This window comes from Aplidium turbinatum, chromosome 5 (genome assembly GCF_918807975.1).
Source record: "Aplidium turbinatum chromosome 5, kaAplTurb1.1, whole genome shotgun sequence".
In the NCBI taxonomy this organism is placed as follows: Eukaryota; Metazoa; Chordata; class Ascidiacea; order Aplousobranchia; family Polyclinidae; genus Aplidium; species Aplidium turbinatum.
The window spans coordinates 36,439,469-36,564,086 of NC_137476.1; the positions used below are offsets into that span (position 1 = coordinate 36,439,469).

General features: G+C 37.2%; 8 protein-coding genes across 11 annotated transcripts in view; 4 read left to right on the plus strand and 4 right to left on the minus strand.

Moving 5' to 3' along the window:
• LOC145770846 (FYVE, RhoGEF and PH domain-containing protein 2-like) overlaps positions 1 to 16,030 on the plus strand; it is a 23,360-nt gene extending 7,330 nt beyond the window's left edge. Inside the window, exons 6-16 of one of the 2 annotated variants that reach the window (XM_082582581.1) lie at positions 61 to 231; positions 879 to 980; positions 6,616 to 6,764; positions 8,234 to 8,423; positions 9,068 to 9,232; positions 10,069 to 10,218; positions 11,140 to 11,321; positions 12,534 to 12,876; positions 13,263 to 13,409; positions 13,785 to 13,919; positions 14,251 to 16,030. In XM_082582581.1, coding sequence (XP_082438707.1) covers positions 61 to 231; positions 879 to 980; positions 6,616 to 6,764; positions 8,234 to 8,423; positions 9,068 to 9,232; positions 10,069 to 10,218; positions 11,140 to 11,321; positions 12,534 to 12,876; positions 13,263 to 13,409; positions 13,785 to 13,919; positions 14,251 to 14,496 — 1,980 coding nt within the window. In that variant the 3' untranslated portion in view covers positions 14,497 to 16,030. The remainder of the gene's footprint in view (positions 1 to 60; positions 232 to 878; positions 981 to 6,615; positions 6,765 to 8,233; positions 8,424 to 9,067; positions 9,233 to 10,068; positions 10,219 to 11,139; positions 11,322 to 12,533; positions 12,877 to 13,262; positions 13,410 to 13,784; positions 13,920 to 14,250) is intronic. The other variant, XM_082582582.1, reaches the window with a different exon arrangement.
• A 2,188-nt stretch (positions 16,031 to 18,218) lies between these two features.
• LOC145770744 (FYVE, RhoGEF and PH domain-containing protein 2-like) lies at positions 18,219 to 29,804 on the minus strand. Of its 3 annotated transcripts, none has more exons than XM_082582448.1 (13): positions 29,630 to 29,804; positions 29,042 to 29,113; positions 28,432 to 28,602; positions 27,562 to 27,663; positions 26,757 to 26,905; positions 26,018 to 26,207; positions 25,262 to 25,426; positions 24,437 to 24,586; positions 22,318 to 22,499; positions 21,456 to 21,720; positions 20,972 to 21,118; positions 19,298 to 19,432; positions 18,219 to 18,617 (listed from the first exon to the last, which is right to left on the minus strand). In XM_082582448.1, the coding sequence occupies exons 1-13, from the start codon at positions 29,756 to 29,758 to the stop codon at positions 18,372 to 18,374; spliced, it is 2,103 nt and encodes a 700-aa protein (XP_082438574.1). In that variant the 5' UTR covers positions 29,759 to 29,804; the 3' UTR covers positions 18,219 to 18,371. The 3 variants fall into 3 exon arrangements, with proteins under 3 accessions (XP_082438574.1, XP_082438573.1, XP_082438575.1); XM_082582447.1 differs by having other exon boundaries at positions 21,456 to 21,801; XM_082582449.1 differs by lacking the exon at positions 29,630 to 29,804 and adding an exon at positions 29,522 to 29,568 and having other exon boundaries at positions 21,456 to 21,801.
• A 15,368-nt stretch (positions 29,805 to 45,172) lies between these two features.
• LOC145770211 (ras-related protein M-Ras-like) lies at positions 45,173 to 51,305 on the plus strand. The gene is made up of 6 exons (XM_082581802.1): positions 45,173 to 45,539; positions 46,167 to 46,226; positions 46,547 to 46,640; positions 47,123 to 47,222; positions 47,457 to 47,536; positions 48,405 to 51,305. The coding sequence occupies exons 1-6, from the start codon at positions 45,347 to 45,349 to the stop codon at positions 48,472 to 48,474; spliced, it is 597 nt and encodes a 198-aa protein (XP_082437928.1). The 5' UTR covers positions 45,173 to 45,346; the 3' UTR covers positions 48,475 to 51,305.
• Positions 51,306 to 54,294: 2,989 nt separating this feature from the next.
• Positions 54,295 to 63,921, plus strand: LOC145770845 (microfibril-associated glycoprotein 4-like). Its single transcript, XM_082582580.1, has 7 exons — positions 54,295 to 54,576; positions 55,345 to 55,389; positions 56,328 to 56,455; positions 57,806 to 57,902; positions 58,256 to 58,355; positions 61,226 to 61,293; positions 63,103 to 63,921. The coding sequence occupies exons 1-7, from the start codon at positions 54,351 to 54,353 to the stop codon at positions 63,348 to 63,350; spliced, it is 912 nt and encodes a 303-aa protein (XP_082438706.1). The 5' UTR covers positions 54,295 to 54,350; the 3' UTR covers positions 63,351 to 63,921.
• Positions 63,922 to 66,502: 2,581 nt separating this feature from the next.
• LOC145771303 (microfibril-associated glycoprotein 4-like) lies at positions 66,503 to 71,132 on the minus strand. The gene is made up of 7 exons (XM_082583045.1): positions 70,921 to 71,132; positions 70,143 to 70,184; positions 69,548 to 69,678; positions 68,621 to 68,717; positions 68,369 to 68,465; positions 68,011 to 68,078; positions 66,503 to 67,210 (listed from the first exon to the last, which is right to left on the minus strand). Exons 1-7 carry the CDS (start codon positions 71,093 to 71,095, stop codon positions 66,954 to 66,956), a joined length of 867 nt encoding a protein of 288 aa, XP_082439171.1. The 5' UTR covers positions 71,096 to 71,132; the 3' UTR covers positions 66,503 to 66,953.
• A 3,594-nt stretch (positions 71,133 to 74,726) lies between these two features.
• On the minus strand, positions 74,727 to 79,537 carry LOC145771264 (microfibril-associated glycoprotein 4-like). The gene is made up of 7 exons (XM_082582999.1): positions 79,312 to 79,537; positions 78,520 to 78,555; positions 77,633 to 77,754; positions 77,189 to 77,285; positions 76,739 to 76,835; positions 76,015 to 76,082; positions 74,727 to 75,406 (listed from the first exon to the last, which is right to left on the minus strand). Exons 1-7 carry the CDS (start codon positions 79,499 to 79,501, stop codon positions 75,159 to 75,161), a joined length of 858 nt encoding a protein of 285 aa, XP_082439125.1. The 5' UTR covers positions 79,502 to 79,537; the 3' UTR covers positions 74,727 to 75,158.
• A 15,345-nt stretch (positions 79,538 to 94,882) lies between these two features.
• LOC145770558 (FAD-linked sulfhydryl oxidase ALR-like) lies at positions 94,883 to 100,605 on the plus strand. Its single transcript, XM_082582241.1, has 3 exons — positions 94,883 to 95,035; positions 99,009 to 99,208; positions 99,732 to 100,605. Exons 1-3 carry the CDS (start codon positions 94,913 to 94,915, stop codon positions 99,892 to 99,894), a joined length of 486 nt encoding a protein of 161 aa, XP_082438367.1. The 5' UTR covers positions 94,883 to 94,912; the 3' UTR covers positions 99,895 to 100,605.
• A 4,561-nt stretch (positions 100,606 to 105,166) lies between these two features.
• Positions 105,167 to 118,071, minus strand: LOC145769886 (mismatch repair endonuclease PMS2-like). Its single transcript, XM_082581427.1, has 13 exons — positions 117,942 to 118,071; positions 113,778 to 113,864; positions 113,443 to 113,581; positions 113,032 to 113,179; positions 112,731 to 112,808; positions 112,440 to 112,574; positions 111,936 to 112,135; positions 110,972 to 111,165; positions 110,013 to 110,720; positions 109,651 to 109,850; positions 109,025 to 109,202; positions 108,430 to 108,609; positions 105,167 to 105,591 (listed from the first exon to the last, which is right to left on the minus strand). The coding sequence occupies exons 1-13, from the start codon at positions 118,069 to 118,071 to the stop codon at positions 105,449 to 105,451; spliced, it is 2,520 nt and encodes an 839-aa protein (XP_082437553.1). The 3' UTR covers positions 105,167 to 105,448.
• Between the last annotated feature and the right edge of the window lie 6,547 nt (positions 118,072 to 124,618).

Below are 124,618 nucleotides of genomic sequence, written 5' to 3' on the forward strand. Positions count from 1 at the left end.
ATGACGATGATGAGATTCAAATTTTTCCAATGCTATTTAGTTATTTTCTTCTTTTTATAGCATGTCCATCAAACACTACCAGTGAGAATAGACAATATTGAACAAGATCACAATGAATGGAGAAACAATGAGGCTGTAAAGCCTGCCACACCGTCTATGAAACCAAAAGTGCCACCGAAGCCAAAACCTTTTCAAGTTCAACAAAACCTTGGAAATGAAGTTATTGTTGAGGTAAAATTGCTTCCGTGTTGGTTCAACGTCGCTTCAATGTGGTTTGATACAGTGACGTAGTTAGAAAGAAAATGTTGTGGGAGCAAAAGCAACTGTTGGGGCGGCAAACGTCATTTTAATGTGAGTTATAATTTTATTAAAACTTGTATTGTACATGTACTTGTACAAGTATAGAATAGTATTAAAACATATTTTTTGGGAGGCAAGATAAAATTTTCGGGGACGATTGCTCTCTAAAGCCTCCTCTCCAGTGGCTACGTTTCTGGTTATACATAAATTTTGACAAAACAAACTGCTGTATATTTCACTGATACTTCGGCGTTTAAACGACAGTCGCAAAACTTTCAAAAAAATAAACTAAAAAATTTATTATTACAGTTGGTCTTGTTATTATGACCACGTTGGCAGACATTGTTTTGTTTGTCGTATCTTTTTGTTTGTATCCAGGGTTACGCCCGGTGGTTGCAAATTTAAGTTAAGTGGACAGGAAGGCAAAGAAGCCAATCTTCGTGACCACCTTCAGGCATGTCTTTCAGTGTCTTACCAAAGATACAGCAACATGCTTTTGAGCGGTCATTCCAGGGCTCTCACCTATTCGGCAATGCGGCCGACTCAGCAGACGTTGAATCAATTAAAATGCATTTCAGGGATCACTTGATGAAAAAACAAAAGCTGCTTTATATAAAATCGCAAAAGAATTATTGTCAACAGAAGAGACTTACGTCAGTGTACTGCATCTCCTCGACCAGGTAAGTTATGAAATCAGCATAAAACTTCGTAACACAAAATAGGTTTGTTTAAAATTGGCTTAGACGGACAGAAAAATTGGTCATAATTATTTGAATCACATTCTTTTGCACATGGCATTCTCTGCTTTTTGCGTACCCTGCTGTAGATGGTCTGAAAAATCTTAGTAATAAGTTTAAAAATTTTGCCGACAAGCATAAAATGGTGTTTAAATGCAACAAAATCTGCTGGAGTGCTTTTCGCCCTTCGTAATTGTAAGTTACCATCTCCGCCTAAACTCATGATCTAGAATAAACTTACTGATATTAAAGAAAAGATATTATTTGGGTGTTCATATCAACTCGACATTAAAAGACGATTATGACATAAACAGACAAACAAGACATCTTTATTGTGTTGGAGATGAGTTAACTTTTCGAACTCAATTTCTGTCAAAAACCTGTGGTTGCAGGTGCATGTTGTTCTTTTTGTGCATGTCAACTTTGGTGTTACTTATCTAGTGCCTCCATCAATCATTTGCGTGTTGCATACAAAGATGCCTCGTGTATCTTGCATGGTTTGCCTCGTTATGCTACAGCGCGCACCATTCAATTATTTTGATCTTTGATGCAAAACTTCGCTAATCTCTTTGTTACATGATTGCTCTCTGCAATTCTGACGCTTTTGTCAAATCTTCGCATTTCAAGGTGCCATTCGCAGTTTATTGATTGGCAATTCTCCGCAGCAACATTGTCTGGTAGCTGCGTTATTGTGACTATTATATTTTAAATGTACCGTTTTTTGTTTTGCGTCTATGCATAAGTTTCAGTTGAATTTCATTTATTACACTATGTCACTTTTGTTGTGCTTTACACTGCGCTTCATTGAGGAGTCACAATTATTGCATTGCCATTCCCATGTTTTTAGTTCGCATTTGCTTTTATGTAAGATAGTGGTACAGCGAATGCTCTTCGGTTTAAGAACAATTAAAGAGTGAACAATGCTTATGAGGAAATATATTCTTATACATTACAAAGAGCGTGAAACAATAGTGAGTTGAGTTGTTACCGGTACAGATTGGCCGCGAAATCCATTCGCTAAAAAAAATTAGCTTTTCCAACGCATTAGAAGTGGTGCAAGCACTTTCAACAGTCAAAACACCTTGAATGTCACTCAGAACAACTTAAGATCGTCCACTTTTTCTTTTTTACTGTGGCGCCACACAACGCAAATGTCAAGCAGGTTTTTTCACTTATGCAGAGTCATTAAACAAAAAAAAGAAAGAAGATGGCTGTTGAGATAATGAAAGGAATTTTAACGCTTCAGTAGAATTTCACAGTAATGTCTTGTGGGGATTTCCATATGTTTTTGAAGTAAAAGAAAAGCTAGTTAAAGAACATCAGATCGTTGGAAAAAATTGTGTAGAAAGAGAGGGTATTGTTAATAAACTGTACCGTTTTCTAGAAGCGTGTTACAAAATAACTCTGGGCTCTTTTTTAGGGTTGCCATATATTTTTCCTCAAAATAGTGAACATTTTGAAAGCGCGCGACCGCATCCTCAAAGTTCTCAAAGCAGTGGCGTATCCAGGAATTGTGAAAGGGGGTGGAGTAATAAGAAAAGCCCGACGGCGTCTTCACCAAAGGCGACACCCAGTGGCGGGGGGTCTGGGGGGCCTCCCCCAGAAAATTTTGAAAAATGACTTTAAATTTGGTGCATTCTGAGAGCATTTTCAACAAAAATGTGGGTATAAATATTCCTGTAAAATGGTGCTGTCTGGTGGCATAGCAAAAGGATAAGATCATTATTTCTTGGGCATTTTTCGGTAATAGAGCTATGTCTCTATGTTTTCTTGTTGCTAATTCCCAGCTGAGATATTTAAATGTTTGGTATTGGCAAAACTCGCTCTTTTAATGCAGTTTCGTTTAAAATTAGGCAAACTTTGTTTTGAGGCATAGAGACTGAAAGCATCATTCTCAATATGTCACACGCGTGACAAAGGGGGGGGGGTTGTAACCCCCAAAATACCCCCCCCCCTGGCTACGCCACTGCGCTCATCTGTCCATATGTTACCTATAACACTGAAAATTCTCTCAACATTGGCATTAAATACATGGATAGACATTGTAGTCTGGACAAATTTTAACAATTTAGGTGCAGTTTCTTTCTGAAAGAAGTTAGTCCACTTTTCCAGCGATGATCTTAATTCTTAACTTATTAGCCACATCACACATAGCTGGCCTACACAGTCTATAAACAAACAGTTAAATGGCCAAACTTCTAGGCTGTTAGTTGCTCAGGCTAGTGGCTTTCAGTTTGTCAGCTACCTAGGCTGTACAGTGTACACTCCACTGTTGGACTTCGTGCTGGCCAAGCCTGGCATTGGCGAAATTACACTGGGGTAGCATATTAGGGGTTTTTCCTCAAAGCACCAGACTCATGTGCTTTTACTTTCTAAGCAGCAGAAGTGTATAGTCACTGGTTAATCCATGGCTATTGGCTAAAATATATTGACAGAATTGTAGACAAAAATTAATTGTCAAAATAGTGAACATGTTCACTATCACTATTAGCAAAATAATTTACAGTGAACATTTTCTTAAAATAGTGATTTGTTTACTAAAATAGTGAACATCTGGCAACCCTACTCTTTTTCCTTTTCATAGATGTTATTGTTTAACCGAAAAATGGCATTTGGTGTCATAAAATGCAACAAATCTTGCTGTTTTTATACTGTTTATTATTTTGCTCCTTTCCCAAAAAGCGACTGCAGCAATGTGCTTTGGATGTATCTTAAATTTATACCATAAAACATGTGTTTGACAGGCAAAAAATGTTCAAAGCGACCGAGATAAACTTGTTTAAATTTGTGCATCATCAAATATGATAAACCCAGTTCAAAGTTAAAAAAGTACGTAGGATTAAGTCAGATTATAAAAATCACTGCGGAAGACATCTACAAACGAATGTAACTTAATCTTCCACACCCTACCTCTTACTACCATTTTCGCTTTGTTGTTCAAGAATCAGGGTTGGAAGTAACCACTAGTTGTCACTATTCGATAGCGTTATTTGTGGCTTTCTCAATACAGAATGCTCATACCCATTCCTTTTAAAAATAAATATCGAATGCGCGTTATTCACTGCTTTTTATGCAAGCAACGAAATCATTATTCGTTTTCCACTAATCGATATTTAAGGGAACTGCTAAATCATTTTTGTTATTCACTTACTTCGTCGTCAAAACGAATTTACGAGATTTAGTTTTTGGATTATTATCCGACCTAGTACCCTTCCGGTTTTCGAACTTTAAAGGTTTAAGGACTATTTTGCGGCAACACAATTCAGAAAAACCATGCCTGTGAGAGTCTTTAACAGTGTGGCCACCTTGCGTTTTCCCCGCGAGTTTGGGCTTGTTTTTTTCGAGTTTTTTTTTTTTTTTTTGAGTTTGCGGGTTGCTTGTTTTTGGGCTTGTTTTTTGGACTGTCTATTTTTAGTAATTGCTATTCATTGCTTTTATTTAAGAATCGATAACGGAAAGTCGTTGCTTTTTTTGGGCACTATCGAATAATGAATTAGTCATTGCTTTTTTGGGCACTATCGAATAGTGAAATAGTCATTGTTTTTTTTGGGCACTATCGAATAATGAATTAGTCATTGCTTTTTTGGGCACTATCGAATAGTGAAATAGTCATTGTTTTTTTTGGGCACTATCGAATAGTGAAATAGTCATTGTTTTTTGACGACTTCCAACCCTGTCAGGAATAAAAAACTTGAAGTAAGGGATTACTGAACTTTAAACTTTTGAAAAAGAGGCAAAGCAACTAAGATAGACTGTGATGTGTTGAAATATTGGGATTTCTTTCTATTTGTTGTTATTTATTTTGATGCCGTCGTGAATAGTTCTAAGATGCCACGTCGTCAGGAGAGGCGAAGATCATGCTGGAAGAAACATAAAACAATTGGAAGTTGGTTAAAGCAAGCGCAAAAGTCCGAAAAGAAGATGAAAAGATTTTGTGACAGAAGATTTGGAAATAGTGGAAGTGAAAGAGGAAGATGCTGCTGACAGAGTGATACGGAGGACTGCAGGAAAAGAGCTGTTATATGCCAATTACTACAAAATTAGAGAAATAAAACAAAGTAACTTCAGCGGGTTTAACATGATGTATTACATACACAAATATAACATAATTAAAAATAAACTCTAACGTTTTCGACACGTACGTGTGTCCTCATCAGGAATTACATATCTGCAATATACATAAAATGAAAATTGAAAGATAAATTTGACTTTGCACTATAACTGTAACTGTGCAGTTACTGTATAGTTTACTTTATTTTATTTATCCATGGTTCAACAAAGCAAACTCTCTACCAAAGCTTTACTACAAAATTAAAACCGAATAAAATTCAAAATCTTTTTAATTAATTGCGCTATAGCATCTATTAGCTTGCTACCAAAATTAATAACGTATATAAGGTAACTTAACAAATAAAATCTTTCTGTTTCTTGGCAGCCAATTGTAGCAAGAATTGACAGCGATAAGACACATAGCAATTTACTAGTGAGTACTCAGCCTTTGATGATAGCCAAGAAAAACGCCCCCTTCTTCAGAATAAAATATTTGCATTAAAAAAATAGAATAGTTTCCACAGTGAGGCGAGATATACACCGAACATACAAAACTGTTTTCAGCATACAAAAACGTCGCATGAAAAATGGCGCATGCTTGTTTTCTTTTATCAATCACACCAAGAATAGAATTTCTGGTGTGAATGTTAAAAGGAAACAAACATGCGGTATTTTACAACTTTTGCCACACCAACATGCCTTCGTAGCCCACACGTATCATTCTTAGAAAAGTAAAACTATAAACTTTCTTTGATATGATAGATATGTAGTCACTAACAAAGCCACACCTCTTTGGCGAAAGCTTCAAAATACACTTGAATTTATCAATTTAATGCTATAGCCTACTCTCTACTTCTTTGATTAGTACTGATCGCAGCATGCATCCACTTGGATCATTAGTAAATTCAAAGGAAGATTAAAAAGTTCATTCACGAAGTTTTATTTTCGAATTTTGTATTAAGTTGGCTAAACTAACAAATAAAATAAATCTAACTATATCTACTTAAAATCCATTTCAAAACTTTCACAGGCTTTTTGCTCTTTCTTATAGCACATGAATATTTCTGAAGGCTGAAGTCCCTGGCAAGTGACAATAACATGTTTATAATGGGCCAAGCCTATCAAACCTTTCCTCCCACGATAGAAATAGCCTACATTGGTTTTGTAAATAATTTTGCCTACAATAACATCGGATTTTTCATGGAAATATTCACTTGAATTTTTTTTAATCACAACAGCCATTTAATCATGTTATATTATATGCTGTATCATGTTATATATGCTCCATCATGCTATATATGCTGTATCACGTCATATATGCTGTGTCATGTTGTAAATGCTGATAAAACCAAGACCAGAAAAATGTTACGGGAGACTTGCATGTGAAGTCCGTACAATGTCAGCAACTAAAACCAAAAAACTGGCTTCGGCACTGGACTGGCGTGACAAGCTATGAATGAATAACCTGTAAAAGTTTTTTTTTTCGGTATTTAATGACCACCCTATGTGATATATCATGTTTCGTTAGGTGTTTTACCAACGACTTCTTCGTTTATCGGACGAAAGCGAGAAAGTTCCCAAAACGGTGATAGATACAATCTTCCAACATCTTTCCGCCATCTATCTCTTCCATAGCAACTGTTTACTCCCTCGACTGAAAGAGAGGATTGACGAATGGTGAGAAACATTATTTTTTACTTTTGACGGTAGCAATAATCTACGTCACAAAATGAATCCAGTTGTTTGATTGTGTTGCTAATCTGCATCAAAGTGTAATTAACTATGTCGACATGAGAATACCTGGGAGAGGGAGCCTATACTTTGAAACTTTGTCTCCATCTCTGGAACAGCACATAGACTAAAAGATTACGACAAACTTAACCCTATTCGGACCAAGCTATTTTTGGCAGCTAATGGCCTGATGTGTGGATTTATTCCATCCACCCTTTCATTTTCTAATAACGTTGATGATAAAACGTTACAAGGTCGGTTTTTTCGCAAAGCTAGGGCAAAATTATTGATAAACTGGCTAAAATTTTAAGTGGACACACATTCTGCCAGTTTTTTGCTATTGTTTTTTGGTAAACGTAGTTTTTTTTTTAATTTGTCTGATGTCTTCGCCATAATCTCCTTGAAATTTCTAATCTCTTTGCTAAAGGCACGCACGGTCCAGGCATAATTTCTTGACATGACCTACTTTCTTCCAAAAACTGCTGACGCCAAATCCAGCGGTGGGGTTAACCCCTTTTCAATTTCACGCTGATTAATTTTTTACTAGCTTTGCAGACAATTTTGGGAGTAAGGTGTCAAAAACTGCTGATAACTAAAAAAAACTATACTACACAAAAACGTCATTCTCTTTCTAAATTAAAGATGAATATCTTTTAGAAAAAGTCATAAAACTTCAGTAAAATTGAGCCAATAGCTTTTATGTAATCGATGAAAGTTTTAGGTATGGACGGAACCCGTCAGTACAAATAGGGTTAAAATGTTTGAAAATTTAAAGTCTACCGCAACCAAAGGTGCAACTAAAATTTAAGAATAAATGAAATATTAATGCACAAACAAAAAGAACATTTTTAACCATCTGTTGAATCGGTTTGTGATTTAAAAGTTGGTCTACCAATGAATGCAGACAACTTGCGAATAAGACAAGTTAAAGACTAAAATGCTACACATTAAGCTTCGCTTTAGCAGCACTATCGTTGTTTATTTCACTGATGTAAACTGAAATAAACTGTTTTTGCCTGATGCTGCGTGTTCGCTGTGGCAGTAGCGGGTTGTCTTTAGCTTTCACAACACAGTTCTCTAGTCATGTCCAACACCACTCGTCATTGCACATGACTACGGAACTATGTTCCGAAAGTTTGTGACAAACCGCTACTGCCACAACAAACCCGCAGCATCAGACTTAAACAGGTCGATTGTATCTACACAAGTAGAGAAAAAATATAAAATTTCAACAACTTTCCTGAATGGTGCACTTGCTTATTGCTTCTCTTTTAGTCTTATCGCTTCTTCCTGGTTATTTTTTTTTATGATCAACCAGCTTTCTCATCACCTTGTTGCTCATGGCTCGGGAGCCAATAAGGTTTAATGAAGTTACTGGAAAAAAATTAATAATAATTTAATTAATGCTCACTCAGGGATTCGAACCCTCAAATCGGAGATATCATGATTCTTGCTGCACCTTTCCTGAAGATGTACGGTTTGTACGTGAAGAACTTAGACAAGTCCAGAGAAATCATTAACACTTGGCTGGAAAAGTCAACAGAATTTTCCAAAGTGATCAAAGAAATCCAGGAACTCCCAGAATGCAAAAGTTTACCATTGCAGGTGAAAAAAAAAGAATTTTCTTTAATTTTACAAGTGGACTAAAATAGCTTTAATTGCAATGTCCTTCTAAATAACTTATAATTTTAGATACGTTTATTGTGAAAAATGTCACAACGTAAACTGACAAGCTGATTATAAATTTATGAATTTGTGGAAAAGCTGTTCATAGCAACATCAAAATATTTTTCACATTCATATACAAAATGATGCAGATGTTTTAAGCAAGCATAATACTTTTTCTAGCAGAAACTTCCTATATTTAATAATACTGTACGTTCACAAAGCGCTGGATCTACTCCATTGGGTTAAACTATTTCTGATACTCATGCAAAGGACTCTGTCGCGACATGTTGATGAGGGATTTTGTGCAGAAGATTCTAAATCTTTTCAGCAAACTCTTGTCAATACCAAAAAGTGTTTGTTAAAAAAGTGTTTGATTTGACCAGATAAAGAACCAAAGCCACGTCTATCGATTTGGAATTCCAACACAAAAATTCTAACCACTCTAAGCTATTGAGAACTCTAACCAATAAAGTGATTGCTTAGTGCTTATCATACTGTATGCTCTCTACAAGCAGTTGTTAGGCTTCTGTTACCCAAGTGAAGTGATACGATGAAAATTCATTAGGGCCATACTCATTCAGGAACATATGCTGGTGCCTGTACAAAGGATCCCTCGGTACGAAATGTTGCTGAAGGATTTTGCTAAGAAGCTTCCAGAAGCTTCGCCAATGCGGGATGACATAGACACTGCTCTGCAACTGATCATCATGGCTGCCAACCATTCAAACGAGTTTATGAAGGCCACAGTAAGAATGTGATAAGTATCTCCAATTAATGTCATGATGTCCTTGACTACGAGAATCAAATAATGCTTAATTAAAATTCACAATTATAATAATTGCACAATATCACAAGCGTAGTAATGAAACATTGTTTTTAGACCTACTACTACTGCACAGTGCACAACTACAGCGTACGCACTTGTATAGTGCGTGACAAGACGCAAACGTTCGCTTTGTAAATTATAACTGTTGGCGACGCCAGTTGTCAATTGGCCATGCCAATTAATTTTATACAAGACTTCAAACATCATCAGCAATAATTGATTTGTGGTCTTGTGGCATTCGATCGTTGCCTAATGTATATGGATTGTCATTTGGTTGCTTAAGAAATACTTCCAATATTCTGTTCGTATTCTTTAATCAAACATGGCTGTCTGAAGTGTAATCGTGAGTGTAACTAAAGTGTAGTTGTAAGTGGAGCTAAAGTGTAGTTATGAGTGTAACTAAAGTGTAATTGAGAGAACCCCAACTTTCTAAGCGTCTCTGAATACAACTTACAAAACTTGTTTCTTAAGATTTAAACATTGAATATACAAACAATGAAATGCCTTTAGATTACGTTGAAGTTGCTCTTCATCAGATAACACTTAGGCTTTGTTAGATGCAATAAGTATATACAGTACATAAAAGTTCTAACGATGTCCAGATGAAAGCCTACATGATTGGTGTCACAAAATAATTATGTGGATCACAAATTATAACATCAAATATTGTGATAGATCGAATATACAACATAGTGTCGTGATATTTTTTGTTCCATATTTTGAAAATTCTCAAAAACAAATTCTATAATGTTTCAGGAAAAATCCTTAAACCTTGTGAAGGTTTACAACAATCTGGCATGCAATGATTTTGACACTGACGACATGAAAAGAACGTTGATAAAAGAAGGGACTGTTACTAAAGTGGCCGCTAGAGACGGCAAAGAGTACAACAGATACCTTTATCTCGTAAGTGATTGGATGACTAAACCATATTTCTAAAGTTTAAATAGACAACTTTTCATAAAAGCAAAAATTTTCAACACCTACGTTTTACCAGACGTGCTGTACAGTCTAGAATGCGTAAATTGGACATCATCAACAATGAAAAAACTCACTACCTTCCAAAATCACATCATGAGAAGCATGACCAACAAAAGGTTACTTGATCACACGAAAATAGAAGGTCTTTTAACTTTGACAAAACTACATCCAATTGCAGCAATAATACAATCAAAAGTTTTAAAACTGTTCGGCCACACTAAAAGATCACAATTCGGAATCAGCAAAGTAGAAGGAAAAAGAAAACGGGGCAGACAACCAAAACGATGGCAAGACAACATTCAATCATGGACCGGACTCAACTTGGCGACACTGGGCGAGTTGGCTCAAAATCGCCACTCTTGGAAGCAAATAACCCATGTTGATGCGCAATCTGCCGCAGGCGAAGATGACGACTGATGATGACCTGTAAAGTAAACGGTCCATCAATACTGAAGATAAAAACACAGTTATCAAAACTTTTGCTGGGTATGGATTTAGTTTTTGCATTTTAACTAGAAAGAATAACTTTATTTGCCAATAAGATTCTACAACAGTACGGTACACAATAAGCTTACATCACAACAACATAATAATCCATGAACATAGGGGAACGCATAAGCACTTCAATGTTGAATAATTCAATCTGGTTAGTCAAAAGCAGCGAAAGACCATTTGGTCATCTAGTCAGCTGCTCCCATCTGCTCGTACTAATAAAACTAAAACGGATTGAAGACAGCACTCGAATTGGCTGATGGCAGCAAAATAACGGCAAGTATGGTAAGAAAGTAGTCACATTGCAATTCTGGGACCGATCATGTTTAGGAAATGTCAACATTTGTATTTCAGTTCAGCGACATGCTTCTCTTCTGCAAGGAATGTGACGCTTTTCAGAAACTCCAAGGTAAGAACCACAAAATTATGGAGAGGATCGACTTGGTTGGCATGACAACAGCTTCCATCGACAATGAATTTCATCCCAACGTCTTCTGCGTTCACGGTGTCCAGAAGTCCATCGAGTTCTCTTGTAGGTAAGATGCTGATGTCTTACGTCATCACAAAATGATGACGTCATTAGTGATGTTGTTTAGTGAACGTCAACAAACATTCGAAGTAAAATCCTTAAATCAACAATCATCTTGAATTTTCAAAAACAAAAATGTATTCTGATTGATTTGAAACAATGCAATGATCGATAACAATAATTTGCCTTTCATTTTGCGAAACTCAATACGGTACATTTAGAAGTGTCACCTGGTCATCTGTTCTTGTTACAACATATTTGAATTTCAAATATTTAAATTTGATTTTTTTCATTCATCAGTAAGTTCCTTCCTCTCGTCGAGTGTTGGAGGCTATGACGGGCCTAATTTCTGTGTTGTGAGATTTTTCTATTACGGTTTTGTAATCAAATCCTTTCCAGTCTTTGATATCTCTCGGTGATCCAAGTCCAAACTCTTGGTGATCTGCAAATTTTTCGTTTTCCATTCTTTTTTCCTCCTTGTAGTTGTATTTGAATAGAATTATTGCGAATCATGTTGCTAAAATACTTCAATTTTCTTGTTTTAATCGTAGAGTTTTTATGGTGGTTTCCATTCTAAATAGTAGGCCTACATCTTAATTTGTGAGTTTTGCCTCTTGTTTGCCTCTCAATGTACCAATTGTATAGCCACATTGTATTTAATCAAACCTAATCATTGTGTAATTTCATACTTGACCTGTTTTTTATTTGCGTTGTTGTGCTTTAATCTTCCATCAATGCGATGCATCGATATTCTGTATTTATAGATATGAAGCAAAATACTTTGGAAATGTTTTGCGTTGGTTTCGGTAAAAGAAAGGTGTAAGCTGCACTCCCAGGTCACAAAAATGGCTTTAATTTTTTATAAAGTGTGTCCATTTTGTTCTGTAACTTCAGCAGGAAATGTTTTTTCAAATCGTTTAAAGAAAAAAATTGTTTGATTGATTTGGATGTAGCGCCCTACGTTGCATATATGTAACAAAAAATCTTGGGAAACACATGAGTTTGAAGGGTATATTAAAATTTTGTAAAAAAAAAAATGAAACAAAAAAGTACACTTAATTCACCCTCTATAACCCAATGCTGCATATTTGCAACAAATTTTACCACTAAATATTCTGTGTTGGTTGTACCAGTTTTGAACAAAAATTTTGAGTCTTTTTATTTTTGAGGGCGCCACGGGCTTAGACAAAATATTTCACTTATTGAAATCTATTGGCAGTACTCAAGAAGAAAAAGACGACTGGCTGAATGCAATCAACAAGGCTATCAAAAAAAGAATTGAAAACGAAAACTCGTTCAGAAGAATGAGCAATGTATCTTCATCTTCCAAATTCTTTAGATTTTCTCGAACCAGTGTTGATTTACAAAACTTCACAAATCAAGAAACCAACCTTCTCGAAGTTCCTGTCATTCAGAATCCAAACTTCATCACTTTAAGTGAGAAAGAGTTAGGGACTAGAGCTCCTCATTGGATTAAATATCAAGACGCCACAATGTGCATGAGATGTTCAGCAGACTTCCATTTCTTCCGTAGACGTCATCACTGTCGAGCATGCGGATGGGTGAGTCAGAATTGATGTGATGGACTGCAGCAGAAGAAAGACGAAAATTATAGACAAGCCCAGAGCTGGGTGCCCAGCAAGACGATGCTAATGGGACATAACAACCGATGTATAGCTACTTAAACATGCTGCTGTTGGTCTACATCGTTTTTGTCATTATGTTGTTTCATATTCTTTTCCGAAATCTATTCCAAATTGTGGCTTTGTGCTTTATTATACTAATTGTCACAATTACTCATAGTTCATATTATTGAACGTGGTACGAAGAAGTAGACCACGTGATAAGTGGGTACTTGTACCTCAACATATGGCAGGAACTTTTTCTTGGACTTCAGTTTTTCTATGGATGGTTGTTTGTCTGTACATAATAACTTATTTATTTGAAGGTTGTCTGTTCCGGTTGCTCAAACAATAAAATAGCGTTACTTTATGATTCCACCTCCTCATTGTCCAAAGTATGCGACGTCTGTTTTTCCATTCTCTCGAAAGAAGAAGAAAGCAACTCTTCTGATGAATTTGAAGAAAATACACAGGTAATTAGACAGTAATTATAAGAAACAGTAAATTATCCAGTGGTGAGGTTATCGATTGCAAGAGTCTGGCGCAGACTTGTTACAATTTTGATTCGATAATTAATTTATGACTAGAACATATTCTTGCACAACTGCTTCACGTACGTCACAGGTACGTATTTATTATCTTCTTGTTGAATTAGAAATTCCTTCATCAACAAAGACAACACCTGTAGTCATAATTATGACAATATTTTAAAAATTGATTTTGTACAAAGTGTACCTAGCGTTATGTATCACTAGTCCATTATACGAGCACATCATTTTAGCCAATGTCTACTGTATACTTTACCAAATTATTGAAATAGTTTAAAAAAACGTTTTTTTCTTTTACAGAGCGATGGCATAGGTTTATATGGAGATAATATATTGGCGGACACATTTCACTATGCAGAAGATAAGTCCTGGATAAATCTTTGGTGCATTATTCCTTCTGATGAACCTCTCATATATTGCTACAAAGCCCGGCGGGTAAATAGTTTTTCTGTGTTAATCACTTGTATGCTCAGTGCTTGATGTTTGTCATGTGTACGGTAAAGGCTTAAATTTCATTGTAAAATGTTAGGTTAAAAAGTAAGATATTTAAATGAAGATTGGTACCAATTGGCCTCTTTCTTTTGCATTGTCTATAGAGGCGAAGACCTAAAGTTGCGTTTCCAAATGTACCATGGCCGACATGATCTAACCCAGCTAAAGCTTACATTATGCTGTAGGCTACTAAGAAATTATTATAAGAAATCAGGATTTATGAAAAACTCTAAGAGGTCATCAAGTTTACATCATCAATAATATGTTTGCAAAGGACATAAAAGCCCATCTGATTGTCAACTTACCTGGAAGTCAGGTGACTCTGGGAACGGAGGGAGATTACAAATATTTCATCAAGATTTACGATTCCGTTGGGAGCTTGAACGTCTTGGCAACGGACGAAGAAGAAGTTGCAATAAAGTGGACTGAACTCATTACGCAAATAATCATGGGACATGAAGAAAGAGATACTTCTTCCCATGAAGAAAATGTTGAAGAGGATGTTCCGAGTAAAACGTAGCGAACATGTTTCTGTTCTGATTACCAACAATCGGTGTCTTGTTTCGTGTATTTTTAAAATGATTTCATTATAATTTTTTATTGTGACTTACGATTGATTAATCCGTTAACGCCTGGGTGTTTTCAAATCACTAATATCATCTAATTCGATCGCTACTCGCTAGTAACCTTATGGAGGTGTTTGAGATAAAACTGAAATAAGAGTATAGCTATCAGGATGGTAAACAAAGAAGGGAGATGGCAATAGGTGGTCTAACTTTTATTCAACGAAATAGTTCGTCGTCGTGTGAGCCTCTGGGGCCGAGGGTCTATCCTTTGACCACCCCAGCTTCACGATGTTCCCGGACTACACTGAAAAGCTACTAGAGAAAAGCCAGTCTTTGGTTTCATCATCTAGACACGCAGACCGTCCACTCGTGTCCATAGTTTAACAGTCCAACGTTTTCAGCCTAACTTAAGCCCTCACTAGGAATCTGAAAATATTTATAAAAATGCAATAAATTTCAACTTCTTGAAGGTAACTAACTACTGACTATAAGAATCAAGAAACACGAAGCGATTTAAAGCAATAGTGTGGAAAAAATACAGGTAGACGGAAAACAAATTACATCAAGAAAAGGTAACTGCATGACTACAAAAGAATTTGCACCACGGGGTACGTGATACATCTAGTAAATGTTGATCTAGGTGTATGTACCTCTAGTATATGTTTCTCACAATATCCCTAGTTTCTCAGCAGCCGATTGTAGCAAGAATTGACAGCAAACAGCTTGACAAAATATATGACCGATCTCAGTTGTCGGCAGTTGTTTCTGCTGAAATGAGCGTTTATGCAATGTTGTTTTGTGGTTTTGGAAGACTGTGGAGTTTGCATTTGATGAAGAAGCCAGAGTTAAAGAATTTTCTTCGACAACGACTCTGCCGGGTTGTCTACTTAGGAAAACTTGATTGATAAACCACCAGAGCATTGAGTAAGCAATATTGAAACAGTTGTAAAAATAAGGTTGAAGGCATCGCTTAGTTTCCTTTTGGAAACTATAGTTGTGGCAAGTTGATCAACACCTGCTTTTGCAAACTACAAAATAAGGTCGAGGCAACCGTGCCAACTTTCTTTCAACTTAATAACTTACTTCGGCCACAAGCACGTTTTAACGTTCGCGTTTTGTCGCTTCTACCTTTTTCTCGACCTTTGCTATGTTGACGTGTATTGTTTTTTCTGTGATGGTCAGAAATAAAAACAACTGAACTGAAAACAGGAAAACATTTAAAAGTGAGATTTCTTAACAAACGCTTTTTTAACGCCACTGAAAGTTGAAAACTTGGTGCTGTTTAAGAACCAATCTTTCTCAAAGGTGGGAGATTATTGAATAATTTTAAAAAGTGCTGGAACACAGATGTTGTTTTCCCTCAAATGATGTAATTCTCAATGTAGGATTTATTGCGTTTAAATTATGTTTTTTTTTCTTTGTGTTACTTGTACTTATTAAACATTTAAATTCCAGCCTGGAGCAGGAGGCTTCAGTTGCTTTTTTTCATGACGGTCATGCTTTCCGTTACCGGTTTTGGCCGTGTTTCTATTTACATGGTCTGGAATAAGTGAGGCGATTAAAGTTTCACCCTCGACAATTATTTTCTGTCAGATGGAGGTGTTAGGATGCGAGCAATATATATTGCTGCAGTCGTTGTTCAGTTACAGCAGGCTGCTCAAGATCTCAAATCCTCGTGTTGTGATCACCACTCGCCACACTAGTCCAGGAGTGTAGTCGTCTTGCCAGACGGTCTATAATATGATAGTGTGGATAGCTTAGGCAAGATCGTGGGCACATTGGTCCATATACCGTCCGCTACACTCAACAACATTTTTTCTTAACGACGCACTGCCACATGCAGCCATATATTTAAGCGACTGCTTCTGTGATAAAAAAAAGAATTACTCAACGCATGTTCAACTCACTTTCTGGGTGCTTGAACAACGCGCTTTAGGGACAAGTTTCTATACAGGAGTATTTAGTGGTAGAAATAATTTACAGGCAACAACACTAACTGTACTTCAACAAACAAAAAAACTTCAACCTGTCAATCTTGGTATTCGAACTCGCCTCAGTAACTTATGCGACGTTGTCAACATTATGGCTTCAAAGCTAAACCAGTCTGAAGATAAAAATTCACATAATCACCCTAAGCCAGGGGTTCACGCACCACTAAGTGGTGCGAGATCTGTGCTTAGGTGGTGCAGGGATGCTGAATTATCAAGGTTTGTTATAATATGACGTAAGAAGCAAAGTTGTTTTTATCAGGCTTCAACAAAAATTACGAACTGTAGGCGACTATTACTTTTCAGCCAATCTTAGGAGGGGGTGCGAGAATTGATTGGTAATTTCAAGGTGGTGCCGACAAGGCAAAAGGTTAAGAACCACTGCCCTAAGCAATGATAATGAGTGAACTACACATTTTTACTTCAGGAAAACAAATTGGTTGCTTTGTGATGATACAATAGCTTACACATAGGCCATGTGCAATATACAAACACAAATAACATTCAATAAGCTATGCTAAGCCGACTAATCCACTGTGTAACGTAAAATTAACTGGCTGTGCTAAGGTGGCTATCCATGAGCTGTCTTGTTTATAACAATCATAATTAATAATAGTAGATTTTTTTTCTAAGATCCGGTGATCTAAAAAATAAGATCCTTTTTTAGAATTGACACAAACTCTTTTAATTGTACTTTTGTGCTCGAGATTAGTCAAGTTATCTTCAAGCTCTATGCCCCCTTGGTAATATCAAAGCAACTCGTAAAGTTGGCGGTTATTTCTTTGTTATGAACACCTATTTTCATGCTTTGTATCAAAATTTGTATTTTCTAGACCCGTGTTATTTATTGGAGTCACAATAAACTAGGTTTGCAAAACTATGGGATTGGTTATGGTAATCTATGTCCTCGGATTAAGAAGCCTCTATATATGGCAGTTTTGCATACTTGCAGATAATTTGAACTACCAAAGCAAAAACGAGTGAAATCTACAAAGTAAAAATTCCACTAGCTGTTGACGTCATTCATCTATAGCTTGTCATGACAGTGTCGGAGCCAGGTAATTGCATTGCCAGGAATGTTGTTAGGTCGTTGTCATAACAGGAAAGGTTAAGGGACAGTTGTTGAAGTGTTGTTATCTGTGAGTTATTCTATCCACTATCCATCTTGCGCACATCTCCTGAATTGAACCATCGTTCCGCAAACTGGCTATTTTTGCTAACAAAGTTGGTCGGTTAATCGGATGAACTATCGAGTAGATTAGAAAAAGAATCAGATCTTAAGCATTGCAAGATGGCTGGCCAACAGAAGCGCTGGCTGCAACCAGAAAGTTAGATACTGCAGAAGCAGGGCCAACAACCAAGAATTCTTACATTCGCTAACGAAAATAAGTATTGAACGAAGCTGTCACAGAAAAAAACGAAAAAAATTAAAAAGTTTTTCAAAGGAAGTTAATATTGCACTGTAAACCTTAAGTAACGCCGCATTGTTCCGCATCAATACCGCCTACGGGCATATAAAGTGCAAACAGAACTACAATTATTTTTTACAATCTTGTTACCGTTGTTCTTTGCCGGTGAGTAGCCTACTTAAATTCATAAAATTTAGCCAAACTGCTGCTGGTTAGAGTAGCCTACATATTTAACCCTTACTAGACCCTTACAGTAAACTAAAATCGAATTTTAAGAATAAATTGTATTGATTCGTGTATATGGACACTTCGCCTATCTCGCCACTTTTTCTTAATTCTATTGAGATGTTAAAATAGGCGAATTTTACCCTATACAATCAAGTCAAAATCAAACAAAATAGATTTTTGGAAAAAAGAACGGAAACATGTTCGCTACGTTTTCCTCGGAACATCCACTTCAACATTTTCTTCATCGGAAGAAGTATCTCTTTCTTCATGTTCCATGATTATTTGCGTAATGAGTTCAGACCACTTTATTGCAACTTCTTCTTCGTCCGTTGCCAAGACGTTCAAGTTTCCAACGGAATCGTAAATCTTGATGAAATATTTGTAGTCTCCTTCCGTTCCCAGGGTCACATGACTTCCGGGTAAGTTGACAATCAGATGGGCTTTCACGTCCTTATGCAAAAAGGATTAAAATTTATGCAAAAGCAATTTAATTCGATTTTTTTCATAAAAACGACGAGATCTAATATTTCAACCAAAGAAAGTCCCATACACATTCTGAGCTTTGGGGAATGAGAAGATAAGGTTCTCATCTCACTAGGCCTTCGACACTATCGAGAGTAGGGTTGCTTTTTACTTGACCGCCTTTCCTTCAGCAACTATTCAATTCAAATTATTTTTGTCGGAAAACAACATCAATGATAAAGTTACAAATAGTGAACGGGAGCAAAACTAACAAAAGGAAAAGGTCCCAGTTTAGTATTCCCTGGGTAGAGGTGAGCAGTATTTATCAACAACCACTTTAAATCGGGTGTCTAACTAGGTTCGCAATATTTTAATTACCCAACAGTGGTCCAAGCAGTCGAGCACTTTAGGTTAACAACCCTGCTTTAACATTTTGCCACTGGGGAAAAGGCAAGAGAAATGAGCTATTTAGCCTCAATCCTGGTTTAAATGTCTTGCTGTTTGAGAAAATATTTTAAGCCGCAAAGTGGCACATTGCAATTCTTTCAAAATAGTTTAAAACACGATATTATTATTTTCTAGATTTAAGCTTCATTCATCTCTAAAACTTTGCATCAGGATAACAAGAGATTGAACATACAAGTGGATGGCATTGAAAACTTTTTTACCCGCCGAGCTTTGTAGCAATATATGAAAGGTTCATCAGATGGAATAATGCACCACAGGCTTATCCAAGTCCCATCTTCTGCGTAATGAAAGTTGTCTGACAAGATGTTTGCTTCACACAAACTGATGCCGTCGCTCTGTAAAAACACCAATTTTTTTAACCAGGTTGTCTTAAAATCATGAAGTTATTTTAATAGTTTGTTAATATAGACATTGGGAAAAAAGATAGGATAGTGCAACAGTGGCGACTTGTCAATAAAAACTGCAAGGGCTCCATCCCCCATAATTGTTTTTCTAGAATAAGCAGTTTAGGTATTATTCTTCCTTAAATAATTAATCTGCGTTTTCCTTATTATACTATTCCAAAATACGTTGTTTCTATAAAAACAATGGCTGGATTGTATCGCACCCTCTATGAGAGTCATGAGACCCATCAGACAATGACACCCATTACAAATCAATGCACAAAATATACAACATACAAATCAATTTAAATACATTGTGTCTCAAATTGGAAGACCTGTCTCAGGAATCCAAGATCAACTACATAAAGCAATGCAATAAAACATATGAAACAGTAACGTGTTAACGAACTTAAAACACAAATTATATGAAGCACTTCTCGTTTTTACATATGCTTGTAAAACATGGAAAACAAAATTAAAATATTAAAATACCATTAAAACCATTTCATACACAATCGTCAACAAATTTTTTTTTAATTTATGAGCTTATTAAAATTTATGAGCTAAACATATTCACATTGACTTGTTATATGGTGCTGTAGAAGAAACTCCCCTGATTCACCAAATCATCAAGCGTCAACTTCTCTGGTTGGGACGTAGAATACAACATCTAACAAACTTAGTTTATAATGAAAATCTCCTATGTAAGCTAATCAAAACTGATCAATAGCAAACGAAATCAAGGAAGACCAGCAGATACATCACCAGCATCATCATAATCCATCGTCGGTTTGTTCCCCACTAGTGGAGGTGGCCGATTGTTTCCGCGCAGCAATTGTTTTAATCTCTTTTCTCCATTTCACCCTGTCCCTTGCATCTTCCTCCTTCAGTCCGAATTTTTTAAATTCATCTTTCACTTGTTGTTTCCACGTTCTTCTTGGACGACCGCGTTTCCTCTTCCCATCCACCTTTAGATCTAGTGCCTTTCTAAGAAAACGTCCTTCCTCCCTCCTTATCACATGTCCATACCATCTTACTCCATTTTCCCTTGCCATTTGGTCTATGGTCTCTCTCATCTCAAGCATATCCAACAATTCTTCAGTCCTTTTTTCCTTTCTTGTTTTCACCCCACACATTGCTCTCACCATTGATCTTTCCGTTCTTCTCAAGATTGCCAGTTCACTCTCTCTCAATACCCATGTCTCGCTACCATATAGCATTGCAGGCCGCACACATACATGTATGCGAATGGTTCGATCTCTTACAAAGAAAAGTTCGGAAGAGCTTTGCTTCGCTACAACATCCAATCAACTCAGTTTATAAAGAAACTCTCCTGTTATGAAAACTGATCAAAAGCAAACGAAACCAAGGAAGACAATGAAAACTTGCTGAACATCGCCAGTAATGGAGACACTTTTGAACGCTATTTCTGCATCCAACTCGTGTAAAATAATTTTTTCATATTATTATTCTCGAAGGTATTCTGATTACCTGCGTCGTATCTTCAAATTCATCAGAAGAATTGCTTTCTTCTTCTTTCGAGAAAATTGCAAAACATTTGTCGCATACTTTGAGCAATGAGGAGGTGGAGTCGTAAGGCAACGCTATTTTATTGTTTGAACAACCGGAACAAACCACCTTTGAATAAATAAAATTAAATACTTAGAAAAACTGTAGACCAAAAGCAACATTGTTGTGCTTACGTACCACATGGCCTACTTCTTCTTACCACGTTTAACAATATGGATCACAAACGACTTAACAACCGGATAAATCAGCTTAAAACCAAGATTTGGAATCGTGCTGGTAACAAAAGAAGAATCCAACATAAAAGCTGTAGTCTAAAAAGGAGTGGTTTACGATATGACGTAAGATCGGCTGTTGTTGCTACATGGCGTCTGGTTTTGCTGGGCGCTAGGCTTGTCTGATTCTCGTTTTTCTACCGCGGTCACTCACATCAATTATTATGACTCACCCATCCGCATGCTCGACAGTGATGACGTCTACGGAAGACAACGTGGAAGTCCGCCGAGCATCTCATGCACATTGTGACGTCTTGATCTTTGATCCAGTGAGGAGCTCTAGTCCCTAACTCTTCCTCACTTAAAGTGATGAAGTTTGGATTCTGAATGACAGGGACTTCGAGAAGGTTAGTTTCTTGATTTGTGAAGTTTCGTAAATCAACACTGTTTCGAGGAGATTTGGAGACTCGTGAAGAAGAAGAGACACTCCTCATCCTCCTAAATGAATTTTCGTTTTCAATTCTCTTTTTGATAGCTTTGTTGATCGCATTCAGCCAGTCATCTTTTTCATCTGGAGTGCTGCCAATAGATTTCAATAAGTGAAATATTTTGTTCAAATACCCGAATCAGTCAAACAGTTCTCCATGTCAAGGTAAACTAGAAGCATTTCTTGCTAAATTTACAATAGATCAAAGATTTAAAAACTATTTTATGATCTGGAAACATAGCTTACGCTCTACGTCTACTTAAACAAACTAATTGAAAATAAAGTAAACACTTTCAAATTTGATTTTGCTTCAATATTTACGGATGGATACAGTGTCATGAGGCATGGCAGTGTTGGAAAATACGAGTACAAAAAGCAATGAATATGAGGATTAGGTAACACTTCCAAATGCATTTACTGTAGTTTCAATAAGCGAAAGCCGAATTGTGGGTACCGTAGTTACAATTGAATACACTGTAATTCGATTCAATCTATTCTATTTGAAAATGCAAAGTTAATGTGAACTTAAGCATTTGAGTTGCAATGTGTGTTGACGTTCACTAAACAACGTCACTACTTGTTTATGACGTTGCACACCAACAACTTACTTGCACGAGAACTCGATGGACTTCTGGACACCGTGAACGCAGAAAACATTTGGATGAAATTTATTGTCGATGGAGGCTGTTGTCATGCCAAACAAGTCGATCCTCGCCGCGATTTTGTGGTTCTTACCTTGGAGTTTGTGAAAAGCAACACATTCCTTGCAGCAGAGAAGCATGTCGCTGAACTGAAATGAAATGTTTACATTTCCTAAGCATGATTGACCCCAGTATTGTAGTGCTAGCAATGTGAATGCTTTCTTGCCCACGAGCGTAAATGAAGTCGAAATGTATAAATTGAGTTGAGTTGTTGTGCCACAAGGCATTGGTTCAAAATATCGTGCGTTTTGGGTCGTGGGAAAATTGAAGTAAGGTTTGACAATGATTACGTCATCAGCGACCCCACAATACCAGCAGGTGCAATGCCACTTAGAAGGTTTTCATAAAAACAGTCAAACCCGAGAAACAGTTACTTCGCATTCCTAAGGTAGCCCCAGGAAAACTATCACCTTTTGAGCTTTTGCTTCGTCAAAATATCCTGGAACACCTTGAAATCAGATACGTTAGAAATGTGAATAAATAACGCAATGCAACATATCGAGTATAGTATAACATTAACCTACTATGTGAGCAAACCATCAGCAACGGCTAATTTGTAATTTGAGTTTGTTATTTTTATCATTCTAATTTATATTTTCTGAAATATTAATTTTTGAAATCCAGTGTCGGAGTTACTTCAGCTTCGTAGCTGAGTAACATTTTTTAAAGATAAGAACAAAATTAATTGTTTGAAAATTGAAACTTTGTACCCACTTCTTGAGCTTTAATGTCATGTTTGCAAACGTTATAAATCAAACAAAATCACTTTATAAATCATTTACCAGCTTGATTGCTGAAAAGTTTAAGAAACTCAAACAGGTGAAGGTTAAGTCACCACCAATTTTTTTTGTCTAGATTTTATGTTATTTGGCATCAAATTGTTGTTAATTTTAATCTACGTTTGTTGGGGCATCATGTTAAACATCATGCTCGTTATGAATTCAAAATACTTTAGCAGATTTTTTCCATTTATTGATGCGCTAATATGTTTTATATTGCAGCAAAAATCGTAATTAACAATTCAAATGCAAAGCTAATAAAATATGAAAAAATAAATATAACTTACAATTTATTTGTCAACAAAAATACAAAACCGAAAATGAAGGAACTAACCCCATGCTCATCAAACGTTTTGAGAATTTAACTATTTTTTTTCGTCTTTACCGTTAAAGTATGTTTTATATTTTAGTTTGTTGCTTGTGGAAAGGTAATCTTCTTATTATGTAAAACTTACATTTACGTATACAATTTAGGTAGATATTTTACTTTTTAAATCATAAACATACATAAACAGAGCATAACAGAACATAACAACACTACATTTAACATTATAAAAATAATAAGCAAACGTTTTCGGCTAGCCATACAGCCCTTTTCAAGCCTTTAAGACAAATATTTTAAATGAAATACTAAACGATCATACAGTATCACAGCAAAAATATGGTCAAACCTAAACATTTGAGAAACTGCTTAACTTGCTCACACAAAATGATAACTGAACGATTACGCGGCACAACGGGTCAAGTATTTTAGAGATAAAACTAATTGTTTAGAGAAAAACTCGAACAGATTACACAAGATGGACAGAAGCACAACACGAGGTAGTGGCACAAACAAAGCAAAAATACGAGAAGTATAACACGTGACAATTCAATCAACAACGGTTAAAAGATAAGTGGCTCCGCCAGCAAATATTTGCGTTGTGCCGTGGGTTGAAAGATTTGATGACCAATGCCTTTCAAAATTTACTTCATGCCTCTCTTAGTTTTACTTCTCAAATACTTGACCCGTTGTGCTGCGGAATTTTTCAGTTATAGCATTTTCTCATATGTTTAGATTTGACCACATTTTTGCTGTGATACTGTATTATTCTTTAGTATTTCTTTTCAAATATTTTTCTTATAGGCTTAAAAAGGGTTGTATGACTAGCCGAAAACGTTCGCTTATTGTTTTGTGTTTTTATAATGTTAAATGTAGTGTTGTTGCTGAGTTATATTTGTACGTATTTGTTATTGTATTCACTTACGAGATAAAGGTATCGGTTTTGCCCTTTGCCGTCTCTAGCGGCCACTTTAGTAACAGCCCCTTCTTTTATCAATGTTCTTGTCATGTCTTCGGTGTCAAAATCAACGAATGCCAGATTGTTGTAAATTTTCACAAGGTTTAAGGATTTTTCCTGGAACATCACAGAATGCGTTGATTTTAAGAATGTATAAACTATAAGCACAATGTGCTCGTAAGTTATAAGCCTATATGCGATGTCGTAAAGTTTTTGATATTATAATTTTGTGATACATGTTTCATTTTGACTCCTATCATTTACATCGTAACATCTTCAGAACGAGGGCAACTATAACGGTTTTTATAATCCAAACGCTTACAACTGGAGAGACAAACTAAATAATTGTTAATTTAGAGTCTAAATTAACAATCATTTAATCATTAATTTAGAGTGTAATCCTGAAAAGTCAAACTTTTTAATCGTCTAAATTTTAGACGATTAAAAAGTTTGACTTTTCAGGATTACACTGAAAGATCGCCATCTTAGATTAAAGAACAATTAAACAAATAACAATCCAGATGTTTGCAATCATTTTATTCGAGCGCAATAAAAGACAATGAATTAATTGCTGATGAGTTCTTGAGTTTTGTTTCAATAAGTTAATGAGACTCGCTGACATTTCCAATTTGCAAAGCGAACTTTTGTGCCGTGTGAGGTAATATAGTAAGTTAAGGTCGTGCAAAGTGGTGTCATGGTTAAATTATTCGTAATTTTCTTAATTACCTTTGACTTTTTTAATTGGAAATACTGCTACACTATTTTGAATTAAGATACTTATCACATTCTTACTGTGGTCTTCATGAACTCATTTGAATGGTTGGCAGCGATGACGATCAGTTGCAGAGCAGTTTCCACGTCATCTCGCATTGGAGAAGCTTCTGGAAGCTTCTTAGCAAAATCCTTCAGCAACATTTCGTACCGAGGGGTCCTTTGTACAGGCACCAACATATGTTCCTGAATGAGTATGGCCCAAATAAACTTTCGTCATATTACTTCACTTGGGTAACAGAAGCCTAATAACTGCTTGTAGAGAGCAGAGAATAAGCAATCACTTTAGTAGTTAGAGTTCTCAATGTCTTGGTAGTTAGAGTCCTGACTGAGTACTGAGCAGTCGACAGACGTGGCTTCGATGCACTCTTTGGTCAAATCAAAGACTTCCACAAAAGACACTGACTCCTTTGTTATTGCCAAGTTCTAGATGGCTTTTACAAACTTCTTAGCAAAATTTTTCATCATCATTTTGTAACGAAGAGTCGTTTGCATGGATACCTGCATGGGCTCCTATGTACTTTGACCCTAATAAATTTATACAGTGTCAAGTAAAAACACATTATTATCAACATAGGAGATGTTTGCTTGAAGAAATATGGCACTTGCATAAAAAACTGCATCATATTGTTTAGGAAAGTGTAAAATATCTTGATGTTGCTTTGAAGAGCATCACCACCAAAGTAATTGTCTGAAATTTAATGTTTTTTGTAAGGATGTTGCAATCGATTTTATTTTAATCCACCTGTGAATTCAGAAAGACTATCTTTTACCCACCTGCAAAGGTAAACGTTTGCATTCCGGGAGTTCGTGAATTTCTTTGATCACTTTGGAAAATTCTGTTGACTTTTCCAGCCAAGTGTTTATAGTTGCTCTGGCTCTATCAAGATTCTCCACGTACAAGCCGTACATCTTCAGGAAAGGTCCAGCTTGAGTCATGATATCTCCGATTTGAGGGTTCGAATCCCTGAGTGAGCATTTACTGAATTGTTATTAAATGTTTTCAAGTAACTTTATTGAACGTGGTCTCTTATCATCATTGTGGACCACCAACCCATGAGCAACAAGATGATGGAAACAGGTTTATCTCAGAACTAAAAATCAAGGAGAAGATCAAATAGGAAGCAATATAGTGCACCTTGCAAAACGCTGCTGCATCCTTAGTTTTTATCTTGTTTTATGCGTAAGTTGGCTGCGTCTACTGGTAGACCTTTTGTTGCATCACAAATTGATCCAATAGATGCTGGATATCTAAACTTATCTTTCACCAGTTTTAAATTCTTTCTAGTTTTTAATCTTTGAGCGCACCATGCTGTGAATTTCAAAACACTTTAATTCTCTGGTGGTATTGCCATCGATTTGCTGTTCTCAAGGTAGGCAACGAACAAAGTTTCAAGTTACCCCCAGGTGTCCATACATCGACATAAACAGCCTTACAACGACACAGATCAGCGGCACAATCATATTGCTGATTTCTTTTGTTCCGTAAGTTGTTAAAACAAATATAATTCCTCACCATTGGTCAATCCTCGCCTTCAGTTGCGGGAGTAAAAACGTGCTGTGGAAGAGATAGATGGCTGAAAGATGTTGGAAGATTGTGTTTATCACCGTCTCGGGCACTTCGTTCCTTTCAACCGACAAACGAAGAAGTCGTTTGTAGAACACCTGAAGAAACGTAATTATCGCATGTAAGCTTAGTTAGATTAACGCTGCATAGCCGAGTGGCGAGTGCTTTGGCGGGAGGATCGAAGAGACGACAGATCGATACCGCTCAGGAGCATGCGGTTGTGTTTTCAGCTGGACACTAATATCTGAATGTGCCACGATTGGCTTTCTTGCCCTCTATTCATTTGATCTAAATTGTCAATCACTGGGCCTAATCTTAGATACGACAAAAATTTTAAAGCAACTTTATAAAAGCAAGATGGCCTAAAAGCTTTCAATTTCAACCTAGTAGCCCACTGTTGAAAGTACTAGCGTTGGTGTGCGAACTACAGTACACGATCTACATTCGAATGATCTCATGATGCACTAAGCAGGATCTGTAAAGTTGATTACAGCCTACAGGTTATAACAACAAAAACCGTTCATAGGCCACATGCAATGCTGGCAATGCAGTAACAACAATACAGGAGTTCTATCGCTTTTGAAAACAAGAATTGCTGTTTCTTTTACATATTGTAATTATACAAAAATCACATATTTTAAATTGGTTTCTTCCAATTGATAAACTCATAATGATTCTGAGATATCTTTATTCCGACCTATTTTCTCTTGCAGAGGTTTACTTTGATGAATCGCTAATTATTATCACTTCATACCTGGTCGAGGAGATGCAGTACACTGACATAAGTCTCTTCTGTTGACAATAATTCTTTTGCGATTTTATATAAAGCGTCTTTAGTTTTTTCATCAACTGTTCCCTGAAATGCAATCCAGAGTTAACATTTGCCACATACTTTCTACATTCACCACAGAAAGAAAGTACAATTGGCTGAGTTTCACTTTTTTATTTTTCGATTAAATTTCAGAAAGCCAACAGACAGCAGCCTCAAGCCAGACAAAAGAGCTGCATCAAAGAACGATACCGACTTCAACACCATAGGTCATAAGCACATCACTAGGGAACTGTGTTCCGAAAGCTAGTGCAATCCGCTATTACCACAACGAACTTGCAGCATCAGGCTAAAACAGGTCGTTAATATCTACATTGTGCCATTTGTTAAAGCTGGAAACGTCCACAAACGCTGTTACATCGAGATATAAATATTTGAAAACGCAACAAAAATTATAACAAAGTTTTGTTATTTCGCCTTTTTTACATTGATTCAACGTTCCAATGTGATCATGAGAGTAAAAGCAACGACAATGACGAAAAAGGTGCCATCAGCAACTCGTGTTTATTAGAGCTTTCCCCACACAAATGTGACTTTATCAGTAAAAAGTTTTTATTTTATCACACAAAGCATCTTTTTGGACCATAGGTGAAGTCAGAAGAAGATTTTAATGAGAAGTTTATTGATGAAGTTTTATTTTGGCATAATAATGAACTTTGCAGTTTATTTGCTGAATTTTTACGATTATGTTCAACTGAAAAGGCATTAGTGATACATGCATTGGTTTAATATTTGGTCAAAATTATATCAAACTATATTGAAGCGACGTAGAGATGCTAACGGAAGAAATTTTACCTCAACAGTATTTTCAATGCCAAGATTTTGTGGAACTTCCGAACGTTTTAGCTTCAGTGGCACTTTTGGTTTCATGGTTGGTGTGGCAGGCTTTTTAACCGCCTTCTTCCTCCATTCCTTGTGACTTCGTTTAATATTTTTTACTTGCTCTGGAAGTTTCTGATGGAAAAGCTTTGAAAAGTAAAATAAATATCATTGAAAAACTTTAATGACGTCACTAGACAGCAACATACCATCCTCACTTTGCGATGTTTGCTTCTTCGTAGGCCGATCAAAAGCCACCAAAGCATTGTTTGTTTTATCTGCAGTCAAAGCTACAGTAGAACTGACTTAGTCGGCTAAAGTTATAATCTCTTACATCATTTCAACGTCGCTAGATAATGAAACGATAAAAATGGCAGCTTTTTTGCCTTTGAACTGAAAACTGGTTAGATCTTCAATAAAAGTTGCTCAGCCATAATGACTGACGAAACTATGAACTCATCCGTTCAATATAATTTCATTTTGCAGCAGGGCCAGCTACAGTAAGTAATTTATTTCGATCTAAGATAACCCGTCACTTAATCAATGTGACGTTGTTATGCATTGAGTCAACGTGAATTCTTCTTACTTGGTCAAGCTTTTCTTCGTAGGCTTGAGCCGCGTTCAAAACTTGACTTTTACGGAAATATAGGTTTTGATTCTGCAAATGAAAGTATAGACTAGTAGTTTACTATTCAAATTTCTAAGACATGAATTTAAGAACTATGTTTGATAGCCGGAAAAAAACGCTCCCTACTACACTCCATACAAGAAAGTTGTTTACGAAATCAACGTTGACAAGGTAAAGTGCTTTCATCACTAACCTACACATTTTTTGCATGACTAAATACTTTAAAAAAGTGACTTAGCATTTTTTACTATCCGGTCTGAATTGTAAACGAAAAGCCAAGTTGTGTGAATTAAACGCAGGCTATCTTCAAGCTTAATTTGTTTACTCTAGTTTGTCTACACAACTAAACATAAACCTGTATGCACAACGTACATTATCAAATTTACAAAAAGGTTAAAACACAAGCAGCTTATAAAACAGATCAATTCTTAAACTCACAAAACAATTTTGCATTCAATACCATTTTTCTCTGTGAAACGTTATCACTGTTGCAAGGTCCGCACTTTCAATATCCAGTTTTGAAATTTAATTAGCCTATAACCTTACTTTTTCTTCTTCATTTTGAGTGTCTTCGTTTTTATTGTGAAAGACTGCATCCATGTCTTGAATCAAACTCTTCTCATATTTTTGAGCTACTGTCTCAGCCACATCACACCTTGTTTGATTTGCCGCCATTGTAATTCAAAAGTTGTTATGTTTTCTGCTAAGCCACAACGTTGGAAGACCTGCATGTAGTAAGCTCATGTTAAGAGTGCGCACTGTGCGATGTTGTATCAGTTCAAGCATCATCAAGTTTTTTGGAAAACATCTCAGTCTTATTAAGATAAAGAATCATGCACTTGCTGAACAAGATAGCTGAGTTCAATTCTTGTTTAGTGCTTTTGTTGATCTCCTTTCATTCTTTTACAAACAAACGATTTTTTTTTACAAGAAATGCTACAACTGATAAGATTTTGATTTTAATTCTATAACTGATATCTGCTACAGCTCGATTTTGATGTCGACGCCTGAAGGCTGAAAAGTTTCGATCATGGCACTAACGCAACCAACAACAATCATTGCAGTTTTCCGTGTTTGTATTCTCCTAACAAAATTCTGTAGCCTATACAATTTAAATTGTTATAAACAAGGAACAAATTGGAGTGTATAGAAAGTAACAAAATCTTTCCAACAATAATCTCATTTGTTGGTATTTGAAAGTTATAGGGTCATGATTTGTTCGCTGTGCGTGCTGAATTATTTATTTGATGCCATCGATCGAGCGAATAGCTTGCTGAGCTTCAACCTTCAGCAAACAATGAAGTGCTAGGCAGAAGCAGATCGAGTGTCAGCTTAAACGTACAACTTTTAAAGGTAGTAAATTTTGTAACTCTTTCTTTCATGTAGCCTTCGACCTTAGCCTATTATTATCGACTTCGTAACAATGTAAGCTAAACGTTTTAACACCAGAACTCCTGTAGTGTAGTGCTAATTTCGACATTTTTCTAAGTTCAATTCGTTATTTTTAGCTATTGCTGTTCGCCAGATTTTAAGTTATCGAACAAATTTTTGAGAAGTTTATTTTCAGTTCAATCTTTAGAAAATAAAATGTTTGCAGCAAATTTTATTTTTAAGTTATACCTAGAACACCGAACATGTCGATTTCGACATGAGCCTTTCAGATCCATAACTAATTAGTGGGTTGCTGTGATATCAACACTTGTTCAGCCACGCGTTGCTTCAAATGTGGTGCTTTACATGCTACAAACTTTATCAATTAGGCCTAATGACTTGTGGTAAAAACGCTGAGAAGCCGAAAGATAAGACAATGTCGAAATTGACATTACCAGAGTCTTAGTTATACTTTTTCTCCGAGTTCTAGCGTTACATTGGTTGATGAGGAAAAGCTTTCGTAGAATATTTTTTACTATTTTATGTTTTTTGTTCGATTTTGTCAGAAACGAATTTTTTGTAAGAAACGCGATGACATTTTCATCAAGAAATTTATTTTGAAAACTAAGTTAAATTTCTTTCAAAAATTCGTTATTTTACTTCAATATTTTAGTTTTTACAAAACCATGTCAGCAGACTTATAAACTAGACCACTGCAAAAGTTGACCGCGTCAAAGCACAGCCTATCATTTTATCAACACTTGTTCTGCTTTGCTCTTCGCACTGCAGAAGTGACATTGATAGGAACAAGAATGAAAGGGCAGCGTTGCGTGGCACAAGGTTATGATAATTTCACCTCACTTAATAGCCTACTGCTGCCTATCGTATTTCTGAACAAGCTACACTAGCCATTGAAATATAGCCTAATCCTCAACTTTCTTCGCATATTGCGAAAGGACTGGATGACATAAAGTTCTGAAAGTTTACAGGCAATAAGTTGACAATAAACCACTTTGTTAATTCATAGCTTACAGTTCTTGCAACTTTTAGTCAAAGCTTGATCGGAAAGCACTGGCTGATTCTTGAGCTAAGTGATATAAAAGCTCTTTGTCTGAAAATGTACATAAATTCTGGCAACACTTTTTCGTAATGCACCCTTCATTGCCGGTAGGTTACATTTTTGATTTCATACCTACATGGTGAAACAAAACTAAACTAACTACTGTACACATAAAAGATTGTTTGCTCAAAAATATATCAAATTTTATGTTTCCACTTTTTAAACAAAACTTTATTTCTACTAGTCTTGGCTTTTGTCGATTCAAATCAAATCAGAAAATAACAGGGTTTTGTTTTTAAAATCTTTATTGCAGAAGCTTCGTCTATGTAGCTTAGCCTACAGTCTTACTAGTTTTATTTGCAACAGACCAATAATTAATGTAATATTTAGGCCTACTAGGCTACTACTAAACATGCAAAACAAAAAACAATAAATTTAAAAAGCATATAGCCTATCGCCTAATATAACTGCGAATGGCGCCATTGAAATACGAAGATTTGACAAGAGCGTCAGAACTGCAGAGAGCAATCATAAAACAACTTTTGAAGATTGACATCTACACTAGATAAAAAGTTGTAAAGAGATTTGCAAAGTGCTGCATTAAAGATCAAAATATTTTGTTCAATTTGAATAGTGCGGGTACCAGCATAACGAAGCATAAAAGTAAGACACGGTAGATTAATAGTTCAGCAAATAACCTACCACAATAATACAGTTTTAACACATATAATTTGTTGTAACGGCCTTCACTTGATACTTACCACAGAAAATAGCCTAGATAATCATAATATTTAGTTTAGTCTGTAGCACGTGGACAAATTTGCTTTTCAGACTGCAAAAACTCTTAAAAACTTAGTAGCCCTATAGCCTAATGTTTAAATATCAAATTGTTATAGCCGTGTAGCCATGTAGCGTGCTTTTGCAAATGTGTAAAGCAGTCTATTCAGTTACCGATTAATAAACTTAATGACAATCCAGCAATGGGCCACTTCAATTTCTTCAGCAAAATTTTCGCTGCAAGAGGCAGTGAAAAGGTCATTTTGTATCATCTGAAGTCTAAAACTGCTGTTTTTCACACAATTAGGCCTAGGTGTGGCTCTTTGGTCTTTCTCTGTCATCCTTGTTCTTGGAACTATTTGCCATCTGTGTTTGTAAGCATACAATTTTTTTATTCTCGCCAACAAAAACAACTGAACTGCCTGGTGTCTTCATCAGTAGAGATCAGTCCATCCACAACATGAACTCGCCTGTACAGAAGCATACCTTAACGTTGACCTGCATTTTCTGTCGTTATTTTAAGTTCCCGGTAACGTTTTATGCTGACTATCCAATAATAATTAGTCATATACTTCTTTGAAAGAAAATAAACAACATTTTATTCTATGAAACGCGGTTTGAAATGGATCGAAAATCTTTACAAAATATTTTAAATAAAATAGGCCTGGGCCTATATCAAAATTCTGGCAGAAACTTTGCTTTTTATTGTTTCCAATAGGCAAGACCTAATAAGCTATTCGTGCTCAAAACTTGAAAGGCTGAATCAACATCTGCTTAAATCTTTCAAAAAGGAAGGCGAGTGAAGTAACCAAACTGCCTTTCGCTCTCAATGTAGCCTCATTGATCCTTTCACACGGCAATGCAAGACTATGCAAGACCAAATAGTTTATAGTCTAATTTATTCTCAGTAAGACCATTAGGATATATGAGATTTTCCTGTTCTTCACTGCTGATCAAGCGCAGAACAATGACCATTGACCAACCAATCTATCAATGCGACCTACTACGCTAAAACACTTTTCGCGAAAGAATGAGCATCGAGAATTAAGCGACGTAAAAGTTACACTCACAAATATTGACCCAGTGACAAGTCGCGTTCAAAAATTTGCATTGGAAAACAAGACATAGGCTTAATATCTTCAGGGCCTCTGAGAGAAGTTTTTACTAGGGCTACGCACGAAGAGTCATTCCGGGCCCCCCTCTGACTCCGGGCCCCCTTTGTCTTGGGCAAAACGTGTGATGTTTGCTTAGGCGTATTGCACACCATACAACATTTTACTGCAGAATTGGACATTTGTGCGCAATAATAGTATCAAGCTGCAATAAAACTATTCTTTAATTTTAATAGGCTATGCAAAATAATACTGAATATGAAAGAGGATAAATATGTCAATTCCCTCATATGATATAGGCCTACCCCGTAGCCGGTTGTTTGGTCGACAGGACATTTGGTCGACAAGACATTAGGGTTGGGGTTAGGGTTAGGCTAGGTTAGGGTTAAGGTTAGTTAACTAACCCTAAAATGAATCGTCCTGTCGACCTAACGTCCTGTCGACCAAATGTCTTGTCGACCAAATGTCTGTCGACCAAACGTCCTGTCGACCAAATGACCGGGTACCGGCCTACCCTGCCCTGCTGCCAGATAAGATAAGACTGAGCATCATAAAATATAAGTTTATAACAACAGAGAATGGCATTGGCCTACCCTAGATTAAATTCTATCCCATGCATCTGAATAATGTAAGGTTTAAGTCGCCCCGATAGCTCAATTGGTTAGCGCGTGACTTCGTGAACGAAGAAGCTTCAAGATCAAGCGGTGCTGGTTCGACTTTCGGGGTGTGCGCTTGAGCAACGCATTCTAAGGACTGCTCTCCATTCAGTGGCACCTAATGGATGTAATAATTCCCAGGTAACAAGACTTCAACAATCGGAAGTTTCACTCTGCCAATCTCCGTAACCGGCCCTGCTTCAAAAGCCTAGCAAGGCTTTGTCAGTCCGAGGATGAAGATTTAAAACCAAGTTTTCCCCCTTTTTCAAATAGTTTTTAAAAAACACAAAAAAGCCCAAAAACACCCGGGCATTAAAAAAAACTAGCGGTTTGGGATTTAAAAAAAAAATCCCGGGTTTTTCTCTACCCTGCTTTTGCTACACTATGCCCCTCCCCCCCAGGACAGGAGAAAAACCAACTTTTGTGATTTAATTTAGGGTGCTTTTAACAGAACATGTTTGCGCGTAAGGCATTAAGTCACCACTTTAGACACCTAATTTCTTTCCGGCCCTTTTGCTACATTACGGTACCCCCAAGGACTAACGAATAACAACATTTATGCTTGAATTTAGTCGTTTAGGATGGTTTTACTTTTAACCAAACATTTTTGTGCGTAAATTATAAAATCACAATTTCGGACCTCCCAACAACCACAGGCCTGGGCTCTCAAGGGTACGCCGTAGGCTACCCTCCGTACCCCTTCTCGTAGGCCCTGAATATCTTGCCTAATTTTCTGTATATTACGGTATACTGATAAATGAGGCTTATTACAAGGCTAACTAGAGAAAGATATTATGTATAGGATAAGCTAGGAAGGTTATAAATTTTAGTTTAATGTAGATCTACACATCATTATATTTTGATGAAATCGTCTCCTTTTCCTTCCCTTAAAAAAACTACTTGCTTGATCCGCTCCTGGGTAAACTTTCTTCCAGTTTTTTAATTTATGTGAACATCAAATTTGAAAAGCAAAATCAATAACAAACGATGTTTTTAAGTTTGCACCATTCAAATGTTGCATGCAATATTATTATACACGATAAGAAAGCAATAAGCAATCGTCCCACCATCCCAATGACCCGCCATGATGGCATGATCAGAAACTTCTCAAAAACGTTCCAACATTGGAAAAATAGGTTGGAAAAAAACGAAGGAATTTTCATTGAAATGACAAAAATAATTTTCAACAAGATAGCGGCAGGGGTTCAGGATAAGAACACCGCTCAATCGAAGGTGATTCGACGTGTATTTGATTCCTCAAATTGAAATAACAGACCGATCGCAAATAAACTTTAGCTCAATACAAAGAGGTTGGCCTACCCACACAAAGGCCGTTTTAGCTACGATCGAACTTTGCTATTAGATATAAAAAAGAAGTTAAAACAGAACTGCAATTGAAGCAGCTTTTGGGCGCCACTTAGCGACCAACGGTAAAAAAGTAAAGACGAGTCCCATGCTTGATTCAAGCATCCGGGATGAGAAGATAAGGTTCTCATCCTAAGGCCGAAGACACTAATGAGAGTAGGGTGGTGGCCAATTCCGACTTTTCTCAATTGCGCTCCCAACTTTTATGCGCCCACCCTGAGTAGAGATGAGCGGTGTTTTTCGACAACCAGCTACAGCCTGGAGTCGAACCAGGATTATATGATGGCAAAGTGAGCGCCTTATCCGCTGCGCCATCCTACCGCAAATGTAAAAAGAATAAGGTCAGTCACCGAGATGGACAGAGTGAAATTTCCGCTTGTCAAAAATTGTAAATTATTCCATCCACAAGGTGCTGCTGAATGAAGACTACTCTCTGCTTAATCCTGACAGCGTCGCACACTTGCACGTCTTCAATGTCTCAGAATTAAATCTTCTAAGATAAACGCTCCATATCTGGAGACTATACATAGTGAGGGTTTCTTCAAGTTCCGGGAACCCATAGAAAAGTTCCGGACACTGAAAATCAGCAGGGGTCCAAACATAACCTGTAAGAAATATTCTGTACCTACCAAATATTTCTTCTTAGTGTGGTGGGTCTTGCTGATCGTTCGATGCTAGAGAAACCCAAAATAAAGCTACCTGACTGCCAGAGAATCTACAGAGGCACAGCAATTAGTACAGTGGCGTAGCCAGAAAAAAAATTTGGGGGGGGCCAAATATTTGATAAATTGAAGAGAACGACAAAGTGTTTAATTTAAGACATCTGCAGTGGCGTTTCCTGGTGGGTTAAGAAAGAGAAGCAATAAAGCTGGTGGGGGGTAAGAGCGTGCCGAAGGCACGCGTATACTAGGGGGATCCGGGGGCATGCTCCCCCGGAAAATTTTTGCAAAATTACACTCAAATAATGGATTATAGCGCTTTCTGGAAACACTTTCAGGGAATATTTGTATGAAATTTATAGACAGCTATTAACTTATTAAAGGTAGCTGTTACACACAAACGGGCAAAAATTGCGGCTAAAATTAGAGAACACAAAAAAACTTAGCTACACAAAAACTACAAAAAAACCCAACAGAGTAAGCGATCCTGAAGTTGTTTCCACAGATTAGTTAAAAGAAGCGTAAATCGCGTAAACTTTGCGCGATTTACGATTTGCAAAACTCATTGGTGTCTTTCTGTGTGTCTAAAACAAGTCCTGGAGGGTGTTAATAGCCAGATGTCTTGAAAAACAATATAAATTTATACAAATTATATTATATTTTCAACAAAGGGTTCAACTTCGGAATCCAAACTTTGAAAATTTGGGGGGGGGCATGGCCCCTTTCGCCCCCCCCCCTGGCTACGCCTATGAATTAGTACTTCCGATTCCGCTTCCTAACACTGTACCAGCCGAGAATCTACAACCGTTCCATTCAGATCAAGGATTTACTTTAAGTGACTCTGCACCAAACAATTTACAAAAAATATTGACCACACCACACATCCGAGGGATCCAACATCGACGATCGAAAAGACAAATACAACTCATGGCAGCAAAATGCACGAGAAACAGAGTTGCCAAATGCAGGATCAACACACCAGGTGGCGGTAAATACACAAAGAAAGATACACCGCTGTTTCCATGGGCTCTATCCAAGGGGGGGTGAGGGGGGTGATCACCCCCCCACTAATTGGAGTGGGGGGGTGATCAATGCAAAATCACCCCCCCACTCATTTGGCTTTGAAAAGGTTTTGTGATATTTTATTGATCAAATTTTGAAAAAAAATATTTTCGCTATTAGCAGATTTTAAATTTTTTTCAATATGAATTTTCAGTATGAATATATATTTCATTTTAATAAGATTTTTTAGTTTGGCAACCCTGAACTACGAGCCAGGCGTTTACACTGTGTTTTAACCAGTGGTGTAAGCGCATACGAAAAATATTGACGCCGTCAGCGTAAACACAAACGTTCGAAAAATCATACGCCGTATATGCGTCAACGTAACTTGTAAAAAAAGTTGACGGCGTCAGCGTCAGCGCATACACCAGCGTAAACTAATTTTGTTTGCTAGGTGCCAAACATTCACACGGTATAAACCACTCGAAACAAACAAGTTTTATTTTGAATTTCCACGAAGAAACACAAGCATCTGAAAGTGTTCATCTGAAATTTTGCTGTGTTTTGGTTCGAATATGTCTTTGCCCATTGAAAACATTCTTTCAACTGCAGCGCTGGAAGGTATTGGCGTGTTGTAGCGAAAAAAAGTATGCGTTGACGCTATGCGCTAAAAAAACGCGAAAACTTTACGGCGTAGCCTCAAGCGACAACTATCCAAAAAAATGTGGCCGCAAGCGTTAGCGTAAACAAAAAGTCTACGCCGCAAGCATGCGGCGTAGAATTTGCGGCGTATACGTACATCTCTGGTTTTAACTTAGTCTGCTTGGTAGCCACTTTAACAAGAAAAAATTCTGCCACTGCAAATTACTAGAATGACACCGCCAACCAATCAGAACATGTTATAAGAGGCTACCGTCCAATTGTGACCTTTCTCGCATTGCACTCAGCCAGAGAGTTAATCCTTGTTTTGAACTTTATTTGGTAATTACAGAAGAAAAAAGAGCAATAGCAGTTGTGAGAATGGAACCCACGTCAATGAAATGACTTTTTTCTAACCCTAACCCCTATGCCAACCAGCTGACAGAAAATCCAGCACTTGATTTCCTTTGTATCATCTTCTTTTCGCCCTTTTTCACATCATGGAAAACGTAGTTTATGATTGGTTCGAGTTTTCATTTGCAGTGGCAGAATTATTTCTTGTTAAGTGACTACCAGTTTGCTTACCCAAAAATGCCCTTGAAACATACTTTGTGAAATGACTTGGAACCCCTGTGCTCCCATCAGAGTGAAGCTGATGCTGCAATGGGGGGTCTGGGGGGCGCAGCCCCCCAGAAGTTGAAATGACTATGACGATTTTAGCCCACTGTCCAAAAATCACCCCCCCGAATTCTAAAAGTGGATAGAGCCCCTGGCTGTTTCCAACATAACCTTCCTCCTGGGCCACAGTGTCAACGCTATTTGTCCCCCACAAGATATTCTACTGTGCACAACAAATAATTGAATAATTAGTATGGAAAGAACAAAACACAGTTAAGTAGCAGACCCTCTACACTAACGAGTCTGCAGCGTACAAATAGTTTTATAAACAATTAAATTGATTGAATATAGAAAGCCCACTGCTTTTGTGTAACAATGCAAATTAATGCAAAGAAATGACAAAGCTTTAAATTTATTAAAAGGACAAAACAGCACATTGCTTCTGACTGTCTCAAATCTCAACTGTAGACTATTTATAGTCTACACCAGGGGTCACCAAACTTTTTCCTCTGAGGGCCGGATTGTTGCGAGATTAACAGCCGCGGGCCGGATGCAAATTGCGAAAGGATATAGGCTACAACTATTTAGAATCTCCATTGACTTGAATTGAGCACAATAAATAACAAAGTCAGCCATGGAATAGCAAAGTTGTGATGAAAATCGAAAGCCTAGGCTGTCCCCATTTGTGGGGGCCTAATGATAAAAACAGAACACCAACATGTAGGCTACCTGGTGGAAAAATGTACAAATTCAACATAGGCTACAACAAAGAACTTTAAGAACGAACAATTTTAACAAAAAAGTTTCTATTGGTACACAAAAAGGCAAAGCCAAAGACGGTTGCTAATGCCAAGGGAAGCATGAAGGCTACAGCATTTATAACAGTGTCTGGCAATTATTCTATTACCGGTATTATAGAAAAAGTATTACTATAAAAACAATTTTTATTTTAGTTTTAGAATCTATAATAATTTGTAGAACTTTATTTCCGCAGCCCATGGCGGCAGCCCATGAAATTATCTTAAAGAAATTATCTAAAAGAAACTTTATTTCCGCAGCCCATGAAATTATCTTGCGGGCCGGTTCCGGCCCGCGAGCCGTAGTTTGGTGACCCCTGGTCTACACGAAGATCCAAAGATAATGTAACTGCAGTAAAACTGCGTAATTAAGCAGATCACATGATGTGCAGATGTGGTATTAGTATATAGCATACAGTAAGGTAGCCTAAAGTACGAAAACTAATTTGACAATATACCGTAGGCTACAGAGCAAAAAGGACGAGCTGCAAGCACATTACTGTCTGTTTAAAGCAGTGGTTTTCAACCTTTTTGTTTTGGAGGACCCCTTTGCTGCCCAAGGGCAAGAAGCGATCACGGACTAATGAATTTTTTTTTGAAAACTTAGCCTATCTGAAATTTTAACGAAAAAAATGTTTCATAAGTTTTGACACGACAAACTTAGAAGAATTTGTTGACCTAGCGACGCATTTATGACGAATGATGACAGTGATGAAGTTGACTATACTGTATGTTCACACACAAACTCAAAAATCAGTAGTTTATGTGCTGATCAGTATTTCCTCTAAGGTGAGCAACTGCGCAGTGGGATTTGATTTCTGCACTCTTGCAACGCTTCAAACATAAAACTAAACTTGTAAGTTTAACTTTGGCAAAACTTATTTATGGTCTGATGAATTGTATTTAATTAAAATGTAGCCTATGCAAAAAGCATTATCAGAGTCAAAACACAACAAATAGGCTACAAAGTAAAAATTTGTCAAATATCTGGTAAAAAAACAGTTTCCAGACTAATTTCACATAACCTCATAGCTCAACGTAAAGCAATTTGAATTAAGTTTGTTATTTATCCGTGCTCCTTGATGCTTGATTACATTTAGCGGTTCATAAAGTTCGTGAATTCATTTGCAAACTCAGCCTGGAAATATTAATACTACCGGTAACTGAAAAAAAAGTTTGTTCAATTTAATGTTTTCTATAAATTTTGTTTAAAATTGAAAAAAAATTGCGATCTTTACAAATAATTTATCACTTTTTTTAGTTGTAGTCCAATCAATATTTTGTTCTAAACTTCTAACCACAGTCATTGCCCAACTGTGAGTGCTAGTAGGCTTCCGACTAACGTTTGCATTTCTAAATTAAACATTGATCAACAATCTTCTGTCTTAAATCAATGAACTTGAACATACATACCTCTATAAAAAATAACTCTATGATATAAAATGTTTTTTAGTTAAGAACCGAACTTTTGTGCGAAGCCCTTTGAAATTTCAAACGACCTACCATGTGGCGTTGCAACGCACCGTTTTAGAATCATTGCAAAACATAAACAATCTTTAATGTTGCATTTCATTATTTATACTGAAAATATGGAAACTTTCACGGACCCCTGAAAACGCTCAGCTTGTTTGAAGGTAAATTGTTGCGTTTTATGCGCAGGTCTTCCAAGATCTTTGTTTAGAATTATCTGTAAATGCAAAGAAATGTTTTACAACTTAGGCTACGGTACCATTATTTTTTAATTTTGTGTTCTAGCCAAATTTGTTAACCTCACTGTGGAAAGCTGTTGAGGAATCAATATCAGACATGAATTTGGGATTTATCGGTGCACCTAAAAATAACATCAGTAGGCTAAAATATTTCATCAACCCCACATCACTTCCTACAAAATAATTTTATAATTATCAGATCTCTAACGCTTTTAGTGGCAATAAACGCTTGAGAGACTAGGGTGTGCCGGTTTTCAAGTACTTGATTGATATGAGCAGTAGGACTACATCAAATGATATGGGAGATAGCTAAACCAAAGATTGTAACTTCTCGTTACCGCAAAATAAATGACTCCTCGTCATATTTTCCTTTGTTTGCGATAAACGATAATTCTGCAGATGCATTGCAGACCAGGTTTTTGCCAGTCCACTTTTAGTAGACTCTACGGTATTTGTTTAACAACAGGTAGCCTAGTTTTATGATACTTGCAGTATCTTAAAAACAATTGAATAAATTGATAATACTGTGCTTATTGCTAAACTTCTTATCTAGACTTTTATCTGAAACTAAAAATTACTGCATACTTTGCTCACTTAAAAAAATATCAGTCATAATTCAATGGCAGTGGCTATTTGACCGGCTCGGTCTTTGAATCTGACACACTATTTGACCGGTCATGACATAAAAAATTTGGCTGTAGGCTACTCAAATTAAAAATTGACCACAAAAATGCAGCAGCCTAACGATTGAGTCACTGCGGGTCAAAATTTAGTTAAAATTTTTTTAAAAAACGCTTCCGCGTAGTAAGGTATCAAACTCATTCCCTCTGGAACACCAGCACGAGACATATCCTACGCGCCACCGAATCAGTTGAACATAATTGTCGAATTTAGAACTTATATAGGCACTCTTCTCGTCTTTTACTTTGAAAGAGAAAAATAAAAAAGTGCCTATATAGTGACGTCATCACCGGTCAAATAGTGTTTCAGATTCAAAGGCCAGAGCTGGTCAAATAGCCACTGCCTAATTTAATTAAGCTAAACTTGTATACTGTTTATTGGGTACCCGGTCATTTGGTCGACAGTAGGGATGTGCCGATTACAGAGTTTTTGCCGAATCCGATTCTTAAATATTTGCCGATTGCGATGCCGATTCCGATGCCGATTCTTTGGTTAAATGATTAAAGCTGCTTTTAGTTGACGCTTTACAAGTGGTTGCGATTTTGTTACAATTTGCTGCCTTTGAAGTGTCTAAAAGCGTTCACTTTGTCGCCTGCTCTAGACAGCGTGATTTTTTACGGTAGTTCTTTACTTCTTGCGCGCTACAAAGTGGTGATAGACACGCGTTTTATTTGTCGCGGAAATCAGTGTAAAGAGAAAAATCGCCATCGCTCACAGAGTGCAAAATAAACGTAGCTTAATGCAGTGTGCAAAATATTATCTTGTGCGATTTGAAGTATTTTTCTCGCAGAATTCAAGAAGGTGCCAGAAACAAGAAGAGAAAAAGACTAGAGTGTAAAAGACAATGAACGCAGCGGTATTGAATATACAAAAAAAACTTTTAAAAAGTAACACACCAGCCTTGCATTCAAAGTGCATCAATAGCCGAAAAAAGAAAAACATCTTGTGAAGAAATTACTATTGTTTTCGAACACAGAGTTGCAGACAATCTTGTTGCTTACCGTAGCAAACACGTGAAGATTACCGGGTTGCTGGTTTGATTACGTTTGCGCAATCACACGATTGTTTGTTGAACACATTAAGCGTAATAGGCCTATGCTTGGAATTCACTTCTCTCTGCTTAGTAAATTAACATTAAGCAACTTTTAGTGACTAGGCTGTGGATATGCCAAGGTCTCCTCCGGTCCAGGTCGTGCTGACACAACAGTGTTAGCCTCTTGCAGTGCTGCCGGTGAAACTCTTCCATCCTTGATCGTCTTCCAAGGCAAGAACCTCCCAAACACGTGGAAATTAGTGTTGGGCGATATATCAAATTTTCGATACGATATCTTTTCAATATCGATATTTATTTCAATTTCACAATTGGGATACTGCGAGCAACACAAAGTCTGTTTGATAGAACCAGCTGTCAGAATCGGAATCATCAGATGCTGTATCGAAGGATGAGGTTGTCGCGTTATCACTGGAATCGGACACATCAAGAAGCTCATCGCTTAGCTGTAAATTTACACTACCTTCACCGTTCGCAATGAAGCGTCCACGTTTTTGTGCTTTGATACCCAGCATCCACACGCCTCTTTCACAGAGCTCCATCAGGGTGTTGACTAAGGAGCAAATCCATGGCTGTGGCATAACGACTGGAAGGAATGTCTAACCCTCACCTTATTTTTATTGCCGATGCTAATGCTCGAGTTCCACTGCTGCGTTAAGGAAATTAGGCTTGGCAGTCAATGTGTTAAAGATGTAGCAACTAACACGGGAGTTTTGATAAAATTAATTGGTTAGCGCGTGACTTCTGGAACAAAGAAGCTTCAAGATCAATCGGCGCTGGTTCGACTCTCGGGGTGTGCTTGAGCAACGCACGTTAAGGAATGCAATTGAAAGATTTGTTGTATCCACGAATTTCCCCAACTGCGCATTTACGCATTAGGGATTTTTCCCCTTCCACGAAAATCCTTCTATATCACGATTTTCTTCCGTATTTCCGAAGTTGATGGAATTTTCGCCTGAAATAAATTGTTTTGTAAGGTAGACGCAAGTAGCTAGAAGTGGATTACCACCAAAAAAATGTATCTTCAGAATTAAAGAGTGGGTGATGAAAAATATTTTGTGTTTCAGAAAAAAAATTCGTGTTTAGGGGAATGACCATACACATTTAAGAGTATAAAAAATTGAAAATATCTTTCTAATAAAAGAAAGAGTATTTGTTTAAGTTAACAAATATGATTTTTAGAGGTTCTTGAAAAATAATGGTTGCAAATATGCACATAGACTATATATACACTGATAAAATTATTTTGTTAAGGAGTTAGTATTATAATATAGTATTGGTTTATACACTATACAGTCTCAGTTTTGTATTCTGCATAGTCAAAGATCACAGCTTATCAAACATGATTAATCTGTTTTAAAAGAAGACAGTAAAAGAGAATGCACTCAACCAATCATTTTTCTGAGCAAAGCCAGTAAATATCTATATAATACAAAGGTAAAATTTGATTAAGTGATATAGAACAAACAGCTGTATAACAATATGCATGTAATTTAGTTTGGTAAAGTCGGCCACATTCCCTATTGGGGTGCTCAAAAGTTCATAGAGGGAAATTCTCAAGTTTGAGTCAGTTACAGAACATATTTTATGTTGCTGTATCTTAAGAAGGCTTCAATGTTAGTGTATGACACAGAGAAGGATAGCAATGCAGGCCTTAAAACTCGTGTTTTTTTTCCGGCAGCCTTCGTGGCCTACCCTGAGCTTCTTTTCGGCGGCCAAATCTGCGTACTTGGAGGCCAAATACAAATAACGATAGCACAAGTAAATAGCATTAAACTTGCAACAATGCTTAAGTGATCACTTAGCGTTGTTGAAGTCTGGGCGACGTCCTGCAATTAGAATCATTGTACCACGCAATAACTGCTTTATCGGGATTGTAATCCGGTATTGCGGGACCATCTAACGACACTAAATTGTTTCAATTATTCGCTGCTCAGTAAATTGTTTCAACTGCATACCGCCTTTCATAAAACCTAACCATACCGTTATGATGTCACCATCGAGGGTATGAAGTCACTAGGCCATAGCGGGAACATTTCTCAACTACACGTGTTTTTCCCTCGGATGTCAACTAACCTAGCTCTCCTTTTTACAACGATTCAATGTCCGACAACATTAAATCGACATAGAAATGACAATATTGCCAGCCCATGTAAATTAACATTTCGGATTAACACTTTGTTAAAATAAACGTCGAGAATTACAAACAAGACTTACAATGCTGGTGATCACGGCTGGATAATGGATATATTCCATACAATAGCAAATGTTCCCGCACAATACAACAGTGGTGATTATGACGTGCAGACCTAAGTCTGCATCACTCTTTGATACTAGATATTTTTGAGAGTTAATCTACGATCACTCTATTGCGAAATTAAACAATTGGCTAGAAGAAACCGGCGGCCAAACTTGGTCGACTGAGGAGGTAGCACCGGCGGTCATTCAAGCACTACTTAGCGGCCGTGGCCGCGATGGCCTTCGGCTGCTTTAAAGCTTGCAATGCAAGGCACGTGGCAGCTTTGCTTTTGTTTTACGTTCAATGCTCTGATTCGTGCTACAACTTTTTACGGATTGTACTTTTCAGTTGTTTTAAATATTAATTTTCAAAATTGAATTAAAATAATAAATTGCTGTTAATGCATGGAATTGCTGTGGAGTTAGCGTTGGAACATTGAGTCAAAGACACCGGGATTCTATTTGGTTTACAAATTCAAGGTTGATGCAGAAGATTTGAAAGTGAACTGACTTTTTGCTGCCATTGAAATGGCTGCGGTGCCGAATCAAAATGAAAACTTAATGACTTACAAACTTGTCGTGGTTGGGGATGGTGGTGTTGGTAAAAGTGCTTTAACAATTCAGTTTTTTCAAAAAATGTTTGTTGAAGAATATGATCCGACCATTGAAGACTCATATATCCAACATACTGACATCGACGGCCAGTGGTGCATATTGGATGGTAGGTATATTTATTTTTTGACACAATAGTTTCATAAAATAATATCAGGGTATTGGAGTAGATCATCATTTTGCAATATGTTACCTCAAAAGTTTGTAAGGAGAACCCCTATAAGTTATAAAGGTCTAACGAATTTCAGACTATAATAATTGATCTGTTTGTGCTTTGCGCCCACCCCATATTCGATACCGTACCAGTATTATTGCAGGCTATTTGCTGCCAAAAAAGTGATGTTATCTGGTTTTAATATTTTCAGTGGAGATCTCGTTTGATTACAAAGTGCAAAACTTTATTTGTCATCCTTGCAAGTCGTGGAATACTTGGCATTCTTCAGAAGCACCACGTTTTAAAAGCTCTTTTCCAGCCATTTTTGTTGAGATGTTCTATGTTCCGGGGGTGTATTGAAAAACAGGATTACTTATAGCAATTTAAATCTATATTATATATATCATAAACCTTATGATATTTTAAAATCTATATTTTTATTGCAAAGAATTGATTTCATTTATTTAAAGCTGGGTTGAACTGTTGCTTTTGCTGTACAGGTATTCACATTTTGTTAATGTCAGAATGCTTTGTATATATATAGAGATATTCAGTATAACTAATAATTAATTTTTTGTTTAGTCTTAGATACTGCTGGACAAGAGGAATTTAGCACAATGAGGGAGCAGTATATGCGAACAGGTGAGTACATAAACAGTTAATGTTGTTGCCAGCTATTTCTCCTGGCTGGTACTTTGTCAAGAATGAAGTTGGATTGTGAACTCCTCATAAGCATCATCGTTAATTGCCTTGCAAGCACGTTGCAACAATGGCTTGCTGGATGCATCTTTAATCGGTTTAACCGTGTGGCATAAGTTGACTTGTTAACTTGGGTGAATAGAATAACAATTTTTTTCTACGTTTTTGTTTTTATTTCTTCAATAGGCTACCCTATCTTATGTTGGTCTCAAGTTTGCCATTTTTTAATCTGATGGGCCTTACCTAAAATTTCTTGTTTTCAGGGGATGGTTTCTTAATAGTGTACAGCGTCACCGATAGAGCAAGCTATGATCATGTTCCTGAGTTCCATGATCTAATCTTAAGGGTTAAAGATGAGTACGTTGTTGTCTTGCACTCAGTTTTATACTTTCACTTCAAATATTTTGCCACTGAAAATGATAAGACATGAAATATATATATATATATTGTCATTATGGCTTTGTTTGCAACAAGTCTTCATCATAACTTGATTGAAATTTTTTATATTCATGTAATCATTTATTAATATATAATACAGACAAAATCGATTAAACACATCCGGTAATAGATTTTTTCACATTAAATTTCTACATCCCAAATCGTGGGGCCTAGTCCGATTAGGATAACTGCACAGTGCACACGGTATCATATATCTGTTAGAAACAGAAAGATGAACAAATGTGTAGTCATTCGGTTTAGTTTGCACACATTTATATTTTATAGGCATGCAATTTTCTAAACTTTTATGCCTGGTATAAACTTACTTTAGAAATATATATTGTTACATTTTCTGTATCATATAAAATTGATCCGATTGTGTTTGATTTTTTTATCTTCAGAACAGCGTTTCCCGCGTTATTAGTCGCCAACAAAGTGGATCTGGTTCATCAACGTGTAGTCCAGGAAGAGGAGGGAAGAGACATGGCAAAGCAATTTGGTGTAAGTTTCTTGGAAATAGTTGGGCCATAGTGCAATTTCTTATGCTCATTATGGTTGTATTTATAAAACATTGATGTGTCACAAGATGTATTTTCATATCTAATCAAAGCTTTAGCTATGTAACTGTGGAAGATAGTAGGTCACCGGAATTGTGAAATTTTTATTAAAGGAATGCTGATTATCAGAGTTTACGATCAATGTAGCTGCAAAATGTTGATTGTTTTGTACTTGTAGATTCCTTATATTGAGACGAGTGCCAAAGACCCCCCACAAAATGTGGATAAAGCATTTCAAGACGTCGTACGGATTATACGGTAGGCAGCACGCTATGCAATAGAATTCGCCCATATAGACAGTTTATTGTTGGTTTCGACAAAAGTCCTCTCTTTTACGTACATTCAAGTTCGCCTAGCCCTATCGATTCTTTTTTTGTCCGTGGAGAATTTTCTTCATTGTAAAGTGGTAGTTGTAGCTTTTTTTCGCTTGGAGACATGTCTTACGACTTGGCAGTATTGCATTTGTAAGAGAGTCGTTTGTAGTTCAAAAAGATTTTGCTGACATAGAGCGCGTCTGCACTGGAAACAATAAAACTGACATGTTGTAAGATGGTAGGCCTGCAAAAACGACCAATGGAAGGGCTGGAAGCAACCAGAATGTTAGATTGCTGCCTTAGAAGCGGGAACGACTACCAAGAGGTCGAACAAAGCTGTCGCAAAAACAAAACAGAAAAAAAATATGAGTTCTTGCTAGGAATAGGAAGTACAGTAAATGCTGCACTGTACCTTACAGGGTAGTTAAGCCATACTGTATTGTTCCTCACCACCATACCATTACGTGTTAAATGTAAATAGAACAACCATTATTCTTTGCCACCCCTGTTTGCATTGTTTTTGTGTACGGTACGTGTATGTAGCAACATAAAATTTAGCGGCAGCGCTGGTTAGAGTTACCAACACGTTTAACCCTTACCAGGCCTTTACAGTGAATTTAGGAATAAATTATACTGATTCGTCTATATCGACACTTCGCCTATTTTGACACTTTTTCTGAGGTGTCGATATGGGCGAATTCTACTTATACCACAAAAAACAAACTCTTGCGTGCAGCCTACCTGTTAAATGCAAATGATAAGTATGAAAGACTGTTGTTCAAATGACCTCATTGTGTTCTACTCCATTGCAGACAGCAGTGTGTTCCTGTAAACAACAAACCAAGAAAAGAAAGCTCTGGAAGTTGCTGCTCAATTATTTAAAACGAACTCACCAACTAATCCAATGACACAAAGGTGCATCTCATCCTCTTTAGAGTGGACAGTTTTGTGATCCTCTGCGACATCCGGCGTATTTTTTTTGTCTGGCCATGAAATAGCTTCTTTGGGTGAAAGACAACCATTGTAGGATTGTTAGTATCGGACTAGTCATATGTTTGTTACTTACATTGGTTTTTAACGTATCGCTGAATAAGTTGAATTTTTACGAAGAGCCCAAGTTGTTAAAATCATCTCACGACACTTTGTTAACAATTTTGCTTGCGTTGTTCAATATCTTGCTCCATCTTGTGACAAAGATATTCATTGTCATGGTGATTTGTTGCCAATGGCGACGTTTTCCTCTTACCTTGCGGTTGTTGCTTTTGTTCAATTGTTTCAGGTCCACACGTGTTTCCTTACATAATACTGGCTTGGCAATCTCATCCTTTCCAAGTTAGCACTCATGCCTTCTGTACTTCCCATCGTTGGGGAGGTCAGCATAATGACACAGGAATTCTTTGCAAACATAATGCACCCAAACTATTATTTCACCATTTTTTTGGCTTTTTCCGAGTTTGTGTCCCTTGCACTTGAGCACAGTGAACGATAATAGCTGAAGCCATCTGACCGAGGGAAGCACTTGCAGTTGATGAGCTGTAATAGAAACCTCTGTGCAGTTTCGTCTTTGATGCGGTTGTTTTCACAATGAGCCAAAACCATCAGCAACTCATGATGATGATGGAGCCTTGTCCTGGCGACCATCGACTTCTGGAGGATCATTCGCATCAACGTGCTACTCTTATAATCATGTTGTCAATTATTTTGCGCTTTTAGAACGTTTTCATTTTATTTTCAATCGTTTTGTCAACTAATTTTCGACAAGTACGCTTTCACCAGCCGGCTACCATCAGCTATCACGTACAAAAGTTGATTATTCTACAGCTGTTTGGAAAGTGAAAAAAGCTTTTCGTCGTTTAGCATCACCCAGACAGCAAATCAGCCTTATTACATTGATTTAACCTTTGCAGATGTTGAATCAATGTAAAAAACTACTGATTTGCTGTCTGAGTATTGTTAACTAAATCGTCTTGGACTATTTTTGCCTTGCATCTTTGTTGTACCTTGTTGGCGAACAGTGTCGGACTTGAATAATTCGTCGTCAAGTTGTGCGGATCACCGCACGCGGTGTATCTGCTGCAACACCGCACGACAACTGAGGACGGAAGGCTGTTAAGGAAATGAATTCTCGCTTAATGGAAGGTATTTCGAAATAAAATGGAACTCTTAAACAAAACAACTTAATACAAAAAGAACTGATAACGTGGAAAAAGAACGATAAACTATGCGGGCTGACACATGTCGTAGTATTACAGTTCAGAGCCACCCTTGGACCACCGGCCGAACGACTGGTTTTGAACACTCTTTCCACTATTTAACGAAAGACTAACGAGATTATTTTTGTAAAACGATGCTAATTTTCAGAACCCCACTTCAGTACAGGCATTTGTTGGCGCTGTAACTGTTGGCGGCTGTATGATTAATTTTCACTTGTCATCGATTCAAACTCCTGTCTGAATAAACTTTGGCTACCTAGCGTCGCATTTGGTGATTGAAGTGTCCACCTATGAAAAACCTGGTTTCGATTCTCTGTCTGGTCATACCAACAACTTTTTAAAAGTGACCTTCAGTAAAAAACCTGGGTAATATATTATTGTCGTTCGATGAACTTGTGAGAGGTGTCGATAGGTACAGAGCGACTTCTATTTTTTCAAATAGTCTACATGCGGTTATTTCGGATATGAATTCAATGGCATCACCTCACTATTCCACGGTTCATCGTTTTTTGTTTTTCTTCAACTTCCAATAAACTCCGTTTAATTCTGGATTGCCCGCCGATAGCGGCTATACAACGTTAGGATACGTTTGCTCACGGTGGTATATTAAACAATGTGGCACTAATGAGCTCAAATGAAATTACAAATTCATTAAAAATTGATCTTCCTTTTGTACATGTCGCTCGAAGTTGCCATAAAAACATCTTGCGTGTGTTTTATCTCACTACTTTCCCAACTTTGATTTAACCATCCAGAGCTTCACATGGGTCTTACCCACGACACCGGCGAGTTCCTTGTTCATTTCCATTGTCATCCCGCTCTCTTGTGTCTCTACATTGTTGATACTTGGCATGACGCAATGACAATGCTATTGTTGCCAATTGACTTCGTGCATGATCGCGTCACAACACATCGTTTGTGTGTCATAGCGACGTCGTGTCGATGCAAGGCTGTGGACTCGATTGTTCCCTATTGCTTTACCATTCATTGTCACGTTGAAGCTGCGGCGCATAGTAATAAACAACACTTTGTTGCTCTTAATCGTTAGGTGGCGCCAGATAGGTGTGGATCGACATTTTTTTCAGTGATTTTGCTTCGAAACAAACTTGGTAAAGTTTCAAACGGTCCAGTTGCCACTTCTATTGAACTGACGTTGAGTTATTGCTTTGGTTTGAGGATTCAAATACGAAACATCACAATACCTTTGACTGAGCCCTGCCGCCATCTTGTTGAAAAGTATTTTTGTCGATTTTATAAAAATGTTGAAAAGTTTCTACGATAATTGACCTACGTGGGTCACTTGGAGGGAACTTACTGCTTCGTTGTCGAAATGTATTAACAGCAAATGCGACATTGGAATGGTCCAAACTAGAAAACATTTTTTGTAACTGATTTATTTCCAAATTCTGATTGTTATGTGTTATTTTCATATCGCTATATTGACGTTACTTTCAGTTGCATTGGCGTAAATATGCTTGGAATAAAACTATTCACAGTTTGCTTCTGGAAATTTGCAAACGTTTTTTTCAAAATCATGTGTAGCTCAGCTGGGCCTCGTCAGCAGTTCGGTGGTCAGGAAAGATTGACTTGCAGCATTTGGCGAAAGACGAATAATTTTTCGAGTTTATAATATTATAACCACTTATTTAACCACCATAGATGGTGAACAAAATGATCATCCGGCCCGCGATCGATCATCTTCTCACAGTCAACTGGCCTTGAAAATGTTTGGTGGCTTTTGCTCCGTGTGGTTGAAACTTGAGAGATTGACTAATTAGCAGGTAGTCTTCATTAGAATAGCAGGTAGTCTTCAGTTAGGTTGATGGTAGCCTACAACGCGCGCTCGGTGAAGCTAATTTTTCCATTCTAGCGTCTACAGAAATGTTAAAGATTACAAGTTTGCTGGTCAGGTTTGTCGGTCTGATTTATATTTTCTGTAACTTGTAAGAAACTTTATTTTTATCACAAGCGAATTAACTAATTATACATTCTTAAAATCCACTCGTCGAAGAATAATATAGTGTTGCAGCAAAATCACATTCTCACCAGGCATTTGCTTTGACCTTTCAAATGTGTAAAGAATCGCCTTACAGAAAACATGATTTTTAGCTTTTTTAGACATGATGCGGCTCAAAACGGATGAAATGAGTGTTCGTTCAGTTCAGTTGTTTTTATTTCTGACCATCATGTCAAAACAATACACGTCAACATAGCAAAGGTCGAGAAAAGGGTAGAAGCGACAAAACGCGAACGTTAAAACGTGCTTGAGATCGAAGTAAGTTATTGATTTGAAAGAAATTTGGCACGGTCGCAACACTTTCAGAAAAATTTAAGATATAAAGGGAAAACAAAAAAGAAAATGTTACAAAAAATAAATAAACAACATATATTTAGGCTATAGCTTTATTAGCCCACATAGCTTTAGCTGATATATTTACGATTTGTATGGACAGTTGCTATGAAGATCGGCCATGGTGCGTTATCAAGAGTGGTGATGGTCGTAAGGGGAACACGTCTTGATGCGTTTAGCTCATAGCAAATAAGAGCAAGGCAGGCAAAGAAAACCCCACAAAGAAATCCTACCACGGGCAAGCCATTTCAAGCGCAACGCACCATAGGCCTTGAACGACTCACAAAATAGATAGGCCATAACTTGACGACAGGAAAACAATGACAAAAACAAATAAAACAAACTAGCAAAAACAACATCTTCATCTTGCGGAAATTCAATTATACCCAGGGAAGTTACATCTTGAAGATATCAAGCGTGCTTTGATAAAAGTTGCGTTGATAAAGCGATAATTTTAGACCCCAGTCAGCTAAACTCGTCACCTCCGCACTGATCCAACGTTAGCAAACGTTAAATCAATGCAAAAACGACAGGCATCGCCAGCTGGGATGTAGTAGTGGCATGTCACAGTAATATGATAAATTTGGGTTAGGCTACCGTATGTTTTACACGTTAAACCATAACAAAAGTGAAAAAAAAATCCAATTCGGCATGTTAGAAAAATAGATAAACAATCAGACAATAGCATGACGATCCAGTCCAAGATATTGATATAAAACAACTGGTTGGAGCACATGGCCACCGCTTCATCGAAAGATGGTGATTGGTCGAAGAGGATGGAAAAACTTCTGCAGACTCTGTAGAACCTCTGTGGACAAAAAAACACAAGAACCAGAAGGCCAGTAGGAGTACTTACAACCTTACTATTTTGATAATAAATCTACACGCATTGGCCTATCATTTCTGGGCAAAAAAATATATATATATATTAGTAAGTTTGGTGTATGTTATACTTAGATAGGATTATTTCAAGGAAGATTTAGCTTGTTCATTTTTAATTTAAAGCTTTTTACAGTTTTGCATTCATTTCTTATAGTAGGAGGAAGCTTGTTCCAAACTGTTGGCCCCATGTACCGTATTGATTGTTGGCAGGGGTGGGCAACCATTTTATGGCATTATGGCAGGGGTGGGCAACCTTTTTAACACAAGGGCCAGCTAGGAAAATGTAATGCTTACAGGAAGGCCGCACGTCAAATAAACACTAATTCATATTTTCAGCAATGGAGTTCATTTTATTGAAATTTTGTACAAGAATGTCATCCTCTTGCACTGAATTCACTTCAAGCTGATTTCTACAAGTGCAAAACTTATTTCACTGGTACAGGGGAGTGAAAAGACGGTCATATCACTTCTTAAGCTTCGAAATTGTGCAAATCGAGATGAAAATAGCCTTAATTTAAATAGCCTTATTTGGGGGGAAATAGCTGAAAGAAGATGAAAGGCCTTACAAAAAATGGAAAAGGGCCGCTTGGGCCCCGCGGGCCGCACGTTGCCCACCCCCAGTTTATGGCATTAACTGAATGATGTAACTAATTGCTGTAAAAGTCATTTAAGTTTATCTAAAGAACGCATGTAGAGGAAAGATATTTATTCCGTGGGAGAGCAAATAATACAAAAGCAATTTGGTTGGATGGAGCCAATTCAGTTTCTACAAATAGTCGACTACACCTACGCAATATTATTCAACAGGCTGAAGTTAAAAATATCAAATCTATCCTAAAATAAGCTTACAACTGTTTAATCAAAGACATAGGCGAGTCAGTAGTTATGTTCTCTTTTTGAAGATTAATAGCTTAAGACTTTGTGAGATTTAGTTAATGTTTCAAGAATGAACAAAATAAGAAGACCTCAGCATAAAAGTAGTCTAAAAAATAAATGTGTCTAATTTTGCAAAGATTAACCCTTAGTCGACTATAGTGGCATTGTTATCAAATCAACTTCACTGTAATATGCGTGATATTGTTACCAAAATCCTTTCTGGTGTCTCTATTTAAATTTATTTCTTGTTACGTTACAAAATTATTATTGATTAATATTAGACTATTCTTTTACGACATAACCATTAGGCTACTACTGTTATTTGAAACTCATAGCAGACCTACTGTAGCCTATATATTTGTTCACAAACTCATAGAAGCAGGCTCCTTTTCATAGTTTGTATGATATTGATTGAAATATAAAAAGTCAACAAAACGATGAAGCGCTTTGCAATGAGTCTGCTGATGCTGGCCGCGATCACGTGCGTTCGGCCTGACAGTCAGATCGTGTTTGAATGTGACGACCCGGGCCAGGTCGGGATCCACTCGGGACACAGCCACGGTCACTATGACAATTCAATTCTTCAACATGACATTCTGACAAACAGACACATCTTGCAGAGGTTGGAGCTGAAGCTCCAGAACTTGAGGGCATCCTGCACAGGTTGGAGCAAAATTGTTTTTATTTTAGTTTTCAGCTTTGCTTGCTCATGTCTATGACGTCAGCACAGAACGAGCAATAATTATGACGCTTGAATTAATTCGAATGAGTCGCAGCAATTGTGATTTACAAATTAACATAAGTAACAATGTTTGAATCATAGTGCATTTGCTTTAAATTTTTTTTCAAAATGGACCTTTTTATAATCTAATAAAGCTTTTTGACAACTGCAAAGCATATTTCTGTTTTTTATCTAAATCACTCAGCATCAAGTAACAATCTTTCAATTCCTGATGTTCTAATGGACTTGAAGAAACAAAGTTTTTGTTTACCCCATCAACTCAGTGGTTACGCGCTCGACTCAAGATCACGTGGTACTAGTTCGGTTCTCAGAGTGTGGCTTAAGCAACGCATTTCAGGACTGCTCTCCATTCAGTGGCACCTGGTGAATGGAATAATTCACCGGCAACAACACTTCAGCAATCGGAAAACCTCACTCTGCCAATCTCGGTAACCGGCCCTGCGTCAAAAACCTCTACAAGTATGCGAATCTACCAGGAGTTACCTATCAAGGCTTTGTCAGTCCGAGGATGAAGATTCAAAACCAACCTATTTAATAAAAAAAATTATGTAATCTGGTTAAGTTTCAACGTTGATCAGGCAAATTTATCTTCCTCACTGTTAGCTGTTAGCTGCTGCTAAAAGCGAAACTCAATCAATTGCAAATTATCTTCTATTTTCAGCTTACTTACCATTTCCAAATACTTTCAGGTTCGGGTTCAAACATAGGAACTACAACCCTTGCAACGACCACAAGTAAATAATGCTTCAAGATATTTTGATTGATAGGCCACATGACATGTCTGTTTGTCGTAATATTTTGTAACGCAACGTTTATTTTTATTTTTTTGTTTTTTTATTGTCTTTATCCTGCATTGCGAGAAAGCAGACTTGAGCGCTATGCATCGGTGTACGCCTTCCGACGTACACCTGACCCACGCTGCAGCCGACTGCAATATTTGTTTCCGGTTGTCTACTCTACTTATGACTTAAATTTGGTAACATCCATTACTCGAAATCGATCACTGGGTAGAGGCAAGTATCGTAAAGTTTCTTGCCCAGAGAAACAACAGCAAGTGCGGGTGGCTGGAGTCGAACATGCAGGCTCTCGACTGCGAGCCCAACGCGCTAACAACTCGGCCACTGCCATAAATCTAATGCCTACTTATTTTGGAGTAAAAGTTTATAATATTTGTTGAGCTTTCTAAGTTGGGTTGAACAGTTAGACACGAAAAATCCTTCATTGAAACAGTTGATTGCTTTCCACACCAGAAGATTAACTTGTAGACCACCAGTTTTATCTTCAGAGTAGCTTCTAGATCTCAATTACAATATAAGACTTTTTCACGTTGATTCAACGCGCACAGACGCTAAATTTAAGTAAAAAAGGATTGATTTACTATTTTCTGTCCTTGCATCTCATGAAATAATCAGCTTAGTGGCGAAGTGCTTTCGCCTTTGGCTCTGGTGCTGGTAGGTCTGAGATCGATTCCCGACCGGGTCAAACCGAAGACTTTAAAAACGGTACCGATTGTGTTCTTTCTTGCATAATGCAGTGAGAATAAGTCGGGTAATAATGTGATGAAATAATAAGTTTGATAGGCAATTAAAAATGAGCCCTGTCGCTAAAGACTTTACAGTTATAGAGCGACAATAAATAAAAACCATAACATTATTATTATCTCATGAAACAGCATCCCCGCCACGAACTCTAACAGACATCTTCACCAACGGAGTTCCCAGAGATGGAGTCTACAACATCATTCTTGGAGGAAAAACTGTCCCTGGATATGTTGAAAACAAAGACGGCAACACTTGGCTGGTGGGTTGATGCATTAGCATTATCACGTCATATTCAAACAGGAAATTCGTTTTGTAAAATGCTGTAAAACTGTAAAAGTTGTTGAGTTATATATTGTTTGTCTGTTTGCACCAAGGAAGAAAAGAAATTGAATAAGTTCAAAATCGCATGAAAACATTCTATTTTACTGAACATTATGATTAGATGAACTATTTTATTGCTATTGTCATGCTCAGAGCCCAAAAACATAGTTTGCAAAGTCAATGCCTCGCTATAGGCCTGCTGAAATATTATACTGTTATTATTATTCATTTGAAATGATTTCTATCATTAATATAACCTAAATTATGTCATTTTCTTATGTTACATCCTTAAACAATAAATATTATTAATATTTCAAAAAGTGCTCAATGCCAAGCAAAAAGCCAAGCACAGCGAATTAAATCAAAAATAGTTATATCCTTATAGCCTACGTTTATATATTTCATTACATAATATATTCTAAATTATTAATTAATTATATCCTGTTCAGTGAGAATTTATATTATTTCATTAAGAACGTAAAATGATTAAATCGTTTATTGAAAAACTATTTAGGCACGTTTGGCATTCCAGTATTAAAGGCATACTAAATGAAATTTTCAAACGGGAATTAAGCATTAAAATGCGTAAACTGAACATTCAAGAATACATTTCAAAAAAAATTACCGAAAAAAAATTGTTTTCAATGGCGCTGGCAAGGCCCAAAGTCTAATGTTTCATTTATTTTCATTTTTTTCAAAATGACCAAAAAGTGCAAACACAGCTCGAGAATACGTAATAAAAGACAGCAATAACAAAAGCCACGTTACAACATCTGATGTTTTAACATCAGATCTGAGGTTTTGAGCAAACTGTCTGATGTTTTGAAGTTGAAATCTGATGTTTTGATGTACATACATACATAGCCTACAGTTAAATCGCCGGCAATAACAACTGTTGCATGATCAACTGATTGCTCGTCTTTTGTTACGTAGACTGTACAGTCGCACGCTTCGCTGCTCAGGCCCATTCTGGTTTTGAAAGCTTTGAAAAAAGCACGTGCGCACTCGTGGTCAGACCGCAATGGGGCAAAATTATATTGAAAATCGTTTTATGGTAGCATGTTAAACAGAAAGAACGTGGAAAATCGCCAAGTCAGGTTTTTCCTTTAGTATCCCTTTAAGATTGTGAGAAAGTTATTTTCTAACCGCAGATACAGTACATTCTCATTACATTCTTATAGTAATGTGAAATGATCATTAAACATGCAAAAATGAGTATAGCAAAGTTGAAGGCAGATTTTAAATTGAACTCAAAAGATGAAGTTTTGATGCTAATGTCTTTCATAAGGTGTTTCAAAAACGTACCCATGGACGAGTGGACTTCTATCAGAACTGGAAATCCTATCAAGATGGATTCGGGGACATACATGACGCGTTTTGGTGGGGTAAGACAATGTGGCCATGACTGTAATTCTGCAGTTGTCATAGATGATCAGAAATAGCAACACACGGATAGACTCAGGCAATTATTGCGTTTATGTGACATCATCAACAAAAGCTGAAAAGATTAAACTCACTAAAACATTTGCACAATATCGTTGACAGGAGTGTACGGGATAGCCTGTAGTCGCTTTGGATCAGGACCAGAAGTGATGCCAGGGGAGAAAAACTAATAAATTACCGCTTTTTTCTTTGGAATTGTATTGTTGTGCCGTGCGCCTCTCATTTGTACCGTTGTAGTTGTACCGCTTCAGTTGTAGTGTCATAAAACTTAAATCATAGTCTCATTATTTTCCAGGTCTTGATTACCTACATGAAGTGGTGGGCACAGGAGACGCTTATGTTCTTCGGATTGACTTGGACGATGCTGAAAACAATACGGCCTATGCTGAATATACGTAATTTGCCAAATTTTTGTGCCTCGTCTTGCCATATCCTTTTAGCGTCAATTTAAATTTACGCACAAACAGAGAGATTTTTAAGTATTTCTAGATACAGGCCACGTCTTGAAGCGCACACTTCAACGTAGTCGCACTATCGTTACTTAGTACTAAGTTGCAGTACAACTTGGCGTTCTTCCTATTGTGCTTCAGTTTAAACTGAATCTTGGAGGATATGGGTAAAACAGAAATTGAAATGCTTGTAGTTTTGGGTAAATGTGAATTTAGAAACTTCGATCACAACAACGAAAACAGCGCATCAGGACAGACGTGTTCGAAGTCTTACTAAAATGAAATACTAAAATATTGATTTAGAATCGTTGGTTATCTTCTATCAAAGCTCTAAGCAAAACCTTTATAGGCTACTATGTTTTAAGTACCAACATGAAATTGGAATTGTTTATGAAAAGATATGTTTAATTTAATTAAATTAATAAAGATTGAAGCGCTTTCCAGAAATTTGCCGATCATCTATTTCTGATATAGCGTGTAGACATTACCCATAGCAAAGTCTATACCGTATTTCTCGATTTTCTGCACTTATTTTCGGTTATAGGTGAATTGTTCGTAAACAGTTGTTCGTAAAGCAATTTTTCGTAAACAATTGTTCGTAAAGCAATTTTTCGTAAACAATCGTTCGTAAAATCAATTCTTCGTAAAGCAATTGTTCGTATACATCAATTCTTCGTATAGGTGAATTGTTCGTAAACAGGTGATAGGTGAATTGTTCGTGAACAATTTTTCGCAACAGCAAGGTTTGTCTTGCAATTTCCGATGAAGGTGCGTAATGCAAATTTTCCTGAATAACCAAGTTACGACGACACAAACAAACAAGCACAATGAAAAAACGCATTTTTTGTTATTTATTGGAATACAACAATTGTCTGTGTTTAGCAATTCTTTGCTTACACTACCAATACTACTTTGAGTAACTTCTTACAAATTGTCCACGAGCCAAGTTTAGTATGAAGTATTGTGTGCAATTCCACGCAAGTAATCACAAATTTCATCATCTTGAAAGTCTTGACGCCAAGTTCGGACGACTCTAGTTAGTCTTTCTGCACTGTCCTTGTACTTCTTCTTTGGAGGGGGTCCTGCCTGGCCACTGACATAGGGCCTACTGTTCAATGCGAACCTCATTTAGATTTTGCTCTCGCTTGATTGCAGATATGAACTTCCAAATATCTGGATGATTTGCAGATACCTGGAACATGAACCCTCTGTGCCATCCTTCAATGCTATTATTAGTTTTGGGAAGGCCACTGAGGACGCCATCATAGCAGTTCCACATTTGAATTGGAAACATTGGAGGACGGCGCCCTTGACGACGATCTGGGCGCCCAACCCAAGTGTCTTCAAAGTAGTCAATTACTGGCTGAGCAACATCTGGTAATACATTCCCATCAATGAGAATGTCAAAGGCCCGGCTGACTTCATCAATAGGCACAAAGGCCAGAGACGACAACATGCGCAGCCTCAGAGCAAACTCTGCACTTGTCTCGTACTGCTCCTTCAGGCCACTTGATTGCGTCTTTCTCCAAATGCACTGGCACAAATGGAAGAAACAGCTACGGTGAGTTGAAAGTGGGTACTCTCTGCTTACTGCATTGACCATGGCCATCTCAAAGTCAGTCATGATTGTCTCTGGAACAGCAACAGCAGGTAACAACTCCTTGATCTTTTGCAGCAGATGAATGTATGTCCCTCTCATTTTGTCCCCCAGCAGGGCATACACCAGAGGCACTGAAGTGTTTTCCTTCAGTCCGTGTATTGTGTAAAGCTGTTCAAACATTGAAGGCACTGTCTTGAAGGTGCCGTCAGCATACCAGTGCTTTGAACGGGCAAGGAGCTGCAGATTTCTTTCAGTAGCAAAGAGGACCATACGGTTATCTCCAGCCCCAGAATCATAGGCCAAGAATGTTACACCAGCAAACGTTTGCTTGTACTCTACTGGAAGCACAATGTCACGGAGAGAATGTGGGATTGCCGGGCCTGCATTTTCCTTCAATTGCACTTGGGTGACTGCCCTTTTCATGCTCTGCACACTTGGCAGTTTTGCTGCCGTGGCTTGACTGAGTCCAATAGTTTTTGCTGAGACGAGGTAACTTGGGGCATCACGACTGTCTTTTGCTGCACAACGAATATTTTCCATAACCTTTGCTGCTTCGACATGACCAGCATCTCCAGCATGATTGTGCTCACCTCTGGATTGTAGCCTACAATGGCTGCCATAGTAGTTGTTACTCGTGCAGGACATTTCTTATTAAAATGCTCACATTTCCAATAAGTAGTTTCTTGTCCTTGTGCGTTAAGTGCACTATAATCTTTGTAATAAAGGTGGCCACTATACAAAAGTTTTGGCTTTCCTTTTTCGCTGCTCACAAACTGTAATGCCATTTTGAATCAGGGACTCTACACTCTGTCTGCTCGTCTACACTCTACACTTCTACAGGTACAGCACGACTTTAAGCACAATTAGCACATCTCTAGCATATAGGCTACCCTAATTGATTGTTCGTAAACAATTGTAACTGTTGTTTTTAAAAAAAGCTGTAGCCTAACTTTTATGAACATTTGTTTACGAACAATTAGTATTACGGTCAATTGCATGCCCGAAGAATTGCTTTACGAAGAATTGCTTTACGAAGAATTGATTTTACGAACAATTGCTTACGAACAATTGTTTTACGAAAAACTGTTTACGAAAAAAACGTCGGACACCCTTATTTTCAAGCCTAATCTAACAAGAAAAAAAATCAGTCAAGGCCGCGCCGCAAGGCCGAACGCTCAGAAAGACCAAATGATGTTCGGTTATATGTGATTTGCAGAACTTTCACCATCGGAGATGCAACCGCTAACTACAAACTGACTGTATCAGGCTACAGAGGAGATGCAGGTATGCAATAGCTCTAGCCGATGTGTAGTTCTAACCAGTGGCGCGGGAACTATTTTTTTCTAGGGGGGGCTGAAGCTGCCGTAGTGTTGTCAGCTTCTGGGGGGCTTCGCCCCCCAGACCCCCTTATGTGGGAGAACATTTTAAACTAGTAGTGGGCATTCGGTCATCTCCTGTGTAAAAAACGGCGCCAAAACACACACATTGTAAATTGTAACAAATGAAGAATGAAAACGAACAAATTATAAAGTGATATGAAAAAGACAGTTTGTGAAAATGTGCTCTCACACGCTTCCGAAGATAGATTTTCGCTCAGGTGTTTTCTCTAAGAACTGTGTCATGAGTTCTTTGACATCGACAGTGTCCAAAATGTTTTGGTGGACATGCATCAACGCAAGATAAGTAACATTAGTCTTTTTTATGTCATTGAGCTTCTCAACCACATTTTCAGGCGTCTTAGAGCAGAAAAAGAACGTTGTGATGATGCAGCTGAAACCGAGAGGCAAAGGCAGAGCACGAATTTTCGCGTTTCTTTGAAAAGATGTAGTGTTTAAGGGTTTATTTGCGATAATAGCTCAGCAACCTTTTGAACGGAGTTTGCGGTTTTTCCACTTAACATCGCTGAGCAAAGTAGGTTCCGTTTTTAGGCGATGGCATCGGGTAAGCTGATCTCAGTATCAGATCTTTCCTCACCGTTTGCACAGCTCAAAAGGGCCTTCACTCTGTTGGCTGCTGTAAGCAGATCAGCCTGGTCAAATCTTCAATCAAGCTCAGCTTGAACCAAATCAAGGGCTTCGATGTATTGCCGTTTCCAAGCTCCTTCTCCCGCAGACGACAAAGTATCCGATTCCTCTGTGTTTCGAAATCTTGCTGGAGTTTTGCTCACTCGGGGATCCTTTGGCGTCTTTAGGTTATTGACAGACGCAAAGACGTTCGCTGCTTCCATAAGCTTGGAAACGAGTTCATCTTTTCTGAGATTTTGATCCGTTCGCGGAGAATGGTGATTGATTCCAAAGCTGAAGAAGCAAAGATCTTGTTTTGGAGCTATCTTGCGACGGCTTCTGCAGGCTGAAAAACTTCACCGGTGCAGGCAATCGCAAAGTAAAGCCGTATCGTGCGTGCTTGATTTACCCAGCCGAATATGTTTGCATGTGCGTCTCCTTTCATTGCACTATCTTCTATCATGTCGGTCAGACATGACAAAGCAATATCATGCATTATTGTAATGTTCAGAAGTACGCATGAAATGTAAATATTGCAGAATGATGTCCAATAAACGATGGACCGCCGTGTTAGTATAGGCAGAGTGACTAGTACCGCTACTGCGAGGTATTGACGACTCTTTATTGCAAATGATGAGTGCGACCACACGTAGCCTAACAGGAACTCGATTCATCGTAGCAATTATTGTTCGAAAAAATTTCTGAAAATATGTTATGTAGGCTAAGCCTACCTTAAATTGTCAGAATTTTCTAGGAGGGGCTGAAGCAATTATTGAAAATTCCAGAGGGGGCTGAATTTGTTCTAGGAGGGGCTGCAGCCCCTTGAGCACCCCTACTTCCCGCGCCCTTGGTTCTAACAGTATTATATAACTTCCGAAACAGCAGGCAGATGTTTATTTCAGAATATTCTAACAAACGTTTAATTGCTTGATTGTCCGCATGTCCCTTAGCCCAACAGTAGCGATTTTTTTTTTAGTTGAAACAACATAGAGTATAACAATAAATGGAAAAATCAAATTTATTATAAAGTTTCGCAACACAAGTGTCGCTTTATCGGTATATTGCGAATATATTTATCTCTTTTTGGTAGGTGACTCTTTGGATTTCCACAACGGCCATGATTTTACCACAAAAGACAGAGACAATGATGACTGGGCCAGCGGAAACTGCGCCCAGACCCATAGAGGGGCATGGTGGTACAATGCTTGCCAGGCGTCGAACTTGAATGGAGAGTACTTGATTGGGGGGCAGGTTAACAACAGGGGTGTCAACTGGTACCATTGGAAGTTTAGAAACTATTCCATGAAAAAAGCCTCGATGAAAATTAGACCGAAATAAAGTTACAAGTCATCGAGTGTTTACTGAACTGTTACAAACACTACAAGCTCTATATGCTTACGATTCATTTGTTGTGGACAATAACTGCTGAAATTGTGAAATGAAACTATTATGTTTATCAATACGTTTTCGTACTTTTCTCTTTGTTTATTTTTGTTAAAACATCAAAAAATCCATTAGAATTCTTTGAACCCAAGTTAATGAGTTAATTGTGAAAGCTTTGAATGACTTTGCCTTGGATATATCATGGCATGGACTATGACATTCATATTCGGTGTTTTTATTTTTGCGCTGTACTGTAATTTATCAATCCACTTTTACCGTCATCAGAAATAAAGGTAATATTAGTTTGAAAGAAAAATTCAGACCGACAAGCTCATTCATTATAAAAACATAGGTCTACTGCTGGGACATGTAAACACCAGCAGGTTAGTAGCATGTTGTATTTTTAAGGTAGGCTACTGTAGTTTTCTCCAATCACTTTGTAAATATTGTGTCTACATGAATATCAGAAAGTGTTGTTTAGTTTCGTAAGCATTCAAATTTGTTAAACACAATAAACTATGTACACAAGATGGTTTCAAGGTGATGCGCTTGCTTGGGAAAACAGCTAGATTTACTTTATAACTTACTTTCTTCTTTTTTCATATAAAAAATTAAGTTGCATGTTAACTTTCTATGGTTCTCATCACAATAGCGTATAGGTTAGGCCAGAGGTCCGCAAATAGTGAGTCAGTACCCAAATTTGGGTAGCGAGATCATTCACAGTGGGTCGCAAAACGGTTTAAACTTACTATAAATATAACTTGTATGGTAAAAATAAATAGATGTGTTTCTCGGTATTGCAGCAAGAACTGAACCTGACTGCTCACTATAAAACAATACAAAATAGGCTACATACTCAATACAAAAATAAAACAATCATACACTCTTTGATGAAACTCTCTCAGCTTATCTCCAGAACTGGCGACTGAAACTCAGCGAAACCAAAACTGTGGCAGCAGCTTTCCACCTCCACAATCGGGAAGCTGATCGTGAGCTACACGTCCAGAACAACGGAAAATCTCTGTCCTTCTGCCCGAGCCAAGATAGCTTGGGGTGACACTGGACAGATCGCTCACATACCGCCACCATTTGGTGTCGATGCGCAAGAAACTGACATCCGGCGCTGCGCTACTCAAGCGCCTGGCAGGCTCTAGCTGGGTGGTGAGGGCTGACACTTTGCGTATAGCAGCCTTAACCCTTGTCTAATCTTCAGCAGAGTATTGTGCACCTGTTTGGTGCTTCCGCAGAGTATTGTACACCAGAGTACAGCAGAATACTGTGCACCTGTCTGGTAATAAGAGATCTGGTGCCAGCGTCCCACATCATTGGACAATCTCCACATTCTCGCTGGCATCCAACCTGCTGAGCTTCGTCGCGAAGATGCCACTCTGTCTCTCGGCCGACAAGCACTGGAGCCTAACCACCTTCTCCACCACAACATCTCTGCTCCCCCAAACAAGCACCCCCGTCGACTGAAATCCAGACACCCATTTGTGCCAGCCGCTCAACTTCTGGTCAACAAAGCTGGTGAACAAGACATGTCTGCGGCTACATGGGCGTACCATAAATGAAATTCTGAACGGAAGTCAAGTACCACCAGACTCCACTCGTTCATCTCCGATGCCGATACATGTCCCATCGGCATGAGACTACAAAGACAGGCGTGGGTACGCCTCAACCGTCTTCTTACGGGCTTCGGACTTTTCCGCTCAACCATGCACCAATGGGAAATGGCCTCTTCCTCCTCCTGTGAATGTGGTGCCGAGGAACAGACCGCAGACCACATTATCAATGACTGTACCATCTTCAAGCCACCTAACGGAGTAGAAGGTCTACGTGTCATGGATGATAAGATCAAAGACTGGTCTCCAGTCGCCTTCCAGTGTGGTCCGGGAACTTTGTGAGTCTGAGATGGTAAAAGGATAGACTCTCGGCTCCAGAGGCTCACAACACGACGACAAAGCGCACGGTTAATAGGTCTACCCGCTTATTAAGCCCAATTTGGTCTATTCCGGAATTACTGAAGGCATAGGAGCGGCAGAGAATCGTCCCTTGCTTAACATGCCCATTGTCCACCCGCTTATTAGCCCAAAATCGTCAGGTTCCGATGTAGGATTAATAAGTGGGGACGACTGTATTGAAATTGATATTAATTTGCAAAGTATTTTGCGTAAAAGTATATGCTTCTGAAACGTTTGGGTCGCCAAGATTTCGAACGATTTGGGTCGTGCCAGGTATTTGCGGACCCCTGGGTTAGGCTACTCGGCTACATACATTGAAAATACTTTTCGCGATAATTAAACGTTTATACGACATAAATTAAAGTATAGAATATGATCACAACGCTTTGTAATGTTTCCTTTATTCAAAGAAAGCTAATGATATTGGCAACGTTAAAGTTCAGGGTTGGAAATTAACTCAGGTTGTAAGGGTCTGACGTCAACATAGTACGGGTTTGTGGTTAACGCTGAAATAAAATGCGAGTCATAGTCTGAACTAAATTCATTCTTCATTGTGATAACATCTATGTGGCATTATTTCATTCTCTTGCGACAAATAAATACGCTCTTTGAGTTCTAAAAACCTTCTCGAGCCGAGGTAACAATTAAAGCGTTACTTAAAACAAGACATGCCTAATTGTGACGTCATCAATGAAATTAAACTTCATGACATTGGAAAATAATTAATTTTTCAAAAAATAGAAATAATTTCAGGTTTTGAAAATATTATCGTGTTCAGACTAATCCTTAAGTTTAAATACAATTCTGCTAAAACTGGAGTAACGAACGAATGAACTGCCAAGACGTCTTACGAAATAAAATAAATTTGATTACTAGCTGAAGTGTTTTCGTAGACGATTTGGTCTTCAAACAATATCCTTGAAAAACCACTTTGAATTTACAGTATAGTCGTAGGCCTGCCGCTTTGACAACGCTTGCACAGTGACATAGGTTTGCTATTTGTTATATCAGCTGTCATATTGTTGGCGCCAGAAAAAGAACACTCGATACTTTTAGCAAAAGACTTCTCATTGCAAGAAAACATAGTAGCTTTACTTGGTACACTCACGCAACGTGAACTTTTGGGAAGTTTATTCACTCTGTTCTAGCGCTATGGAGACAAATCACTTCATTTGACTAGCAAGCAAAATTGTAATATTCATTCACATTGGTAAGACAAAACACACGATAATTGAAAACCAATCTTGCAAATGATAAATTTTTGAAACTAACTTCTTAGAGGTTACTAACGAAACAATCTAATTGGGTTGCAAAAAAATGAATTTTCGCAGGACACGCGAAATGTCTAAGCTATCCCAGGTTTTGTACGAATCCACTATTGTGGCTCATAATGCAACACCTCACACGCCATAATAAAACTCGTTTGGGATGCACAGCTCATGAACTCAATATAAGTAGCCTAGCTACATTTTTCCCATTATATAATCACTGTCACTATATATTTTATATACAATAAAATACTAACACATTTACATGTAAAATATCAAAATATTGTTTCTGATTACTGTTTCGTGCTTTATGTAATAGTTCATTGTCTTCACCCAATAATGTGAGGGCGTAGTTTCATCTTGCATTGCAAGTAGGAATAGTAATTCTTCTTCCAAGAGTACCAGTTGATGGCCCTGTTACTAATCTGTCCACCAGTGATGTACAGACCGTTCAAGTTGGAAACCTGGCACTGAGAGTACCACCAGGCTCCATAATGTTCCCTGGCACAGTTCCCTCCGATCCATAAATCATTGTCTTTGTCAATGGTGGTGAACGACCGATTGTTGTGGATTTCTAATGAATCGCCTGCAACAAAATCTGTCACTGCCTTTTGATAAATTAAATAAAAAAGTTTAATCGTCAAGAATTTGTTTACAAGCCGGAAGTTTGTCATTATATTGATAAGAAACACAAACTCAAAGATTGAATTCTTTTTGTACACAGAAAACTCATACGATCAGTTCTTGGTATTGTAGGAGGATGTTTGAATGTGCTTCAGAATGCATCGTATTATATAATAATACAGTTGGTTGGTTTAAATCTTTATCCTCGGACTGACAAAGCCATGATTGGTTATTCCTGGTAGTTTCGCATTCTTGTAGAGGCTCTTGACACAGTAGGCCTACCGGTTACCGAGATTGACAGAGTAAAGTTTTCCGATTAATTATTGAAGTGTTGCTGCCAGGGAATTATTCTATTCACTAGGTGCCCTGACTGTAGAGCAGTCTTGAAATGCGTTGCTCAAGCGCACACCCCGAGAGTCGAACTTGCGCCGCGTGATCTTTAGCCGGGCGCGTAACCACTGAGCTAACGAGGCGGAAACTATATAATGAGCATACACAAACTATATAATAAGTTATATAAACAATAAATACTATTAATGCTACAAAAAGTGCACAATGCCAAGCAAAAAGCCAAGCAGAGCGAATTAAATCAAATATAGTAATTAGTCTCTAAACCCTTGACAGCCTGTTTTTCCCTAAAAGGAGGATCATCAGAAGGTCCTTCTTCAAACAGAATAAGGTTGAATACGTTGAATCGCATTAAAAGATATTGTTGTTACTATACTATTTAAAAGATGTTTTATTAATACAAACAAACGTAACCTGCAGTTCCACTGTAACCACCAATGCTCAATGCGTATTTCTCTGTTTCATTCCCGATCGTAAAGTTCCTGCAAGTGATATTTCAGTGTTACCGGCTATTTGGCTACATTACACAAGTATACAGTAAACGATCGAATGTCAATTAGCGATAAACTGAAAAATACTTTGATAGTTTCTTTTGAATTTAACACTATAGTTTTTAGCTGGACCAGCGGTTTCAATCGTAGGTAGGCTATACTTGGTCATTTTTTGCGCCACTACGCAACAACAATATATTTCTATATCGATTGTTAGTAACAAACAGCTATGTGTTTGTACACAAGTTCTATGTTCAAACAAAATTGATGGAGATTGTTACGTGTATTCAGCCCAGGCGACCTTCTTCTGATCGTCCAAGAGATCGACCCGAAGAATATAAGGATCCTCAGTCAAGATGAAATGAAGATATTTGAAACCTGTAGAGTTGGAGTGATGGTTAAATGTTTTCATGATAATGTTTTCTTGTGAGCTGCGTCAAAGGCAAGATAGTAAATCTGCACTGCTTGGTCGATACCTTGTCGTTTTACATTATACATTGACGAAACTTATAAAACTAAATAACAAAACTAACCCCACCAAAATTCTTTTTCAATATCTCCAAACCCATCCTTATAGGATTCCCAGTTGCGATAGAACGATAAGAGGCCTGTGGTTCTTTTCTGGAAAACCTGAATGCATCGATTAATTTTAATATGAAAAACGATATGAAAGACTTTATGGAACAAAATCTTATTTTTAATTCATTATAAATTTTCCCGTTTGTCAATGTATACCATGGCGAGTACACGGCGAGGAAAAAAAGACTGCCGAATAGATCAGAAATCAAACGAAATTACGAGATATATTAAGCACAATCAAGAAACTAAAATGGTCTTGGGCCGGTCATATAGCAAGATATCGGGACAATAGATGGACTAAAAAATAATTAACAACATGGACACCACGAGAAACCAAAAGAAAGAAAGGAAAACCAAAAGTAAGATGGAAGGACGACATTGACAAACAATGCAATACAACCAATTGGTACCAACTATAGCACATATTCAATACTCATGTAAATTGGCATGAAAAAGGGAAGGCTTACGCTCTGCAGAAGGCTCTCACAGGCTGAAAATGATGATGATGATGATGATACCAGCTAAATCAATATCTTATATAATGTACGTACATACCTATGAATAGAAATAACGATTTGTTCTGATTTTGATAGTTGTATAAAACAATTGCTTTTTATCGACTTTTGGATTAATTTGATGTAATAAAAACGCCTGTTAAAAGCTAACTGCTCGTTGTAGAAATGGAATTTGAAAACGTTTTCGGATTTTACTCAAGTGATGAAAACACAGACGTTGTTGATAATATGAGTGCACCAGCCTATACGTTAAAGATAATATGCTTTCATACATCATCTTATACAGGCTACGCTTTAAGATTGTTGATAGTTATTTTAACATTCAATCAGGTAAAACCAATCTTTGCATGACTTGGTGTGACTTACCAACCACACAAAACCATTTCTTGTCTCAAAGTAACCTTTGACTATGGTTCCATATTTCATTATTATCTCATAAACCCCGTCATTTGGTATCCACCGAAAGATCTCGGCTAAGGGTTTCGGTCCCACATAATCTGAAGAATAAATAAAATTTATTTAATAATAATTTTCGTTGTGAGATGGAAATTGAAATAATAAAAATAAAAAAATCGAAAAGGAAAATCCTTTCTTTACACTTTCGCCAGTTGTTAACCATGCCTTGACATGAGAACCCGTGCAATCTTTCTTTAATTGTCGTATTTCAAATTGTTACTATTTGGTTCACATCACTGCCCCATTTATGGACTTCGGAATTAAAATTCCAAGTTTACAGGCGCTTGACAGTAACACGGCCCAATGACTGCAATGCCTCAATGGAATGAAGTGACTGTGACCACATCATGCACAAGAGGAAGATTATTTGGTAACAATATAACGTGATTTGAAGCTGAAGTAAAGCAGTTAAATCTATACGTTTGCAACAATGTTCATGCGTTTGTCAGTATTGAAAGGTGTAAGTCAGTTTGGAAAGGTGTAAGACATTTAGTCGCATACTCACAAGTGGGAGGTACAACGGGATTTGTTGGTGCGGCTGTTCTCGCTATAAAATAAAATTGAACAATTTTAAATGTAAAAGCTTTTAGGATTAAAATTTTTACAAATTACTGTTTGCTTTATACTTAACGTATTATTACTCTGTGCCCAAACAAAGTTTGTATAAAAACTTCATACATTACCGCCTACTTTTTTTTTTCTTCTTTATGAAAGTGAAGTACACAGCTAGGCAATGCTAAACATGTTTTTTATTCTTAATCAAAATACTTAAACGTATTTTAAATTTGACTAAAATCATCCACCCAGCAATTAACTGCATCTAAATAATTTGTTTTCGAATACTGTATCGACCCTGTATGATTTGTATTTGTAGAATATCTTGAATAACTTGTATCTTAAGTAGAATATCTTGCAGGATGATTTTCAGTTTGAATGTGAGGATGCATATACAGTTATACATTATTGTTATTACCTAGTTGCAACACAGCAAAACTTGCAATATTATTAGTAAAAGCTGACATAAACAATTAGCGCTATCCTTGATTTTTTTTTTGCAGAAACAATTTTCATGCTCAAACTTATTCAAATAGAATTATCTATTACAAGCGTATTCTGTTTGAATAAATTTGCATCCAATGATACTTCAGCAAAAAATGTAAAGTAGCGTTTAACCTTTTATGTCAGATTTTATTGTTAGTGTTTATTGTTAGTGTCGCAAACCCCCCCTTTTTTTAATTTAATTTATTGTTAGTGTTGTTGTTATTACTGTTATTATTACTTACGTTGTTGGCAGTTTTCAACCCTGCTGATCAAAGTTTGTATTCTGTCATTGTTGATTTTCAAGCGATCCACCTCACCACAGTTGAGATTACTGGAATGACAAGTGAACAGAAGCCTCCTGCCACAATCGCAATACTTTGACAACAACATGAGTGCGAGAAGTTTTAACAGTCTCATTTTGAAAGTAACCTTTTAGTAAATACTTTGAAAAGAGTTTCTGTCTGGAACACAAAGCATACAATATCTGGACTAGTTTTATGCACAAAAATGCAATTTTATGTTATTCTAGATGTCAAACAAAGAAATATAAAAGTAAAAAACGTGCAGTTCACAATAATCTGATATCATAATACCCATCACTTCATGTCAACTGGTTCATTATTGTTTAATTATATATTGTATTATTCAATTATTCATTCAATTTATTTGTTTATAAAATAGCCAATATCTTTACCTGTAACTTAAAGATGTGTATTGTAGCAAAATGTCTTGCTTATGTACTTCAGTCGTGAACCGATCTGCTTGTAAAGGTCACGTTTTAGTCTGCTGGGTGGACATCCACGCCTACAAACTCAAGCGCGAACTCTTGACTTAATTGTTTCCACTGAAATGTAGCTTTCAATCTTACTCACTGACAGTATTTAACCGTTTTAGAAACATTTCAACTGTGTAATTTATTAAAATCAGACAGAACTTATTTGTTTGAAAATAGTAAAAAATAAAAATAAATACCATAAAAAATATGGTAAAACAAATACAAATAAAAGATATAAAAAAATAAAATAGCATTATTCGAATGGTTCTCACGATTAATAAATGACTTTAGGAACCAATTATTTTTTATCTTTTTAAAAACGCAACTCTGAATGGCAGCGCTGTTGTTAGCAAGTAGCCTAAGTTCTTTTTGTAAACAACTGCCTGTAGTAATAAGATAGAAACAACTAACTTCCAAATACGTCAATCATATTAAACTTCCTTTCGGTTAGCAACAAAGTTATCTGCCGAAAAAGTAATGACCCAGACAGACTTAAGGGGCAAACGCTGCACTCAGTCCTGAACTAATTTCAAATCAAATTTTGATTTCACTAAACGTTAGGGATGTAGTGGTTGCCTTTTCATGGTGTCTGAAAGAATCTTTTTTCAAACAAACACAACATGGATTCATCTCAGCATTTTGAGTTTCTTGTCGATAGTCATTGAACTGCTTTTACCTTTTTGTGGTATGGGTTCAATCATCATCAACTTATGTGACATTTTCAATTGTTTACTTTAGACAGGAAAACGATAGTCAAATATTTATATTTTCACCATGATGCAAAACTTTCAGGAAGCACAAGCCCACTCCTTCCAAGATCATTCGGTTCATGCGCAAGTCACACGTCATCCACGCAACGTTATACAAACAATGCTACCCTGAAAGTGTAGCGTGGGGAAGTACCAAACAACTGTGGAATCTCTACATGAAAATGTTTAGTCGAAAATTCCTCTATGATTTTAATTTGAAACCAATCAAGACAAAAAGCATCTTGGTTTTATGTTGAAAAATAAACTCTTCAAAGATTTTGAAGTAGTTTTATTACAAGATCAAGCAACAGTGGTTCGACACTTGGATGGCCATCTGAGAAGTCCTTTATGAGGAAAGTGCTTATATCATACAAAACCATCAAAAAATATAAACGCGACTTCCCCAATAACAATTCAGCTACTGTATCAACTTGGCTATAATTCTTGCACTAGTGGTCGTCGTCGTCGTCTGAGCTTCTGGGGCCGAGGGTCTATCCTTTTACCACCCCAGATTCACGATGTTCCCGGACTACACTGGAAGGCTGCTAGAGAGCAGCCAGTCTTTAGTTTCATCATCCATGACGCGCAGACCTTCTACTCCGTTAGGTGACTTGAAGATGGTACAGTCATTGATGATGTGGTCTGCGGTCTGTTCCTCGGCACCACATTCACAGGAACACCACATTCACTAGTGGTTAAAACCGTTAACATTTATGTGAAACTGCCTATAGGTTGAAAGTCAGAAGATACCTGTTTAGTTTGGTTGCAGCCACTGGTTGGTAATAGCCTGATTCAAACCGGTTTAGACAAATCTGATTCTAAAGTTGGTTGGTTGGTTTGAATCTTTATCTTCGGGCTGACAAAGCCTTGATTGGTCATTCCTGGTAGTTTCGCATACTTGTAGAGGCTCTTGACACAGGGCCGGTTAACGAGATTGACAGAGTGGAGTTTTCCGGTTGTTGAAGTCTTATTAATTATCTAATATTCCGGTTGTTAGACTAGAACATGTTTTTTGTCACAGACCATTTGAGGAGGTTCCTACATACAATATTTTCTATCGGCATAGAACTAGTTTGAAGACATGATCACACCACTCTCTTTTAACGTTCCTTTAACTGATCACTACGATTTCTCAGTTGATTGTTTTTAGCGCAATAATTAAGGATAATATTACTTCTTATAAAAATAAAATGAACCTTCATTACTTAAACATAGGGACTAGGGAGCCAATAATGAATTAACATATCTTGGGGTCGTGAGTTCAATGCAGCGGCATACAGCTGTTTCGTTATAGTGAAATTTCTTCGTATGCCAGTCCTAACCGCAAGTTATCGATTACTACTAATGGTTGCTGTGGATGGGGATAGAAACTACGTGGTCAGAAATGCAACTAATGATACTTAAGATTAAAAAAGATGACTGTGTTTATTAGTCTTTCTACAGCAAAGCAGAAGATCTCGTTTAAATTTCATTTGCTGGAGTAATTTATGTAATTGAACATGCCTCAGTTCTTTAAACTCACTAGGCTAAACTAGATCTTCAGCTCGCCAGTCCTCCTATCTCTTTCTATGTCGAGCAGTTTACCAGTGTTACAAAGTGTTTACAGTAATTTGCCTCCAAATATCATCTTTCATAGCAACTCTTTCTACTTCGGAGAAAAATGGTTAAAACGCCTGAACAATCTAATAAAAAAAATAAAGATTCCAAAAATTTTATACTAAACTTATGTTCAGCAAACATTTTAAAAGCCAAACTGTTAAATTTAATATTTAACATTGAAAACATAACATCAATCCGGAAGAAAGGAGTTTAGTTTTCGAATCGCTGCTGAGCATGAGCAACTTGTATGTATCTTCTTCCTGCTCTCTTTATTTCAGTTCACCAAACGCAGATGTGTAGCCTAGATAAGGAAGCAGCGAGATCCAATAACGTTGGTTCGACTCTCAGGGTCTTTATTGGAACAAAATACTTATAGCAAGGTAGTTCACCATTTAACGGCAGTTAATGGATGAAATAGCTTACAGTGATTAACTTACAGCAAACGGAAACATCACTCTGTTAATCTTTGTGACCGCGCCTGTATCACTTGTTTAAAGTCTAATCAACTATGCGAAACTACAAGATTAATATACAGAACAAACTTTCTCCCCCCAGGGATGTCCCCTCAATCAACTTAATGGCGCTGTTGTGATTGACCTTAAAGAATTTTTAAATAGCCTATATTCGTCTCACAAACCATAAATTGTCAGTAAAGACATGGTCACCAAATATTACAGTAGACCTAGACCTAGCAGGGCCGTTGAGAATATACTTTGCGCCCCGTACTAATGAGATTCTCGAGCCCTAGTCCAAGACACATCTCAAAAAAAAACACTATAGCCAAAGAATACGCGGTGGCTTTTCAAGTTTTCGGCCCGTTGGAAAGATTGCGGCCTCTAAATTCGGCTCGGGCTTGGGCACAAAAGTACCCCATGTAACTCCATGTCAAAACTACATGCTACTAGTAAGGTAAACATTTTTTTTTCAAGATTTATTGTATTAAGCATGATTACACTCTGACTAACTTGACATAAACAAGCATGCGCGAATGGTTCATGGACGTACAAATATACACATCCAGTGTTTTACAATAAACACCAATAAGACAGAAATTAAATCTGGTTAAAATGTTAATAACTTTAAGAATACATGCTTCGACATTGTAGTGGCTTGTTACTTTCTTTGATTAACTCACTTCATTTAATTACGATATAAAAGCGATTGCGTCAAATTACAAACTTTATCACGACAAGCACTAAGGCACTAAAATATACCAGCTGAATTGATTTAAGTAGAGCGTTGAAAAAGTCTAATCATATTTAATTGTTTCATGCCCATGATTGTTTGTGGAAAAAAGATAAACGAAAATGATACTGTATTGTTGTCATTTTTATTTCGAATAATTATGTGAGATGCTTTAAGGAGGCCTAATTTTCATGTCTACGCTCTTCATTGAATAGTAGCTGTTCTTCCAAGTGTACCAGTTGATCCCCCTGTCGCTGATTTGTCCTCCCCCGATGACCAGGCCATTCAGATTTGAATGGTGACAACTTCGATACCACCAAGCGCCATTGTGCTCCCGAGCACAGTTTCCCGCGGACCACTCGTCGTTGTCGCGGTCTTTGGTTGTAAACTTTTGCTTGTTGTGGCGTGCAAGGGAGTCTCCTAATTATTGAAAAAAGTTCTATTGTTACATTTTAATTGAGCATTGTTATACATCTGTGATAAAACAATGGAACAATAAAGACCTTCAGTGAACAAACAAAACGTTTTTTAACATAGCCTACACAGTGACTATTCAAATTGAATCTATATGTTACACTTGATCATAACTGTAGATGTTATTCATTTGTTGGCAATTTTAAGGTACTCTATGTTATGTCATGAGATAATGCAACAATACGCAGCACATCTTTTCCTGAAAAACTATTTGAATAAATAAATGTAACTACACAGTAACCATCATAAAAAATTCCAGTTATCAACCAAAACGGTTTAATAATACAACTAAAAACATTATTTTTGAGAATGGTGACTGCATTGATAAGCTTGTACGCTAGACTTTTGCAACTGAGCTTTCAGGATTCAAAACCTGATATTTTGCGTTTTTCGTATGTCCCAAAAATAAAAAACTTTTGGATTTTTAAAGATATTTTTAAAATACCGTTTGACGTACAGTCGCCTATGAAGCAAAATGCGTGCAGATCACCAATCGCAGAAAAAGATCGCAAAATTGCACAGAAGTTATAGCAATTTGGCAATAATGTTAATACCTGCCGTCCCAGTGTATCCACTTACGTCAAGCCTGTACTGTGTCGAGGAATTTCCAACAGAAAATGTTCTGCAAATATATCAATGCACAATATAAATATGGAAAATTTATTTGATGCTGGGCTTTTCAACTGTTATAGTAAACAATAACTGTAGGTGTAAGTAGAAAACAAGCCTGAACAGTTATAGTAACTTTGTTGAAAAGCATAAAAAGAATCCATTCTGCAAAAACGAACATATTTTTTTTTCTCGCATAGACGTTGCACCTACTGAAGGTTAATTGTTGTTGCCCAATCCGAATTTAAGCTTAAATCCTTTTTATTCCTGGACTGAGACAGCTGATGAAAAAAGACGATTTTTTAAAATTGTGTTGCGTTTAGCATTTACAGTAGGCTACATAGGCTTTTTCTAAACTTATTGATCTCAGATTTAGCCTCTTTAAATTAAATTTTTCTTTTTAACAAAAAGGTTTAAAAGACCAGCGTCTATCAGGTCAAGTGCATAATTTTTTTTATTTTTTTTTATTATGTATTAGATTAATCAGTTGTAAAAAGAAGTTACGTCAATTTTATTTAGATTATTTTCCTATTCACTTTTGCAATTTTTGCTACAGTATTACATTTTTATTGACAATGACTTCACCAATCATTTAACGTTAAAGCAAAGGAAGTAAAGCTTTGCCAAGTGTGTAACTGCAAACAAGCCTCGCTTTTAATTTAAGCTCACCGGTACTCGGCATACGCAGTGTTATTGTCAGCATCTACCAAGTCAACACGTAAAATATAAGGCTGGAACCGGGTTATCTGATACATGTGTTCCAAACCTAAAAGTAATAATGTAATATGACGTGTAAATACATGAAATGTGATAATAGATAGAGTAATGTCACAGTTAAATAGTAAATGATGAGAAATTGCTATGATGATGTTAAAATCTAATTCGTTTTCAGCTGTATGAACATCAAAGGCAAAACCAATTTTTTTATTATTGGCTACTGTACAACTTGAAGCCTGTTTTGTTAGCGATACGCTGGCATTATCTGCAATCGCATGTGTGGCGGTAGGTTCAACAAATGTGCAGATCGAGAATTTTGAAAATATATAAACTTACCTGACATGTTACAACTCCTTTTCTAAATTCAAATAGTTTATAAAAGAAATTAAATATTGTAAATACCCGTCCAGAACTCATCGTTCAAACTTCCAAAACCGTCGACATAAGACTGCCAGTCTAAGTAGAAATCGAGGAATCCTTTGGTTCGTTTCTGAATGAACTAACACAACGAGCGCGACTTACATTACGCTTTTGCACAATTTGTTTTATTTGTTGGTTATAAATTAGGCTTATGCTGTACATCATTTGCGGTAAATGCACATATTACATAGAACTTTATGTAGACATGGGCTATATCTCACTGACACTAAAACAAAAGACTGCAGTGCCACTGCAATTGTCTATCATCGTCATCACTACCATCATCATCATCATCATTGTTATTATTTTTCACCGGTCTTGTCATCACTATCCAAAGCAAATAATGTGTTTAGTCGATGACAGAAGCACATTTTTTAGAACAAACATAAACATTAAAGTAATTTCCATGAATATATTCCGTCTCACCAGCCAAGTGTGGCCATTTTGTATTTCAAAATATCCTCGAAACTTATGAGAGTGCACATCCATATCGTATACGCCGTTTGATGTGACGCCACTTTGAAACAAACGAGCAATAGCTGTTGATGCTGAAACATACAAATGACTGCTCAACCTTTAAAACATTACCTGACCAACATATGCTAAAGTGGGAAGTATCGCGCTACTTTTGTTCTGAGTAACCTAGTGGTAGCGCGTTACGTTTGATCAACTGGCTAGGAGTAACCAAAGCACCGTTTATTTGGCAGATTGTACCGGTAGCGATAGTACACTACTTTCAAAGTAACGGATGCCCATCTTTTCCAACACGTTCTCAACTTACTATGATTGATCCAGTGTTTGGGGTATTGTAGTAATGAACACAGAACGAGTATAAAAACAACTGAGTACTCAGTTCAATCAAACGATGACATTTTATGTTTTGTTGACGTCATTGAGAATAGAAAAGGACTAAGCTACGTGTTTGATGTCAGCAGCTAAAAAGAGTTTCAGTTTTTACAAATTACAAAATGTGCAGTGTTTTTACACCTTCCAAATTACAACATCAAACGAAAACAAATTTATTTCAAAATAAATCTTTTAAACGTAAATTAATTATTATTGCTTTCATCTGTTTTAAAATAAGATTAAAAAAAAAAAACGACTGTTGATGTTTTCTTACATAAAATGATTTGGAAAGTCCATTCGCATTTCAAGATAATGTTTTTTTTAAATCCAATTTAATAGAAAGATTTAAAGATATTAGATGATAACCAGATTGGAAACCAAACGGGATATTATAAAGTTAACCTAAAGTATTAAAAACGAAAATATAGGAATGAAATTTGTATAAAAATTCCATGTAAAAACCTCACGTCGGACTGGAGTGGTGAGATTGCCGACTCCAACACCTAGAAAAACAAAGTTTGAAGTTTGAGGAGATGTAGTTTACCTCCGACTTGTTAATTTACTGCGGTTAAATTGCTACTAAACGAAAGAGCTTCAGTTATTGGCCCCTATTGAAATTGTATTGAAGGCATGTAGCCAAAAGAAAATTATCCTTGAATGAAACGTGCGCTGTATTAATGCGTAGCTACATTATTGTATCGTATAGCTATATTATAAATATCGTAATTTGAAATTTTATTATAGGCTACTTTACTATTATCCAAAACTACAGTATAGGCCTATATAGGCATATCATAGATTGAATTTCATTGTTTCAAATGACTGTAGCTTACTTCAAAATAAGTTAGCATAAGTCACAAACTCTGGGCTATGATAATGAAAGTATCAAGTAGATTATAATGTCGTTCTGAATTTTTCAACAAAACTAAACACATGATTATGAACTATTTAGTCTCAAGGTATAAGATAATAATTTTGAGGAAAAGGTTATTGCAGCTTCGTAAAGTTACAGCAAATTATGTTGCGAAGGATTTCGTAGGCCTCAGATTTGGTGTGATACCCTAAAATTAACGTAAATTTAAAATCAAACAATCAAACTAATTTGTTCTAAAACAGCTTTATGTTTCACGTGACAACATCGTTTACTGTGCGCAAAAATTTGAAATTTGCAAAAATGTGCCAAAGTAACGCAACCTACAGTACATGAACAAACAAACAAACTGCAGCTACAGCAACACAATAAAAAGGAGTTTTCATACCTGCGCAATTGAATTCTGTGTTGATTTTATGTTCCAGTTGATCAAGCAGCGCGCGATTCAAATGGACTTCTCTGTCTATGTCCGAACTTACATTGCTGTCGGTCACATGACCACAGGACATGATCAACTTTCGGTCAGCAAACGCTAGGTGACACAGCGCCATCCAGTGAAGTAAACGTTGAAAAATCATCTTTTTAAGTGTTTTGTTAAAATTTGTTATTTTAGAAATGTCTGGACAGTATATTACATTAACGTCAGTGGTTATTGGCAATGCGTAATTTAATTCATATTAATACTTCACGTGTGTTGCAAACCTATGTGGGACTCAATTGTAGCCTACAAGCATAGGCTACTCTATCCTGCTGGATAATCCCGCATTATACAACCTTTGAACAGTTTATTTTATGTCAAGTAGTCATGCAGTCTAGCTTGTGGATAAAGGCAGAAATCTGCGTTTGCTGCTATTGGTTAACGTTACAGTTATGTTACAAAACTTGTCACTGAGTTGAGTTACTGTAATTAGATTGTTAAAATTAATTTATAAATTAAGTTTAGGATTAGCCTACGCTTTTTCTTCTAGACTGCAATAACACATCTTTTCATCTTGGTCATTGAAAGTTTGATTTTTAGGAACTAGACTGCATCAAATAATGCTTTCAGAATGCATATAAAATTTGTGCTTTTGCCTGAGCTCTTTTTTTGCTTGATTTAATATTCAAGCTAATCAACTAGCCTACTATTCAAGATAATTTCCGTTTGGTAAACTTTTATCCTCAACTTGAAAAAAGCAGCACCTGCCTTTGACTTCAAGTTGATGAGTATGATCATAATCATCTTCTATGCTTCAGTGCAGAATGCTGTATGCTAATTAAAAACTATTGATTTTTCCCTTTGCCTATAGGCCTACCGATATACTGTATTTTCCCGAGAAAATAAATATTTTCTTTAAACACCCACATGGTTCTTGGCGCGGGGGAAAGTTGTTGATATGATTCTTTAGCAGAGTTTAACTACTTGACAAATAGTTTTTCGCTTTCATATAACCTGTGAAACAATACGTGTTGTGATAATCATGAAACCCAGCTGAACTCCCACGATTTTCTCTTCATAGCAGTTGTTAACCTTTCAGTTGAGGACTTTTTAAGAAAATCAATCAAGTTTATTTCGGTTGCTACCTTCACATTTATTTCAATTTTTTACAGTCAGCCCCTTTAGCTCAGTGGTTAACCCTTTGAGGACCGTTGGTACATAGGCTATGTGTACCATGAACTTTTTCCACGATTTCTAATCATCTTCTTGTAGTTATCAAAAAGTATTTGTCTCTAAACGTTTCTTAAATAGATAATCTATTTATAAATAAAAAAAAAATTGGAAATTGTATTTTGTTTAAGCTTTGCTTTTACAGGTTTTGTTTGGTGAATTGGTCAGGGTTTGAAGCGGTAAACTTTGAAAGATCAACAAGACAAGAAAAAAATGTAAAACAAATATAATTTTTATTCTACATCAATGTTTAGTGATTAATCTGACTTATCCCATCAGGAAAACCATAAAAAAATTATAAAACATATTGCTAGACAATGCTAAACTTTTGTGGTACACATATGTACCAAAGGTCCTGAAGGGTAAATTCTATTAGTCTAATGGAGGGATATAGTGACGTGGGAAAAACTTAAAAATTAAGACTGTTGTTGTGAAATTTTAATATAAATAACACGTAATATTTTAGGAATGTATTTTAGATCTACATGCAAAGGTAAATTTAACTGATAGCATTACTTCCGGTTGAAAAATTTTCAATAATTTGGCGCGAATTATGTCAATACTGTATATACAAGCAATTATGATTTTCGTCGTCGTCGCCGTGTGAGCCTCTGAAAACAGTCCCACCTAACCAAATAACTTTACAGACTTTTTGAAGTTAGTTTTTATTTCGCAGAGTAGCAATGAGCCATGAATGTAGAAGTGTTTGCTGTAGAGTTAGGGTATTCAACAGGTTATAGGAAGTGCTAGTCCAGCCTAGGGCGTCTCAAAATTACTTGAACCTTGTATGCAACGGCTAGGCTAGTCAAGACTAAGCTCAATACTAGTAAAGTTTGTCTCCAAAGCAATACTTTTAGGTTTTTATTAAATACAGCTTAGAAATATCAACTTTTCAACAAAGTTTGAAAGCATTTCCTTCAAAATTTGGGGTAAAACATGTTCAGAATGCACCAAATTTAATGCGATTTTATAAAATTTTCTGGGGGTGAACCCCAGACCCCCCCGCGTAGTCGTTCGCCTTTGGCAAACTCAGCGGCGGGCTTCGCCCCCCCTCCACTATTTATTGCAGCCCCACTGCTCACAAACAGCACCAACCACCACTGTGTAAAACCATACCAGCAATGACACTAAACACATTACCCTTAAGGACCAATGGTACACATATGTACCACAGCGTAACTTAGTAAGCAGCGCTAGTTCAGCTCTGGAGATTAATTGCGCTTGATGAGCAACGCATTTAAAGAAATGCTTTCCATTCACTTTCACGTAGTGGATTGGATAATTCTCCAATAAACAATAACTTCACTCTGTCAATCTTGGTAACCGGCCCTGCGTCAATAGTTCAAGAGCCTCTACAAGCAGGATATGCGATACTGCCAGCCTGCCAGGAACAACCAGGGGCGTTGACAGGGGGCTCTAGGTGGTACTTTTGGACCCGGGCCCAGAATATTTAAGGGACCTGGATTTAAAAAATTCCCCGCGACTTCAAACATTATCAAGATCTTAATACAATCAGATCTAAAGGAATTGCCATCAGAGGTTAAAACAGCCATTTCAGTCATCAGATGGTAAAATACCGGGCCCCCTTCTGGGTACTGGGCCCACTTCAGCTTTCTGGTGGTAAAATAGCCACTTCTGCCACCAAACAGTAAACAGGCCTACAAAATTAAGTCTAGTAGACTATAATGATTTCCCTAACCACGAATAGTCCCGAAACACGAATTTCAAACTAAACAGGCTAATATTTATTCAGACTCAAAATCTGAAATGGCACAGGTAAGAAGATTACAATCCCTATTTCTGCACTAAAAATTAGACCAAAGCCGTTTTTCAGATTGCAGCAATCAGCAAGTGTTTGACCTAGGCCCAAACACCTTTCTAAAATCAAATTGAAAACTTTCTGACTGTCTGTAGTGCTGTAAATTCTTTTCTGGTGAGCCTAGAATGACCAGTGAAACATCAATGGAATCGGGAAGTGATACTAAAAACAACCGCTAGGTAGAGATAGTAAGTTTTGCGGTTCAAGAAATTTTAAGATTGCGCAAGATTTGTTAAATGACCATGCTTAAACCACGTCAATAAAATAGCTTTGGTAGAGAGGTACTTTTTAAAAACCATAGACAGACAATCGATAACAACTTAATAACATTGAATTGCATAATTCAAAATTAATACAGAAATGAAATAGATACATAATTTCGAACGTTTTCGGCAAAACTTTCTGCCCTCTTCAGGAAAATATCTTAATTCATCTAAACAAAACAATTATTCGTGAAATGTTAATAATAAATGACTGAAATTCAATAAAACTGCACTGACCTGCGTACAAGCAACAACTGACGAACAAACACAAAAGGTGGTAGCAATTTGTCATAATTATGCGGGCATGACCACACTCCCGCATAATTATGACAAATTGCTACCACCTTTTGTGTTTGTTCGTCAGTTGTTGCTTGTACGCAGGTCAGTGCAGTTTTATTGAATTTCAGTCATTTATTATTAACATTTCACGAATAATTGTTTTGTTTAGATGAATTAAGATATTTTCCTGAAGAGGGCAGAAAGTTTTGCCGAAAACGTTCGAAATTATGTATCTATTTCATTTCTGTATTAATTTTGAATTATGCAATTCAATGTTATTAAGTTGTTATCGATTGTCTGTCTACGTCAATAAAAGTTTGAACACAACCTTTGTATTCATAACTTTGTCGATAAAGGGAGCCCAAAAATAAATTGGTACCGGGCCCGATAAATCCTGTCAACGGCCCTGGGAACAACCTATCAAAGACTTTCTCAGTTCTAGGATAAAGATTCAAAAATTATATACCAATCCGATGTTGGCTACAATTGCAGAAAGCGTACCATAAAGCCGTAGCTTACGTTGTGGAGGAATCCATTTAAACAAGACAATTTCCTGTAAGACCCGATAAACCCGCCAACCAATCAAAACATGTTTAAGTGGCAACCGTCCTATTGTGACCTTGTAGCAATCAGCCCAGAAACTCACAATTTCCCTATGTATTCCTGACTCAGCCAGACAGTTGATCGTTGCTTTGATAATTACAAAAGAAAAAAATGGCCTGATGGCAGTTTTGGGAATCGAATCCAGCACGTCATCAAAATGACTAACCTACTACTGTTCTAACCATCTACGCTAAGCTGTTGACGGCGAAACGATGACCAAATTTATGCTACTTTACATCAAAAATATTTGCCTTTTTTTTCTTCTTTGACATGTAACTTCTGATTGATTTGTTGTTTTATTGCTTTTACAAAAATGTTTATGTTTGAATAACCTCTTTGTGTAGTGCCTGCGGTTTTTCTTATGTTTCCTTGCGTCTCATTGCCGTTGTGAAACCTGAATTTGTTAGGAATTTGAAACGCTGGCTATAATTTGGGCGTTTCCTTAAGAATTTGTACCTCATATTAAGGTTTGCAGCCCTTTGATATAGGCTACATATACGCAGAGATGGGCATGATCTTGATCTTGAAGATCACTTTTTTTTTGGTGATCTTGATCTAAGATCACTTTTTTTTGTGTGATCTTGATCTTGAAGAACAATAAGATCAAGATCACTTTAAAATTGAATTTTACTTCCTAAATAAAGGCATTTTTTTAGAACTCGTACTGTACAAAGCAGTTAGTGGCAACTACTAACATTAAGCCACTGTTAATATAATATGTGTCCAACAAAAGACGATAGTCTCCGTCTAATCTGGTCAGTGTTGCCATTTCAAAATTGAAAAAGTTTTCTGTGTTGGTCATAATAAAGAAGTCAACTTCCGTGTACTTTATGTTGACGTATAATAAAAAATGATTTAACTTTGTTCACAATTTCCATGTGTGAATTAAAAGAAATGTTTGCTTTCTTTGACCCAATTTTAGATGCTTCAAAAGTCTAGAATGGCGGTGTTAAAAAATCTGGACTCCAGCCGACTTTGGTCATGCAAAGTGGTTTATTGCAGCAAATCAACCAGACCAAGACTTGTTTAGGGTCTGAGTATGGAGCGGTTTGTCTGACCGCAAACCTCTGAACTTTTTTGATAGCAGACAACAGTATCAAGACTATCAAGGTTGCAAGATGGATAAATGGTGCAATAAACATTGACATATTACAGTGAAAGCTAAAACTACTTAGTAAGCCTAACACGTATAAAAACTCCCACATGAACCAGACAAAAATTTGGTAAAAAAATTATGCAGTTTAAAGTTTATTTATTTTCATTTATTATAAATAAAAAAGTATACAAACAATTTCAAATTTTGCGACTTTTTCAGTAACTTACTACTGTAATTAACCTCGGCCTTGGGTGTGACGTTGCGATTCTACGCAAACTACGTCAAAAATTGATAGGCCTGATAGCAACAGTCACTAACTTATTACAATTCTTAGGCCAGCGATCGAGTAGTTAAAAGTAAAAGTTAGCAATACCAACTATATTCCTTTACCCAGGCCAGGTTGCTTATAGTGATTATTTTTTACTACATCATTGATCAAAAACTTCATTTTTTTTCAAGTACACAAAAAGTGATCTTGAAAGTGATCTTGATCTTCAAGATCACGATCTTGATCTTGATCTTCAAGATCACATAGTTTGGTGATCTTGATCTTGATCTTCAAGATCACCTATTCTTGGTGATCTTGATCTTGATCTTCAAGATCACCAATACTGGTGATCTTGCCCATCTCTGCATATACGTAGTTTTATGTTGTGGTAGCGTTGTGCATCTGCTGCATTGCTTGGAGCACTGAGTTTTCCTTAAACCAACCGTCTAGAGTTAAACTAAAATCAGAATGTTTTTTCTCAGTCATTGAGTGGTGCGTTAGTTTCAGTCAGTTCTCCACGGACTCTTTTCTTGGAAGTCACTGTGTCAGTTTAGTTTTAAGCTTATGTTCTGAATCATGATTTCGATTAAGTTCATCTCATATGCAATTTTAATTCAAGTTAGACATTATTTGGCAGTAACGTTTTCGATCTGGAACGTTTTTTTCTTTGCAATAAACTCATAGGCTACTCGCAGAAAATAAAGGTAGCCTATAGCCAGTGTTGTACGCGTCAATGAAATAAATTGACGGCGTCAGCGTCAGCGCGAATTGCCTAAAAACTTTACGGCGTAAAATACTGCGACAGCTCTTTAAAAAATTGACGGCGTCAGCGCTAATTTCTAGCGCTATTTCAGCAAGGGTCTCACAAAACGGAAATATTTCAACCAATTTTAGGCTAACAATAGCTACAAATAAAGAGCAGGTTTTATGTTTTGAGACTGTATTGTAGGCTAATTATCTGCTTTAGCTTAGTTATTTTTTTGTAGAAACACAAGCATTTCAAAACATTTGTCTGACAATCTGTTGCGTTTGGGACGCATAATGTCCTTTGCAAGCGCAAACATGCGTTCCACAGCAGCGCTGAATGGTATTGGTGTGTTGTATTTCAAAAACAAGTCTTGAAAACGTTTGCTCGGAAAGGTAGCCTATCATTGTTCCAAGCGTGCTGTGATGGCTAATTAGCGTGTATAAATCTTATTTTAACGAGATCCACTGCACCAACATCGCTCTTTTCAGGGGCAAAGAGCTCTTGAAATAAAGTTTCTTCAATCTCCGCGACATTCATTGATTTTTTGCTTTCTCTCTCTGATTCCTCGTTCTCAATCACGATACGAGTGATCACCATTTGGCGAACTTCTTCCGCTTGTATTCCAGGGAGCCATTCCAACCAACGCGAAAGCGGGTAATTCGGATGAGTCGCGCTGGCCAGAATAGATTGTGAAACTCTCATTGTGAAACGAGATTTTCCATGAAAACAAAAAATGACGCATAGCGCTTGACGCTTAAAATCGGAAAAATAGTTGACGGCGCTATCACTTCCGTCAACTAAAAAATAAACTGAAGGCGCTAGCCTCAGCGTCAACAAAAAGTTGACGCCGTCAACGTACAACATTGCCTATAGCGATCATTCCCACTATCATGCTGGTAGTCGGAGTGTTGATGTCGCAGTTACAGCTAGGTATAGACCCATTAGCGTAACTAAGGGGGGGGCAAGGGGCCATGCCCCCCAAATTTTCAAAGTTTTGATTCCAAACTTGAGCCCTTTTTTAAAAGTATAATAACATTAATTTGTATAAATTTATATCGTTTTCCAGGACATCTGGCTATTAACACCCCTAGGACTTGTTTTATACACACAGAAGGACACCAATAAATTTTGCAAATCGTAAATCGCGCAAAGTTTACGCGATTTACGCTTCTTTTAACTATACTTGCCTGTAGTTAACTAGTTAAAAAGTAGTTACCGTAACTACTTTAACTACTTTTAACTACTTGCCTTCCACTAGCCTAGTTTGTGGAAGCAATTTAAGAATCGCTTACTCTTTTGGGTTTTTGTGTAGCTGAGTTTTTGGTGTTCTCTAATTTAGCTGTTTATTTGCTATTAAATTTTATACAAATACTACCCTAAAAGTGCTCCCAGAAAGCGCTATAACTCATTATTTGAGTGTAATTTTGCAAACTTTTTTTGTATTATTTTGGCTTTTCATAATCTGGCAACTCTGCTGCTGAATGCTCATATTCAACAAGAACAACAAATCCAAGCTCGGATTCTGGGACATTGATTCACAACTTACAAGGCTTATTTTACCTTGTTTGAGTTTGGCTTATTTTCATCCTTTTTTCTACCTATTTGGTCTCAAGTTGGCCTATTTTTTTGGTGAGTTTGGCTTTTTGCAAATTTCAATCTGGCAATTGAATACATGAATTCAACAAGGGCCCAATTACCAGAAATGTGATTTTGAGATAAACGCGTTTTATTTTTTACTGCCATTTATCTTAGTGCTGGAACTTCAATATTGGTTATATGTTTAGATATACTGGTAAGTAGTAATAAGCATGAAAATTTCACCAGGGGGAGGTTCTGCTACGAAACTTTGGGGAAGTTAATCCACCAAAATTGGGCCCTTTTACAAATCAACAAGATTGTATGTGTTACCAACTCTTTTTTGACTATTTTATTGATATGAAAATGGGCACAGAATAATAAGATTGATTCAAGTACAGTACTACACAGAGAAAAGCAAAAATATCATGTAGCAATGTTTACAACATTTCAAAGTCATGGTCACTCTTCATAATCGGAGTTTGCTTCGGGTTCACTGTGAGGCATGTGCGCATTCAAGGTCTTCATGTATTCTCTTCCCTCTTCTCCCAGATATCGTGCCAGTGACTGCACATCTTTTACTTTCTTAAGATTAACTGAATATGGACCACTGTATAGAGGTTCAGTGGGGTATTTCACCCTGATGAATGCTGGGTTTAAAAGACGAAACATTTCTTCCATCTTCCCATTCATATCTGTAGAGGTTACGATTTGTAGCTTGTTAGGAGCATCATAGTTAAAAACTTTAAACTGTGTTATTTTCCAGTCCTTCACGTTGGTTTTGTAGCATTAACCAAGCGCAGCTTTGAAATCTTTCATTTGATTTCCTTTCATGACTGTTAGCTGGAAACGCTCGCGTATCATTTCGTTCCATCCAGAGTACAACTCCACATGGTCTCGTCTTCTCTGCATCCTCTCGATAATGCCGAACTGTCGTTCTGTTATATATGCTCGATAATGCCGAACTGTTATACCTGCAATTGTTTCCATTTTTTCTTGCATCGATCTTCTTTCCTTTGCTATTGGTGTAACTTTTCCCTTCAGCCCTCAATTTTTTAGCAGCATTCAAATCCCATTCTTTTTCATTCCTTCTTTTTCTTCCTCTTACTTCACTAGCTTCTTCACAAGTTGCATCAGTAACTGTTGGTTCAGACATCTTTATAGGAATTAACCTTTTTATTCAGAGATAAACTGAAGGCTACCGTACTGTATAACGACAAGGCTGATGCTGTGGGCTACTCAACCAGTAGGCCTACCACAGACCAGTAGACTGTATGACAAACTAAACTAGTGCTGCCAATTCTAATATTAATAATCTTTATTCAAAGGAAAGTAATCTAAAAATACAAAAATAATGTCCAATACATAAATAGTAAGCTGTTGCTATATTTAGCTACAGCTGTAAAAGTTCCACGAGCAAAGTCCCGCAGACTACACAAAGCCAACACTGTTTTCGCTTTAGCTGACTGAATGCAACAAGGGCCCAATTCCACGAGTTGGGCCCTTGTTGCATTCAGTAGAAATATTGACCGAGCATTTTTCACGTTTTGGTTATAGTAAATCGGCCGTATTTGCACGCATCATTTAGCGGACAACAAGAAGAGGAGAAAAAACACAAAAAGTGAAAGTTGGCAAAATGTGGAATTGGGCCCTTTTTGAATTCACGTATTCAATTCTGTTATAGACTGATGCTGCCATGCGCCCATGCTGGCTAGCTGCGGAGATTCTAGATTCCAAAATTTGAAATTGATCTCTTTTTAATCTCTTTTTAAAAAGTAAAGTATTGGTGGTCATGTGAACACATTTGCCCTGTTGTCTGCATTACCTTTCGAAGTTTTGGAGCTGGTATACACATAGGCACCGACTCCGGGGGGGCGGAGGGGCGGCGCCCCCCCGTGAATTTAGCTCGGGGTGGCTGCCCCCCCGCAAATTATTAAAAAAATCCTAAATCAAATGTTTCTAAGTTCAGATTTGCGTTAGTTTGACCATCATTGCGGATCGATCTCATTTAACCCTTTGCTTTTCAACGTTTTTTTGGAAGTTAACTGCTCAAGGGGGGGCCGTTTTTGGATCAAATTCAATCAGCTGTTACGTGTTATCCGCTGATGCTATTTCAACAGAAGTTGCACTGGTGTGAAAGCAAATCATTTGTCTATAAGTTTGAAAAGTCATTATTTTAAAATTTTATATGTTAAACTTGATATTTCAATTTTTGCAAAGGTACCCAAAAACGACAATTTTGATTCAACTTGCCGCTATTTAATTACCGTGCTAATCCGATTTCATGCAAACTTCTAAATAACAAAGAGCTCGATCGAACGCACGAAGTGTGTGTGCGGTGTGCCGAATCATTGCATTGATTAGAATTTACGACTTGCGAGCAAATCTTATTGTAAGCTACTCACTTGACTGATTCTAAAATAGTTACAATCAGAGTAACATTGTTGCACGCATTTGAAAAAAAAAGACAAAACTGCGTTTGTTGTCTTACATTTTTATCCTAAACTAATGCATTCCGAAACTCATGGCTAGCTTCTAGTTTTATGGAACCAAATTTCTCATAAGTAACACCTTAGCCTGCTTGAATAGCTGTTTACATCTTCGTTTGTGTATTTTAGGTCTACAATTGAGTTTGTAGTATGAATATTTTTAGTAGAGAGAAGACAATTGAACAAGTTGTTGAAATAATCTGAAATTTCTAAGTTCAAATTAGGTGCTTTTGAAATTGTGGATTTGTGTCAAGTCGCATCACAAATATCATGCAGGCCACATCATAAGTCATTTCGCTTACGGGTGTTTATAAACATGACTCATAAATTACATCCACAAAAAATACAGCATTTACATCAACAAAGCTAAGTTCGAAGCTCACTTTTTATTGAAGATTGTGTCAATCAATTTGAAAATACATTTTTAGTCCGCCAGCGTCGAAATAATGCAACAGCGAATTGAGGAACATGCGTAAACAAAGGAAATGTGAAATAACCCACAGTCAGCAAATCTACATAAATTTAACGTTTACAAATGTTGAATCAATGTAAAAGGACTGGATTGCTGACTGGGTCCTTATTGTTTGAAGCACTAAAAATACGCGTAAAAGCGACAACATCAGCAAGGCAGTGATTATGTTTCTGGCCAAAAAAAAAAAACTTTTGACTTCAAAGATAAAAATGATTATAACGAAGCTTCAAAGTTTGTCGTAAAACATTTTACAGAGATACAATAAACATAATCATTTTGTGCCAGATTGTGAGAAGACTTCCTAGATTCTTTCCAACCATTTGCATGATTGCAAATTATTTTCTATAACTTTATATTGCTAAAAAGTGGCTTCTTTGTTGAAACAACGTGGCTACAATTCTATAAAAAATTCTTAGGCCTACTACATTGAAGTAATGAATTTTTTTTTGTGATTTTGCTGATGACGTTTTACAATATCCGAGAAGTAAACAATAATAATGATGAATTATTTTACAAAACCGTGGTTTGCAAGTGCTTCACAAAAAATTGTTGGGGAAAATTTACTATTAGACGTAAAACGTTTGTAAAAGAAAATTGTCGGTTTACGTATTTATAATGTTTATTGCGCTGTTATCGAATTATAACTGCCTGTAGGCTATTGTCTACCTTTGTGGTTGCTGGCCAGCTTAGAGCAGCATGCAAACTAAGCGTTTATGGTATTTGCATTGTGTTATGATTTTCGAAAATTTCCCACAAGGTCTTTATTTTTATCGTGATATTTTGTGCCTCTTCTGTCCTAAACTTGAAGTTATTGTGCAGCACAATCCACATCGGTTTTTAGACTCAGTCTTCATTGAAAATCTTTTGTGTGGTGCATCATTTCAAGTAGTGTCTTCCCCTAAACTGTTACACAAATCGCCCAGAACCAGGTTGATTATTATGTATCTTACAGCCGTTGAGAGCCCGTTATTGTATGTGCGGAATTACTAGATGTCTGACCCTGACTAAATTCATGCCAAAGTCGAGCAAATTCTGCTTTCGGGATCCTTGCCGTTATTTACGGTATTTTTTGTTGATAAGTTTAGGCAGCATTTTTCCAAGATAAATGAAGACATCGATATTGTTCGTCACTTAGATTTAGTTTTCTCAGCATTGTTTATTCATTCTTTGATCCACTAGTTTGTCCCACTTTTGGTATAATCGGATCGTTTATAAATGGCGGGTCTTCACAATAGCCGGCCTCTTATACATTGGCGCAAGGTATTCAGATGTTGAATCAATGATGAAGAAAGCTGATTTGTTGTTTGTCTTATGTGACGCCTAACTTTATGCCTCGTCTACAGTACAAAATATTTTGTAATGTACATTGTGTACATTTTACATTTTGTTTGCAGGCCTACATTACAAAATATTTTGTAATGTAAATGAGGCATTATCATCTTTATTTTGCGCTCTTTAGAACAAAACACAGTGCACTGTGAAAAAAAACACAGGACATAACAACAAGTAGGCGACATAAAGCAGTGAAGGGACGCCATCGAGTTAGCTGCTACGTGTAAATGGAGCCTATCTCATAATTTTGAGTGTATCTCACAATTACTGTTTGCAAAAACGCTATTTCTCCGGCTTCTCCCAAAAGCATTTGCAGTGATACATTTCCTCAATTGCAAGTTTTGTCAATGAGAGCATTTCCATAGAACGTTTATTTCGAAACCAGGTTTTCGTGTCTTTATCCAAGAGAAGATTTCTTATTGTAACGTTTTTTATTCGTCAATGAATATTATCTGCTTGAAACAACTGTTTTGAATAGTTTGTGGCCTCCATAGCCTACTATTTTGATCGTGGATTGCTATTCTTCTTTGTAGAGCTGATAACGCAAAAAACGTTTGCTATTATTGTTTCTAATTAACAGCTTTGTGATCACTGGCTTTTCTTTGTAGCATAAGAAATAACGCGCTTTGTATTATTGAGGTCAAACCAAACAAAAGAAAGCAAGAGGATGCTTCTCTCTGCTCGCGCATATCGATGCACGAAGCAATTATGAGCTTATGGCTTGTCATCGCAATGTAATCCATTTCACGCTTTGCTGGAAGTTAGCTAGAAATAGCAAAAATTCACCAAAATCTTGAATTTACAAGAAAACTACACAACTTTTAGCATCAAATTTAATATCATCAGATCCGCCTGGCAATTTTAGGAAAAGTCAAGAAAAACCAAGTGCATGGCGTTACTGTGCTTCAAATAATTAAAGGAAATATGAGGGGGGGGGCCAAACCTGGCCTCCCTTTGAGGAGCAAAGTGTTAAAAGATCTACTTGTTGCAACAAAGCGCTGCTCCTAAGATAACAAAAGAAACAGAAGTAGCCTACGGTAGCTGATAAACGCCAGCATGGTGCCGTTGAAGCAAACAATGATTGAAAAACGTTTTTCTTGATTTCTTCCGCTTTTTTTTTTCTTGGGAGTGTCAATAACGAGGTGCAGTTTGCTCAGTTTAGTATCTACTCGTATTAAGAGCCAAAGTTCAAAGTGACCAGCATATAATTCGAAGTAGCCTACAGGCCTCGAAATTCGTTTTTGTTGACGGCGGACAAACGTGCCCGGTCTGAGCAGCCATCTCAGCGGACAAATTAAGTCTCACGGCGGACACACCAGTTTTAGCCGTCGATCGTTCCACCGAACGAGGTCGTGTTGCTTATTGCGTCACAATGCTCTGGGCAGGAGTCGGAAAATTTCTACACCAACGCTATTTTCTGCTGTGCAAAGTTTTACTTGGCTTTTTTCTTTAAGTTTATTTTTGCATGTCATGTGAGCGAAAGTGAATTTTCTTTGGGTCTTTTCTTTCTTACTGTAATACCAAAACTTAACAAGTTTTGTTGCATCTTGCGGTAATAGCCTACTCGTATAATCTAATTTAGTAACCAAACTTGCCGTATCATTATTACTCGGAGATCAAAGCCAGACATTGTGACGTAAAACGTGAAATAAATTGCGCGTGATTAGTGTAGAAGTACCTGAACTCCTATGGATTCTTAGCGAAGAATTCACCTTTGTTACGCTGATTCAATGTCATCAATCGTTGAAGCAACGTAAGAATCGAAAGTTTTCCTCCTTGAATGGAAGCTAAGGGATACAGGATTCACGTTTTCTAGATGCGCGCTAGAATGCGCTGGAAAATATATTATCGCAACAATTGTTCGAATGTTCGTGCTATGCAATGACGATTTGTATCGCTAATTCTTGTGCTATTTCTCGGTGGACAAATATGACCGATCTAGATGTTACTTCCCGCGGACATCACATGCTGTGACTGCGGACATGTCCGCCGTGAATTTTGAGGCCTGAGCCTACATTATTAAGCTTGGCGATATACAATGGCAGATAGACGCAAACAAACATCAATGCTGACAAACAAACATCAGCATTTTGAATGTAAGCAATCAGTCGGCTAGAAAGTTTGCCCCCCCGGCAATTTTCAAAACCCGGCGCCTATGGGTATACAAGCCCCCCCCCCCCCCTTAGTAACTCATGACAAAGACAGGACTCGACCAAACATAGGGTGAAACTACTTTACCTTTGCTTTACTGTTCACACTTTTCAATCCACATGTATTGGTCAATTCCTCTTTGTTATGAGTTACCAAGGGGGGGGACTTGTATACCAGTTCCGAAATTTTTGTTACCGTATAACATGGGCTTCGTTAGAGGGGGGGCCACGGGGGTGATTACCCCCCACCAATTAGAGTGGGGGGATAACTAATGCAAAATTACCCCCCACTAATATAGAGATAAAAACTTAATTTTATATTTTTTCTATTTTTGTGTTTTATTTTCATTTTTTTATTTTGTTGCACAACTTTTTAGTTGTTTGCTTGGAAACTCTGACTCGCAAAACAACGCAAATATGCAACAGAGACCTGCATAATGCTATGGGAATTGTTCAGGAGCTAAGTAGTTTGCAAAATCAGTCTGGCAAGTTCAAAACCGCCCTGCAGGAGGAATGTCTCCTTATTTTCAGTTCTTGTAAAAGTTCATGCATTTTAGCTTTTTTTTTTCTGAGTTGAATGTAGGCCTAACCCTTGATGCTGAAATGTTTCATTTCACTGTGGATGTTATGGCACAGGTTGTCGTGCTGTATTCATGTGATTGTAAATTAAGTTTTATAAATTATAGCTTTGACCTGAACGCTTATTGGCCTTTTAAATCTAACCTTTTAGCATGTGAAGTGCAAAATTTGGAGGACTTGAGCCAAGGAAGAATACAGAGAGGGATTTTGCATATGTCCCCTCTTCCAGTCAAAGTTGTCTCGAAACCTCAAAAAAATGTGACAAATGTTAAAAAGCTTTTGCTCGTGATTTCAGATTTGCTAAAAGAATTTTTTCGATTTTAAATCGTGCTGAAAGGCAAAAATTTTGCGCCTTCGGCGCGAAACATGCAGCCTAAGACGCTGTATAAGAAACTGAAGCTTTCAGTAATGCGAACGGGGTCTGGGGAGTGACCTTCCAAAAGTATATGTGATGCGATAATCCAATAAGCCCCTGTTGATGTCAAAACATCGTTCCCACCCCTGCTTAAATTACCCCCCCACTCTCAGGAAGTGTCCGGAGCCCCTGCCGTATAATATATCCTACATTATTAAGCAATTTTGAGGCTTGATGTACACAAATGTATGTTTGCTTTTCATTTGTTATATTTTTTAGTGCAACTGTTGCTAAGAAATTTTACGTTTGGCCGATGGGCAGTAAAAGACAGAGTTACTCGGAAACAGAGGATAGATATACAGCGGTTGGACAGAAAGCATGCCGAGCATGTGATGATTTCACTACATGGAGGAAGAACAGACCGTTTCTTACAAAGGTAATCAACTACGATAACTATTGAATTGCTAAATCCATGTTGAGTTGTCATCAATCATCATCTAATGATGATAATGATTGATGCTGGCCATGAATTAATCCCATGTTGACTTTGTTGAGGGTGTGGCCTGTCTGTCGAGGTGAAGTCTTCACCCTTCACCTCTCCGTGCCTCACGGTCTGTTGGGTTGGCAGAGTCTATGTTCAGGGCTTAAAGGTCACGCTTAACAAGTTCTTCCCAAGAAAGTTTGGTCTACCTTGACCCCACTGTACTGCATTGTTCACATCTGACCTGAGAGACCCAGCAAGTGCTGGACTCAACGTGCCCAAACTATCTCATTCTACCCAATTGGAGAACTTCACCAATGTCTTTTGTTTTAAGCCTGGATAAAAGAGTTTCAAACTGGATGTTGTTTTTATGTTTGACCAGGCTGGTCCATGTTTGAAGCTGTAAAAGTAATTTTATTTGCTACAGTACCTACTTGTTACAAAGTGAGGTGAGATAAAACAGTTTTAGCAATAAACCAGGACGGAGTTAACTGATTTTATCTGTGTACCTTCAGTATATATATGATTTCATAGAAGAAACCTGTGTCATACATGAGGTTTCATGAATGAGAAACAAAACTTGGCAATAAATAAATTGAGCAATCAGATGTCAGATTAAAGTCTGATTATTATTTGCAGTATATACCATTCATCGTTCGTAATTGTATACAACTCTTCAGTGATTTTGAGAATAGGGTTATATAGTATTAGTAGTCCAGTTTTAATCCAGTGATGTCCCCGTTACCGAGGGTAGCGGATTCACCTCCAAGTGCCACAATCGCCTTCACACCCTGCGTCCACATCAATCTGTCTCAAGTGTCTGAAGCGTCCTCTCTTGTCAAGCTCACCTTGCTGCTTTCCTCTTCAACTTTTCTTTTCCACTTTTTCTTGGGTTTTCCTTGTTTTCTACAACCCTCCACTTGCAGCTCCAGCGATTTTCTTAAAACATCATCTTCATCCCTTCTCAAAACATGCCCATGCCACCTCACTCCATTCGCTTTCGCCAACTTATCAACATTCTCATACAACCCAAGCAAGTTCATAAGTTCAATCTTATATATATACCGTACTCGTATATAAGAACTACCGGTATATGTACGTACTGGTAACTATATAAGAACTATACTGGTTGTTATATATAATACTGGTATATATATATAAAAAAAAACAATGAAAACTATTAATACTACAAAAAGTGCTCAATGCCAAGCAAAAAGGCAAAGCAGAGCGAATTAAATCAAATATAGTTATTACTATCTGAAGCCTTTACAAATTGTTTCACCTAACGGATTATCAGAAGGTCTGAAAAAACATGCAAACAGTAAAGAATCGATAATTCTGAAAAGATATTAAATATTACAATTGTAATTTAATCTGCCAAAAAAAATCTCTAAACCTGTACTTTCTGAGAAGATATTAAATATTACAACTATAATTTAATCTGCAAAAAAACCTCTAAACCTGAATTCCTGAAGAGATATTAAATATTATAACCGTAATCCAATCTGCAGAAAAAAAACTTCAGAATTACTAAGGACAATCTCCATCCATTACGACAAAGTTTCAATCAATTTGTCCCAATGGAAACCAAGCAACCTGATGGCAACATCTATGACATCACAAAGAATCAAAATTCGATTGTGATGATCAACGCAAGCTGTAGTAACCTGAACAAAATAAATAAAAATTGTTTTTAAACCTGTAAAAATTAAATGAGATTTATAACCTGTAAAAATCAAATGAAATTTAATTTTTTCAAAATTATAACCTGTGAAAATCCCAAGGAATTGTGATGATTTAACCTGTAGTGACCTGAACAAATGAAATAAAATCTGTTTATAAACCTGTAAAAATTAAATGAGATTTATAGCCTGTAAAAATCAAATGACATTTTTTTTTAAAAAACCTGTAAAAATCAAAAGGAATTCATTTTATTTTGAAGTACTTGAGTTTAAATTTGTTTCTATGACGACATTTGCCGACCAGTTCTGAACGCTTGTTCAAAAGGTGGCCACTATCAGCCTTCAGAATGGCCAGCTTTTCAGCCAAACATAGGCCACAATTGTTACGACCACCTCCACTATAAGGCCGAGCACAGCTGTGGATGGACCAAGTTATTATAGGATCACCACCCTTGTCTTTAAGGTCCCAAACTGCCTTAGATAGTTCGGTGCTGTTTCGTTTAGACCTATCCATAAAGGTACATTTATGGTTGGAAAAACGTTTTTTAAAAGTAGTTTCACAACAACCAATGTAATTAAGAACCTTCGGGCTGTTATCAATGGTGGCTTTGTAAACAACGGCCTTCTGCAAGCATTGCCCATTCAAAGGACAATCTGGCCTCACCCTACAATTGCAACCAGGCTGCGATGTTACATTATCAGCCTGCAATATTGCTTTATTGTGGGAGGATATGACGCTTGCAACATTCGGAGTACAACTGTAGCTCAGCTTAATAGTATTACGGTTGAATATTTTGTGCAATCTATGATGGGGTGGAAAGTGTATTGAAACAAGCCTGAAAAATTCCCTACCAATATTGCTATCAACCTGCAAGCTGAAAGGAGGGTTAAGCCATAAAATTTTCCGGCTCCTTTTCCTAGATGTTCGTAAGTTATTAGCAGGGTTGTAGCAAACTCTCTCCGCAAAACCACTTTTCAAAAGGGCGTCATTATAAACAGATGCGGTCTTATCAAATTCATATTGGCCAAATGATGTGGCGGACAATCGCTTTGAAATTATAGTCGGGATTTGTCTCTTAATGTTGGGTGGGTGATTGGACTGGGCATGGATGTAAATTGGATCATTATTGGGTTTTCTATAAGGCCAGAATTTACCAGATAGCAAATTCAAAGTGACGTCAAGAAAATCAGTTTCAATTAGTCCAGTATCCACAGTAATATTTAAGCCATGTTGTTTAAACAATTGAATGACATTTTTTTCTCAAACGATCAATTTTAGTGCCGGATAAATTACGCAAAATAGCCAGACCATCATCACGATATAAGCCAAGCATGTCTCTGTCAACAATAGCAGAAAGTTCGTTCAAAAGAAACAAGCCGACCAACTCACAAATCTCAGCACCATCAAATGAGCCCATTGTAACATCAAACAAACCATCTTTCTTAGCCCAAGTTTCACCACCATCAAAAAGCAACGATTTCCTAGAATGGAAAATTGTTTGTATGATACAATCATCCAAATCCATAAATGGTTTGGCAAATTCAATTGCTTTACACAAAAGTTCCTCCGTAATGGATGGATAAAAATCAACAATGTCAAATTTTATAAAGGTGCATTGACGTTTAGATGGAATAGCCTTAAACCAGGATAACACAGAGTCTGTGTTTTTCCATTGATTACTGGTATACCATTTGTTACTGGTATATGTATATGTAAAGCATCAAAATGTGAATGAAATTGGAAAAAGTCAAACAACTGTACTTCGAAACTTTTTCACTAAAGTAAATGAAGTTAAACATTTATCTGATATATTTCATAATTTAATTTGTGAAAGTATCTCAAATCAGCTCTTCAAATAATTTTCTTAATGCCAGGAAAAATGATTTCTTGTTCTGATTGTCTTTACTCTTATCAGATAAGCGTTAAAAAGCTTGTCACTTCTAAGGCTAGACTTCAATGACACTCTGCTAACTACATCTTGAGCATGGAGCCAATGTTTAATTGGTGGCAACTTGCCGCATCCATTTTTATGTCAAGCAGAAAAGGCAGCTTAATCTAAAGATGAATTATATACAAGCTCAATTTACCACTGCAAAAACTATACAATGAACACTGAACAATGCAAAAACTATACAATACAGTATCACATCAATACGTATTGAACAAACAACATTAAAAGTCTTGAAAACTAACTTTCAGTCCACTCCTCCTAAGCTGGTTTTTGAAGTTATTAATAACTTTTCAGAACGAACAAGACAGTAAACACAACGAATGTCCCCTTGATCGTCGTGAGCTGGGTCGTAACACCTGGGGATTTCTTCACACGATGGCAGCATACTACCCTGAGAAACCTACAGACAAGCAGCAAACAGATATGGCCACTTTTATGCAAATCTTTTCAAAGTTTTTTCCTTGTGACCATTGTGCTTCTCATTTAAGAAAGAAGTGAGTAGGCTGTTATTTGGCTTATAAGTTGTTTTGTAACTGTCAGTTATAAATTTAAATTTTTGGTTCATTAATTGCTATATTTTGCATTGGTGTCTAAAGGCATTTTAGCAAATGGCAGTTATAAAAACTTTTCTTTGATTCAACACGTTTTCAAAAGCATTACGTGTAGATGAAACAGAAATAACAGTTTACCTTCAACAATGTATTTGTGTTTAAACGACCAAACTTATTGACAGTGCTGAGTCATTTCAGTCATTCTTTTCCTCATAAAAATCTCATATGAAGAATGTCATAATTGCAAATTGGTGACTCCATAAAACTGTTTTGCTTGAAACAGAATTGAAAACTGTGGTTTGTTCAATGTAAGATTAAATTAACATCGAACAAAGGATTGGGGTTCAAGTCTCATCTTTCATAGCTGCGAAAATTGTTTCAAACTGTAAATTGCCAAAGTTTCTACAACAATGGCCACCGGTTAATTGCCTTCTGTTTGAATCAATATTATCCGTTGGTGTTTCAGCATGAAGAAAAGTCCCCCAAACGTGTCAAGTAGGATATCATTCTCTCAGTGGTTATGCGAACAACACAACATTGTGAATGTGAGGCTGGGTAAACCAAAATTTGATTGCTCTAAAGTACTAGAACGTTGGAAAGATGGTTGGAAGGACGGGTCCTGTGATTGAAGCGAGATCAAGATGTCATACATTTTTTAGTTTTCTAGCCTACTTTATGCGTTTGTGTGCCTTGATAATTGTAATTAGCTTTTAATTGCTGATGTTATTTGTACATGGCATAGTTGTCGTGGATAGAGTCGCTCTATGTTTTGGATGACTTCATTGAAACCTATTTATTTATTCTATGCTTGCATCGATCACTTCTTAGCTATATTCCGTGATGAATTGTGTTTCGTTGATTGGTCAAAAGGGAAAAAATGCTTTATATCTGTATAGGTTAAATTTGCATTGCTGAATAATATTGTGCAAATTAAATTATCCAGGAACTGGGTGAATGTTGCATTAGATTGTAACTTTGCAAACTATCAAAAGTCCCATCCTACACACCTCATGTTACGGGCTTTGAGTTTGGAAAGCCTAGCTTTACCTTGTCTAAGAATACCTGGGAATCGTGTGCATTTTAGAATTTCACTACACAGCTTTCTAAGCAGCCTGTTGACGTGCAATACCATGGACTTGCACATTTATTTTTAAGAAATATGCGGATATTCATAATAAATAGTTGGCAACGATTGGGGATTTATGACGCATATGCGATAAGTCACCTTATGCACGAAAAACCGGATAATACTGCTTTTGTGATGTAAGAGTTTTCGCTTTGCATCATCATCTTCAAGTCGACCAGTTATTGTTGTTGCAAATTACAATCATCCAATCGTCTTTGTGTGTTTAAAGCAGGGAGTCGAACCGAACCCGAACCGGATTTTTGTAAACCGGTTTTGGTGCGATTTTGTCTGAACCTTAACCGGAACTGAACCGAAAATTTGAGTTAGCTTAAACCCTAACCGAACCCGAACCAGTTGAAAAAAGCGGTTCACTCCAGCATTACGTCATTGTTCGCATTGTGGTAAGTGAAGTTGTACGTAGCATGTTGTTATCTTGGAGGCCACATCGTACTGATGAATTATAGCCTATTCCGTAACACACGATCCACTATCATCGATGCTTTGGTGAGGAATTTTTTGAGGTAAACAACTTCTGTTCTGTGACATCATAGACAATATAGTTTGATTGTAACTTGTGCAACAAACAACAAAGGCAAGTTAATTGAGCAAAGCAGTGTTGAGATCAGTGTTGCCAACCTTGCGGTTGTCACGCCCAATTGGACTAGTTAGAAGTTGGGCAATAGTAGGCCTAGGCCTAATTTTATCGGACCCGAACCGGAACTTATAAAACCGGTTTTAAGTTTCTTCGAACCGGAACTGAACCAAATTTTGAAACAATCTTTGAACCAGAACCCGAACCGGAAAAATCAAACGGTTCGACTCCCTGGTTTAAAGTGCAAGGTGATGAGTGTTGTGTGGAAAATGGTAATTTACTATTTGACCATCATCGTCCGCCCCGATAGCTCAGTTGGTTAGCGCGTGACTTCTGAAACGAAGAAGCTTCAAGATCAAGCGCCGCTGGTTCGACTCTTGGGGTGTGCGCCTGAGCAACGCACGTCAAGGACTGCTCTCCATTTAGCGGCATCTAATGGATGGAATAATTCCCCGGCAACAAGACTTCAACAATCGGAAACTTCACTCTATCAATCTCTTGACCGGGCCTGCGTCAGTTATGCAAAGCCTCTACAACAGGAGGGGGTTCCCAACCTTTTTACGATCTCGTACCACTTGGACGCTTTGTACCGCCAAGCGTACCACTTCTTGCAGAACAACTGATTTGATCGAATCATATTTTAGTCAGAAGAATAATATTGTCGTACTAAAATAACGCTAAAGCACCACAACTAAATTTAATGAGATTTTTGTTTACTGTCCACCAATTGGTCGAAGCACGGTGTAAATTTGGTAGCAGCTCATCGAAAGTAATTTCCGGGCGCACCTAGTCGGTTTCGATTTTTTGACTTGATGTTCATTATGACTGAAAATCCCTGCTCGCATTCCCACGTGGAAAGGAAAATCAGTAGCTGTGGAACAGCATGGGAAGCTAGCGTTGAATATGAAGAGGCCAGAAGTTTATTGGTTAACATTCTTTGTAACTGTTATTGAACATTTTATTCCGATCTATTTTTAGCTTACAACTAGCATTATTCAACGCTATTTCTAGCTTAAGCTATAAAACAGTAGCCTAGATGATATCTATCAAGAGCAATCATATGACATAATTAACGCCCACTGTCCCACAGCGTTGTACGACTTTTCAAACTGTGTTCCTTATTGGCATGACCTGTATTTTGATACGAAATAACAAGAACAGTCACGTAAAAATAGGCTTCGGGAAAAAAAATTTGTAAACAAAATATAAAGTTGTGAATCCACGTTTTTGTGAAAAAAACAGAAGCTACCCGCGTACCACCTAAAAAACCTTTGGGAATCCCTGCTCTACAAGTAATGCCAAACTGCCAGGATTAAGCTCTTCAAGAAGCTTTCCCAGTCCGAGGATAAAGATTCAATCAATCATGCGCCGTCTCCGAGACAAGATTGGCTGTCAATTGCTTCCACACGTTATTTTCTTCCGCTATTCTTTCTGCTTCTCCGATTTTTGACAAGTCAGCCCACTTGCTTTACATCATCTCCCCAAGTTCTTCTCCTTCCACCATAATTTTAGCTCTTTAGACTACTTCATGATTCTAGGAGTGGGTTCACTTGATCACGCTTTTTTCCAAAAATTAAGAAAAATAGGCTACCACCCTTGGGAAGGGGAACACCTGTAGGCTAATATGTTTTCGGTCCATGACAAACTAGTCCTACTGAAGCTTATCATTTACGTCATTGATAGCTAGCCTACGGGAACCAAAATGCCAGTACGGAGGAGTTTGTTTCGTAGTCAATGATATGATGGCAGCTGGCAGGCCACCTACAAAACGACGTTTTCCATTTATGGGTACCGGTAGTTTTGTTGGGAAATCAAGTTGAGAAAATCGCATTGATGTGAAACTTGTTAAGCAATAGGAAGGAACTATCATGCTGAAAGCCGATAGACAGAGGGCCCCACTTTTCCAAAAAAATGAAATATATAAATAAAACAACAAATTTTGAATAACAATAATTTACAAAAGAGTTGCTAAGAATTTCTCGTTTTTAATTGATCTTCATGCATCAAAGGAACAGATTTTACAGAGTGTCATGAATTTAGCTAAAGAGTTTCCTACTGATGTTGATCTCTGTCTTGTTGATGAACTTTTGAATTTCTACCTGTATCAAAGCAAGTTTTAGTCATGAAAACATGTACCAGATAATAAAGAATGACAAACTTGAAGCTGCTTTCCCTAATGTAGAAACAATTCTTAGATTGTTTTTTTGTATGATGGTCACTAACTGTTCATGAGAAAGATCATTCTCTGAGCTGAAAAGAATCAAAAACGTACTTCCGTCTACAATAACACAAGAGCGGTTGGCTAATCTGAGCCTTCTCAGCATAGAGTGTGATGAACTGCGACTTCTCAGTTTTGATGCTATCCTTACAGACTTTGCAGCAAAAAAAGCCAGAAAAAAGTCGTTCGACTGATTTTCATGTTAGTTTTCTAAATCCTATTGGTAATTAGTAGTGAATGAAAAAGCAATTTAGAATAGAAATTCAGAATAACCTTTCATTGCAATTTGCAGTGTAGTGTGCAGTAGGCTACTATAACAGTGGTCCCTTGCTACAATGTTTTCCCTTGCACGGTTTCGTTGATTTAATGTGTGTGATTTTGCATCCATTATAACGTAAACATTGTTGACTTAATTTGCACATGCTTATTTAATCATCGATCACGTGCTATTTCAAAGTTATCTAACTTACCTAAGCAAGGCTCGGTTTCCTCTGCAAGCGAAACCAGCTTACTTCCATTACGCTCCACGTAAGCTGGTAAGGGCCCCCATAAAATTCATTAGCACAGGGGCCCCGTTTGACCTTGACCTTCCATTCCAACGGTCGTCAACGCTCATTGGTTTGGTTATTTAATCTTTATCCTCATATCAGACACACGAGGCCGAGTCCGCTCCGTTAGCTCAGTGGTTACGCGCCCGGCTCAAGATCACGCGGCGCAAGTTCGACTCTCGGGGTGTGCGCTTGAGCAACGCATTTCAGGACTGCTCTCCATTCAGCGGCACTTAGTGAATGCAATAATTTCCGGGCAACAGCACTTCAACAATCGGAAAACTTCACTCTGCCTATCTCGGTAACCAGCCCTGCGTCAAGAGCTTCTACAAGTAGGCTATACAAAACTACCAGGAATAACCAATCCAAGCTTTGTCATTCCGAGGATAAGATTCAAAACCAACCAAGCCTTGATAAGTTCTTCCTTGTAGTTTTGAATACTTGTAGAGTAGAGGCTCTTGACGCAGAACCGGTTACCGAGATTGGCAGAGTGAAGTTTCCGATAGAAGTGTTGTTACTGAGGAATGGAATTACTCTATCCATTAGGCTACATGCCGCTGAATAGAAAGCAATCCTTAATGTGCGTTAAGCGTTGCTCAAGCGCACACCCTGAGAGTCAAACAAGCGCCGCTTGATCTTGAAGCTTCTTCGTTCATGAAAGCCATGCGCTAATCAACTGAGCTATCGAGGCGGATAATGGTCGGTGTTCAAAATCCAATTAAATCTACACCATTCTGCTGTACTTTACAAAATTGTATAAGTTATATGGTCTCTGACGCGTGTGACTGATTCTGAAGCATTGTCTTTGTATTTTCGACTGAACAAAACCAAGAAAATCAGTTTCAACAAAACGCCAAAGAGCTTTCTAAATCTGTTAGTTGTGCAACAACTTTAATGTGAACTCGTCTACTTCCAGTTTTGTGTCCTGATATTTGCCCTTTCCAATAAAACCGTTTAACTAAGCTGCACTACGCCACGCATTAGCTGGTAAAGGCGGTCAAAATCACCACTATTGGCAGTTGTAGGCTACGTTTATCGCAACACCAGCTGTTCTAGTGCTAAGTTTTTGGAGCAGCATTTTAAATACGTCTGTTGCAGCACTAGGCAGTAGGCACATTGCACTGAGAAGACCTTAAGGCAGAAGCAGTGGCATCCTGTCTGCATTTATGTAAATGCTCTTGGTTCGCCAATTGAGCACTTTGTTAGCAGATACCTTTGTAGTTATACCTATTTTACGCGTGAGAATGTTAAGCGATGGTTTAAAATGTTAATTTATTAGGTAACTGGCTGTCTAATGAAACTCTGTTTGTCTCAAGGATATTCACACTCATTTGTCTAATTTATATATCTGACTCCATTATCTAATTTCCACACAATTGTTATTCGAATTATAATTTTAAGTTTACACCTTGCTGTTGCGTTGCGCATACCTCACCGCTCCGGCAGTTTAAGCACTCTAGCAGGATGGGTGAAAGTATCCAAATGTGGTTCTTTGCGTACGGTATCATAAATGGAAAAATCACCACGCTGCGTTATTTATACAATGATAAGACATTCTTTTCTAGTGAACGATTTACTGTACTAAGAAGACCTTAAGGTCGAAGCAGTGGCGTCCTGTCCGCAGTTTTCATTTGTTGTAGGCTACTAGGCTACATTCACAGTAAAATAATATTTTCTAAAATCAGAGAAAAACTTTGTTTCAAGATAAAGCTTCTGTTGAAATCTTTGAAAGATCAATTAAATGTCTCATCGTTGGGCGACCATGCGGACAATTCCACGGATGAGTGATTTCAGACATGTGCTTGATCAAGCGTGACATCTCTGACTTCCCCAAGGCCGTTCCTGAACAAAAAATCAACTTTTAAACAGACGTGAAAATGCGTGGAAAATTCAATGCTATGATTTGCTAGTGATTAATATTGTGCTATAACTGCTTTTGAGATGTGGTGCTTCCGTAGAATGCAACGTACTTCATGGTTTGCAAAGAAAACGAAGAAGTTTTACAACAAGTGAACCAAACCAGATCTCTGTTTGAAAATATTAAAACAAGATAATATAAATTTCTCGACCAAGTAATAAGAAGGCAAAAACTGGAGCATCTCTTTATAACTTGTAAACACTTTGGAAAGCGGGCACATGGCAGACAAAGACAAACTCATCTGAAACAATTTAACGACAAGACAGAAACAATCATCCATGCAACATATAATATAGGAATACTTAGTCTAATTATTCATCCGAGGCCGTCGGTGCCTGGTCCATGCAAGGCAATTGAAGAAGTGATCAATAAGATCGAAATTAATTATTATAAAGTCGGTTAACCAAATAACCCACGCCGTGTAGACGACAGTTGCTTCAAAATGGCCGCACAAATGGAATTATACAAATATTACTATAAGAAATGTGGGAAATTGTAGAAGTTATTATGCACCACTGATGTTTCCTAACAAAGGTCAAACTCAAGTAGCTATAGCGACTTCCACTTTCATTAGATCGGCGCCTTAAAGTGCAACTGCACGATCAAATTAACATTGTTTGTTTGTTTATATCTTTACCCTGCATTGCGGGAAAGCGGACTTGAGCGCTATGCATCGGTGTACGCCTTCCGACGTGCACCTGACCCACGCTGCAGCCGACGCCAATGTCTGTTTCCGGTTGCCTACTCTACTTATGACTTAAATTTGGTACTACCCATCACTCGACATCGATCACTGGGTAGAGGCAATTATCGTAAAGATTCTTGCCCAGAAAAACAACAGCAAGTGCGGGTGGCTGGAGTCGAACATGCAGGCTCTCGACTGCGAGCCCAACGCGCTATCCACTCGGCCACTTCTGCCGACTGGCTAGAATCCATTGCCTGAATCCTGGTACGGGTTGAAAAACTTACTTCCTTACAATTGAGGCCCACAGCCAAGAAACCGACATTATTCCCACGCTCTCTAGCGCTTCTCTCTCACGCTACCTGGAAGTGGGAAACTCGTCTACGCCACCTAGCGATATGACGTCACTTGTAGTCGAACTTAGTGGAGACTAAACTAGACGCGATAGGTAAATGCGCTAATTTATAAGGTATCTATAATGAAGACGCATCTTTCAGCCAGCGTATTATACAAATTTAGTTGTTGATGCCTGTGTGCCAGGAGTGGTTTGCGATACCCATCGCCGAAGGCTAGTTTTGTAGATTTAGTGGTAAAAGGTGTTATGTCAAAGTAAGTAAGCAACACAGTAAGCCTACTGTTTTGCAAGATGGTGATCTGTTTTAAGTAGACTATAGCAGTGGTACCGGTATTACATAACTTCTTAGTCGTTCTGAGCAGATGGCACATTGTATGTTCATAAAATTTAAAACAAGTAGGCCTAAAAACGTTAAATAGGATATGCATTATGCAGCCTATAGCTTCTATTGTGTAACTGCAAGCCTTCTGTATTGTCCGCTTTTATATTCGATGATCTCTATCCAGCTTAGAAGCAGAAGTATCAGAGGTAGCAAAAGTACTACATTTTATGGTGGAAACAGAAGATTTCTTCAGATTGTAACGTTTGCAAAATCCCATATTAACTTCAAGATAATTTTAAAAATCATGCTCAAGAAAGTGATTTGAGCAGATAACACTTCTAGGGAAGGGTCCATTCCATTTATGGACTTGATGAGCAAACTTGCACCACTTAATTCGCAAATGTTGATCGTTAGGGAAGGCAAAAAATGTCACCTTGCAATCAGGAACAGATTTTGTGTGACAGATAGAGCAAATTTTCATCATTTTAAATATTTAGCTCAGAACTACAATAATCTAAGAAACGAAATTGCTAGAGAAATGTTTTCTTTTAAAAGTTCATTTTTCCAAGAGATACATTTGAACGAAAGACTTGAAATTTTTAAGATTGTTACATAACATTGGTTAAGACGTACCTCGCATGCTTTCCTTATGGGCCTATGACAGCTTTGGTCAGTCTCTTAAACCAACAATCTCAATGAGCCAGACAACAGACCTGGCTTATTTTTTCAAACTCGAGATTGCAAAGAGCCTATACTACTTGCTTTCACATAAAAAGCACGTGTAACAAGATCGAAGCAGCGAAAAAAAAACTTATCCCTCTAAGACCAGTGGCGGATTCAGAACGTAATTTATGGGTGGGCCTAGTAAATATGTTGGTGGGCCTTCACCAATAATGCCACTGCGGGCCAGCATACAAAACTTAGTGTTACGGAATATCTCTTACAAATTCTGTGAAATAGTGATGCCATAGACAATTCAGTGCCACTTGGTTGTTCTAGTGTTAAACATTAATATGTTTTTTTTTCATGAATCTGATTTTGGGTAGGCCCACTGTCAATCCGGGTAGGCCTGTACCAATTAGGCCCACCCGGTAGATCCAACCAAAGGACTTGCAAAACCGATAGTCGCTCCGAGGTCTGACTACAAGTGACGTCATAACCCGCATGTTGCGCAATGCAATCCGCCATTGCAGGAACGTGGCCAAAAATACAAGCGCGTGGAAAACCATGGTTTTGATAATTTTTATTGAGATAAACATAGCCTTAAAATGTAAGGGCGAGGTTGGTATTTATAGATTGAAACATGCTTTTTCAGATAAAGTGAGGTCAAAGTCATCGTGCAGTTGCATTTTAAATAAATATTAAGTTATTACCATAACAATATAATATTTATACTAACGTACCGATCATGATTGACATCCTGCAAGCTCTTGACGCGAACATGGCTCTGACGCGAGAAGGACGACACATGACGTGGGGCGCATCATCAAGCATGAATATGAGCTCATCAACGTCACGTGACCCAAGCTGCCAATTCTTGCTCATCGGGACTTTAGTCAAGTGATAAGTCTCCTGGTTTGTCGCTGAATGAAATGAACACAAGAAGTTCCATGAAATTGTTGGATGTCTCGCAGCAACAGAAGTAAGATGCTCTATTGCGCATATCAACAAAACAACCTACCGAATCCTCAACATCGCTATGCATGGCTTGGCTATGTTTGTCAAACCTGATCATAAATCTTGAATTCGCTTGATGTAGTTCATGTTAACGTCGCGTTGCTGGATAGTGGATAGGCAGGTTATGAATGCACAAAGAAACACGGTGACACATATACATAATACATATACAAGCAAACACAGTTACTCCTCTTGTAAAGCCTTACTTCGCCCTTGGTGAGATGCTCATAAGGTTCTTGTTCAAATAGAATATATAACATAATCGGCTACTAGTCGTAACTACTTGATACAAAGGCAAGTTAATGTGCATGGCTTGGCTACCTTCGTTAAACGAGTTCATGAATTCAAAACCATTCTTCCGGAATATCTCCATGTTTTCCTTCAGGACTAGTTGGTTGGAAGGGGAAAGATCGAGCTTCTGTGGAGCCACCAGGTTTTGAAGCTGCAATTGCGTCGTTTGCTGGAGAGTCTCGAAGTTGTAGATTTCGTCGGAAGCATGCTGTGGTATGGCAACACTGATTAGCAAGCCAATCAATCGATGACGTTACTATTTCGTTTTGAAACTGTAACTGCAGACAGCGGCACACCGTTTACACTTATGCAGTAAATATAGTGGGTATGACCTCGAAGGTATAGACCTCCGTGTGGAGAACTTCCACCAGTGGTATCAAGAAAACTAGCCTACGTATAAAGATGAACATTTGAAGTGTCGATCCAAATACACAAAAAGAACTATTTTTCTAATAAAACTTATCGTATCATCTGTATTTTTTTAGAAATTCAAAGCATACCAGTTGAACACTGGCCAACTGTGTCAGTTACACAAAGACGACCATCATAGCTTGATCAAACGTGTTGTTCACTCACCCAATAAAATTAAACTACATTGTGCTGATAAATGTAGAACATTCTACGCATTATGCAACAGAAACAAGATGTAGATCTACCTGGTCTATGATGAAGAGATCGCTCCCATGCTTGGCAATGATGAATCCGAGGTTGAACTGTCCCAGAGGAAACATCTTGTTGAAAGATTCTTTAGTCAAGTTTCTAGTGAGTTCCTTCTCAGCATTTTCGCTTTGTTTAGCATCAATCTTCGCTCGAAACGGTAAAGAGTCGTTCATCTGTTCTCCTCTTCTTCTTAATCCTAACCATAAGACCAAAAGTTGATGTTTTCAATTTGTAACCGTATTTCGTCAAAATTTCTGTAGCATAATTTAATTCAAATGCAGCAAAATTAAATCTATACTGTACATGTAAAAATACTTGTGAAAATATGGCATCCTCACTCCTCAACAATATACTTCACCTTCCTTTGCGTCTTGCAGCTTCTTTAGGCAAGTCATTGAAAACTTCAATTCCTCCGCTTCCCTATCTTCCCATGATTTGTGCGGAGGAGAATCCAGAACAAAATCTGGTTTATCTTCAAAAGACGACGGTTCTTCCACAAGCTGACAACTTGGAGCTGTGTGGTCATGAAGTGAAAAACTTTTCTCATTTGATGACGTGATTGAGGAGTTGGGATCCACACAATCGTCAGATCTTTCATTAAATTCAACATGATTTGATAATTCAATAACACAATTTGAGTTTTGAGAACTTTGCTCTGATTTTTCCAAGTTTTGAGCAGTTTGTGTCTCTATTCTTGGTTGCTTGGCAAGAGCATCACCAGAAAAGATTTTTGACGAAGAAGTCCGCTTTCGTGCTCTACTTTCATCATTGGAAAAACTGTGTCTCTTAAATTTTGATAAAACAGGAGAAAGACAATCTTTTGATTTTTCATGCGCTTTCTCCTCCAAACATCTTCTTGGATGAAGGATGGCGGTAGGGACATTGGCTTCTTTAGAAACGGAGGAACATGATGATGTATCATTATTCATGGAAGGTACTTCGTGATGTTGATGGAAAGATCCATCACTCCTGGAGCGATCATCAGATGTGGATGAAGAAGTTGGGCACGGAATACGTTGATCGCCGTCATCCGATGGGGAGTCGTCCTTATTGACACGGAGGAAACCTTGCAAGTAATAATAACTTTTAAAAAAGAAGGTGGAAAAACAAATTACAGTAAAATTCGCAAAACACAAGAACATCACATCAGCAATAAAAAGATAAATTTTCATAAAATTTGAAACTATTCATAAGCTTGATGCAGCCACACAAAGTAAATCATTGACAAAGTCAAAACTTTAATGTTAGCTGTGACAATTAAGTTATGCAACACAATTTGAAATTTAACACGCGGTCAACACCCAACAGGCAACTGACTTGAAGTGATCGTAGATTGCGTCACAGGCATGACCACGTGACTTTGCTGGAATAGCGTCAGCAATGACGACTTGATGACGCAAAGTAAAACCTTCTCGTTGTGTAAGAAGACTTGTCGCTTATCGGGAGTGACGTTGACATCCACATCATCACGACGTGTCCTGACGTCAAGGACTACGAACGGAAACTGATGCCTGAAGCACAACATGAGTGACGTGATGTCAAGTCACAAGCTTTCCATAACTCGATGGTGATATACACACGATTAGTTTACATTGCCCAGAGCCCTCGTACAACGCTCCAAAGGGAGCGGGTTCAACAACGCTCAAGAGAACGTAGCGGTGTCTGTCAAGGCACTTAGTGGCATGCTTGAGGATGGACACGACGGTTCCTTGCTTTCATGTCCAATTGATCTAAAATTCTAAATCATCATCACCGAGTGTCGGCCCGGATAATAATAAAGGTTGGTTTTATATAGCGCTGTATCCATTGCGGAATGCGTTGCTCCTAAGCGCTTTATAAAGCAGACAGTGTCAACTGTCAATGCAGTCGTATAGAGGCGCAACTGAGTACATTGTTACCCGAATCCATCCATTGCTCAGTACCAAGCAGAAATTAGATTCAGTACCGTACCATTTTTAAAAAGTCTTTGGTATGATCCAACAGGGTATCAAACCCATGCCTACCGATTAAGAGGCGGACGCACTGACCACTAAGCCACTAAAATATGAACATACACAGAAAATTCAAGGTTATATCCTAAATATAAAATTAAAAGTGATAATAGAAATATAAGTCAGACGGCTAAGCAGTGAAGCGACTATCGATAGGTTAGGATTTAAATTTTAGGGCAATATGTTGTCGCATGTACAATTGACTAAAAAGCAATCGGATCCTAATAGCAATAAACGGTATCTTCGAATAACTTCCATCAGGTTGGGCCACTTCCCCACATACGCCCCACCTGTTGCAGGCATGATAGACATCATTGACAACTTTCGCCACTCGGGAGAGCTCGAGAGGCCGAGAATTGATGAAGTAAAATTGTCTGTCAGGAGCAGATCTCCCACTTCCATGCACAGAATCCGATATCATCCCCGTGATGGAATAGGAGGAGGAGGACTCCTCAACATCCTTCTCATTAAGATGGTATTCTTCACATACCTGCAACATGACAAAGAAGTGCTTTCAGGAGGATACTTTTAAGGATGAAACAGCACTAATCAGGAAATGAAAATACAGCAGAACTTTACAAAATGCAAACAGACATCGCACAAAAACATGTTACTTATTACGTTTAAGAATATTTGTTACTTGATGGTTTGGGATTAGAAACAATAATTTTGCATCACCCTAATCTCAATAACTTTAAGAACCCCATGTTGGATGCAGGATTTACAATTACACTTAGTAAGGAGCTGATGAATAAAGGCTACAACTTAAAACGTGTTTGTGATGTTATAAACACCTCCGGCAATGGTTTAGTTTGCTTGAATTCTTTCAAAGTTCGCATCTGCTTGGCACCAAACACTGAAGATATGTTCTGCTGGATTGACGATGACCCTTGCGTGGAAAGGACGTGATTTTGCCTCCTAGCTCCAGCCTGATATTAAAAAGATGATCATGAAGTAACTGTTTCAACGAATGAATGTTTTCCGGAACGAAGATGAAATCGCATGAAATGAAGAAGAGCTTTCACTTCTCAGCCAAGTGGGTCGTACAAGGTGTGATATGCATTTATATAATTGATTAGACAAACCTGATTAGAGCATGCTATCTTGACGTCAGTAGAAATAATGCAGTAAGCACTCAGCAACGATAAAACTTTGGCGTATTCCTGTGAAGCAATAGAATTAATTCACATTAATTTTTTTTTTCGTGTAAATTTCAAAAGTAAAAAACAACAGCAAGTAAAAAGAGGTTAACACTTGGAAGAAACAGATATTCTAAAATTTTCTTGTTCAGTTTCTCTTGGAATATATCCGATGATGGAAGGCTTAGAGTAAGAAGACGACAGTCAAAAAAAATTTACGATAATAAGAAAACTAGCCATTTTATACCTTTTTTATATTTTTCTTAAATTCTTTGTATCGCACTGGCAAAGAATGAAATATGTTTCGCAATGTAATAGTTGTGCCAGTTTGACGGGCGGCTGAACTCAGATTGCTAATTGTGCCATTGTGATCATATTCAATTCGATGGGCAACACTGCAAAAATGATAGTAACTTTATAACCAACTAACTTTTCAACTAATTACCCAGCAGTGAGACCTTTTAATTGTAAAAGCAGATGGTGCTAGAGCAAAGCAACAAACTTTCCTTATAACATATCAAAGCAATAAAAAAAAAAAAAGCTAATAGTGACATGAATTATGAATTGAAAAAAAACTAAAACTAACTTTTGATGCAGTTTATGTCAAAGCTATTCTTCTTTCTAAAACTGAATCCATAGCATCTGCTACTACACATACCTGCTGCTAGTATGCTTTGTACAGATGGTGACGTCACATAAGGCACACAGAGAGCTGAGAGCTTCACCTCGGAATCCAAACGTTTCAATGTTTGACAAATCATTAAAATCTTGTAGTTTAGACGTGTGATGTTTCATGGCTAAAATACAATAAACATTATATATCTTAAAACATATTTACAACTTAAAACGTAATGCTTAAATGTTCTGTAACTAATAGAATTCTGTCAATCCCTCATCAACACTGATGAAAGTCACAAACAATTCAATTAAAATATCTTGATAGAATAAGATGATAAAATATTACATAAAAAAACTTAGACAAGAAAAACTAACCAAGAGCAGCAAAGTTATTTTCCTGGACTCCACATCCATTATCAACTACTTCCACTTGTTCCAATCCATATTCTTTCAGCTTCACATCTGCAAAATATACGTAACATGTCGGTAATAATGGATAAACTGTTCACAATATCTTTTACTGGTTAGAAAAATCTCATTTGCAAGCACAAAAATTTTTAAAAAGCCAGAAAGATTGACTGTTTAGTGTTTACATTTTACACAAATAACTTTGTAAGAAAGCTACTCACTCAGTGAATCCTTGAACTAAATCTCTACATAATCTTCATAGGATTTATTTTTCCGTATATTTTTATTTAGTATGTATTATATCATATTATATTTAATATTGGCATTCACCATGGCATGCGTGTGGTTTGAGTGGTCCTTTATTAATGCTGACCTGGACTACATGGGTGCTGTGGTGAATGCTGAAAAGTTTGCTTGAAGGGTTTGCTGTGATTGTTATTCTATTGCTGTGTAACGTTTCGTTTGTATCTTACCACAAATCAGTGCTAACTGACGTAAATGAGCCTAGTGCTTGTGGCATTACTTTTTGTTTTGTCATACTTTTAGGCACTCTGCGTTAGCGCTGCATGCATCTAGCGCTATTCAAATTGCTAACTCAACTTCATCAAGTACTATGCCCTCAATACACCCATGTATTAAATGATTTAAACCCTGCAAATCTAATCAAAACTCTCTGTGCTGTGATGTTTGTAATGGATGGATACACCTAAAATGTACCTACATGAAATATGTTGTTACATTTTAGGTTAGATTGTTGTGCAAATGCCAGCATTTGATGAATGCAAAATTGCAGTACATGAAATATAAAGACATTTAGTCTCTTGGGGCCTTCACTGATCCATATTTTTGCCCGCAATGCTACCCAAATATGTTTCCTTTTAATTCTGTGCCTACCCGCAAATTAACTTGCTTATTTTCTGGGCAATCTCATCATGATGTAATGATTTATCAAAAAGATTACCACACAAGTTTGACTCTGATTATTGCAAACCAGATTGTCTAATGAAAACAGTTGATTTACTAAAGATTGAAAACAACATAACAGGAAAAAACTACTGGCGGTGCTTAGAAAGTGTTGGTTGCAGCTCCCTAATTACGAAACCAACAAGAATTTCATCTCACAGCTCTACTCTCATTGATCACATCTACTCAAATGATGTAGCTCATAATAAGAAAGCTCATATACTAGTAAGTGACATCTTCCAATTAATTGCACTAATAGACTTTACCATTTGAACCTAAATGTAATGTACACAAGTCTAACTCATCATAATATCAAAAAAAAATCCTGAACAGTTTCTGTGTGATCTTGATAAAACTTGAAATAAATGACTGATATTAATTGCACGTCTCTAAAAATACTTCTATGAGCAAATCTATTAACATATATATTTGAAACATTTTTACAAAAACAAGCACCATTAAGAAAACGTACACGAAAGGAAACAAAATTAAAAGGAAAACCTTGGAATACTAAAGCAATCTTTGTGTCCATTAAAACAAGAACAAACTATTTCAGCCAAGATTAAAACTAAACACAATTGAAGCATTATACATAAATGGTTAGGCCACAAAGTGTACAGAAACAAACTAACACACATCAAAGAAATAGCTATAAAAATGTATTATATATAATATAGCAGATTGATTGATGGCACCCGTCATAATTAGGGTTGTAAAAATACTGTATTTTTGGCTGTGCGTAAAATACAAATGTAAAATACATGTATTTTTCGTATTTTTTAACTAAATAAACCGAAAATTTTGTCTACTTACCGTGATGATGCTTTTACTTACAGTGAAAATTATGTCTACTTGCGAGTAGCCTACGAGACTTAAGCTGAAATCAAATCCAACAGCACCTATTTAGCAATTAGCACCAACAAATCTCTAGCTACGTACTGTACAGTTTTGTAGGTACGGTACTGTACAACTCCATACAGCTTCTAAGTGCTAACCTCGCATTGCGAAATTGCAAGGCAGCATTCTTAAAACATCACAAAGCTTCAGCTCTACATAAACCCCCTAAACCTTAAACTTGCTTTGATGTAAGTGAACTAACATTATGCTGAGTAGCCTACCACGCGGGCCACTCAGAACAACGTGGTGGGCGGTTGCACATGTCCGCAATAGAACAATGACCTAATTGTGACCTAGATCACCTGTGACATCACAATATATAATATCTGTAGAAGACTATAAGGCCATTGCAAGTAAGGGATTAAGTACAATCACTAAACGTTGATAAAAAAGAATACACAGGGCTCTAAAATCCACAGTTGGAATGGTTGGATTGTGTAAAAGTCCTCATTTGTATACGTTGTTATGTAGGCTTACCATTCCGCGACCCTCAGGTCGCGGAATGGTAGGCGACAATGAGTTTGGTTTTGGGTCGCGACAATGAGTTTGGGAACCACTGACCTACAAGGACCAAGAACTTCGCGTAGCGAGAGGATGCTCCCTGCCATTACGCTGTTGCCGGAGCATGACGCGAGCTTTTAATAAGTTTTAATTTAATATGAAAAATAGCCTACATGTATTTTTCCGTCGATGTATTTTTCTTGTATTTTACATGTATTTTACACAAAATGTATTTTTACAACCCTAGTCATAACACATCTTAACTATAGCAAGCAATAAATGACATTACAAAATTCAAAATTAATCGTGCAAACTACATACCCCTACAGCCCTACAAGTATCAAAAAGGAAGATGATGAAAACTAATTGATTCCACTGCCATCGCTCATTCACTGAATATATACTTTGCTAACATTGACAATAAAATGGCATAAAAAATGTTCCTTCTCTCACAAGACATTCTTAAAGATGTCCTTTCCAATTATTTCTCCAATCATAACTACCTTAGGCTATTTAATGAGTGTACTTTGCAATATCATCATCATCTATATATTCGTACCAACTTAAAGATATGCTCAAATTGTACCAGTTTACAAGTCTGGTTCATTTGAAACCTGTAGAAATTATAGACCAATATCAATTCTATCCCATATTTCTAAAAGCAAATATATTTAAAATGAGCAAATATACAAGTTATCATATATTATATCATACAGTTATTTTGACAAATCAGATGAACTGACTTCATGTCAACATGGTTTCAGAAGTGGCCATTCTACTTCATAAAACTCTGGCAGTTGTCGAATCGTGTTCCTGAACCAACAATCTGTGTCTGTTGCAACAGTAGCAAAATTGAACAAGTATCACAATTCAATTACTTGGGCTCAATCCTAAATTCAAGTACTCGATGTGAAGGGAAATAAAACGACGCATTGGATTATTACAGACAAGTTTTAACACCATGGCAAATGTCTTTAAAGATTGAAAGCTCTTCAAACCCTAAAGATTCGTTTATTAAAATGCATTGTTTGGTCAATTTTGATGTACAGATGTGAAACTTGGACATTCACAGCAAAAAAAAAACAAAAAAAAGCTAGAAGCTGCTGGTTTTATCAAAGGATTCTCGAAATTTCATGGACGGCTTTTCAGACCAATGAAGCAGTTCTCCAGTGGATAGGCCAGGAGCGACAGACACTGAGATCTATAGAGATGCGGCAGCTGAAGTTCTTCTGCTACACCATTAGAAAAGATGAACTCAAAGGTTTATCTTTAATTGGTAAAATAAACGGAAAACGGCCTAGAGGAGCTCAAAGATTTACCTTTCTAGATAATTTTCAACCATACAACAAACAATCTAATAAACTGTGGCAAAGTGCACAAGATCAATATAACTGGAACATCATCGATTCATCGTTCATTGAGGAATGAGACAGCTAAGATACCGACAGAGATAGAGAGCTTAATTATCAAGAACATATAATTAATCAAATAATCTTACTCACTATTAACTTATTTATTTAGTTGTCATCAATAACACATGTGGTAAACTCTATTGATTATTCCCAGCTATTCTGCTGGAGCGGCTAACATTCCAACATATCGTATGTAGTATGTACTGTATTCAAATGTGCACAACACATGCTATAATGTATTTGACCCTATGTGTAAAAGAGCATGTACGTTGCCATATTACTAAGACGCTCTTTTGTTCTGTGCATTCCTTCTAAATACCGGTAATTCAAGAAGTCTAGGAATAATAGAAATATCTACCTATCGATGAAGCTCCAGCATCCAAGCTATTTTCCACAAGTTCCTTTACCGCAATCGACAAATCAAATATAACTTGTCCGGAACAAATTTGGTGCACAGTGTTTTTGTTGATGCATTTTATTTCATTCATTCTCATGTAGTGATAATGACAATATTTAGGCTGAAATTAAAGTCAAAGTAAATAATAAAACAAACGTAATGTTTGGTTAAAGTTAGGCAAGACACATAATTATAGTCTTGCTGAAAAGCTGGCCATTCTAAAGACAAAGTATAGCCACCTTTTGAACAAGCGTTCTGCATGGGTGAGCCATTGTAATAAATTTAAATAATTTAAAATCACATAAATTTACTTTGCTAAAAATTGAATGAGACTGTTTACCAGGCACTTAGTTAATTGGAAGAATTCTTTCTCTCAAATAGCAATGATTAAACTTAATATGCCGATACAATTTACGATACAACGCATCATGTTATTTAAATAAATTTACTTTGTTTTGCATACGATCCGCTAGTGATGCAGCACAATGCATTTAGCTTCTCTATGATGTCATAAATATTGTTAATTACCATATTTAGATAGTGTTGTAGCCATAGGCATAGAGTTTTAGAAGTTACCAAGGGTGCAAGAGTAGTCATATCAGAATATCATACGCATAAACATCAAATACCGTAAATACTCGAGTATAGGCCGAGATTTTCATCTTAAAAAAACAGGTTTGACTTATAATATATATAGCCTACACGGGACAAGCTGTTGTCTCCAGCTAGACAGCCTTCAAAATTAACGCATTTTTGCTGCGGCAAAATGATTGCCGAGGTAGATTACGAATTGTGAAATGACGTCGGCCGAAGTGAAAGTTTTGAATACGTTTATTTTCAGTGATTCAAACTTAATTTTAAAATTTAATGATTTCTTGTCAATTCCAAACTTTATACACTTGCTAACTGATCATTTTTTTTGCGTGTAGCATATAATCGTTCTTATTACGTAACATTCCATGATTCGTACCATGAACAATTCCGGAATGGCCCGATTCGGTGAGAGCCTTTTTCGGTGAGAGCCCTATTTGGTGATTTTTTTGAATTTTTTTTTGAAAATTGTCGGGTACCGTAGCCTAATTAAAACCCCTAACCCCAAACCCCCTAACCTCAAACCCAAAAAACCTCCAAAAACCCCTAACCCCTATAATGGCAATGATAATTAGGCTACGGCGCGCAATAATTTAAAAAAAAAACTCACTGAAAAAGGCTCTCACCGAATAGGGAACTCACCGAATCGTACTCACCGAATCGGGCCATTCCGGAATTGTTCATGGTGCGAATTAGGTTGCACCCAATACCGATAAGAGCAGGGGGTGCAGCGCACCCCCTTACTCTATGCCTATGGTTGTAGCCCTTGAACATTGCTGAGCTTCTTCTTTGCAGACATCTTTAAGGTTATAATACTATAGATATACCTTTTGAAGCGTTGCCGACTCATTGTTTTTGCATTTATGTAAATTAATTGTTAGGCAAGGTTTAAGTAAATGACTACTTAGTCTTTGGCTACCATGATATCACAAAACACATATAATATATATATACTGTTTGGATGACTTTATTCACTGTTCTATAAGGCGTTAATGAAAAAGATAATGCTTTGATGGAATAAACAATAGTGATGATAAAACTTTCAAATATTATATATGGTACCGGTACACTTGATTTAATTGAGATAACTGGTAATATCTTTTGACCGAGAAAGTCTCTTTAGAAGCTTGGTCCTGGCTTTATTTTAATTGCAGGGGATTTCAACTATTGATGCAGGCAAATGACTGATTGAAATTTTGATGTTATTGAAGTGTTGTCTATGAATTATATACCCTATCTACTAGTACAGTACTAAGTGCTGCTGTACGCAGAGGTTGCAGTGCATTACTCAAGCACATGCATACAGTGTTGAACCGACTCAGTTTGATCTTGCTATTTCTAATTCAGAAGTTTGAGAGCTTAGCCTACTGAACTACCAGGGCTCAAAGAATTGTCATAAGTGTGCTATTCCTAACTTACAGAAAAAAATTGTTAAGCCTTGCCTACCGGTACCTTGAAAAGTTATATATACAGACGAAATCGGTTAATAGTATACTGCTTAAACGTATCAATCGTTTATTTGAATCAAAACCTGAAATCCCAATCCAAACCCAATCTAATGTTAAGTAAAAACATCGGGTAAGCGTATACCGCTTAAAAGAATAAGTCGGATAAAAGCATCAGGATTTGCTTCTCATTTGCATATATACTTCATTCATTTAATCGTATAATTCTACCCGTAAGCAAAAAGAGAATGTCTCTTTTTGTCTGCAATGTTCAAAGGTGACATGAAGCAAAGATGTGACAGATGCAAGTGATCAAAACAAAGACAAGTGTCTGTAATCCCAGGCCATAATCTTATGTGCTAGACATCGCACTGCAAACAACCAGTTTTCGCAAAGCTGGGTTTCATTAAAACAGAAGAGCAGACAAAAGGAATAATCACACTTCCCAATAAAGAAGTTTAAATGCTTTTGATGTCATCCGTCGGCGACTGGCCTTCTAAGGAATGGACAAGAACAAATTATTTCGGCTTGAGAGGGAAGTGTTGGAAAGCATGTCCAAAAATTTAAACCAGAAAACTTTGGAGAATTTTTTTAAAATTGCTGAAAAAAAGTAGCCTACTGTTGTGAAATGCAGTGTGTAATTTCATTTGTGCAGTTTCGTTCAGTTGAAGAACATTGGGCAACACTAAAAAGCGGAAATGCAGAAACGTGGAAATAAACCGGCGTGAAATGGCGTATTGTCCACAGAAGTAGCGATTTAATGCCGATGTAGAAAACGCGGAAATACTATCTTGCCTTCATATTGTTTAACATAGCGATAACTCAATGATATTTCAACATAAGAAAATGTTCGGTATTGAGTTGTGGCTAAAAATCACATTTCCGCCTTTTTCCTATTTCAATAAATTCCATTAAATTTCAAAATTTACTCCAATAACTGTGGAATTAAAACAGTCAAAGTATTTAATGACCTTACAATTGCTTCTAAACAATATCTTTCAATGATATTTCAACATAAGAAAATGTTCGGTATTGAGTTGTTGTTAAAAATCACATTTCCGCCTTTTTCCTGTTTAGGAATCCAAGATCGTATTTCTGCATTTTCTACATCGGCGTTAAATCGCTACTTCTGCGGACAATACGCCATTTCACGCCGGTTTATTTCCGCACTTCCGCCTTTTAGTGTTGCCCAAGAACATTGCAAATTAAATTATTTTACCAAACAGCGCAAAAGACTTGAAAAAAAAACCTTTGCAATTCATGCCGTGTTTTTCTACCATACCACTATTTTCGTAGGCCAAGTTCCATACTCAAAACTACACAGCTGGTACAGAGCTAAAAATAGCATGCTTGAATCAAAAACTGCAACTCAAAGTTTGTGTTGTGACGTCACAAAAATCGGTGAGATTAAAAGAAGTCCGCTCCGATTGCTGCAGTTTGCAGAAAAATGCTTTCATCGTGGCCTACTGCTTTCCCAGACAGCAAAGCTGGTATTACATTGTTTCAATGTCTGCAGACAATAAATCAATGTAAAAAGGACCAGTTTTGCTGGCTGGAACATACAGCATAGTGTTACGTACATAACGCAGAACTAGTAAACTCTTCAAAGTTAAACCAGAATTGTAAACAGTTGTAGGAAGCATCAGTTGTAATGTGCGTTGCAGCCTAGACAGCACAGACATCTTCTCAACAATTACGTCCATTCACAATAAACCTTTTTTTTAGTAATTGGTTAAACAAATTAATCGTATAATCGTATTGAAATGTCTGGCAAATAAGTGATTCGATTAACCGATTTCGTCTGTAGTAGAAAAACCCATAGACTTGACAGTTTAGACAAGCAATAATAATAATCGTGTTTTTATTTGCGTCCATTTCGATAACATACAATAGGCCTACTCACTGGCGCCGACTTACGGGGTTACGGGGTGGCCATGCCACCCCATAATCGCTGTGACAGGGTGGCAGCCACCCCGTTTAGGTTACATTACTTGCTGCAAATAAATGTAATTTGAACGGACGTTTAAATCTTTTTTTGATCATTGGTTTTCGCTTCAAGTCAACGTAAAGCAAGAGGTGAACCAATACAGTATGGCGAAGAAAATGATTGTTTTTGTCACAAGCATGATACTCGCGTAACATCAAGCAAGCTACGTGAAGATTACGCAACACGTGGCTACGAGTTTTTTCCTTGTTGTTGTTGTTGCGATCGTTTTATTTGTTACTTGTCATAAGTCATTAGTACATTTGTTAGGTTTACAATGGGATTTATTAATCAACAAAATACGATCTTTCCATTGCCTCCCTCAAAAATCTTTTTTTTAATTTTTTAAACTGCTCATGATATCGCTATAAATTATGCCAGCTATAAAATACTTGGAAATAAAATTATCTCGATGATTGATAGCTCCACCCCCTAAATAAATAAATGAATATCTATTTTCAAATTTCATTAAAAAAAATGCAATTTTCGAAACTTTTTGAGTTTTATTTAAAAAGTGCACTTAGTAAAGTAGCAGTTTTAATGTTCTGCAAATTTACACGTTTAGGCTACATGATTCTATTCGAGGAAAGCTACACCCCAATTCCCAATAATAAAAGCAACCTTTTTCAATTACTCAAGATTTTGCATTTTGAATTATTTTCCGATTTTAATTGGAGACAGGGTTGGAAAAAATCATGATTTTTTTTAAAAAATCAAAAAAATCGGATTTTTTTGATTTAAATCAGATTTTTTTGATTTTTTTTATATAAAAAAGAGTCGAGTCTACTTGGGGGAAGAAATCATTTTAGTAAGATAGCAGAATTATTTTTAACCCCTTGATTGATTGAAAGGCTTTGCGTTGCAAGTGTTTAATCATTTTTATTATTATATTGTAGGCTAGTCTGTCTATTGCACATATTTTTAAGTAGGTGTGATATGTTGCTTTATACTAAATCATAATGTGCATATCGAGATTGAGGTTCGTCTCAGACTGTCATCTCACTACACTAAGATCTTTCCTTACGTTTGAGCACACATCACTTTGCTTTTTTGCTCAACTGATGCATAGTCTAGAACCAGACTTTTTGCAAAGAAAATTTAACTGTGTAATATAATTATGTTACCGACGTACCATACCAAAACAATAAAAGTTCAGATGACACAAATTTGCAGTTTATTTTGCATTGTGAAGTTTGTACATAAATACAAGCTCGCCAGCTTTTGCAGTGCCCAATCGATTTCGAACTTCTGATTGAACCAGACCAAAAGTGGAAAAAACTCGGTCAAAAACTATGTTTAGTGAACAACACTGTTTGTGAACTGCCAAGTAAACTAAGTTGCCTTTCATAACATGCATAGCCTATAGCCATAAGTATTTAAATATAACTTTTGTATTACAGAGAAGCAGTGAAACGTTTGTTGATGTATTTATTTTTATTTTAGCAAATAAAAAATCATTTGATTTTTTTAATTGATTTTTTTGATTTTTATTGTTTGATTTAAATCATGATTTAAATCAATGATTTAAATCATTTGATTTAAATCAACCAACCCTGATTGGAGTGTACTGTTATCTACTTCTACTTCATGCTTTAATTTCTACTTTGTTATCTACTTCATGCAGTAATATTGCGTGTCAATGCATGACAAACTGTGAGGCGGAATTTATTGGTCTAACATAGGAGTTGCTTGTTACATCATAGAAAAAATCACGAAAAGTCGTCCTGTAAAAGTCTGAGGCGGGAATTTATTGGGCTGACATAGGAGTTGCTTGTTACATCATAAAAAAAATTACGAAAAGTCGTCCAGTAAAAGTTTTCGCCGACATTCCAGTTTTATTCAGCTTAAAGATGCCACCGAAAAAGCGTTCAAAATTGCAGGTTATTTTTGTTGCGTCTAGTCAGGATTTCAGCCAGCATGAAAGTGACCAAACACCTGAACGAAAGTGTGCCACTGCCAAAAGGCGTTAGCACGATCAGGGAGGTGGAAGAACCGAGCACGAGTAGGATAATCGCTGTTGAAGGGAGAAGCTTTCAAAAATCGTGGGAGAGCGAATTCCCGTGGCTAGAATACGATAGATGCAAAGATAGAGCATTCTGTCCGATTTGCAACTATGTCGCAACTGCTTGATCTATTTGCAAGCAATGAAACAATTTCATTAATGCTTCCAACGTGGTCTGCAGTGTGAAAATATACTTATCGTTGCCTTCCACCACCTGCGAGGCGGAGCGATCGTTTAGTGCACTCAGGCGCATAAAAACCTACTTGCGATCTACCATGACGCAACAGCGATTGAACCACGTCCTAATTTTAAATGTTTATCAAGCAGAAACTGCACGGTTACAACTTGACCAGTTGATTAACAGTTGGATTTACAGAGCTGCTGTTCGCAAAAATACTTTTGCCAAATGTTAAGTGTCAGAGCAGCAACGTAACAATAAAATTCACGACGTACCTCCTGTGCTTTGTTTTAAAGTTGCTTTGTAAATTATCGAGCTACAAATCAGGTGTGAAAAGACAATTGCATCTACGAAACACGCTTAGTAAAAATCAAACAAAAACATGCAGTTTGAAAGTTTTTGGGTTGCCATATTGTGCTATCCGCCACCCCGTGCAAA

Coding starts and splice junctions, on each gene's coding strand:
- LOC145771303 (XM_082583045.1), bottom strand. CDS start 71,095: ATGAGACTGTTAAAACTTCTCGCACTCATGTTGTTGTCAAAGTATTGC. Junction 68,466..68,620: donor TGAAAAAGAATTTTGGTGGG/GTTAGTTTTGTT, acceptor CCAACTCTACAG/GTTTCAAATATCTTCATTTC. Junction 68,079..68,368: donor GTCGCCTGGGCTGAATACAC/GTAACAATCTCC, acceptor TATCACTTGCAG/GAACTTTACGATCGGGAATG.
- LOC145770211 (XM_082581802.1), top strand. CDS start 45,347: ATGGCTGCGGTGCCGAATCAAAATGAAAACTTAATGACTTACAAACTT. Junction 46,641..47,122: donor ATCTTAAGGGTTAAAGATGA/GTACGTTGTTGT, acceptor TTTTATCTTCAG/AACAGCGTTTCCCGCGTTAT. Junction 47,537..48,404: donor GACGTCGTACGGATTATACG/GTAGGCAGCACG, acceptor ACTCCATTGCAG/ACAGCAGTGTGTTCCTGTAA.
- LOC145771264 (XM_082582999.1), bottom strand. CDS start 79,501: ATGATTTTTCAACGTTTACTTCACTGGATGGCGCTGTGTCACCTAGCG. Junction 77,286..77,632: donor AAAATGGCCACACTTGGCTG/GTGAGACGGAAT, acceptor TCGTTGTGTTAG/TTCATTCAGAAACGAACCAA. Junction 75,407..76,014: donor TGGATACACTGGGACGGCAG/GTATTAACATTA, acceptor TTCAATAATTAG/GAGACTCCCTTGCACGCCAC.
- LOC145770845 (XM_082582580.1), top strand. CDS start 54,351: ATGAAGCGCTTTGCAATGAGTCTGCTGATGCTGGCCGCGATCACGTGC. Junction 56,456..57,805: donor AAGACGGCAACACTTGGCTG/GTGGGTTGATGC, acceptor GTCTTTCATAAG/GTGTTTCAAAAACGTACCCA. Junction 57,903..58,255: donor ACATGACGCGTTTTGGTGGG/GTAAGACAATGT, acceptor ATTATTTTCCAG/GTCTTGATTACCTACATGAA.
- LOC145769886 (XM_082581427.1), bottom strand. CDS start 118,071: ATGAATGAAATAAAATGCATCAACAAAAACACTGTGCACCAAATTTGT. Junction 113,582..113,777: donor AAATAACTTTGCTGCTCTTG/GTTAGTTTTTCT, acceptor ATTGTATTTTAG/CCATGAAACATCACACGTCT. Junction 113,180..113,442: donor ACAAAGCATACTAGCAGCAG/GTATGTGTAGTA, acceptor TCATTTTTGCAG/TGTTGCCCATCGAATTGAAT.
- LOC145770558 (XM_082582241.1), top strand. CDS start 94,913: ATGGGCAGTAAAAGACAGAGTTACTCGGAAACAGAGGATAGATATACA. Junction 95,036..99,008: donor ACAGACCGTTTCTTACAAAG/GTAATCAACTAC, acceptor ATAACTTTTCAG/AACGAACAAGACAGTAAACA. Junction 99,209..99,731: donor GCTTCTCATTTAAGAAAGAA/GTGAGTAGGCTG, acceptor TTGGTGTTTCAG/CATGAAGAAAAGTCCCCCAA.
- LOC145770744 (XM_082582447.1), bottom strand. CDS start 29,758: ATGGCGGCAAATCAAACAAGGTGTGATGTGGCTGAGACAGTAGCTCAA. Junction 26,906..27,561: donor TACTGCATCTCCTCGACCAG/GTATGAAGTGAT, acceptor ACGTTTCTTCAG/GTGTTCTACAAACGACTTCT. Junction 18,618..19,297: donor ATTGCTACAAAGCTCGGCGG/GTAAAAAAGTTT, acceptor TTTTTGCATAAG/GACGTGAAAGCCCATCTGAT.